The 144179-nt window shown below is 36.7% G+C and overlaps 3 protein-coding genes and 1 long non-coding RNA gene across 10 annotated transcripts; 3 read left to right on the top strand and 1 right to left on the bottom strand.

Annotated features, from left to right (window-relative positions):
* Positions 1-2282: 2282 nt before the first annotated feature.
* lrrc1 (leucine rich repeat containing 1) lies at positions 2283-52185 on the top strand. The gene is made up of 14 exons (XM_051126624.1): positions 2283-2865; positions 17189-17306; positions 19078-19156; positions 21167-21256; positions 27898-27954; positions 28108-28171; positions 29855-29929; positions 30238-30382; positions 30581-30699; positions 31336-31419; positions 37364-37479; positions 40640-40812; positions 45925-46067; positions 51453-52185. The coding sequence occupies exons 1-14, from the start codon at positions 2707-2709 to the stop codon at positions 51609-51611; spliced, it is 1581 nt and encodes a 526-aa protein (XP_050982581.1). The 5' UTR covers positions 2283-2706; the 3' UTR covers positions 51612-52185.
* A 3037-nt stretch (positions 52186-55222) lies between these two features.
* LOC127174748 (E3 ubiquitin-protein ligase PDZRN3) lies at positions 55223-71120 on the top strand. Its single transcript, XM_051125328.1, has 9 exons — positions 55223-55365; positions 56327-56512; positions 56809-57048; positions 63362-63451; positions 63673-63750; positions 65867-66160; positions 66412-66498; positions 69380-69561; positions 70063-71120. The coding sequence occupies exons 2-8, from the start codon at positions 56492-56494 to the stop codon at positions 69533-69535; spliced, it is 966 nt and encodes a 321-aa protein (XP_050981285.1). The 5' UTR covers positions 55223-55365; positions 56327-56491; the 3' UTR covers positions 69536-69561; positions 70063-71120.
* On the bottom strand, positions 58328-61312 carry LOC127174749 (uncharacterized). 2 transcript variants are annotated; one of them, XR_007828902.1, is made up of 6 exons: positions 60710-61312; positions 60386-60439; positions 60005-60114; positions 59659-59712; positions 59355-59476; positions 58328-59052 (listed from the first exon to the last, which is right to left on the bottom strand). It is a non-coding gene; the product is annotated as an uncharacterized LOC127174749 (long non-coding RNA). The 2 variants fall into 2 exon arrangements; XR_007828901.1 differs by having other exon boundaries at positions 59663-59712.
* A 5811-nt stretch (positions 71121-76931) lies between the features above and the next one.
* On the top strand, positions 76932-126328 carry mlip (muscular LMNA-interacting protein). 6 transcript variants are annotated; one of them, XM_051125320.1, is made up of 12 exons: positions 76932-77090; positions 99963-100052; positions 101192-101323; positions 102084-103784; positions 105610-105681; positions 106171-106251; positions 106639-106722; positions 106818-106877; positions 108333-108383; positions 109343-109387; positions 115940-116059; positions 125623-126328. In XM_051125320.1, the coding sequence occupies exons 1-12, from the start codon at positions 77055-77057 to the stop codon at positions 125818-125820; spliced, it is 2670 nt and encodes an 889-aa protein (XP_050981277.1). In that variant the 5' UTR covers positions 76932-77054; the 3' UTR covers positions 125821-126328. The 6 variants fall into 6 exon arrangements, with proteins under 6 accessions (XP_050981277.1, XP_050981276.1, XP_050981279.1 ...); XM_051125319.1 differs by having other exon boundaries at positions 99963-100079; XM_051125325.1 differs by lacking the exon at positions 76932-77090 and adding an exon at positions 99353-99430.
* The last annotated feature ends 17851 nt before the right edge of the window (positions 126329-144179 follow it).

The raw sequence follows: 144179 nt of genomic DNA, 5'->3' as shown, positions 1-144179 counted from the left end.
TGTACCTTTCTTGAGGAAAAGTTTTTGGTCTCAGTTTTATGTCAAATCTGGGTGCTGAAGCAAAACCACTTGAGGCAACATTTGGACAAGAGTTTTGTTTAGAGGTTTAAAGAGGATTCAAGGTTTAAGAATCACATTGTCAAAACAGTCTTTTTAAAAATGAACTGGTTAGTTAATTAACAGCATTGGTTTAAATATTAGAGAAACAATTGCTTCTTTTTTTACAGGTATCTAAGCATTGGAGGAAATTAAGTGGATATTCTTCATGAAACCATAGATGCTAATTATAACCTTTTGTTTGCAGTGAACATATCAGACCTTACACTTTCCAGGATTACACTATTGGTCATCTGTAATTTAACACAATCCTACCACCAAACTACACACAAAACGTGTTCATTCACATTTTTTAAAAATTAAATACAAAGGCCAAAACTCAGTATCTGCATACACAGCTCTCAACAGTTTTCACTCCAAATCATAACCAGTGGAATGAGTGTTGAACACACTGAACAGCAATTTAAATGCTGAAGAGAATTTCGTCAAATCAGTTAACGCTTTTATAGGGAAATGTTTGAATAATCAAGTAAATTTACTTGTAAGCTACAGGCAGAAAATGGAAGATACCTTACAAACTTAATAAATCCAGAAAATGATTAGGTCATGCAGTAGATTGCCTACAGTGGAAGTGCAGGGGGATCAGGTGTTTTGCAGTCGATCATTTGGATGTGACTACATCATTTCAGCTGATATTGTTTGAGTGACAGATCTTTGCTGTGATGCCATTACTGGCTGTGTGTTTTGCCTCAGGAAGTGTTACTTGTTAATGTGGATTTCAATCACATCTATTGCTAGGTGGGAAATAATGCCTCAATTAGATTAAGAAACGGGCAATATGGTGTTACTGTAGATACATGGGTGAGTTGCCACATGGGCTATATTTCAAACATCCATTTCAAAATGCATCTAAACTTCAAAATTCTAATATAAATTCAGAATGGCTGTTGGATAAAAACAATAATCCCATGATGGGATACTTGAGGCAAATATTTTGTAAATGTTTGCCATTTTACAAATTGTTTTGGGGTTCATAATTGTTTTGCTCATTAAATTGTGCCGAAAAACCTGTAGTAGACTGTGTAATGGCACAGTTACCCGGCTGTTGGTGCTTGTTGTCGGACAAGCTTTTTTTTCTTATTTTTAAGTCAATGCTTTAGGTTTTATGAAACTGACTGCCGAAAATAAACATAACCTGAAAAGTGTCTCTCCGATCTTTCTGCACAAGCAAAATTGTGGATTAAATCATTTTATTCTTTATTCTTAGCAGTTGTTAAATTTCTGTCCCCTAATGGAAAAAAAATAATAATTTGTGCCATTTTAAACCTGAGATGAAGTTAGTTTATGATATCCTATACTGCATGCTGTTTTAATTTATTATGCCATCAATAATGTTACAAGCCTCAGGTCTCAATTTAACCCACTTTTGTAATGACCTCATATATGAAGTACAACCTTGTTGAGTCATTGTCCTGATAACCTTTAAAAAAGGCTTTAAAGGGAGTGGTAAGCTACAGTCAACAAGTTGTTTTCATGTATGAATCCATTTCAGATGTCATTGGTAGTTTTGTGTCATTATAAGTCATGCATGTGCATGGTTGATTGCATTATTAGTATTATTAATGATGAACATCTAATAAAAGATGTAATCATTTTTTCTGCTGTTTGAAAACAACCAAATGTCAAAATATGAAGGAGCAAACAATACAACCTGTTGCACACAGTTCTTAATCTGGCAGCTCTGTCTTTTTTTCGTTTAAACCTGTTTGTTTTTGTTTTGTTTTGTTTTTTCCTCCTCAGGCTTTTGAAAATAAAAAATAAGCATTCTGAAAAATGTAAAACAAACAAAAGCTTTGATGTAATTGGAATAGGAAATATTAAATTAAAACCAGGAAATCAGGATGATAATCATACAAACAGATTTTTGACTGGCCATACTAAACATTGTGACATTTTTAAGATTTCCTTGTTTTTCCAGACGCGCACAGATCATACTGGATAATATAGGTTATGGACAGATTTTGTGATAGATAAATAGACAGATAGATATGATGGAGGATGGATATGAACAAAAACAACTTGTTGAATATCACATCACATTTCAAGGGCAACAAGGTGTGTTCGGGGAAGTGTAGTTTATGTAGTTCAGTGTGTTATTGTTTACGCGCAGGGAGGGAGGGAGCGAGACAAAAAAGGGAGGAGCCGCTGGGATTCGTGACGTCAACCTGGAATGAGGGAGTGAATGTTCCGGGTCAGAAACTGGACTAAGAGGAAATAAACTCCGGGATAAGAAAAACACGAAATAAACGCAACTAAACAGACATGTAACCGCTTGCAAAGAGAGATACGGGACACTTCTCAGCCTTTCAGTAAAGATGTTGCGAGAAAGGTGAAAAAGCGGAAAGAAAACTCCAGGGATCAAAGCAGAAGTGGAGCGCGACGTTTTTATTCCATGTTTCAGTGCGCGATACATTTGCGTTGGAGATCGATAGAGTTGTATGCGACACTAGTTGCTTTTGCGCTCTCACACCGTTCCTAGTTTCTCCAACTTTTAGTTTTTTTTCTTTTTTTTTTCTTTTTTAGTTTTGATTGTTGTGGCAACTTTTCCAGCAGTACGGATTTATCTAGGGCTAGGATCACCATCCCGTGATGTTTCACTGTATCCCCCTGTGGCGGTGCAACCGTCACATTGAGTCGATCGATAAGCGCCACTGTTCGCTCCTCTTCGTCCCGGATGAGATCTATCGCTACAGAGGGAGTTTGGAAGAGCTCTTACTGGACGCCAACCAGCTCCGGGATTTGCCCAAGGTAAGAAGACGCCAGCCTGTACTGGGACCATTGTTGCTAGAAAAGACTCTTCTCAAATCGATGAATGAGAAGCATTTGTGGGCCGCGTCTCAAAACCTAATGCGCTTTCTACTTGTACAGCATTTGTGTGCGTAGCTGCGCTCCGAGTCAGCAGCAGCAGCAGCAGTTTGAGGCAGGTGAGTTTAGAGTCGTCCAACAGTTTGGGGCACATGCCGAGTCGACAGCAGTTTTGGCCATCAGTGCTGCACTATGGGGCCTCATTGGAAGTCATTTAGCATGAGTAGACATACTCTTGAGTCAGCAGCAGTTTTGAGCATCAGGTGTGCTGCAAATCAGCAACCGATTTGGCCATCGTAACCACAGTGGGAGGCAGTCAGTATAGCTGGTATCACAGACTTACTTCAGTCTGCAGCATTTTTGGGCATCAAAGGCCTAATACGAAGCTGGCATGTTCAGATTTCTTGGGCAGTCAGCATTGTTGCTAGCATAGGCATAGTTAAAATCAGAATCAGTTTGGACTTCATGGACTTGGGCTGTACCAATAACACTCCTATGATGCCAAAATGCTGTGTTTTATGAACATGTGACTCCCAAACATGCAGTCTATTTAGGCAGCTCACTAGAATTTGAAACTCAACCACTGTCATTGTCCAGATGGCAGAGAACTCTAGAACTCAGCAAAATGTGGTTGAGAAAAACTGTGGCAGGTACCTGTGAGCTTTTCCTCCATTACATAACCACTGATGTAGTGGTTAAACATTTGGGCAGAAAGCTCAAAGGCTTTAAGTTCACAATCGTGCTAGTAATGGTACTGACAAATTATGTACTGCACTAGTATGCCATGATTGGCCCACATAGAGCTTTACTCGAAAATGTAGAAGTGATGATTTTTGACTGTAATGCGACCATCTGATTGGTGGAGAGGACTACCGGGAAACTTTTCAGGCTAAAGCTGATATAAAGGCTCTTAGCCATTATGCTTTACTGACACACAGGACAACTTCCTCCACTTCTCGTTGCAGTGCATCAATTTAAACAGCCTTTTCCCTCTCATTTGCCTGAATCACACTTGTATGCAGTTACAGCTGTCCTAGTGTAATCTTTACCACAATAACACTGAAGAACTTTCTCAGAACAGAGCAGTGGATGGTTTTTATAACTGTCAGCGAGTTTGTAAAGAGCACACGTTTGCTTTGCTCCCTGTGCTAGTACAGCAGTAAATCCTGCATGCAGTGCTGATAGACTGACCACCACCATTGCTTGCAGCGATTCTTTGGCATGTGGTGAATTAAATCTTCTAGATCAATGATGGATTAAAGTGCTGTGCCCAACCACTGCAGCGCAATAAAACATTCAGGGTTGTTATATCTTACACCTATTTGAGCTTATCTGTGTGTGTGTGTTTTTTTTTTTGTTTTTTTTTTGTAAAGAGGTCCTATTTTAGTGAATTCCAGGGTGGTTTAATCAAAAGCATCTTTGAAATAAGACGGCAAGTCCTTGAGGAAAAAAAAATCAAATGTAAAATAAAATCAGGTGTTCACATTACAGAGGAAAATAAGGTAATGGAGAAAACGGAACCAAACAACTTTTGCAGGTCACAGTTATGCTCTTTTTTTCAATTTTATTAATAACCACTGTGGAGAGGATAAATATTAAAGTCATAATTAAACATCTTTTGTAAGACAGCACTGCACGTGAATAGGGTATAAAGAAATTGACTAATAGGTATCGCCTTACTTACCCTGTTGATTGATGACATTGATAATTGCAAACATTTTTTGTATTACAAGTTTTCTAAAATGTTAGGTTTAAATATGCAAATGAGGCATTATTTACTGAAATATGTGCTAATTTGCATACATTTCTAGGACAACAATCTGAACACTGGATGAAGGCAGTTTCAAAATTCTTATTCATTTTTTACAGAGGGAATTTTTTTCATTTTTGTCACTTTATAATTCAGAAAATACTTTCAACAGACAGAAAACAATATATTTTCACAAATTTTGGAAATTTAAAATGTTGCATATAATCAAGAAAATTATATATGAACAAATCCCTCTGTTAAAAACCTTGAGGATATAGACAGGAATAAAAATGTAAAGTTTGGTGTGCTACTGAAGTGGAGATTTATGGCCCAGTGTAGGAGGGAAAAACTCATTTTGAGAAAACAGCCTTTTAAAATTTGGATTATAATTGAAATTTGTTGACACAAATAGATAAAGTGCCATAAAAGAAACATATAACAGGGTTTTTTTTTTTTTTTTTTTCCACTTTGTTTTCTTTCCTCTAGTCTGAAAAAACACTTTATGAAAAACCTAAAAGCCCAAAATCTCAATTTACAGGTGCATGAAAAAAGCGTTTTGCCTGCAAGTGTTTTTTCTTAGGCTTAAATGTTTTCAGTATAAGGCCTTTTTTTGTCCTATTAATAGTATTGGTCTCCACAGTTTTTGTATAAAAAAAAGTTGAAGCTGTGTTTTATTATGGACATGTGGAAACATGAAACGCCAGTAAATTGGCCACGTATCAGGCTTTCCCTTTAAGGGCTGAGTGGTTGAACTGAGTGCATTCCGGTTTTTAACCGTTTATTGTAAGAAGCTGCTTTAACTATTGAATTCAGTTATTCATGTCTGAGCATGTTTATCTTGATTTTGTGTGACTTAGAAATCTATTGTCCAATTAACACTCTTAACAGAAACTACTTTTAGTTTAACTTTAGCTGTGCACAGCTCACAAAAATTCTGTCTACATTTACATGCTTTTGTGTTGCTTAGAAAAGGAGGAAGTTTGAATAATGTTCTGGCTGCTCTTTTCCTGGAATATTATAAAGGAATCTTTCACTGAAGCAGTAAGCTTTAAGCGTTGTCCACACAATGCATTGGCTGTATCCCAAGTCTTCTGACTCATAGTTTTGTGTGAGAAACCGATGGAAATTGAAGTTGAACATTTTGACATGTTTATCCAGTTCCTGAGAAAAGACAACTTTTGCAAGTTACTGAGCAGTAGAGCAAAACTAAATTCGCTTATTAAAAAAAGGCCCAACAAGATGATAAAACCTAAAAAAAAAAATGTCGGACCATTTAGATTCATTTAGCAATATGCAATTAATTAATGAATCATTCATTTCAGAGTTGTATCTTTATTATAAATCAGCTGATAAACTTCACTAAAATTACTTGCGTTCAAGTAATTTGTGGTCAACGGCTCATTGGATGGGAGATGATCAGTGAATGTGTTTTTGAAAATTCCTTTCTAAAATCATATATCTGAGTGCGTATAAATGCTCTGAATGATTGCAATTCCTGTAAAATGCGCTGCTTGACGTCTTGGTTTGTGGTACCCAGACTGCTGCTGTTTGTTTGGTAAAGTCAATGAAGTAAGGCATTTGTTTTGAGAGCAAGCATAGCAACCAATAGGATCCTCTAGCACAGCTAGAGTGTGTGTTTCCAAGCCTCTGGAGACAAATATAAACCTCTCAGAAGTGTATATTGAGAGTGAATTTAGTTAATGGTTGAACTTTTCACTCTCGTTTGCACCATGTGGGCCCAGTGTGTCCGCAGGGCATATAGTCAAGAGCCCATATCCAAGCCAAAAGTGTGCACTGTAGACTGAGCTTAAAGATGAGCTTGAGAAGAAGGGGAAAACACACATCTTGTGTTTCCTGTTGTACGTGAAACTCTTATCATGGAGGTTTCCTGGAATCTGAGACTTTTTGTTTGGCCTAAAATGTGAGGAATGCTGTGAGGAGAGTTAATCGTGACGAAAGATATGTGTGGGGGGAACCAGTGCTTGAGTCAGAGACAGAGACAGCTTGGATCTTGTGGACCTGATACTAGTCTGCGTCACTGCTCTCTCAGCAAGCTTGACTAACTCTCTATTATGCTAGATAAAGGTGATATCGATATCTATTGTCTTCGATATTAATGTAATTGAGTTTAACGACTTGTGAGCTGCAATCATTGCGTCACTCACTTTCTTAAAAAAAATAGTAATCATGATGCATGCTTCGGTGAAATAGCCTATTAAAATGCAGTCTCGGCCTCAGACGTCATGCCCACAGAACGCTGGCTAAACGTCTGATGCATACAGCACACTTAGCTGGAAACACTTCAGGAGTTTCAAAGTCGTCATCGGATTGGTTAGATTATACAGGATTTTGGGCAGTCGTGTGTGTCGCGCTCTTTAACGTTCCGCCTGAAAACAAAAATTCCAGGGTGCCAAACCCCCTTACGAAAGCCGTCGTGTTTACAACTGACAACAAGCGCTTATCAGGATCTAAACTCTGCATTTTCAAAAGTATGTGAAAAATGTAAAGTTCACAGCATGGAATCTTTAAAATATGCCTGAGAGTTTTACACACCAGACTGTTATTGTGATGACATTTCCACGTCCCTAAACATGACGCAGAACAAAGCGAAAGTGATTGGTTGCTGTACCTGTCCATCACATGGCCTCTTGGGCGGGCCTTGGCCACTCAAAGCGGCCAAAGTTCCCAGACCTTCTGCCGTCAGTCTGAAGGTCTGGCTACACGAGACTAATAATGTAATGCTGTTTCTTTAACTGATGTATTTAGTTATTTTTTAAGTTAGTATTGTTAGTTACACAATATTACAAAAATGTCAGTTTGGCACAAAAAAAAATAAATAAAAAAAATAGGCAAAACAATAAAAATATGTAAAGAAAGAAATGTGTATTTCAAAGACTTGGCGTAAGTAATAGGTCTATAGTTTTATAAAGAACATGAATTACTATGACATACTATTTTTTTTTTTTCTTTTTTCCCCCACCTACTATCTAGTTTCAGATGTTGGAAAGGCTTTGAAATGCTAGGCAGAAGTTAATTTTGCAAGCTGAGAGGACATTTAATGTTTTATAATTTAAGGAAACTAGTGTGGTCATTCAAAAATGTCAATGTGATTTTTGCAGTTTGGATTGTTTTGACTTCTTTAGATATTTTGTGTGAGCTTTGTGTCTAACTGTATTTGAATCCATTCAGGTTTCAGATATTGACAGAGAGGTTAAAAGGTTAATGTAAACTAGTATTTGCCGGCCCAAGGGTGGAGGAGGGCTGACAGCCGCCCAGCTTCATTAACAGGAAGAACAGGTTTGGTGTTCCGCCTCAGCGATAAGTCCGCCGATAACACACCAATACCACTTGATGGTTTTGTCCTTTCACAGATTGCTGGTTTCATCCATCACCTTTTATAAACAATAGCAGCCATTGCAAAGGAAGTATTGAGATGAATGTGGTGTGAACTTCCGAGTCTGATGAGCTCTATTGTGCACCATACCTGTTGCAGTCTGGGAGGTTTCTGTGTATCTATTGTCTGGACAATTTTCTCTTCCTGTGCAACACTAACGTTTTGATTACAGAGCGAGAAGAGGGACTGAAAACAAGAAGAGTAACGTTTCTGTTCTTCTCTTTTTGATAATGGCCTGTTTGTTCTTCTGGCACGGTTTTCATGTTATTTCATTTCATTCATAACGTGGTTAGTTGGGTTCCTGAAGGTCAGTGTAGAAGGTCAAGTGCAGTTGAATGGTTCAGAGTGGGGATAATGGGGTCCAGTGCTCTGTGGAAAACATGAACAGAATCACAGAATCCAGTCAAAAAATATAATTTATTTGAGTGTCATGTATTTGGCAGTATTTGAGTGATTATATTAAAAGTAGGGATATAGATTTAAACATACTGTTATATGTGTATATTGTTATATATTATTATATTGTTAGTGTCTGTGGATAAAGAATGCTGTTGAAAGTAAAGTGATATGTGTGAATGACCGGTGTGGTTTTGTCTTTTACAAATACTGAAGCAATTCATCCAACTGTTAATGTTTTATGCCTTGTTTTTTAATCTAGTTTTGCTAATAATTTTGTATTAAGGCGAAACACTGCAGGTGAATAGGGTAAAAAAACACACAAAAAAACTAATAGTTATTGCCTTACTTACCCAGTTGATTGATTACATTGATAATTACAAACCATTTTTTGTATTACAAGTTTTCTAAAATGTTAGGTTTAAATATGCAAATGAGGCATTATTTAATGAATAATAATAATAACAATAATGCGCTAATTTGCATATGTTTCTGTTACAACAATCTAAACGCTGGATGAAGTCATTTTCAAAATTTTTGTTTAGAGTCAAAAGTTTTTATAGAAAATCTTGGGAATCTTATTTTTGTCAGAAAACAATATATTCTCACAATTTTTGGGGAAATAAACTGTTGTATATTATCAAGCTAATTATATACGAACAAATCCCTCTGTAAAAACCTTAAGGATATAAACAAGAATAAAAATGTAAAGTTTTGTGTGTATAAGTGCTGCTAAAATGGAGGCTTATGGCTCATTGAAGGAGACAAAACTCATTTCGAGAAAATGTCCATTAAAAAGATGCATTGTAATTGAAAATTTTTGACACAAATAGATAAAGTGCTATAAAAGAAACAATTAATAGTGGATGTTTTCTTTCCACTAGTCTGAAAAAAAACACTTTATGAAAAAACAAAATCTCAAACTTGACAGGTGCATGAAAAATCTGTGTTTTTGCCTGCAGTGTCTCCCCTTAAATAACACATTCAGAAAAAATAAAACTGGCAACCGGGGGAATAAAACTGATTTCTAAAGGCCCTATGATAATATTTTTCTATTGAGGGATGCCTGTGTCCATACATTTCCGGTTATTGCGTTTGATTATCACCATACAACAACACAAAACCAGCAAACTCATAAGACTCGCTGGCCAATCAATCACTGTGTCTCTGCTGTTTGTGCAGAATACTGTAATTATCTTAATAAGCGTGCACTGCTATTTTCAAATCTGGGCTCTGCTTCATTCAGCTGTGTTGTTTGACAGGAAGAGCCAGACTTGTGTGTCCATGTCCTCTCTAGAGGACTGATGGAGCAAATGTCTCTCTGATGAATTGAACTATAAGGTACTGATGAAAATCATAGTGTAACCAATCTGTGGACAACGCTTTTTCTGTGTTTTGTTCTGTTCCTCAAACTGACTTCAAAGGGCTTGGCAATATAAATCAACAATATTTTTACAGAGAAGAGCAGCTTGAACATTCTTCAAAATGGCACATATCAGAACTGGAACAAGTGAGAGATTTTATTTTATTTTTATTTTAAGTGTACAATTTCTTTAAACCCCATCTTTTAGTTTTAACTGTGCATGCTATTGGAGGAATATGAAGTTATAGTATTTGCGTACAATTTTTGACACTAGGATGTCCAAAATCGCTCCTCTTTGTTGTGGTGGCTTCTTTAAATCACCAAGGTTTTTTAGATGTTTTTTTTTTTAGACTGTTTTTGAAAAACTCTGAAACGCAATGCATTATTCATTTATTTTTTAAAACTCAAAGAGCAGACGCACGGTTTTTGAAGTCAGTTTCACACCATTCTCTGCTGGTTGTCCATCAGAGTTTATTCAGCTTACCTGAATAAGCCTTTCTTTCAAAGTTTTTCTCTTCAGTCTTAGCTTAGTTGGTGGTTGTTGGATTTTCCTTAGACTCAGAAGAAGAATAAATATGTGAATAATAATGTAAATAAGTTAAATTACAAAATGCATAACTCAGATGGTCATTGTCTTAAAGTGCAAACATGATCATGAAAAGTAAATTAACACCCTGTTCTAAAGTAAGTTCAGGGAGGACAGACACTTCCTGCAGTGCAGAAATGGCATAAGATTGTTTGCTTTTGATTTAGTGTCAAAGTGGAGTAGAGGTGGAGTCACATTAGCGATATTTCAGTGAAGTTTCACGGCAAAAAATGTCCGTTGTCAGTCGCATAGTGCTGTATGAAGCACTGCTCACAGAATTCAGTTTCAAACCAAGGAGCTTTCTTTTGACTTATGTGGTGAAATTGCTTGGCCAACTTTGTGCTTTTTTTTTTTTCACACTATGTGATATTATTTGAAAGCATAACAACTAAACTTTCATGATGTTGGGCATCAATGAATTGAGATTTATCTATTTATTTTTCATGATAGAACTAATGGGCTGGTAGTGATGCTTGAGACATTATTGGTCATTAATAGAGGTTGGCCAATAGTGGATTTTACAGATATGATAACTAGGTTGGACTGCACCGACTGATAACTGTCTGATCAACCAACAGGTTTTTAAATGGATACTGCACAACTAAAATAGTGCTGGGGGAAAAATACTGTACTGAACCATGAAAATGTTTTTTTAAATGAATAAATAAATATATAATTAATAGATGTTAGGGGTGTAACTGTACACGTATTCGTACCAAAAACCGCATGTGTACTGAACAAATACAGCCCCCCCCCCCCAGGAAGTTCAAATAATAAATGGCATTTTGACAGTCTTTGATGTGGCATGACAGATCGCTTTATAAATGCCTCGTAGATCTGCTTGTGGGAAGCTTCAGAAATGTGCTGTGGTGTGGCTGGTATAAACACAAGCATTGACTAAGTGGCCACGGTAACCTCCAGTGGCCGTGTCAGTGCCGTAACGCCTCGCAGACTTGTGCAGTGTGAATGGAGTCTGTTCAAATGGCATGAATGAACGCGATCATTCCTTCCTCTTTACTACTAGGTTTAATGCAACATAAACATGAATTAACATCTTATGCCTCATGTAATCACTCAATCAGTGTTTCAACCTTGGAAAGATGTCAATAAAACATCTAAACAAAATGTCACGTAGCATTTTGTTTACTTCACACAAGTCATCAGTGTCCAAAGATTGTCAGTTCGTTGAGATGAGCATTTCACAAAATATCAGACTCTCTTTATATTTTACTTTAACTGTTAGTGATGTCATAATTATTTAATTTATGTTTAAATTAATCTTTTATAAAACAAGTTATGACAGCCACTGTGTAATTAAATATATTTCAACAACAAATTGAAATTTGATCATTTATCAGTCAATTTAAAAAGAATTATGTGCAATTTACATGTTTGCATTTTTTTTTTTTTAAAGTTGAGTGTTGATTATGATATTTAAAAATAAATATTAATTAAAATTAAATTTGGGCTCTGTTGTTTTTTCTAACCTTATAGTAATGTAAAAGGGCTCCCTATAGTAAGCTGAGGTAGATTATATCACTAAAAAAAGTTTAATTATGACTTAATTTATTCAAAGAAGGAGCAACTTATTCAGTAAAGCACTGTTTAATAAAAAATAAATTAGTTTACCGAACTATTCAATTCAATTCATTTGTATAGCGCTTTTCACGATACATATCGTTGCAAAGCAGCTTTACACCAAATTGACATTTTTACAATATATGTAGTAGTAGCTTGATGTACATATGGCAGAGATGTGTGGTAAAGATCAATTAATGACGTAATCAAACAGACAAAGAACACTATAAATTAGTAGCAGAATTCGGTAGTGCTGTATGTTTTCAGGGTTGGCATCATCTGAAGTCCTCTGTGGGGTTGGAATCATCTCTTCTTAAGTGTTCTGGATCCACACTGGAGCTTGTGAATTCCTAGTTACCATGGGATGTCAATCCCATGGCAAAAACAGAGAACTATGACGTCAAAACCGCGGTATGTGCCAAACAGTCATGTTTGTGTACCGTTAACATGCCTAATAAATATACATTGATCATTAATGTTTGTTCATAGGGCATTAACTACCTGTTAACTTTAAAATGTGAAATCTATTATTAAAAGTTGAAATGAACACAGTCTAACAATGAACAATACTTGTACAGCATTTATTAACCTTAGTTATAGTGGACCGTTATTGTGAAGTATAAACATTTTATATAACCATCTTTAAATATCTACCGAAAGGCCACAGCATTGAATTATCATGCATATGCATATATGCATATGTATGTGCTTATATTTCGGAACACTTGATTATCTAATCAAAATAACAAAATATGACCATCTAATGCCAGATGAGAAGCTCCGTATCCTGTTGTTTCAAGGACAACTCACAGGTATCGCACACCAACAGTTAATCTAATCAACAAACGGGCAGAAGTTCATTTAAAAATGAACAAAGTGGCATAGATGAGTCTGAAGTTCAGCACTTTTGTACTGTATAATGACAGCGGTCCTTCTCAGCTGCTGTAGCAACCGGAAAATCAGTTCGAATTTTAGCCGATAGCCGATAGTTTATCTGTAATTTTTCAAATTTTTTTTCGGACTATCAGTGCTGATTAATCGCTCAGTCTGTTGACCTCATTTAAGGTCATTGCACACTGAGTCCAACATTTTTGTATGCGTTTTTCAGCTTTTTTGTATTCATCATTCTTTCCTACCAAAATGCTTGGTACGGATGCGAAAACGCAGAAAATTGAGCCTGATCTGAACTTTTTGTCATGTGATTGACACAACACGAGGTTGTATTTATTTTTTTAACGTGCGAAAATTTCAGACGGCTCATGAATAATAATCACTTTGTCTGTGTTCAGTAGAGCTTGTGTTTGTATCAAAAGGTGGAAGGTGGAAGGTAGAAGGTGAGCACTAGCTTATGATGTTACCGTTCACACATTTTTTCCAGACGCTACTAAAGGCCAGCAGTCGCTTCTGCTTGTTCTTAAAGACTGAATACAATTTCTGAGAAATAAACATTAACACCATCTTGCTTTCTCTCTCTCTTGTGTGTGAGAGAAAATTGATGCGAGTTGGGCACATCAATAGAGTTTACTCAATAGACTTAATACCAATTTACCATTTCTAGTTTAAAGTGAGTGGCAGTAGAGCGGTTCATGATACCAGCTCTCAGGGTCATTTGTGATAATGATCTTCCGGTGCTATGTCCTCTGATATTGTTATCTAGAGCCAAACATGCTTGAGTTGAACATGGAGGTACAATATAAACACCACTAATGAGATACTGCAAGCGGATTGTTTGTTTGTGACGGGCTCTGCTTTCCATCTGACTCGGCTGTTTTATGGGCTGCTTCAATTGCATTTTTTCCTCGTGTCAGTCGTGGTGCCAGTGAGAGGTGGGAGGAACTGAACAAGTAGGTCAGGCAGAAAGACATGAATAGCTGATTACATCACAGAGAGCCATACACTCAGTTGCTTTTGCCAGGCCACTGGACATTAGTAATTACTAACCTAATAAACTGGTTTTGTTTTTCTGTGTGAATTGATTGCGGAACATCTGGGTATGCTTCTGTTTGGAGCCCGTTTGAGTGGGGTGTTTCTTGTGTGGCTTGTACCTCCAGACCAACACATCAATAATACTCAAATGTGAGTCAGTAGAGCATCAGAATGACCCATAATCCTCTCTAAATACCCTCCTGATTTGCATAGGCTATGTTTGGAATAACACACTAGTACGGCCCTATGATTTCCACGATGCGGAAAACGCGTAGGGAATCGCGGAATCCAGTCATAAAAACGTAATTTACTGAATAACGTGGAATGTCACGGAATTTGTCAAAGTTTGAGTGAATTAATCAAAAGTAAGTCATTACACTTAAATCAAACCGCAATATGGACTAGTATCTGTAAATATTATGCCGCGAATACAATTTAAATGTGAATCCTGCATGTTCTGCGTGTGTCTGTTTTAATGAATGGAGCAGACGAGCGGTTTTGTTTAGCTTCGTTTTGACTGTTCCATTTTAGGAAAACTAACGTCATATCATACACAGAAATGTAAAGGTAGACACGGCAAACCGTCAAAATAAAAGTCCGGTTTAACTTGAAGACGTTGTGCCAGAAATATATTAGTACTATTACTACTACTACTAAAATGATTCAAACATTATTTTTAGGGTATAATCACACAACATTTATTCCATGTTTTAATAGTAAAAATAGTAAAGAAAAAAGTTTGCTTAATTTTCAATAATTAAAAGATAAATGAAATTAATGTTGATAACCAGAACATTTTAAATACACAACACAGAATTTCTGAGGGTAAAAAAACCTTTCATAAGGCTATTTTAAGAATAAATTTGAATAAATTAAGTATGCATTTAAATAATTAGACATGCTAAAACATAGAATTTGAAAACAATAAAACATATGGTGAGAAAAAATAAAACATTTCATAGGGCCCTAAACATGTCATTTTTGTTAAACCTTTATTAAATTGATGTGAAATTGTATAAGATTCATGATTTTAATTAATTTGACATGATTAATAAAATTTAAATTAACCATTAAAAAGGAGCTGATAAAAATTAAAATGGAAAAAAAACGGAATCTGGAAAAAACGGAATTTGGAAAAAAATAAAACTGATTTCATAGGGCCCTACACTAGTGTACTATTCTTTATATTTCTGCAGTATTTACTCAATTTTTGTACGCAAGGAATAATCCACTGCATTGGCAAAATATGCATTATAGCATGGAATCCCACGATGATTGTTCAGAACAATTCAGGAGTTAATTCCTGAGCAATTCAGGGAAGCAATTGTACCAAACCATTTTCATCATTTCAGAATGACTAAAATAGTCTTTTTGATGGTGTGGAATGAGATTGGTGTGCTTGTTAGGTGAGTTATCCAATCACATGATCTATTAGGGCTGCATGATAATGGTTAAATGGTTAATCACATATATTTTACTCTAAAAATTCAAAAGAGCGTCAGCTTGAATGGTTTTCTTGCAAATTTAGTTGTGTGAAAGAAAACAGGCTGACTGTATTACATTTTTACTGGAGCGGAATATCTTAATAGAGATCACTAAACATCCACTTACAGGCTTGTTGGTGTTTTCAGCTCATCAGCGCTTTTATGTAATATGAAGATGCAGATGGTTGCCAGGTTGGGAAGACTAGGGGAAAAGATCTGACTGGGGGCATTTCTGTTCTTCATATCAGGCAACCATAAATGTTTGTGGAGGCTTGTTACCAATGCAAGATAATGCTAGTAAAATGAAATGTTTTCAGAATAAATAACCAGCAGGTAAATATCACACATGCAAGTTTAATAAATCAGGAGATGCTGAAATTGTGATCGTAATTAAAATGCAGTTTATCCTGCAGCCACATGATCTGTTGAGGCAAAGTAATTTTATTTTCATTTTATTTACAGTTTAGTCTGTAAATGTGCATCTGTCATGGTTTATGTATATGTTTTCCTGTAGAATAAAAACACTGCCTCAGTTGAGCGCACAAGGTTTTTTAATGCACATTTTTTTTATTTGTTGCATTTTGGCATTTTCATCCAGCTTAAAAAAAAATGTATTTGATTATTTAAGACTGTACATTACAGTTTTTGTGTACACATTTACGTTGTACTAGGGCTGGACGATTTTTGTTTTTCTTCCTGATTAATTCAAATTTAATGTTTTGCCATGATTTTATTTTTTAGAAATCAATGAATCACGTCATATTACCAAATGTTAGTATTAGACACTTTGACAATATGCCAATGATAACAGTAAAGAGAAAAGAATGATCCAACTGCATGTTGGCGCACGTGATTAACCGCTCAGGAATCGCTAGGCACTATTCACACAGAATGTGCTTTTGTGTTGACAAAGATGCGATGTGAGCAGTGGAGTTGGAAAAACATGCAAGATGGGAGTAAACTTCTTTTAACTTGAGCGCCACTTTTTTTAATGCCGTTTCATGCATGAGTCGCTGCAAGAGACGTGAGTGCAACGCTCACATGTCTTTACATAGAAAAAACTATGTAAAAGCAGTGCAATCGAAAAATAAAAACCTGTGACGAACTACTACTGTATGTCTGATATTTCATGTTTGCATCATGGTGACAGGCTGCTGTTTATTGTTTTTACAGAACATTTATAGTTAATAATAGTCTACTGGTGTTGTACCTTCAGTCATTTTAAAATTGAAATATGTTGAATTTTGAGTTTTTGAGTTTTTGAGTTTTTTTTTTTTTTTTTTTTTTTTAAAGCTTGTTCCTCGTATTATTTTTGGAACATATAACATGTATAAGACAAGCTTATACAAGATGTAGTTCATGCATCTTTTCTTCAACGATATTTAACAAGTGATTTGTTTAACATTTACATCATGTTGACAACGTCATGTGTGGTGCACTTGGAATAGAATTTTCTTCAACTAGAGGGTTAATAAAATATAAGTTACTTGAATCTTGTAGTTACATTTTTCAAGTTGGCTAGTAAAAAATTGCTAAAAAAAATCGAGAATTGGTGAAACATTCTGAAAAAAATCGAGATTTTATTTTTTTGCCATATTGCCCAGCCCTATGGTGTCTTTGTATCTGAAAAATGCCTGTATTTAATTACATCTGTATTTTAATTTCGGTAATTGCATCTGTAATTACTAGCACTAGTCCTTCAATCATGTGATGTATAATACAGCTATATTACACAGTGTTTTACTGATTGTACAAAAAAATTAACTTGGTGCTTCCTGCCCTGTTTCAGCCATTCTTCAACCTGACTAAGCTGAGAAAACTTGGCCTAAGTGACAATGAGATCCAGCGGCTGCCGGGGGATATAGCTAACTTCAACCAGCTCGTGGAGCTAGACCTCTCTCGAAATGGTAAGAAGCCCTTTGCTTTATCACACCACTGTTTAATTACTTTACTTGTCTGTGAGAAACTTTGGCCTCCCGTGTCTTGCCCTTCCCACACACTTCCAGCATACGCCCAACATATTTCAGCAACTGGGTTTCTGTGCTCAGCAATTACGGACAACGTTTCAGCATCATTCACAGTAATTCCCAGACTCGGTCGCAGCGTATCCACTCCCAAAATTCGGTCTTCCTTTCAGCTATTTTTACTATTTTTTGATCAAGCGGCATTTTTAAAACTAGACTTCATGGTTTGTGGTGTCTTGTGGTTTTAAATGACCTGTGTCTTTCTTAAAGGGATACTTGATGAAAAAAATATGTAATTCTGTCCTCATTTACTCCCCCGCATGTCTTTCTAAACCTGTATGACTTTATTTTTTCTTCTGTAGGGCAAAGGTGATATTTTGTGATTTTTGGTCCATGAATTTTAAGTCAGTGGGGTTAAACATTCCTTAAAATATTCTTGTTATACAGAAGAAAGAGCCATGATGGCAGATTTTTCAGTCTTGGGTGAACTATCCCTTTGTAAGAATGGTTTATGCTCTTTGTGTGTTTACACACTGTCTTACAGAGGAAGTTCCTTCCTTGTAAATTGACATCATATTCTAGCTGAACTCTGATCTCTCTTAGTTATAGCACCATTTTTATGGCAGGCACATAATGATTAAAATACTGGCTTTGTTTCAAACTCCCGTAAGTTACCTTGCTGCATGTTGCTCACATAGCTTGGTATCTTGTAAGAAAGCATCTGAAATGGAAACCATAAGGGACCAAAATGTAAGGCTCTAATTAGACAGCAATAAATGCAGAAGACAAGAAATCAAATTACATTTCTCTGTAGGGGAATTGGTTTTAAAAGAACCGCTACAGGGTTGTTAATCAGTGGTATATGCTTTTGTTGAAGCCATAAGCCTGCATTACTTCAACTAATTTGTAAATGAATCATGTTTAAAAGGGGAATTCCTGGTGGAAAAACCCAAAAATGTTCACCAATCAGAGAATCGTGATAAGGAAATTGCTCCAAAAGAACACTTAAGTGGCCCCACTGAAGCACTGCGAACTTCTCTGTGCATTCAAACTGTTCTTTAATATAATTATGATCTTGCACATCTTTAAATGAATTTTAATTCCGCAGTGCTTCATCAGAATGTAAATCTTTCCCTCATTAAAGCTGTTAAGTGCACAGTCTTGTACCTTTATCTTCACATCTACGTTTGTGATATTGTGATTCACCTCATTGCTGGTTGGTTTGCTTCCAAATTGCTAGAGGAAAAACTAATGGGAAAAATTCTTCCAAGGCCTCTGAAAAAGTGGGTGAATACTATTGCACTTTGTAGCGCTCCTCACTTGAAGCACACTTGAAGGGCACTCAATCCAGATTCCAGTAGTTCTGCATTAGTTCCAGTAGTGCATTTTTATGATCTACGAAGTATGAAATGTTGAGTATGATAGGAAATTGTTTTACGTATTATAAAGATTACATTTTTATTAAATTATAATTATTTTTTAATACCATTTTGCATGTTTTAATGCAAGGTTTCAGTGAAGGAAGCCTGTTATGCTGATTTGAGTGTGGTCAAAAGAAGTCATCTTAGGCATCTTTGCCTTAATAGTTTACCTGTAATGCCTTAAATGCTGCCTGCACGGACGGCTCTCTAAGTTTTGGCACAAAGCCATTGTTTTGACTACAGCAAGAGTTTTGTTGTAAGTGGATTAAATCTCTTTTCTCTTTTTCTCACAGACATTATGGAACTCCCTGAAAGCATTTCATATTGTAAAACCCTCCAAGTAGCAGATTTTAGTGGAAACCCTTTGACAAGGTAATTGTGCATTTCATCTTTTGTGTGAAATTCTGATCCTGTATGGCACGTGTTTTAAAAAGAATTGCTGAAAAACATTTGATAAACAAATGCTGTTTATCACAGGATTTCAAGATATCTAAATTAAAGTACAGTTTTATTCATTCAGTGATTTATTTATTTTTTTAAGAGAAGCTTGTTTGTACTTAAGCATTTTAAATTCTGAGTAGACTGCAGTTGTAGAGTAGCTCCTCCAACACTGCTGAAGGCTGGACACTTCATCAGATCCACACCACAGTCGTTTTTCTTAGTTCTTACTGTGGTGTGTTCACTGGGGATGGGTGGTTTTTTTATACAAGTCTTAATTGCATGTCTAATACACCACAAATGCGTTGACAGCATCTCTGCGGTTAATTGATGATAACCTAATAGCTGTGTTGTGCTTGACAGGTCATCCGTTATGCATTAGCACTGGATCCACTTTGGCCCAGTTTGCCAATTTGTTCCCCCATTTTGCTGGATGTTACAATGCTTGACTGCTTCTGTATTCTCTGGTTGTTTTGTAACAACCAACCATGTGGTTTAGTTTTAGTTTACTGGCAGAACTTTCTTGTTAGCAAATTTTTTTTATTATTGTTTTGTATTGTTAAAGGGGTGCTATTATGCTTTTTCACTTTTTTGAACTTTAGTCAGTATGTGGTGTGTATCTTTGGGCATAAAAAAGATCTACAAAGTTACAAATTTCAAAGTCCACTCCAAATGGAGATATTTTGTTTTTTAAAAAAAAACCTTTTTCAAGATCTACAACGAACGGCTCCTTTGGACTACGTTTGTTTTCCGCATTCACTGATGTCACAACACGGTCCATTAGAATATCATTAAATTAAATCCCGCCCACGGAAATTCTAATTGTTGAAGGGAGGGTAGGGACGAGGTGGGGGATTAGCCAAACTTTAGCGATGCAGCACAGAGAGATGCTTCAACGAGCAGCAGCGCGGCGGGTATAAATGCAAGCATTGACTAGAGTGGCCGATTCAGAGCTGTAATGCGCTGCAGACGTGTGCAGTACAGGATATAGCTTCACTTATAATGCAAGTGTTTTTAAAATGCATAAACTTGCACTAGAATAGGCTAGGATAATCAGTGATGATGTTCTTTGATAATGTTAGGCTTCTTTTAGCCTTATGCTGGAGCTGGTTTCAGGCAATGGAACAAAGTATGTAAATATTTAAATACATTAGCATGATAATATCATGTATCGGTGATCTCGCAGGCTGATGAAAGGACCCAACACTACTGTAGTGTATTATTTACTCACCCTCCATGCATCCTAGGTGTATATGACTTCCTTCTTTCAGACGAATGCATTCGGAGTTATATTAAAAATTTATCCTGGCATAGACAGGTGTTTCTCTTCATCAGTCAAAAACAAGTCCAATAATATGTATCCATCCATAATAAAAAGTGCCCCACACGGCACTGGCATTTTTGTAAGAAAAATATCCATATTTAAAATATTAGAATCACTTTAATCTAGCTTGCGCTAACAGTTGTACACGGAACTTGCTTCTTTGGCAAGGGCCGTGGCAGTACTGAAATACTGTCTAAGATGTTCGCGAATCACAACACAGCAGAAGAGCTAATCAATCACAACACATTTTGTTTTTCGGAAAGCGGGCCTTCATTAAACCTGGAACTAATCGAGCTATGTGTGCCAGGCTGGGAAAAATGTATTGTAGTAATGTAAATTATGTGAAAAATAATGTATTTTTTGAACCACCAACTATGAAAGCATGTTCTAGTACACCCTCCCCCAAAACAAAATCAATACTTTGTAAAAGAGCATAATAGGACCCCTTTAATTTTTTTTCTGGAATAGTCAGTCATGTTTTGCTGGTGTGACCACTTTCATGATTCGCTCCTCTATCTGTTCTTTCACCTGTCCACCAGAGCGGATGCACTTTATCAGTTAATCTCTTCTGTCATTTCCTGTGTGAACTGATTTGTATGTTTGTTTTTGTTTTGTTTCAGATTGCCAGAAAGTTTTCCGGAATTACGAAATTTAACATGCCTTTCCATCAATGACATTTCTTTACAAGCACTTCCAGACAACATTGGAAAGTAAGTGTTTTTTTCCTCCAGTTTGTTTTTATTTATTAGATCAGATAATCTGGCTTTTTGTTTGCAATTTTTAGATTTTTTTTGTCTTAAGATATCAGCAGGGTTTGATTGCTGATGATGTTCTCATGATTTCATGTGAAATATGAACACTTTTGAAAACTGATATAGACATTTAGTCTTTGAGATGGACTGACTTAATTTACAATATCCACCCTAGTTGTGATGTCTTTCCTCTCTGTTGCTGTTTATTACACTTATCAGCATCTGAGATGGCTACAGTAATAATTATCCCTTTACTTGATGACTGTTGCTGATATGATATGATCAGAATGACTAAAACAGACAATTGTTTGCACATTTTCAAATTTTGTTGAAAGCATTTATCTTCAGGGGCATTTGGACATGTGCACTGAGACTGAGACAGTTAGCGGTTTCTGTAGTTTAGTCTATCGGTGGGTGATTTTTGACTGTTTTTCTTTAGCTGGTGAGTACTCCATGACACAGTCTATCTCCAGGACGACAAATTGTTTCCCAAAAACAGTCCAATGTGCTTGTGAGTGGCTTGGCCTGTTATTCCAGTGGATGTTCATATCACCTTTCACCATTGTCTCTGTAGTAACTTGGACTTCTTTCAGATTGAAATTTGGGAAACGTCTGGGTAACTTTTGTTTTTTTTGTTTTTTTCTCTCCATTGTGTGATTCCACGGCTCTCTTCATTTCCTGTGTAATTTCCTCTTCTGTGCCTGTCGTCTCTCTATCTCACAGCTCAATGGCAGCCTCTTGCAGTCTGAACCTTCAGAAAGTACCTAAAAAAATCATGTAAATTCATTCATATTGCAGGCTAGTTCTTTTATGACCAGTGAGTTGATTTTCTGTAGAAGTTAATCAACTGTGAGACTCACTGAATAAGTATCACTACTGTTAAACATCTCGACAGTATTTAAAAGTGTTGTTTGCCACTAAGCTTTACTAGTTGCATGTACTTGACTTTTAATGCTGCTAGTGTGATGAAATGCTTACTGACGGATACGTGTATATATTGTGACATTTTTAGTGCACTAGATATTGGTTTCGGTACAAAAAGTTATGTTAAAATAAAATAATGAAACTAAGTCATGTAATTAGTAATGAAACTAATATTTCATTTTATTTTAAATGACAAAAAACATTTCGGTTAAGAACATCATTAAATGCAAAAAGTCTGGCTGTGCTTAATGGGTACATTTTTGTACCCTTTAAGCACACCCATGTTCCCATTAAGTTCCCATGTTTTATTCAAATTTCTTGTTTATTTCAAACAACCTTTTAAAGAATAATTTAAAAAAATGTTTTATTTAAAGGTACAAAGTCAAAAAAAAAACAAAAAAAAAACAGAACAATAACATCAAGCAGCAAGGCATTCAATTTAATCAGTTATCTTTTCATAGTGAAGTGTCGTTTAAGCACATTGCAACATCTAGACTAGTCCACATTCAGCTAAGTAACGCATATGCAAAATTCAAATATCAAAACAATTGTAAATAAAATAAAATATTATAAAGCATTTCATTCTTGGGGATGAACACAGAAACTAGCCTCATTATGAAGCCTCTTATTATATAGGTGTCAACTTATCTATAATCTCTTAAGGCTGGAGTACACCACCCGATTTTTGCCCCAATTTTCCAACGATTTACAGTCTGGAGAAGTTAATGCTAGTTGCCAAAGGTCAGAGCCAGTTTGCAGATTTGACGCAACTGATTCCATAGAAAATCGCATAGTGTATGATGGTCACAGACTTGTGTGTGCGTTTGCTCAAATCGGATTGAATTTTAATTCTGTTAGTGTTTGATCCTTAGTCGTGTAGTGTTTGATGGCCAGTTTTCCTTTGTGGCCATTTACAAAGTCTGGTGATGTCTAGTGTTTTAAAAATCTGTTTAAATGTAGTGTATTCTAGCCTTTAGTCGCTTTTTTTCCTGGACAGATACAACAGATTTCTGATGGCTGCTGCTTTGAATGGATGACATGCCTATTTCATCTTTGAGCATAAACTATAGTTGTGTCTAGATTTTTTTTTTTTTATCTTAAAGCTGTGAAAATAAGTTATTAATCATTTTATAAAGGTTAACGTAAAGTGACAACAATCAGTAAATATTTAAAGTCTGTTCATGAAGTATTTGCATAGGAAGAGAGAACACTGAGCTTAATTGGAGCAGCAACAATTTTTTATAAATTTCATGTAATGTTTATTAAAATGACAAGATTTTGCAAAATACATAATCTAGGCAATCTATTAAGTTCATACGTAATTTAATATGAACAACTATTATAAATAATATCATGAATATGAAATTATACTTTTTTTTTTCTTATTAATGTCACACTGAGGCTGTGATTTTCATAGTAGTGCACCCTTTAAGCTCACCTTAAAATAATATGTAAGGCAAAGGCATAAATAACAGTTTCAGCATCCTGCTTACTGAGTGAGGATCGAATACGAGAGATATTATGTAGGTGAAAAAAAGCTTAAATACTTTACCAGTGTGATCGTTAAAAGGGGTCATCGGATGCTAAGTTCACTTTTACATGCTGTTTGAACATTAATGTGTGTTGGCAGTGTATGTACAAATCGACCCTATAATGATAAAAATCCATGCAGTGGTTTTAATCTGTAAAAATAATATCCCCTTTTTCAAATCGAGCCATTCTCAGATACCTGTCATTGTGGTGTCACACCGACAGAGGCCGCTCCCACCATAGTTGATTGACATGAGCGTTTTACCTTAGCTGTAACAGTCCGCCCTCTTTGTTTCAATGCCGGAGCAGGGATGTAAATTAGACAAGAATTGAGCGATTGAGGTGTTGTGTTGCTGGATGTAATAATAAATGTAGTGATCGTCATTTACTCCCAACATCTGAGCCACTGAAGATGCAGTGGATTACGTTTGTTTGTGAATGTAATGCGCCTCCCGACCTACATATATCCGTCTACGTTCACGCGAATCATTCATGATCCAGCTTCACTTACAGCAGAAGTGAGTATTTTTATGAATCTTTGCGATTGCCTTTCCTAATAATGTGTTAGTTAGCAAGTTTAGCGGCTAAACGCGGCTAAAGTAAACAGGCTCGTCACATCACAGAGAGAAGAGAGGGGCGGGGCGAGCAGAGCTCATTTGCATTTAAAGCAGCCACGACCAGAATGGGATGATATTTGCAGAGCTGATTTTGGCAAGGTAAAAAGGGTGTTGTTTTACACTACCATTGAGAATTTTAACCAAAGTATATTATAGACTTTTGTAGAAAATGGGCGTCGATGACCCCTTTAAATGAAAGAGTAGAGTCAATGAGAACACCAAGATTACAAACTGTTGTGGAGGGCATAATCAGATCATCATCAAGATCCGCCAGCTGACCAGAAAGCTTTGATACAACAGCTTTAGAGCCAGTCAGAATAACCTCAGTAACCTTTTTTCAGAGTTAAAATTAAGGTCACCTGCCTCCAGCCAAAGTTTGAGTTCTTTGATGCAATTTGTTAAAGCAGGCGGAGGAAACACTGAGGTGGAAGGTCTGCATCTGCGCAACAGTGGAAGTTAAACCCAAAACGTTTGATTATTTGTCCAATTGGTAGTATATAAATAGTGAAACGGAGAGGGCCCAGAACAGAACCTTGAGGTACACCAGAACTAATGGATTTGGTAGACAATTTGGGTTTGTGGTATATAACAAATTATTGCCTCCCATTCATTAAAGGAGGAAAACCATTCAAGGACAGTGCCAGTAATTCTAATAGCTGAAAGCCTTGAGAGGAGTATGTCATGACATGCGTTGTCAAAAGCTGAGCTGAGGTCTAACTGAAGGAGAGTGCAGAGAGCATCAGAATCAGAAGCTAGGAGAAGATCATTAAGGACTTTAACCAGGGTTGTTTCAGTACTGTGTAATGGACGAAAGCCAGACTGGAAAGGCTCATAAAGGTTGTGTGCTGTTAAGTAGCAACTTTTTCTAATCTTAGAAAGAAAAGGTAAGTTCGAAATAGGCCTATAGCAACTTAGGAAAGAAGGATCGAGACCATGCTTTTTAAGATCTGGGGTAACAGCAGCAGGTATGAGACAGGTATGAGATGTTTTACAGGTATGAGATGTTTTACTCTGAAAAAAGTTCATGAAAGCATCATTCATTAGATCAGAGCCCTCTAGAGACTCCACGGGAGGCTGAGTTAACAGTTTAATCGTACTAAATACTGTTCTAGGCCTGTTTTTGGACTTACTAATGACAGTAGAGTTTAACCAAGGAGAAGTGTGTGAGGAAAGGACCTGTCTAGATTTTAAGGGAGGAAAATGATTCAGAATAGGAGAAAAACAGACAAAACTTTCAGATGTAGCAGCATTTCTGCACAGAACCATAGTTCACTGAGAAGCTATAAAACCACTGTCATTATCGTAAATGATATCTTTCGATTTCATAATTGCGCGATTAAATCGTCTGCCATAATGAAGGCGTTTTAGTGTATTTTTTCAGTGAACTACGGCTTTGTGCACTAAATGCTGCTCCATCTGAAAGAACCTGCTGGAGATTTACTACTGATTACACAAACGGCTTCCCTGAAAAAAATGCGCATGACAATCGCCATCGATTAATCGTGCAGCCCTACTTTGGCTACAGTAGGTCATTCTAGTGGTGACAACAACCATGCATGTCACTCCTGCAGGCTGCGTCTTACTCTGTGAGATAAAGTGTTACTCTTTTCATAGCTGTTGCCGGTTGTGAGACACTTGCATGTTATCTCTCCTGCGCTTTTATTCTAGCAAAAATTCACTCATTACTAAATGAAAACTTAAAGTGAAGACTGATTATTTCAGGAGCTTTGTCACAAGTCCTTTGTTTCTGAATGTCGGTGCTACTTCTGCTATAGTTTACACTTAAAACAATAATTTGGTATTCCTCTTGTACCATTGTTCTCTTTTATGCTAAGAAATAAGTCCCCTGGCAGTTCTCTCCCAAGTGGTTTCATTGTTGACAGCATTAAGCCTGAATATGATTCAGTAGACTATATAACACTTTTAATTGTCAGGAAATTACTTGTCTTTAAACGTTTTGGTTAAATATTCTTACCTGTTGATTAAAAATAGCCTTAAACCTACGCTATTTAGATTAATTGCTAAATTTGGTAAGTTTTAGAGAGGGTGTATTCATTTATGCTGTGCACTGTGTGTATGTATATGCATTTTTTATTCTCTCCCCCCCCCCATGTCGATTGTTTAATCTGGCTCAGTGAGGCTCCATGGAGAGGAGAGAGGCAGAATGGCTTGACTAGTGCAGAGATCTTTTTCAGTGAGCAGATATTTTTATAGAGATCAGTCCCAGAGTGATTAATACTGCCTTGTGATCTTCTAGCTGACATTTTCTCCTCATTGTCATCCTATCAGTCCACATGTTCTATAGTCAGCTCAGTCACACGTATGCATATCCTTCACCTATATTGACAAACAAAAACATTAATATGCAGCAGTGACACAACTCTCCCTTGGTTGATTGCAGACAGTTATTACTGCAGTGTTTAAAGGCTTTAGTTTGTGGAATTGAAATACTCCATTCGCTACAGCCTCGAACAATAATCCTCTTTTTTCCTCTCCGTTTTCATTTCAGGAGACAAACCTGATTAATGTGTGTGTGACTTTAGCTGTCTCTATAGCCTTGAGCTCCAGACGTTTTAAAGCATGTTGAACTCTTGTCCGATCTACGGGTTGATTAAATTTTCATGGAGTTGTAGTAACAAATAGCAGCATTTCCTGTCCTCGAAATCAAGCTGTCCGTGTGACTGACTGAGGAGGTCAAATAGCCACACATTGCTGTGATCTTGAGAAATTAAAAGCTGAAAATTGGTTTTCTATAAATGTGAGTGGTTTTTGTCTGTGAATGTGAAAAGGGAAATCCACTTGCTCTCCTGTTACTTAGTTTGGTGTAGTTATTGTTCTGAAAAGCATATCAGGTTTAAATAGCTGAAAGTCCCTGGAATGCCTGAAATAAATGAACTGAAATGTCGCTGCCCCATCTGTGAGGCTCAGAGCGACGAGTATGCGCTGTGATTGCTATCTCAGGATGTGTGTTAAGTGTTCTTCCCACAGCGCCTCACCCTTCTCTCTGTCAGTGGATGGATGAACCTTATCTAGCGCTTATTGTTTTTTAACAGAAAATAAGCAGGCATTTCTTTGTGGAGTTTACGTCTTACTTACGTGAAACTTCAAGCAACATAACACTGATAATAATCAAAGATGTTTCTAGAACAGCAGAGTAGAATATTAGAATTATTTCTGAAGGATCATGTGACAAAAACTTCCAATATTACTGTCTTAGTGTATTGTTGATGAAAGCAAATGCGGCTTTGGTGAGCAGAAGAGAGAAGCGTTTAAAATCTTAGTTATTCCAAACTTTTGATATCTTGATATCCTTCAGTGGTTTTTATGCAGACTTGGAAAAGTGTTGTCACTCAGATAAAATATTGATGTAATCTGTAATTATCGTAATGGTAATTTGTATGGTGGTTCTGGAATGCAAATTAAATTCAGAAAACACATCAGGACAAAATAATCTACTGCTTAAAATGCATAAAAGTTTAAATGTATGCATGTACCTAAGGTTGTGCAATGTTTCTGTCTTTCATCTAGCCTCTGTAACTTGGTATCACTGGAACTCCGAGAGAACTTGCTGACTTATTTACCAGAGTAAGTGTACACCTCACACTGCTGTGCATGTGTGTGTTTATGTTTGTATTTGTGTGTGTGTGTGTATACATGATGCAAAAGGAAATTAATATTTATTTATTTGTTTTGTTTTGTGTTTTTTTTTTTTTTTATTTTCTTTTTTTTTTCAATCAGGTCTCTGTCTCAACTTCAGAAACTTGAAGAACTGGATGTAGGAAGCAATGAACTGTATAGTTTGGTAAGTGATTTTCATGACATGCTCTAAATGGACTAATAACAATATTAATGACTTTAATTGCACAAGGCTTAGAATATGTCAGCTGTCACAGCATCTCTGGAACCTCTTCTGATTATTCATCTCATCCCAAAGTTAAAAGAAAAACAAAAAGTTTATTTTCCATAAAGACATTGGGCCTCATGAAACTTTCATAAATGTACAATTTGCAATGGTAATGTTGCAATGTTCTAAATGTTACTCAGAATATTGATAACATCTGTAATTATCCTAATGGTAATATGTGAGGTGGTCCTGTAATGCACATGATATCTTTTACTCCACCAGCATAATTTAACATCATATAAACCATCCGAGCACTAGAAGTTCTTAGGGGTAAATTGGAACTTAAGATAAGGCTGCTTTCTCAAGCCCCACTTCAAGCCAAATAATGTTTTATACCCTGTTTACACTTGTTTGAGAGTTTTTCTGAACCAAATGAACACTTAATCACTACAATACAAACATTATGAAAATTAATTTCTTCTGTGGAGCATTAAAAGTTACTTTAAAGAATGTTAAAGAATGTTGGTAACCAAACAGTTGATGGATCCCAGTGACTTCCGTAGTATAGAATAAAATACTATGTAAGTCAATGGGACCATTGGTAACTGGAATATCTTCTTTTGTGTTCAGCAGAAGAAATTCGTACAGGTCTGGAACAAGCAAATGATGACAATTTTCATTAATTTGAGTGAAAATCCTGTGGTGTCTTAAATAGGGCTGTTCAATTTAGAAAATTTTGGAATAGAGTCCAATTCCGATTCCTGGTTCTGGAATCGATGGGATTTGATTCCAAGAATCGATTCCTTACTGTTGTTTTTGACTCTTTTTCGATTCTTTTTTTTTTTTTTTTTTTTTTTTTTTTATGAAGCCTTAGTTTTAAAAATTGATACATTTACTGTATTTAAATTGTGATTTTGTCTGCATTGCCCATGAAATTAGTCACAACTCACAGCGCAGCAGTGGACATGCGTTTACTACATGAATGGAACAAGACATGGGCACAGGTTCAGCTGAATTATGTTTACATTAACGGTATACAAAATTAACAGACTGTACACTGAAACAAAATGACCAGAACATTAACAACAACACTGATATAAGAGCTTGTGGTTTATCTGTCAATCGGATGCGCTCTCGGTTAAAAAACTGTATGTTATTTAAGATGTAAATGGGAACAAGACCCTCGATCACGTCATGGTCTATTCTGTCGTGCAGCACTAAAAATTCTGGATAATGTAAGCCAGTTCCACCGTAAATAACTCTCGAGTTCCAACTCCTGAATCAAGGTATAGATTCTTTTTTGGAATCGATTCCCAGCACTAGTCTTAAACCCTTTCATGTTTTCTTTATGTAAAAGAAAATTTTTGTTTTTTTATTTGTTTTCTTTCTTTGGGGTGAAAATATATATTTGGGAGATTGTTTCAAACAAAGATTTAGTCTACTGCTGTTTATCCAAGTTTAAAACCCTTGTTTCCATGAGTGTGACCCCTGTTTGACAGAGGCTGGACTTAATACAGGCTACATCGGAATGCCATTTCACAAATGTTTCGCATTGGCCTGCATTCTTGTGCACGTCGGTAACAGTCACCTGCTGTGTTCTCGTTGCTCTGTCTGAACTCTGTCAAACTTGTTTTCTTGCAGCCTGAGACAATAGGCTGTCTTGTCAGTCTGAAAGACCTGTGGCTGGACGGAAACCAGCTGTCTGACATACCACCGGTAAGGTATTTCTGACATGTCCTGTTGATGTCATTTTCAGAAAAAGTCAGTGTATCAGACTGCACTAGTTCTTTTGCATATATTATGTAAACATGTATTGCTTCATCAGGCTTGTATTCTGCTTCTTTATATTATTTTACACTTGATATTAACGTAATTTTAATGTTGTTATTTTTTATTAATCAAGCACAAGCACAAGCGGTGTCCTAGAGGCTTTTTTGTGTGTGTGGTTGTGTTTGCATTCCTGTGTTTGCATACATGTTAACATCTGTGTGTGTTTGTGTGCACATGTGCTTTCTCTGCCTCAGGAACTGGGTAGTATGAGAAGTCTTACGTGTCTGGATGTATCGGAGAACAAGTTAGAACGCCTCCCAGAGGAGATGGGAAACCTCCTCTTCCTCACTGACCTACTGGTATCCCAGAACCTCATAGACGTGCTGCCGGAGGGCTTAGGTCGGTGTTTAGGACCTGACCGCTAACTGCAGTGTCTGTGTGCTTAGCGATGGATGGAGTTTGATTCATTTAGAAAAAGGGAGACCTACTGATCCACTGTTCTTGGACAGTTGCCTTGTTGTTAAAAGAGCACAATAGCTGTGATGTTAGATTTTGTTTTAGTACAGTAACAGTACTGTAATATATGTTTTCCTTTAGGTAAATTAAGACGACTTTCAATATTGAAAGCAGATCAAAACCGATTAGTCCAACTGCCGGAGAGCATAGGCAACTGTGAAAGCCTGACAGAACTAGTGCTGACAGAAAACCAGCTGGTGGTAAGTTACAGCACTTGAGCCTACTAACTGTCCACATAATTTCAATTAGCAAGAGAAAAATTTGGGAAATAATTATTTTAGTATTGACTTTATCATATTTATTTGACCACTTTTCTGGAATGGACTTACCTTTACTCTATCTATTACTCTAAAATAAAAAATAACACTAGCTTCTCTGTTCTTTTTGTAAGGCCTCTAACACTAGCTTGCTTTTTTCTTTTTTTATTCTGTTTTCTTTTTATTTATTATATAATTTAACCTTGCTATGTGTACTGTGTTAGGCTAACTGAGACTTGTCATAGCACTCTTTTGTTGATTTTGATAGCTTCTGTTGTCCTCTTTTGTAAGTCGCTTTGGATAAAAGCATCTGCTAAATATCTAATTGTAATTGTAAATGTAAATATGGACAAACCCAGCTGTTGGTTTAAAATAAAATTGATTGAAGTTTAATCTTGAATTTAGGTTACTTCAAACCAGCAGTTGGGTTTGCCCATTTTTGACCCAAATGGGATAAAACAACAAAGCTTTTTTTGAGTGTAGAGTCATAGTCTTATGTGGTCTGATTATTGGTCATTTTTTCTTTTCCAGTCGATGTTAGTGCAAGTGATTTTTAAATGTGTTTTTTTTCCCCCTCAGAATTTGCCAAGAAGTATTGGAAAATTAAAGAAACTGTCCAACTTCAACTGTGATAGAAATCGACTAACATCTTTACCAAAAGAGGTATGCCATCCTTGTCACTGGGCTTTATTCATGAAATGCACTTCATGAGATAGCAGGCTTGGGTGACAGTATGAGAATGCTAAAACCCATAAACTACAGACCTCATGTGAATCTTCTATCTACTCTTCATTTTATTGTGTTAAAAGTAGTGCTGTCAAAATTATCATATTAACGCAGGCAATTAATTTTTCCAGTTTAACGGCGTTAAAAATATTTAATGCAGGGGTGGAGCTAGGGTTAACCACACCACTCACAACTGCTGCTTCTGTCTTTGTTTTTCTTGACAAGAAATGCACTTGTTTAGACGCAGAACATCTTTATGACCACATCAAACAGGAGGCTTTTCAGATGTGCACTCCAACTTCACTTTAGTGCCAGGTGCTAGTCAAACGAGCACAGGAAAGGTTGATGAGGGAGCTTCAGTAGAATAACAGTGAAATGTGGTTGTCAGGCCTTATGTGAGTAAAATGGTATTTACCTGTCCTGTCAGCCGTTATACTGTACTTGTAGCATGCGCACTTCAATTGCACGCACAAATATGGCGGCGCTCTGTAGCCTGTATCATTTCATATTAAAGTGTGAATGAAACTATGAGCATGCAAAGATTGTTTTAAGTTCACTTAAATTAGAAGTTATTTTTAAAAGTCTAATAAATCTAAAAATTGATATCTCTCAATGATGCTTTCATTATGAATGGCTATAGTCAGTGTTGAATATTAGGAAAAAAAGAAGCGTTTACTAGAGACATCAGTAATATTGGTATCAGTGATGCTCACTTTGTCATATTTTTTTTTTTTTTTAACAAATATTAAAAATATACTGTCTTTATGTTGTTTCTACATTAATTTGAAGATTGAATGTGAAATGATTGCAATATAAAAGTATTTTAAAAAACTTTAATGTTAGGTGAGTTTTTTTTTTTTTTTTTTTTTTTTTTTAAATTATTACTGATTGATAGCAGTAGTTAAAATCCTTCAACGTACATTTCAGTCGAACCAAAGTCACTTGAACACACATCAAATTGTAGACCTCTTTCTTTAAATGAGGAGCCCTCAGGAGGACTTGATGGCAACAGCAATAACAAACTATCTTTGAAAACACCTCACCTACACTTCACTCCATGGGTGAGACTGTGTATTGACTGTACATTTGTAGTAAATACAGTGGTGCCTACGGCAAATTCTCAGAAACTGTTCTGATACTTCAAACTGGTTTTTCTTGCTGTTGTTAGTTTACCCATACACTGTATATTTAGATTTCACCTTGCAGATGAGTTTACAAAGTCCACCAGTTATGTTTACCAGTTTCAAAAATTTGATGTTTTAATTATGTTGTACTGCACACAGAAATTACTTGGGTAACAAAACATTAAATGGCAAAAGCAGCTGTCTTTTCTATTAGCTCAAGGTCATCCTGTAGGTATTTTTGAACTGAAATGCTAAACTACTCTTACGTTCAGTTAAAAAGTCAGTATCCTATTTCTTAATGGCTACCTTCATGGAAGGACTTTGAGTTGTTTGTGACAAGAAAAAGTCTTCTTTTTTGTGTTTTAAAAGACTCTTTTGTTTCTGTTATACATGAAGGACAAGACATTTTTATGGTTAGATCATTGAGGTTATAATGCAACTGTTGTAAGAAGTGAGCTGCATGTCAGATACAGTAGCTAGTGCTGCATAAGCTCCTTTATGTTGAGAAAATAGTATCCAGCACCCGTTTGAAGTGTATTCTCATTGTCTGTGATGTTACAATGCTGAACTTTGCTCTGGTAGTTTTGTCGTTTTTTGGTATTAAAGGGGTCATCGGGTGCAAAGTTTACTTGTACATGTTGTTTGAACATTAATGTGTGTTGGCAGTGTGTGTACACAACCACCCTATAATGATAAAAGTCCACCTAGTGGTTTTTATTTAATCTGTAAAAATAATTTCCCCTTTTTCAAATCAAGCTAGTCTCAGCATCTTGTCTGTGTGATGACACCGACAGAGGCCGCTCCCACGATAGCTGACTGACATGGCTGTCTTACCTTAGACCCGCCTTGAATGATGTCCGCCGGAACAGGGACATAGACAAGAATAGCTCCTAAGCAATTGAGGTGTTGTGTTGTTGAATGTAATAATGAACATAGTAGTCGTTATTTACTCCCAACATCTGAGCTGCTGAAGATGCAGTAGATTACATTTGTTTGTGAAGGGAATGCACCTCCTGATCTACATATATCCGTCTATGTTCTCGCAAATCATTCGTGATCCAGCTTCACTTACAGCAGAAGTGAGTGTAAGGTTTTTTTTAAATGAATCTTTGAGATTGCCTTTCCTAATAACGTGCTAGTTAGCAAGTTTAGCCGATAAAAATGTGGCTAAAGTAAACAGGCTTGTCACTCCACAGAGAGAAGAGAGGGGCAGGGCGAGCAGACCTCATTAACATTTAAAGCAACATCCACCAGAACAGGATGATTTTTGCAAAGCTGATTTTGGCAAGGTAAAAAAGGTGTTTTTTACACTACCATTGAGAAATTTTAACCAAAGCATGTTATAGACTTTTCAAGACCCTAAAGAATCATATCAACTTGTGGAAAATGGGCGTCCGATGACCCCTTTAAAACTGTTTAAACCTTATTCTTCAGAGAGATAATGTTCCAGCAAGACTGCTTGATTAATTACGACCCTAGTAAAAAAAAAAAAAAAAAAAAAATGCCATACTTTATTTACAATACATTGATCAGATCAACAGATTAACAGATTATCACTTGCAAAAATACAATCAGGAATGCTGTTCCTAGATATCACATTTTTAAAATCGAAATCAAGTGCAGTTTGAACAGCCTTAATCATGCTGCCCATAGCATTTACAGTGTAGTGTCCTTTAGATTAAAAAGACTTTTAAGGAACAGCACTTTGCTAAATTAAGATGTTCACATTCAGAGTGTTAAATCAGTAAGACTTTGCCTTCTTTGTTAAAATGCTCTCACAACATTTTGTTGTGCTTCTCGCTCGAAGCAACAGCTCAAACTCACATTGGCTTGAGTAAATCTCCCTCCTGTGTGAGCGTGTCTGTCATGAGTGCTTTGGTTTACATGCTGACTCATCCGATAGTGGCCCTGCTGCTGCTATAATTGGTCTAATGAAAGGTAATCCTTACACTTCCTAACCAGCAAATCCAGTTTCAGTTCAGTGAAACCGCACCTTAGGTCAGTCAGCATTATTGGCACACTGGCCCGGGGCAACCTGCCGTCACCCGTCACATGACTTTGCCTACCCGTGCAAACTACACCGAGTGTTCTGTGGCATGACTGCAGTTCTCGGGATGGGGTTGCCCATGGCCGCACTCCCGGACAAACACATAGCCCCTTGTGTTACTGTTCTGTCTCTTGTGTCATCTTCAACAGCCCTTCAAGTGTTTTAAGTTCTTGAGAAACCCTCATCTCTTAAAGGTTTTTCTCTTCCATACTTTTCTGTGTGTGGGGTGAGGACGGGCGATGGTGAGAGCTGAACGAGATTTGAGGAATGTTATTGTCTTGTTTAAACAATGGCTTTGTATGAATGAGGCAGCTTGTTCTCGGAGAACGTTTGCTCAGCTGTGACCTCTCTGACCTCACTCAATGGATGCGACACAACACGAAATCCAGCAAAACGTCATCTTCTCATATCATTTCATCTTCAAGCTGTGTCAGAGTGTAGGGCTGAATTATATATGACAAAATAATTGTGATTATCAGTTATAATCGTGATTATTAGTCACTATTAATCACAGTTTATTATATTCATCATTTTTTTAATTAACACTTTCTACAGGTAAAACCCTAAGAAACTTTTCTCAAGTCAGAGCTGATAGCCTAATGGGCAGCGCCATTGGCACTTCAGGCGACCCAAATTCGAGTAATGGTTTGTGGTGCTTTCCCAATTCTGTCCCCCTCTCTCTGTCCCAGTCTGCTTCCTGTCTGCTCTCTGCTATACTAGATGTTAAAACAGTGAACGGGGTTCCTACACGGTTTAGAAAAGTCTGGAATTTAATTTAAGTAATTTCTAGGAATGGAGAAGTATTGAATAAAGAAAGCAGAGTATGGAAAAATATTAGAATTTCCAGATTTTACCACTATTTAGTTTTTTAATAGAAAAGTAAACTTTAAAGAAAATAAATCATAAAAGAAGTGTGTTGTCATGGCAGCTGTTTAGTGATTTAGTGATTGTCAAACACGACTGAATACATTCAAGTTGCACTTTTTCATTATGCAAAATATTTTGCATTTTGGGTTTCTTCTTAATATTCTTAGCACCGTATAACATAGCATCAAGGACCTCTTGAAAAAAAAAAAAATCTCAAAAATAAAAAATATACAGACTTTTATGTGCGAACAAGAAGCCGTTAAACTTAGCATATAGGACCGTGCACGCTTGAGGTTTCTTGGCCGCCATAGAGTATGTGTTAAAGAGACCTTAAGCCTTGAAATATGCCATACTGCCGTAACAAAACAAATTATTATTATTATTTTTTTAATATAGACACTTAAACTCGCCAAACAGGACAATGCACACAGCCATATTGTTTGTAATGTCATGTTTTTTTTTCTGCAGCCACAGAGGATGTGCTAAATTTTAGAGGTACTACCATAAGGAAAGCAAAATGTTAGCAAGTAGATCTCGATTTATTAAAGTGCATCCATGCTCTTTCTTTATTCATAGTAAGATGATAGTGATGCACAAAGGAAGTAGGTTTTATAAAAAAATATATATATATAATTTATTTATTATTTTATTTATTATTATTATTATTATTATTATTATTTTAGGGGCTCTGTCGGAAAATCAATTTAAAAAAAAAACAAAAAAATAAAAATATTTACAGATGACTATTATACCAAATATAAACTGAAAATAATGCTTTATGAACCATTTTTGTTAAATATGGTTCGAAAATCTACTGAGAGGTTTGGAAATTTGAGTCTGGAAAGGTATGGAATTTTAAAATGGAAAATGTGTAGGAGCCCTGAGTGAATGATGGAAACGTTGTGCTGTTGTGTTTTCTATAATATAGTCTTTCTATAAGACTTTGTACTATAGCATAGTTTGTGTAGGTGTATTTATTTAGCAACCACAAACAATGTAGCCAAGATTCATGCTTGGAATTATTACAGTTCCCCACCTGAGAAGGTTTTCTCACAGATTTAGTTGCAGCAAATAGCACATTGGCCTCGTGAAGGAGAACAGATTGGCTGTATTACAATTTCATTTGAGCGTAATATCATTATGAAATATGTTTTTGCTGGTTTTCAGTGCATCAATGTGTGTGTGTGTGTGTGTGTGTGTGTGTGTGTGTGTGTGTGTACAGTTGCCAGGTTTGAAAAAATAAGTAAAACTCTGGCCAGAAAATATATATTTTAATAGAAAAACATATCCCCATTGCTAGATAACAGAAATTCCAAATGATAATAATAAAAATCAGGATAAATAACCAGTTGGCCAATACTGCAGATGTGAAATGATTGAAATATGATTTACTGTGCAGCCTTATTTTAACAAATGTCTGGGGTTTAATACCGTTTCATTAGCATTTTATAAAATTGATAGATCTTGAAGTAAAATATTTAGTGTCTGGTGTGAATCGCTCCATACGAATCCATAGTTTCAAAATCCTTCACATTTGAGAGCTTTCATTGCCTTTTAGCTGCCCATTAACTCTACTTTAGACCACGTCTAATTGCTTCTAATTTTAGCCCTGCTGGCCTACTGTCACTGGAACCGCTTATTTAGAAAAGGTTTACTTGCTGTTTGGTGCAGCTGTGTTCAATTCACTTAGTTCATTACTCTCTGTCTTCTCATTCATTTTTCTGCAAGTATTCATATGCTGGTGGAGCTAATGTCTCTTGTGGCAGGGTAATGTGCTGAGTTCCAGAGCGTTTAGCAGTGGTCGCAGGGGAATTTGCTCATGTTGTTTTGTGATTTGTTTCAGATCGGCGGCTGCTGCAGTCTGAATGTTCTGTGTGTGAGAGAGAACCGTCTGACACGCGTCCCTCCCGAGCTCTCGCAGGCTACAGAGCTGCACGTGCTTGACGTATCTGGAAACAGGTTTGTCAGAACAAAGTTATCTCACCGGGGGGTTTGTGATGTAGAATGAGTGATCAAACACATCAGTGAGTTTCTCTCATACAGGATGTGTATCAGTGCATCAGTGTGCAGTTATGAATTTATATGAGGCTCAAATTTTTGTGACAGTAGGCCTCACTGAAGGGGTAAAGGAGTGATCCCCATTTCAATACATCTGTCAGTTACAACAGACAAAAATTTCTCCCTCAGTCTGCAAACCTTCCTCATGGCGTTCCAAATCCATAAAACTTTAATTCATCTTCAAAACTCAAGATTTTTGTTTATTTATTTCATCAGATATATTTCTGTCATATGTTCTGAAGAGACGTTATTTGTTTATATGATGAAACGATTTAACTTGAGCTTTTCACATTTAAACATTGATCAACAAACATAAGTGGAGCACATCAAATATGGTAAACAGAAGCTCAAACAACAATTTGAACCAGTGAGATTTTGCAGTATGTTTTGAGATATGAATTACATTTACTTGTGCTTTATAAACTAATTGAACGGTCAATGTTTTGGTAGATGTGTGTGTGTGTGTGTGTGTGTGTACACACATATATACATATATGTGTATGTATATATATATATATATATATATATATATATATATATATATATATATATATATATATATATATATATATATATGTATATGTGTGTGTGTGTGTGTGTGTGTGTATATATATATATATATATATATATATATATATATATGTATATATATATATATATATATGTATATGTGTGTGTGTGTGTGTGTATATATATATATATATATATATGTGTATATGTGTATATATATTTATAAATGATATATAATTTACAATTTTTAAAAAATCATGTTTTTTCATTGTGCATTCTATTTAATCTTAATCAAACTGCAATTGGGTTAATTTGATTAGTTAAAAAACAAAACTAAAATACATCTTACTACCACAATAAAAACATAACCAAACAAAAAAAAAACATCATTTCTGAAAATGTTAAAAAATGGATATGTTATCTGTTTACACATACACACACGCACTCTGACATGAGAATAAGTAAATGATTACAGAAATTTAATTTATGGGTGAAATATGCCTTTAAAATTAACTAAAACTTACTAGCTTTGTTTTAAAAATAATGTTCAGTACCTCAGCTCCTTTTATCACCATATAAATTAAAATAAAATTGATAACTTATGCAAAGTACATACAGACATACCAGAGGGTGATGGGGTTAATTCTACCCACAGTCAGTAATGCATACAGAAATTTTGTACACACTTTGTACACAGAACTGAAATATTATGCTGTTGAATGGAAATATTTTTTTTTTTATAATGCCATTTTGTGATTTTATATTTTAATGTCTTTCTCCTATATAATACTAATATGAAGAGTTCAGATGCAAAATCCTCTAAGTGCGTCTGACGTTTGAGCATTTCTTTCTAGCTACTATGTATAGGTTTCTATGTAAGTAGTGGTGCTTCTGAATGGGTTGAAGTGCATTTGAAGTGAAAGGGTAACACTTTATAATAACGTTCAGCTGTAAGTCATTTATAAGTGATTAGTTAATGATGAAATAATCATTTACAAAACATTGACAAATTATTAATAAGTGATATGCTAACAATTTGTGTATGTTTTGTTAATTCATTTACAAGTCAATTACAAGTTCATTTACAAGTAATTAGTTAATGATGAACTAATCATTTACAAAACATGACTATGTGTTTATAAATGATTAATAAGTGATATGTTGAAAAGCACAAAAAATGCAATTATTCATGTAAACCCTTTCTCTCATCAGCACAGACTTGTGTTCTGTGTGGGATCTAGTGATAATTTGAACCAGTTTTACCCTCCACTGAAGATCACATCAGGTGGATAGCGCTAAAATACTCCATGTGTTTACCATCTTTACCCTCACCAGTCAGCCCTTACATTGCAGTACACACAACAAATATTCAAAACCTGTTGTATAAACACATGAATAAATCATTTACAAATATTTCTGCATCCCCTAATCTAAAGTGTAAACTATGCATCAGTTGTAAATGTTTTACAAACCTGCCGGTTACAGGTTGTGTGGTTATACACACTGGGGGGGAAAGATCTACGAATGATAAGTAAAACATTTACAACTGATGAATTGTTTACACTTTAGATTAGGGGATGCAGAAAGAGTTGTAAATGATTTATTCATGATGTGATCTTCAATGGAGGATAAACATTTCAATGATTGACATTTCAATTATTTATATTTGATTAATAATATTTTAACTAGTAACTTATTAACCATTGACTAAGGATCTGTTTGATTATTTCATGATATTCTTTTTTTTTTTAAAGGTAACTTACGACAGATTCGTAACTCGTTAGCATATCACGTAATCATTTGTGAACGTATAGTGATGTTTTGTAAATTTATTAGTTCATCATTATCTAATCACTTGTAAATGATTTATAACTTAATCTACAAAGCATAGATAAAAATAGTAACATATCACTTATTAATTGTTTATGAATGCATAGTCATGTTTTGTAAATGATTAGTTAATTATTAACTAATTACTTGTAAATGACTTGTAAATGAATTAACAATACATACACAAATTGTTTTTAGCATATCACTTAGTAATCTTTTATAAATGTTTTGTAAATGTTTATTTCATCATTAACTAATTGCTTATAAATTACTTACAACTGAACGTTATTATAAAGTGTTACCTCATTGTCTTATTTTGACCAAGATGGCTTTTAGAGGCTTTTGCATTGGAACTCTTCATATGTCAGTGGCTTCTCAAATTACACTTACATTTGAACCAGCAGGCTCCATTATGGCATGTAATACCCTGTTCCAGAAACTGGCGAATTTCTGATGGATAAGATCATCCATGTCCTTTGCTTTTTGTTGAATATATTTTTTTTACTTGTCAGAAAATGGTAAAAGATAAACAAATAAATCATTTATTAAACCTGTCATTTATTAAGCCTGTCAAACACACACTCGCAGATGCCTGCTACATATTTTAGGACTAGCGTGGGACCATGCAAAAAATTACCCGCTTTGAGAGTTTACAGTAACAACATTAAAGAGAAGCAGAAGCACATCTTGGGAATGATATTCTGTCTGTGTCTCTGTGAAGGCTGCTGTACCTGCCCATGACCCTGACCACTCTGCGACTGAAAGCTCTCTGGCTGTCAGAGAACCAGTCTCAACCTCTGCTCACCTTCCAGACGGACGTGGACCCCGAGTCTGGAGAAAAGGTTCTGACCTGTGTACTGTTGCCTCAGCAGCCCTGTGAATCAGAAAACAAAGGTAAAGCTCTGATGTGTGTGTGTGACACTTAAAAGATCCTGTTAGCTGTTTTTCATGAAATAGTGTGCAGAAAATGTCACTTCAGCCTGACATATGTGAATGTGTGTTGAAAGCACACAGCCTCTGTGGCAGCCTGAAGACTGTGATTTCAGGACATTAGAGGACCTGGCGCTCTCTTCCTGTCAGACGTTCCAGTCTTTCAGGTTTTCTGTGTTTTTGGTAAATGAGGGTTTTATAGAGAGGGACAAATGTGGCAGAAGTTAGTGAAACTGATTACAGATGTATGTAGAATAGGCTTAAAGGTGCACTAAGCGATTTTTGCCGAACTATATTGATTTGAAAGCACCAAAACAAACGCGCCCTACCTAACAGGACCTCGCCCCTATTTTGATATCTCCGCCCAACATGTACATACACAACCCTGGCATAACCCAATAGTATCGGGAAAACAAGCGAAGATAACACACAAGCATATTCAAACAAAAGCCAACACAGACAAGTTGCGTAAAACACCGGTGTGAAGCACTGCGGACAAAAGTGTTTTTCAAAAATTGCTTAGTGCACCTTTTAGAAACATCTTTTTTTTTTTTTTTTTTTTTTTTTTTTTAATTTTAATTTCCCCTAGTTTTTTCCTTCTTGTGTTTTGGATAAAAGTATTTTGTATGCTTTGTACTAGTGTTGTCACAATACCAACAGTAGTCTGTAGCAGCACCAGTAAAATTCTAAAGTCCTCGGTACTAAATTTGGTACAATAGCAAAAATTTGAATTTATATATATATTTAACTGTGAAAATAAAAAGAAATGTAAAAGTATATATGTTAAACCATTAGCATGTAGCCTTCAAATATTGTTCAATTATGTTAGCACTGAATTAAAAAATTAAATGAAAATGATAAAAAGCCAAGAAGCACATTAAGGGTAACAAAACAAGTGGCAAATGTAGTGCACTTATACGGAAAGGTTTAATGTCATCACTTGATTAAACATCACAATTTCAGATTCAGTCGCTCATTTTAATATGGTTGTCACTCCTGAATCGTTGCAGTGTGTACATGGCAGCATAAAAATTAACCTTTTTTCAATTTATAAATGGGTTAGATAAAGAAAGAGAGCAAAGACTGATATCATTTCACCTGTTCACAAGTTTGAACTTCCGTTATAAATTAAAACTGTCTGTACTACACAGTTGCTTTTTTACATTGTGTTTCCAGTCCCTTTTAAAATTTGGAAACATGATTTTTAAATGTTTTTATTCCATGGTCTGTCCGAATACTGGATTCTGATTGGCTGGCAGGTATGCAGTTAAACCGTTTAATGCACAGGTAGTTCCAAGTCAGTTTAATCACCTTTCTATATTAATTCGCTGGTTTAATTGATGCACACTAATCAACACACATCACTCACACACAAACGCGCCCGCACACAGAGAGAGGTCGGAGATTGAGTTGTTGTTGACGTTTCCCTGTGATTTTTATTCATAAATTTGCCTAGATACTAGATCGCTACATTCTATTCCTCAGCAACGAGGTAGTAAAATCACTGTTTTTTAACTAATTAGTTGTTTGTAAAGAGAGACAAGCAGACGCAGCAAGCAGGTAATGGACATGCAACTGTCATCTCTCTCGATAATTATAAATATCGATATATAAACGGTATAATTCATTCAAATAAATGTGATCAAATAAATTCATCTCTGTGTCTATTTTGAAGCAGGCAAAATGCTAGAAATACGAGCTGCAACTGACAACAAAACATCATTTTTACCCTTTCGATCAAATAGTGCGGTGTAAAGAGCAATACTAGTTTTAATTTGTCTATAACTTGGCAAATGACTATGGAATAAGCGGGATAATCAACAGCCTCATGCCAGGTGGTTCTCCACGTTGTGCATTTAAAATTCTTTAATGCATGGCAAACTGTTGATTATCCCTTACGTAATAAAGGCTGCATTATTTAGTTATTTCTGTGACGCAAAGCTGAATTTTCAGGAGTCATTACTCATTACATTGTACAGTGTCGTATGATGCTTGAGAAATCATATCTGCTATAGTAAATAATAGTGTGAACTTGGTATGTATGCAGAGGTTAGCTAATCATAATATAATGGCGCATAATATTTTAACTGTGTTATAGGGAGATCAAGGTTATAAGAACTAAATGGATTTTTATTATTTATTTTTTTTTCAAAAAAACTTTCACTAAAATTAGTGGACTTCAGTTAATGTTTACTATCCTTAACCAGCACTGTATCACTTTCGAGGCATGGAGAGAGTGCATATTTGTATCATGATTCTGCAAAGTATATCTGCAAGGAGATTCTAGCCATCATCAGATTTTTTTTTGGGTGTAATATTCTGATAACATCATGTATCTGCTCTTCTTTAATCTTGCGGCGGTCCTGTGGGATTTATCTGGGGCTCAGCACACCCATATGATTTGATCAGACTTTGTGTTGAGTTGAGAGAGTGTAAAGGTGTAGCAGGGCATGTACAGATCAGGTCTTGATATCTCTGAGCTTTCTCTGGCCTTCCTCCACACTCATGTGCTGCTTTCTACATACCGCCAGCAGATTGGACGGCTAAAGAGGCTTATCTCCTCTGAGCTCAACTCAGCCTCAGATTTTGCTTCACACGGCCTCCTCCCACAACCGTGTCTTATCCTAAAGCCATTGAAGCTTTTATTTAGTGGAGTTTTAACTTCTCTTTCATTGAAACTAGCGGTCAGTGTCAAAAATACAGTAAAGTTTTAAGTTGTGCCATATTCCATAACAGTTTTGGTTTAGTTTTGCCATTAAGCTTGGGATCAGTAAGACTGTAAGACCTGTGATGTTTCTTTAAAGAAGTCTCTTATGCTCATCAAGGCTGCATTTATTTGATTAAATACAGAAAAGAATAGTAATATTGCAAAATGTTATTACAATATAAAACAATGTTTTTTATTTTAATATACTTTAAAATACAATTTATTCCTGTGATGCAAAGCTGCATTTTCATCAGCTGTTACTCCAGTCTTAAGTGCCACATGATCCTTCAGAAATCATTAAATATATGCTTATTTATTATTAGAATTATCAGTGTTGGAAACAGTGCTGCCAAATATTTTTTGGAACCTGTGCTACTTTTTTTTTCAGGATTCTTTGATCAATAAAAGGTTAAAAAAAACAGTGTTTATTTAAAATAGAAAGGTTTTTAAACAATATACACTACTGTGGAGTCAGTACATTTTTATTTTTTCCTTTTTTGAAAGAAAATAATTGTTATTGTATTCACCAAAGATGTGGTAAATTAATAAAAAATGATAGCATAGATTTACATTGTTAGAAAATATTAAGCAGCACAACTGTTCCACATTAAAAATAAATCAGCATATTATTCTGATTTCTGAAGAATCATGTGACACTTAAGACTGGAGTAACAGCTGATGAAAATTCAGGTTTGCATCACAGGAATAAATGATATTTTAAAGTATATTAAAATAAAAACCATTACTTTATATTGTAATAACATTTTGCAATATTACTATATAGTATATATAATATGTATGACAGAGACAGAGTTATGTATATTTTTTATGAAAAATACAGTAAGACCAGTAATATTGAGAAAATTGTTGAAATAATTATTTGCTGTGTTAGTGTTATTTTAAAATTGGAATGTTTATTCCTGCAATGGAAATGCAGTCTTCAGTGTCACATGATCCTTCAGAAATAATTTTAATATGCTGATTTGCTATTCAAGACAAAACATTTATATAAAGAACCGTGTATAATTGTATCAAGATTTATATTAAGAAACATTATTTCATTATTACAGTTATCAGTGTTGAAAACTGTTTTTGCTATTTTGTGTTTGTGGAAATCAATACACTACCAGATTCTTAAGATTATTAAAGAAACACTCCACTTTTTTTGAAAATAGTTAAACAGTTGAGTTTTACTGCTTTCGAATCTGTTCAGCCGATCTCCAGGTCTGACGGTAGCACTTTTAGCATAGCTTAGCATAGATCATTGAATCTGATTAGACCGTTAGCATCTTGCTCAAAAATGACCATACATAACGATGATATTTTTCCTATTTAAAACTTGACTCTTCTGTAGTTACATCGTGTACTAAGACTGACGGAAAATGAAAAGTTGCGATTTTCTAGGTCGATATGGGTAGGAACTATACTCTCATTCTGGCGTAATAATCAAGGAACTTTGCTGCCGTACCATGAGTGCAGCAGGCGCAATGATATTATGCAGCACCTGAAAGTGACCAGCACTAAGAGTTGATGGCTGCGTAATATCATTGTGCTATGGTACGGCAGCAAAGTTCCTTGATTATTGCGCCAAAATGAAAGTATAGTTCCTAGCCATATCGACCTAGAAAATCTGAACTTTTCATTTTTTTGTCGTCTTTGTACACGGTGTAACTACAGAAGAATCAAGTTTTAAATAGGAAAAATATCGAAACTCTTTTTGAACGAGATGCTAACAGTCTAATCAGATTCAATGATCTATGCTAAGCTATGCTAAAAGTGCTACCGCCAGACCCGGAAATCGGCTGAATGGATTTGAAAACGCTAAAACTGAACTGTTTAACTCTAGGGGAGTTGGACAATGAGTCTATTTTCAAAAAAGTGGAGTGTTCCTTTAACAAATGGAGTGAATGAATAAATGATATTCATTCAACAAGGCCTTATTAAATTGATCAAAAGTAGCAGTGAAGACATCAGTAATAAATAATTGAGCACTATGTTCAGCTTATATTGTAACATTAATGCTTATGTTGGGTTTGCTGACTGACTCTTGAGTCTTTGTTTAATCATCATTTTCTTCAAGAGCTGATGTGTTTGGATGTGTTGGAGGTCAATCATGCTGGGCAGGACAGGGCGGGTGAGGGAGGGAGAGAAAGGGGGGGATTGTTTCTCAGTAAGTCTGTGACTAAGACTGGATTTGGAGCGGTGATCTCACAGCCGCCTTTTTCTTGTAATATAAACTCCTTGGCGTGCTTTTATGAGAACTACAGTAAATGCAATAAAGTTTTTTTTTTTTTTCTCATAAACTGCTAATAGATAAGGAAATATGTTTAACCCATGTGTGTAAAAAATTCTATGTAAATGCCGTTTAGGTTCCGATAACCTTGCCCGCTGTGGTGCTCTGGAGAGTCTGGTGGAGAGCGGCATGCTGGATGACACCTGGGATGACAAAGCCACAAACAGAATGAGCACCATTCGTTTCATGGAGGACGATGATGATGAGGATGACGAAGAGGTAAGGAAGGAGGAGGCTCTGCTAAATTAATTATATGGATTTAGCATGATTATGAGTTTTGTAAAAGTGATGTGTCAGGTGCCTTTTTAGTGGTGTTTTGCTTTTTATTCCAAATCTGTAGATGTATAGATTACCGCAAACTAACCTTATTAACCTTAAAATTATCACTGGAATTAAAATTCCCTCTTTAAATATCACTATTAAATGGAACCCTGGGTATTAAGACTTATGTAGTTTTATATAACATAAATGATGTCTCTTATTGAAATATGTAGTAGAAAACCCATTAAAGACTTGTTATTAAAAAATATTATATGCATATTTTGAACTATAGGGGGCACGGTGAGCTACTGGCACTGAGCTATACTATTGCTACCACAACACAACTCTGAATACACAACTTGGAAAATAAAATACTGATACGACAGGGCTCAAAGTGAACTTTTTTACTTGGTAGCACTGGTGCTCCCGATTTAAAAAGTTAGGAGCACCAAATAAAATTTAAGACCACCCAATAAATATTAAGGAGCACCACTTTTAAAAGCCTTTTTTTTAAATAATTATTTATTGCCTTAAGAAAGGGACAGGAAGAATGAAAATATGAGTACATGAACAAGATGTTTATTATCTCTATTACAGGTCAAACTCCCTGTAGCCATTTAAATTAGAGGCAACCACTGCATTTTTAAACTTAATCCACAGAAAGGTGCTGCATGCATGAGCCGTTTCTGATTTAAATGAGATTATAATTTCAATATCTGAAGCAAAAACAGAATGGTCTGACAGACTTTAGCTCTGTAAAATTATGCTACACAAAACACCTGGGCCAAACCACACATGAAAGATAACTTGCTCCAGTAAGCAGGTGCTGTTTGACTGGCTTTTTATTTATTTATTTATTTTATTTATTTATATTTTTTTGAGTGTGCACGCTTCAAATGTAAGCGCATGTCAGAACAGCATGCGAATTAAATGTTCAGGCTGCAAGGTTTAAAGCACATGCAAATAATGTACTTGTGTGATTGCAAATAAGTGCAGTGTTTAGTGAGTGGAATTCTGCTGCTGAGTAATCATTTGGTGTGAATGCATGTCACGTGAGATGGAGGCGCCAGAACTGCAACTGATAGAATGTGTGCTGTAGCACAATAGGCTTACTTTATTTCTTTGATAATAGCAGATCGTAGGGATATTTTAATCGTCAAGAATCAAAAATTGCACACCCCTAATTGCATCGCAGTGCAAATCTGGAACAGAGATTGGTTTAAAGAAAACGTTTGGAGCGAAAAACAGCCGGTTCCGCAATGTGCACAGTGTGACTGATTGACGGCTAATATCTAAAATCTGCATTAAAGCTAAAAATAAAAATATTAATTGGTTTAATTGGTTTAACTGGTTATGAAAGTAAATGTTAGATAGAACGGCTCACTGTCAGCTCCCAGCAGTCATATACTGTGCAGTACTTAGCGAAAGTTTTGTAAAGAAATGAAAACAAGTTGCACCACAACAATTACTCGCACTCGAATATATATGCTCCCAAATATATTTTGAGGTTGTGCAGATTAAATTCCGGGAGCACATGCGACCAAAATGTTCACAATTTCCAGCCCTGATGATCACAGCTACTGAAAGAGCTTACAGGTGGCTCTATATATATATATATGTATATGTATATGTATATGTATATATGTATATATGTGTGTATATGTATGTGTATATATGTGTATGTGTGTGTGTATATATATATATATATATATATATATATATATACATATAATATGTATGTGTATGTATGTGTATATATGTGTATATATATATATATATATATGTATATATATATGTATGTATGTATATATATATATATATATATATATATATATATATATATATATATATATATAGATATATATGTATATATAGATATATATGTATATGTATATGTGTATATATATGTGTGTGTGTGTGGATATATATGTATATATTTATATATATATTTACATATATAATATGCCTTTGAGGCTTCTAGTAGACCAAAGCTACTGGAAGGGCTTACAAACAATGTAAACATTGTTTACCGCAGGCACTGAAGAAATTTCTCAGCATGGATTTCCCTCGATATCCGGGTGCATTTAGACTCCTTGTGAGGAAAATCAATGGTACAGCATTTGGTTTAAGCCTACATATCCATCAGTACCTGTAAGCTCTTTCAGTAGCTGTGATCATCAGTATTTTGTTTTCCCACTTTGTGATGTGGTAAAAATAGCGTAGCTCAGTGCAAATAGCTCACAGAGTACAACCGTAAACAAAATAATCCAAAAAATGTATATAATGATGTGGGGTTTTTTTTTTTAAATAACGTAAATCTTTCATGGGTTTTCTACTATATATTTCAGTAAGAGACATCATTTAAGTAATATTATGCCATGCAAGTCTTAATACCCAGGGTTCCCTTTAACAGCTAGCAGCAACTCATGGGCTAAATACTACACAGGATACATTTAATGTATACTTATGATGCGTTCCATTTACCTGGGAGGTCGGATGTCGGAGCTGAAAGAGTCAAAAAACTGAGTTTGATGCATCCATTCTTATGAAGAGAAGTCAGAAAACCAAGTTTTGTCGTGTCCATTCTTACCAGTCGATTTAAAAACACATAAAAGTGTGTTTTTAAATAGAGGTTGAATAGTACTGTGTGCAGCACTGAGTTACACTGAGACACATACCAACATAAGTGCTGATAAGCAATATATTACTACGGATTCTTATCTGTTGATGCACTGAGCAGCCATATTGCATTATGAAGAGTTCCTCCGAGCTTACGAGTCAGAACTTCGACATGAGAGGTCGTTCCAGTTAAAAGTTCCTACTGGGAACTACGAATTTTCAACTTAGGAGTATAAATGGAATGCACCATTACCTCTATTTTTTTTTTTTTTATTATTTTAATAGGGTGTGGGCCTGTTCCAATACCCAAACTTGCAGTCTTTACATATGGCTACTTGCATGCCGTGTTTCCTGTAATTTCCCAAATGTTCACGTGGGCGTGAAGACCGCAAGGGTTTGATTACCCAATGGGACTCACTCACAACAGTGTTGTAAAAATGCACATATTTACAAAGCTTAATTTACAATACTGCTTCTAATAGTGCTTCTAATTAAGTGATTAAAAAACATACATTTTTTGCAAACATTTACAATGTGCAACACTGTGTTTTACTACCAAATTATATGTAATATCTAATTAATTAAACTTACACTGTAAAGTTTTCCTTGACATTTTCCTTGATTTTGCTGCAAGTTCCTGAACATAATAGAAGCAGTATTAGAGACAGTGTTGGGCAAGTTACTTACAAAATGTAATACATTATATATTACTAGTTACTGTCTTTTGAAAGTAATTAGTTACATGACAATATTACTGGCTCTGAGTTGTAATGCATTACACTAATTTTAGTTACTTTTGAGTTACTTTCACCAAAATATCCACAGAAGTATGACTAGGCATTATAAAATGTCAAAATGTAGTGTTTTGCTGCTCATTCTACATCCTTTGGAGGGTAATGTGCTAGGTCTATATAGCATAAAATTATAAAATCATATTTAGATATCCGATATGTCTACATTGTTACGTTGTAGTTTAGGTTAAACACAGATAAGCACAAACTGCATTATTACGTACAGAAATAAAACCTGTAAATAAAGTTATGAAATGTTATAATGTACAAACAATAAACACAATACCTAGCCTATAGACTATCTTGAAGTTTAAAGTTTAGTTTTCAGAACAAAACAAGAATGAAAAATATAAGAAGTTGCTAAACAAGCCAAAATGGAATAGGCTAATTCAAACTGAATGCAAATGGTGTTGTTCTGGCGTAGCCTACCTCTCTCATTCGGCATGAATCCAATTAAATGTGTTCGATGACATATTTGATGTATTTGAATGCTAAACTATTATTTATTATGTAAAACAGGCTTACTTAACACGCTTAAAAAATATCCTCGTCACATAAGCAATTTGTTTGGCCCGAGCTCAGGCTGAACGGCACGGATTGTAGCCTACTACGCAGTACACACTATTTAAATTAAATTGGTTGACTGTATTTTATTCTGATAATGAACAGGATGTATGTCTGAATGTGTGTGAATGAGGCGCCGGCGCTGGCGCAATCGTACAGTGGAAACAAACAACAAAAATAGTCTGTCATTTTTGCTCATACAGATCATTCGAAACTGCAGTGTGTTTTTTGTCATCACGGTTTCCTTTCTGTGAACTTTCGTAGAGCGCCGCGCCACACAATGTGAATCAAACTCCGCAGCATATGTCACTCAGTCTTTACCTTTCGTTTTGTTAATCTGATAATTAGGCTATTTTAAGTCAGTTATATTTATATAAAGACTATGAATTAATAAAAACATTTTTAGTTAAACTTAATTTTTGTTGATTGCTGTGCTCTTCTCCTGACCCCACAGCTCGCTCTCTCTCGCTCTCTCTCTCTCTCTCTCTCCCCATTAGCTTAGTGTTAGTGGCACCAGTCCAGGTGTTTCCAGGAGTTACTGGTGCTATTTCTCCTTGTTGAGAGTTTGGTGTCACACATTGATTGCACCTGTCTATGCATTCTTATCTTATTCTCTGATGAAATGAATAAAACGGGAGTGTGTCCATCTCACACATGTTGAATACGTCTCTGCAGTCATCTCAACCATCGAATTCCAGCAACAGGAAATAGACAAACTGTTTTACCTGCAGATTTTTTTTTCTCTGGTGCTGTTTTGCGGTGTTGGTAAATTCACCACTTAAGTTTGAGTTAAAATATTTTGTTGTAACTTGCATTACTGAGAATGTAACGAGTGATAATATAACCCAAATTTTATTAGTAATGTGTTATATTACTGCGTTACAGCAAAAAGTAATATACTACTGTAATATTATTACTTTATTAATGCGTTACTCCCAACACTAATTAGAGAGAGTGTGGATTTAGTGGTTTTAGTGGCATTTTTTAGTCTCGCATGTTTACTTCCTGTCACATGCACTAAATCTCTGGCCAAGACTACAAGTGTGGGTGTTGGGACAGGCCCAATGTGTCTTACACATTTCGAATGCAGTATGTTGTGTGACATGACCTCAATATCTTGAAAATAAACTCTTGGCAGTTTGATCAAATGAGTCAAGAACATGTATGCAAACTATGCACTTCAGAAATGGGAAGAGATTATGCTAGTATCTTCTCAGCACCAGGCAACTACTTAAAACAAAAAAGGACAAGCATACAGTGTGTCCCACCTCAACCTTCTTTTCGATCTGAAATGCATTTCATGGGGTCTTAAAATGCTTTGAAGAGTGTCATAAAGGGCCTTCTTTTTCTTTTTCTTTCCGTTTCTCAGAGAACACTGTTGCGACGGGCCACGCCACACCCCGGCGAGCTGAAGAACATGAAGAAGGTGGCTGAGAGCATCCGAAAGGACATGAACGCCGCCAAAGGCCTGGATTCCAACAAAAACGAGGTCAATAATGCTGTGGACCGAGTGACCACGTCTGTGTGACCGCTTTAACTCCGAGATGTCTCTTACCCAATGTGTCTCTCCCTGAAGCCCCCGCAGAGCCATTCCTCACTGTTTTCTCCCAGGGGCTGACCACCCCTTTGCTCTCCTGGGACCACCAGAGCCCTCTTTCCAGCCCTGCTAATTTCATCTGCTCCCGCCCTGTGTCAGGGACGAGTCCTCACAACAAGGTGCCTTCTTTTCTAAAGACCTGCAGAGCAATAACCTGCAAAGGAATGCACATTTTTACTCTACAAATCCAGTGCTTTTCTTTTGGTTTTCTTTGACATACACAATAGGTAGTTGCACTACAAGTCTTAGAATAAATATGTCAGAATCTTTAATATAGAAATATGAAATTTATATATATGCTCTATTTTTTTATTTTTGAACACTGGGTGCATTTCTTTCCTTTCTTTTTTTTTTTTTGGTGATACATGGAGCCCAGGCATTTTTGGACCTACTGATTTTAAAAATTATTGTATAGTTGCTTGTGAATATTGACACTTTTATACGTGTGGCAGCTCAGGTGGTGTAAATTTTAGAAACAGCAAAAAAAAAAAAAAAAAGATGTGTAGCCAGTTTCTTAATCAATGAACTTTCCCATCGCTTGGACTTAATTTCGGAATTCAAAAGCATTCGAACAAAGTGGCAAATTTTTAATGTCATACGCATTCATTCTTATCTGAACATGAGGGGGCAGCTTTGTATTTTATTGTCAGGTTTTTCTTCATAACCCATGCAGTTTTCATTGTGTGTAAAGAACATGTTTTGTACTAAAAGTTAATAAAAGGGCTAATGCTGTTCAGGACCATGATCTGAAACACTCCGACATGTGGACCGAAGAGGGTGAAGGCTGTCCGACAGACCGGCACTGTGCTATACCACGCTAACATTACTTTAGTAAGCCGACTTCTGCTGCAGTTCAAATGTGCTTCCAGCTTTTTTTGTAAAAGCAGGTACAATAAAACTCTTTTGTAATTAAGGTAAGGGTAGTTAGTTATTATCTTTTTGCTTTGGTTTAGGTGAGCAGTTTTTCCCTCCAAGTGCCAGAAAGCACTTTTACAAGAAATGCATTAAATGCTTTTTTTTTTTTTTTAATATATATATATATATATATATATATATATATATATATATGGTACACTACGGACTTCATTTTACATTGTATGTTTTCAATTGTATTCCAAGAAAGACTTGGTTTTTAATGTTGATTTTTATCTTTTAATTATTTCTTGTAAATGAAGCTGCACAGAAAACAATCTTAAGCAGGCGCTGTTTCTGGGCCAGTACGTTTATGACTTTAACCACTGAAAAAATAAAATGATTACATGAAAGCAAACGTTATCATTCATCATTTATACATAGATTTAATATTAAACAAAAAAGCCTACAGATGTCCTGCCACTGCTTTTGTTCTTTTTGGATTAATGTTAAAAGTATAGTTCAGCCTAAAATGAAAGTTCAGTCATTATGCTGTTCCAAACCTGTATGCTGTTTTTATTTTTTTATTTTTATTTTTTTTTAATATATCAATGAATTATTATTTGTTGTTTCAGCCCGCTGCTTGTTCACCCTTGCTTGTTTTCTCCCACTATTTCCTGTGCTCGCATGTGTGGCTTTTTCTGTATTATTTCACTTGAACAATTTGTTGTGTGCTGAACTTTTATAAATGTTTTTTTTTTTTTTTTTTTTTTTTTTTCCTCCAATCAATTTCTATACAATTTCCATTCTATCAGACCAGCAGTTATTTGTTGCGAAACATTGAAATGCACATTGCATGCTGCGTATAAACACAGATATGTAGCACTACATATGGAACAAGATTTGGAAATTGGTCTATAATTTTACTTATTGAAAATGACATTGGTTTCTGGTGCTCATTTTGTGATTCAATGTTCCACATGTTCATATTTATGGAAACTGTTCAGAAGGATGCATTAAATTTACTTAGGACACTGACAATTTTACAAATGACCTCTCTTTCAAATAAATGCTGTATCCATGCTAGAAACCTCTCTCTCACACACACAATGGAAAAAAAAAAAAAAAATGTTCAGGGGAGGTATGATTGCAGGACATTTCTCACAGCTGAAGATTCATTCATCCAGTTCTACTCTTGTCATCTTATTTAGCAGTGTCAACTGTGGCTAATTCTTTAAAACTCTGTCTAAAAGCCAGCAGCAGAATTTTCTCTTCGCTGTTATGGATGAAACTGGTGTGTTTACTACTCAGTGAAGCCTCTCGCCGAGCTCCAGTGAGGTGTCTGTTTCTCCAGCTAGAGACTGTGATGTGTTTGTCAGCTTGTTGTTGTGCAGTAGGGTGCTAGTTAGATTCCTTTCTTTTTTTCCAGTACAGAACTCCATGGAATAGTTTATTCTCTCTCTGACTGATGAGTTTCTAGAGAAAACAGTTTCTCGGTAATTGTTTTCCTCAAATAGTCACACGCGAATAGAGGAAGATGTCCTCTTTAAGAACCGTGTGCATTTACTGCTTAGTTCTTACATATTTACAGATCAACATTAACAGGTAAAGGGTGATTAATGAAATAAGAAAATAATGGAAACAATATGAATACATAAAATTCACATTATTAAGCTTTTTTTTTTTTTTCCAATAATATAAAATACAAAATTAAATATTCTACATATGCATTTAGACAATTCAGTTAATAAATAAATACAGCCATGTCAAATAACTGAATCCTGGTCATAAAGTCGGTCTGAATTACACTATATGAATTGTGCTCTATGAATTGATTAAACTCTTCCTGAACTAATGGGATAATATGATTATATGATTCCAGTTGATGTTATGATGAAGAATGAATACATTTGAAATGTGCATCTTATAATAATCACTAAATTAAAATATAGTTTAGAGATTATGTTTAAGATTAATACATTATAAATGAGACTGAGATGAGATTTAGTGATGTCTATGGTCAGAAAGAAAAGTAAATATGTGGATTTTAAAAATGGGTAAAATCATGGGTGAAATCAGCATAAGAGCGGTTTGCATGAAGCAGTTTGGCCTCTCATGGTAAAGACATGTTGAGACTGCAATTTCTACAAACGTCCAAGATGAACGGCGCAATAAACGAAAAGCACACACAGTCATCTAGCACTGAACAAATGATGGAGAAGAGTTTCATAATGGTGCTTTTCAGCATTTTTACAAGATGATAGTGGTCTGCTGCATCTTCTGCACCCCAGCAGTACTGGGAATCAAACCCACACTACCACTGCTATTTGGAAACAAAAAAGGAAAAATGAACAAAAAAATATGAAGCGGTGCTATGGGTTACTACAGGTATCTTTTTTTAAACAAGTTATTATTGTTGCAGTTAGATGCCAGATATATTTTAAGAAATTAAATTCTGTTTATAAGACAGAGTTCTGAAATGCATGAACATGCTCAATGGTAGAAGTATGAACATAAGATTCAACTGTACCATGTAGCAAAATGTTTCCTAGCTATGCACTTAATTAGAAATTAAACAAAAGCACAAATCCTAGCAAGTCTGTTCAAGTGCTTGTACTTGTCATGTTTCTTCATCCACTTAATTAGTGAAGCAGCTGGAGTCTCAATAGAGCTTAATTGGCAAGTAATGATAGAGATTGAGTGCTTTCTGGTCACTAAGGTAACCTGATCATTTGGACTGTAGACAGAAACAGGAGATGTTTCTTAGAAAGGAAATTAAATAAATCAAATGCCCCTCAGGACTGGACATTAGCCTGTGGTGATTTTATCAGAGGTAAGGGGTGTTGTAAGGCAATATGATAAAAGACACCAAATTTAATTATGTTTGTTTATGAATGATAATGATCAGAAATATATTCAAAAGCAGAGGGTCTCAGGACGGTCTCTATAGTGATGTGCTCCGAACTGAAACACTAATTAATTAAACATTGAACTGTATGCTGGCTATTCTTCTACTAGCTTAGGACATGCTAGTAAGAAAGTAAGAAAGAAAAGAATCTATCTGTCTGTCTGCTTAACAACTAGCTTAGGCCATGCTAGCTTTGTGCTAAAATGTGTTATAAACATGCTAAAATGTTAGCCAATTGTTAAAACATAATAGAAACATAACAATAGGCTAAAGGAAGCCACCATATGGTTTTTCAGATTTTATGATGTCTTGGGTCTTAAATGTTTATTCCCAGATAGCACATGTACATCTGCAAGATGTCTGTTAAAGATCACTTGATCTGGAAAGCATTTGCTGTGTACAAACATCTGACAGACATCTGCAAGATGTCACATTTACATACATTCTAAACCATAAACATCTTAACAACATCTAATAGATGTCTATTTGACTTCTGATAGGAGACGTCCTATAGACATATTGCAGATGAGCAAATGCTCTAAAAATACGTCTTGCAGATGTAAATGCAGACGTCAAATAGACGTCTCTGTGATGTATGTGTGCTATCACAGTTGAGGTCACTTTCTGTCATACTTTCAGACCAGACTTTGTCAAGCCAACGTGCCGACTAAAGTTTGCCCCTAAACTTGACTCATCTAGTCAAACATGGGTGTCTTTTAGCATATTCATAAAAAAAAAAAAAAAAAAAAAAAAAAAAAAAAAAAAGGTTTTTGGATTAATGAGATATGTACCATTCCGTTTCAATCTTACAGTTTGTGTATAGGTGACATTTTTGAAAAGCAAACAGCTGAGTATTTCATCACTTCTGTTCCTGTCTCATCTATAGGGCTGCAGAGCTGCTAAAACCTCTGTGAATAACAGCAGCCACGGCTGGCCCATTCCTGGACTGCGCTGGGTCACAGGAAAGGACCTTCTGTCAGGACTCAGCTTGTTTCCTCTCACCACTGGTGGACATGGCCTCAGCTCCACCCCGGAGAAAGACGCAGAGGAGATGGAAGAGCCGTCTGACGATGTAAGACCAGCATGTTTATATCTGTTTCTGAGGTACGCTGTACCATATTTGGCTTGAGCAAATGAAAATGTCATTACACATCACTATGTTGTTATTTCCTCTGCGGAACATCTACTCCTTGACATTTTCCCCAAAAATATCATGAGCGCAATAGACACTGGCTAGACACTGCTTTTAGAAACAAACACTGTGGCGGTACGATGGTACTTTGATATATATTATGATACTGAGTGAATACCATATTCTTTTACAATTGTATTTACCTTTTATCAAAGTAGACACTGTTTCTCCATCAGTACAGCGTAGGTCATTTCTCAGAGCAGGAGGGAGCGGGACGCAGAACAAAGCCTCAGTGGGGAGAAAACGGCCATGACAGGAAGCTTCAGAGATACAAAACTCAGCGCCTGGTGACCCATCTCCACCGAGACGCCACCCACGACCCAGAGTGCCACACCAGCTCAGAGAGGCTCAGCCATCCGGCTGTGTCTGAACGGCCCAGTTCCCACAAATCGGTGGTTTCACATGTGCCATTAAGAGTAAGAGTACAGACAGCTAATGCACCTACAGATACATCACAGCTGCCACTTCTTCTGTGTGTCATGATAGTCTAGTGATGTAGTTTTATAGAATGCAGAAGGGCCGAGTTGAAATCCTGAAATAATAAGAATGTTTATAATGAACCAAACAACACTGGAGCTTAACTCAACTGCCAGAAATGTTGATTTATAGAAAACAGTGGAACTGACTTTTTGATAACAATGGGAAAAACCCAACCCCAAATAAAATAACAATTATTGCTTAGAATTTAAGCTTTCACTGTAATAATTACTGCAATGTATTCAAAACCAATGACATAATTTTGAACCAAAGTAAGTGATACATTATTAAAGCCAATTCCAGATTATTAAGACTAAATCCTGCATCAATACAGTCTGCCACTGTTCTGTATCTTATATCATATAATTGGACTTACACTTTAACACACTGTATCTGTGAAACAGACTCCATAGTGCATAATTTTCACACAAATCTGGTGTTTTAATGGATATATAAGACATATTAAATGCCAAAACCCTTCAGTGTTGTGTTGACATTAATATTTTGTAACATTTTGGATGGAGACCCCCATCCATCTCACTGAAACTCCTTGGTTCTGCATTAGTCACATAGGCTAAATGACAAGGTTTGGCTTCAAATTTCACCAAAAGGCAACAACATCGGGGAACTAATAATTTTAAAGAGTGGCTTGTCTAAAAACAATCTTTTAACTAAAACTGCCAACATTTATTGAACACTTGATATCCAGAGGCAACTTATTCCACTCGTGCTATTCGAAAATCCATAATATTTTGCATAGTATTAAAAAATGTTTACATTAACTCTTTTATTATCTATGTGCTATTTGAAGCATTTTGGTAACCAACCAAGATGTCAAAATGGGTATCATCCACATGAGTAAAACAATGAATCCCTGAACCTGTTTTATTCAATTATTTTAAGATTTTTATAACTTGCTCATTCATATTCAAGATTAATCAAACATCCAAGAGTTGCAAGCACTCTCAGTAGCCTTGTTCAGCGTATATTACATATAATTCCGTAAAAAAACAGAAAAAGTACTGGCAGCTCATTACCTGGACTTTGTACCGTAAATTTACAGTCTGTTAATTTACAGTCTGCCACCGGTAAAAAACAGGACTTTTTCTGTTTTAATGGTATATTTAGATATTTATATATACATAAAGCAAATAAATCCAGCACAATATACAAATTTGAACATGGTTTATTTTTACTTCATGTAAACGTTCTTAAAAGTGCATTCAATGGCTTTTGTTTGCCTTAAGTGGGTTAGGACTAAACAGCATCAAATACTCAATTCATTTAACAATGTGTCAACTCAGGCAAAATGGCTGTATTATAAAAGACAGTTTAGCTTTAAACAGTAACGGACAGAATTTAAAAAAAGAAAAAAGAAAACATGAGCATCTGTACAATACAGGTGTTGTACTAAAAAGTGGTCACAAAATTTAAACGTCACAATGAGAAACAGTCAAGATTCAAAACTTTTTTTTCTTATAAGAGAAAACAATATTGTTTAGAGGGATAGTTCACACAAAAAAATGCTAATTCAGTCAATTACTCATACCATTCCAAACCCATAAGACTTTCATTCATTTTTAGAACACAAATTAAGAGTATTTTTAGTTAAATCTGGGTACTTTCTGTCCCTCTATTGATTGTCTATGCAACTACCATTTTCAAGGTCCAGAAAGGTATAAAGTATGTGACTCCAGTGGCTTGACAACACAATTTTGAAGTTCATTATAACAGAAATATCATCAAAGTGATGCAATTCATTATAGGGGATGTATTATTTACCATTTAACTGAATGTTTAATGCAAGTGCCATTTTTTTCTATCTAAAAACTCAAATATTACATGGATTTTTTAAATTGTTCATGCAAGAGTCTTGGAGGAACGCACAGCCACTTGGTTGCCTTCATCTCAAACCACGTTTAGGATTTCTTCACAGGAAAATTCTGAAAGAAATGGATATGACAAAAAAATGAAATTAATTAAACTGAACTACAGAGTAATATGCAGGTTGGAGTGGAAAAGTAGTCATACAGTATTTTAAGTTAATTAAATCAACTGCAATCCATAATACTTTCCAATTGTTTACACATTGCTTAACTTACATTTTCAATAGTCTCCATTTGCATCTGTCATATGAGCTTGTCAAATCAACTGTGTCCTAAATTATACTTCATTATTTTCAACTAAATAAACAGCAACACGACCAAATGCTTCATACACTTTTTATAACATACGTGTTGCTTACTTCTGTATGAACTCCAGAGTAAGTGCTGCCTCCTCTGGGTATTTTGTAGCTCACAACCGCAACAGGAAAGATGATTTGTTCATTAACTTCTCAAACGACAGCAATCTTGAACTGCCCATCACCTTAAACAAAAAAGACATTACAAAATGACCATATACATAATGACAAGCATCTTTGAACACCTTTGAAGGCGTGTTCAGCAAACAACTTCACATTGTTGTAAAAGTCAACAGAATAAATGACTCAAAGACTCTATTTTCTTTTCAATATTGAACACTAATGTTAAATGAAATAGAATACAAACCTACTTGGTTTCCTTCATCTCAACCCTCATTTAGGATTTCTTCATAGGAAAACTCTAAAAGAAATGGATAATGATAAAAATGAAATGAATGAAACTGAACTACAGAGTAACATGCAGGTTGGAGATGGAAAATCAATCATACAGTATTTCAAGTTCATTAAAATAACTGCTAACCCTAATACTTGTCAATTAAAATATTTATTTATAAATTGCTTAACTTAAATTTCCAAAAGTCTCCATTTACATCTGTCTTATGAGCTTGTCAGATCATCTGTGTCTTACAATATACTTCATTATTTTCAATTAAATAAACAGATACACATTTCATAACATACGTGTTGCTTACTTCTGTATGAACTCCAATGTAAGTGCCGCCTCTTCTGGGTATTTGTAGCTCACAACCTCAACAGTGGTCATTAACTTCTTCAACGACAGCAATCTTGAACTGCCCATCACCTTAAACACAAAAGACATTACAAAATTACCATATACATAATGACAAGCAGTTTGAACACACCTTATACACACCAGGATAATAACATGCAAAAGTAATCAATCCAATCATTTTGTTAAGGTTAGCACGTTGTGACGTGGCTTCCGACCCATCAAACAGCAAACAACTTCACATTGTTGTGAAAGTCAACAGAATAAATTACTCAATAACGATTTTCTTTCTGATACTTAACACTTATGTTAAATAAAACTGTTAATAAAACAGAATACAAACCCATGATAAGAATGCAGGTGTGCTTGAGATTCACAGTACAGCAGCAATCACGTCCTGTCATTAAAAAAGAAAACGAAAGAAACACAACGGTCATTTTGACATAATGTCGTGTGCATTTGTCCATTAAAGTGATAAAGATAACTTGAGGAGCTAACGTTACTGTCGCGCTGACCTAAAGCGGCATTCTGGCGCGGCTACCGCGCGTCGGACGCCTGTTTACAGTCGCTTCACAGACAGCTTGCTAGTAACGTTACCGAATTAGTTTGTGTTTTCATTTTATCTTCCGTGTGTGTGTAAAACAGACAATAAAAGGTCAAAACTTACCTCATTTGGCAGAAAACTCCACGAGGAAGATGTCTGACGATATGCAGAGAAATGTTGAGTGCGACAGCTCCGACGTTCATTTGCCAAACAAGCCAGACAGCAACTAAGTTAACCTTACGTAAACAATTTATGTGACATTTAACTCGTTTACCACGAAGAGTATATGAAAAACATGTTTTCCACATTCGAAAGCCGACATTAAAATGAAACTTTGACCGAGAAACTCTCCGCATCTTCTCTTCACTGTTTTGGCGCCTATGTAAGCCACCGTTCTTGTTCCCACAATGCAAATCGTAATTCAAAAATACGGAAAAACACCTGTAAAAACCAAAAACGGAAAATTTCCTGTAATTATTAGGGTATATTGTACTGTATTTTTACGGATTTTTTTTTACAGTGTAGAACCAAATAGTTTTTATTCCAGGTTTATTTTTTATCTTACTTTAACAAGCTCATCACCCAGTTTCTCCTGCATTCTACTGAATGATTTTTATCTGTTCTGCACACGCAGAAGTATAATATACATGAAAATGTCACTCCCAAAACTTTGTGGTGTGTTCACTACCAGTCAAAAGTTTAAGATTTTAAATGTTTTTTTTAAAGTCTCTTCTGCTCACCAAGCCTGCATTTATTTAATCCAAAGTACAGCAAACCAGTAAATTTTTGAAATAGTTCTATTCAAAATCACTGTTTTCTGTGTTAATATATTTTAAAATGCAATTTATTCCTGTGATTTCAAAGCTGAATTTTTAGCATCATTACTCAAGTCACACGATCCTTCAGAAATCATTATAATATTCTGATTTGCTGAGTAGAAAACAGCTAAGTAGATTTTTTTTCAGGTTTCTTTGACGAATATAAAACGTTCAGAAGAACAGCATTTATCTGAAATAGAAATCTTTTTTAAAGGGGTCATCAGATGCTAAGTTCACTTTTACATGTTGTTTGAACATTAATATGTGTTGGCAGTGTATGTACAAATCTACCCTATAATGATAAAAATCCATGCAGTGTTTTTTAATTAATCTGTAAAAATAATATCCCCTTTTTCAAATCGAGCCATTCTCAGATGTGTCACACCGACAGAGGCCGCTCCCACGATAGTTGATTGACATGAGCGTTTTACCTCAGATCAGCTGTCACAGTCCCTTTGTTTCGTTGCCTGAGCAGGAATGTAAGTTAGACAAGAATATCTCTGATTGAGCGATTGAGGTGTTGTGTTGCTGGATGTAATAATGAACATAGTGGTCGTCATTTACTCCCGACATCTGAGCCGCTGAAGATGCAGTGGATTACATTTGTTTGTGAAGGGAATGCGGCTCCCGATCTACATATATCCGTCTATGTTCGTGCGAATCATTCATGATCCAGCTTCACTTACAGCAGAAGTGTGTATAATTGTTTTTTTATGAATCTTCGCGATCGCCTTTCCTAATAATGTGCTAGTTAGCAAGTTTAGCGGCTAAAACAGTAAACAGACTCGTCTTTCCACAGAGAGAAGAGAGGGGCGGGGCGAGCAGAGCTCATTTGCATTTAAAGCAGCCTCGACCAGAATGGGATGATTTTTGCAGAGCTGATTTTGGCAAGGTAAAAAAAAAAAAACATTTTTAACCAAAGTATATTAGAGACTTTTCATTAAGACCCTAAAGAATCATATCAACTTGTGAAAGATGGGCATCCGATGACCCGTTTAACATTATAAATGTCTTTATCATCACCTTTGATCAATTTAGAGCATCCTTGCTAAATAAAAGTGTTAATTTCTATAATTTCTTTCCCCCAAAGAAATAAATAATACTGACTACAAGCTTTTGAATGGTATAGTGTATAATGTTACAAAAGCTTTTTATTTCAGATGATCTTTGGAGCTGATCCTTGGATTATTCATTAAAGAATCTTGAAAAAATGTACTCAACTGTTTTAAATATTGCTAATAATAATAATAATAATAATAATAAATGTTTATTGAACTGGAATCAGCATATTAGAATGATTTCTGAAGGATCACGTGACACTGAAGACTGGAGTAATGATGTTGAAAATTGAGCTTCGATCACAGGAATAAATTACATTTAAAATATATATTCAAATAGAAAGCAGCTATTTTAAGTAGTAAAAATATTTCCAAATTAACGCAGGCTTGGTGAGCAGAAGAGAATTTTTAAAAACATAAAAAATCTTACTGTTTAAAAATTTTTGAATGGTAGTGTATGTGAGCAATACGTTAATATTTACTTCAGATGGATTAAATATGTATGCTGTTAAATTTAATACAATGATTTCATTTGACATTCATCTGCTCTGCATTATTTATAAAGATGGGATCAGAATCCCAACTTGGCTGGATCTCAGGCAAACCCCACAGATGACAGTATTGAATAGAATGAGAAAGAATGGCAGAGAGATGCAGACGGGGAGGTGCTTCAAATTGCACATAAACTATTTAAGAGAGGTCTGAGGCTCTCGCTTATTAATGAACTTTTAAACTAAACTCAATGGTTTCAACTAAATTACTTTCTAATTTATATGTTTTGTGTTAGACTCTGACTGTATTAGTATAAGGTGAGGTAGGTGATTCCGCCCCAATTCATTCTGTAATACAGTTATACTGGAGTTTGACTCTTCGTGTTACAGTGTTTTCTGTCCCTCCAGCTACAGATCAAAGTGAACGGACAGAGAGGAGGACTGGGAATTTGTATTGCAGGAGGGAAAGGCTCCTTGCCGTACAAAGAGAATGATGAGGTAGGCCTTATCTTCCCCATAGCTCCACCGCCTGAATCTCATTACACACTATTACTATCATAGTCCTGCGGGTCTATTTACAATAAAATATACACATGGACTGGAATGCTAACATGCATCCAGCCAGCAATTCAACTGATGATATGAGTGTGCCTGATTTCCTTACCCCATAACTAGTCATTTCCTTCTGGGCACTGATTGATTTGTTTTCTTCATGTCAGGGTGTTTTCATCTCCAGAGTGTCTAAAGGCGGACCGGCGGAGAAGGCCGGGGTTCATGTTGGGGACAGAGTGTTGGAGGTAAAATCAAGGATCCTATTGTACATATACTGCTAGCAATATATTGATTTAATGACTAATTGAGAAGCATGGGTACAACTGAGAATACATGCCTTCAGAGATACAATACAATTAATGACTCTTGATTTTGTGTGTGTTTGTGTGTGTCCTGTTATTCCCAATGTTATTGGGACAAAATGTTTTTTTTTTTTTTTTTGGGGGGGGTTCATTGTGCATAGTGCCAATTAATCTCAATCAAAGTGCAGATTGTTTGTTTTTTATTTAAAGTAAAAAAAAAAAAAAAAAAAAAAAAAGAAATAAAAAATACAGCTAACACAATAAAACACAATAAAAACATGATAATATAATAAAAAAACAAGATAAAAAAAATTACAGCAATATTTCAAAATGTTATTACAATATAAAATAATGTGTGTTTTTTTTTTTTATATATACTTTAAAATATTATTTATTCCTGTGATGCAAGGCTGGATTTTCATCAGGTGTTACTCCAGTCTTAAGTGTCACATGGTCCTTCAGAAATCATTCTAATATGCTGATTTATTATTAGAATTATCAGTGTTGGAAACAGTTGTGCTGCCAAATATTTTGTTTTTTTTTGGAACCGGTCTTTTTTTTTTCGGGATTATTTGATGAATAACAAGTTAAAAAGAAAAGCATTGATCCAAAATATAAATCTTTTCTAGCATTGTAAATCTATGCTATCACTTTTTATTAATTTAACACATCCTTGGTGAATAAAAGTATTAATTTCTTTAAAAACAAAAAACAAAAAAACAAAAAAAAACAAAAAGAAAGAATAACAATGTACTGACCCCAGACTTTTGAACAGTAGTGTATATTGTTAGAAAACCTTTCTATTTAAAATAAATGCTGTTCTCTTTAACCTTTTATAAATGAAATGAATTAATTCAGCAGCACAACTGTTTCCAGCACTGATAATAAATCAGCATATTAGAATGATTTTTGAAGGATCATGTGACACTGAACACTGGAGTAATGATACTGAAGATTCAACTTTAATTACAGATATAATTAAATTTCACAATTATTAGTTTATTTAGTTTAAATTTTTTAATCTCGATCGTGAATGTTGTTCTTTTCATGCGTATTTAATGCATAAAGTGACTTTTATTTATTCAAGTGCAATACAATGTGAAAGAAGACCACGCTGATCGCTGTGCTGTCATGTACATAATTTGGATAGATTCTGCCAAATGACACATGAGTTTGAGCACTGTATTGCATATGTATTTCTCCTAATGTTTGACCTTATCAGAATGGATGTAGTTGTTTCTCTGACGGCCATTGGAGGGCGTTATCACACAGATGCTGATGAAGAGTTTATTATGACCCCATGAGCCTTAAAGCAACAGGCAGCCAAGGCAGCATTGTGGGGGGAAAGTATTTAGACTTGCAAGTCACGCTTACAGTTGTGTTGGTGGCACTGCATTAAAGAAAGATAGCACAAGCACATTTTTCAAACAGGAAGAGTTTTTTACATGTCAGTTTGCGCTATTTTCTCTTATCCTTAGTTTACATGCAGTGACAGCTAGAAGTCAAAAGCCATTCATAGGTTTATTTCCCTTAAAAGAGTTAACGCAGTGGCTCTGCGGTGCTTTCAACACACAATCCCAAACCATTCAGCAGTGAGTCTAGCGACTATCCTGAGCTGCAACATCAAAGGCACCAGACAAGGGAAGGAAAATAGACATAAGCCTATTTCATGCTGTTTAGGGCTCTCTAAAAATAAGGTACTGGTAAAACATCTCGTACAATAGAAGGAGATTTTTTGGAATTAGATGTCACTTGCAAAAGGGCCTAACTGCAGCTGACCAGCAAACCCCTGACCTACTGGGACAGCCTGTTTTTTTCTTTCTATAAATGCCAGATGAACAAATCTTTCCCAAACCTATTTGGAAACAGTCATTTTCTCTGCAATTTTGTTTGGTTACACTCATGGTGCGGAAACGACATCTTCCCCCTGAAGATCCCAGGTCATTTCCTCATATAAATGGTTGGCATTTTCTCATTCCTTGGCTTTCGTGGTCTTTCTGTCACCTTTCAGCCTCTTTCCCTCAAATCACCGCAGCTCAATTTTCATTTGTGCCACCAGGTCAATGGCCAAAACATGCAGGAGGTCAGCCACCATGAGGCTGTCAGCGTCCTGAGGAATGCTGGGAGCTGCATAAAAATTAAAGTGCTGCGGGAGAGATGTGTGCCCGTGGAGCCGAGTGTGCATGAGAGATCTGACACCATGGAGACAGCAGACCCCCAGGTCAGCCAAGAGTGGGATGTTACCATGAGCAATAACAGATCAAGTGGTCCACAATCCTCCACTGATCCCACGCTGGACTGCAGCTCAATGACCAACAGGATAGAAGCTAACGTCTGCAATGGAAATGGACCGGTAGGCTCTAGGTCAAGAGTGTTAAGATTATAAGAACAGAGAGAGAGACAAAGATAAAAAAAAAGAGAGATCTTTGTGGTTCTATTATATGAGCCAGTGGAGTAAAAGCGGTCAAATGATGAGAAATGGCATTAGAAACAGTTACACCCATTTTAATGCATTTCTTTTTTTATTATTAAGATCAATACAAACATTTTGTATCTGCTTATTTTCTAGTTTCCCTCTTGATACTTTTCATATTATTTTGTCAGAACGATCCAGTACAGGACTTACGGCAGACGAAAGACACGGAGACCTTCAAAAATAATGCCCTACAGGTTGTGAAAAATACCATGACGGTACGTGTGAAGGATAGAATGTGTTTCTTTGTGGATGTGTGTGTTTTTTCAATGAAATCTCAGGAAAGCCTTTTATCAATGTTATGTCCTTTATTCTGAGGCAATGCATACCTCTATACAAAACATTTCTGGTTGTCCTTCTCTCACCAAGTCTTGGTGAAGAAATGTAATTCTAAAGCATGTTACAATAGACTCAGAAAGAAAAAAATGCAGAAACAGAAACTGTAACCAATTCTAAACAAACATTGTCCTACCTGACAATGAGCTACATGTATTATCTACATTTGGAGAATTAATCTGGGTATCTCCTTGGTAAGATATCAGATATCATCTTATTTTCCAGAACAATTATAGTTGTGCTTTTCTGAATTTATATTGCTTTCACGAGTTCGCCTGCCCATCCAGTCCTGATGGGCAATGGTAAACAAACTTGGCTTACTGTCCTTAATGGAGGCTCGAACCCGAGGCTTGGCTTGAGCGCCGAGTTCAACCCCCCGTTGCGATATTACCTAGAGGAAGAATAACAGAAATAGAGGAGGAGAAGGGGAGGTGGAGTGATGCCGGAAGAACTGAGGCTGAGACGGTGCAATGAGAGATGCTTATGTAAGCTCGTAATGATGATTGACAGGACTGAATGATTAGGCTCCTCCCGAACCTACATTTGGAACTTCATTTAAAGTCGGCATTTAACAGACATCGCATTCCTCTTTTTTCCCCCCAATCATGCCATATAGCCGAGTGATACAGATTCTCAAATAAGAAAGATGTAGGGCAAGACCATTGTCCATTGGGAGTTGATTTGATCGCTAGACTGTTGTCATTTTCTGATTTTCTGCGATGTAAGTGACAGGTTGCTGGAGGGAAGACCACATGAAAATAATGATGAGCACAGGTCAAGCAATATAAAATAAGAATTGTCTATTTTGATTTCATGGTGACTTTAAAAATATTTAGTTCATTTTATGAATAAAAATGAATTACATAATTTACTGGAAAACAAGATGAGACACTGATTATGATTTTTTTTCTTTTTTTTTTCTTTTTTTTTTTTTTTTGCAGATAACTTAAATCTATTTTTTCAGAGTACCTATAGGAAAGAAAAATATATCTCAATACTTTCACTTACAAAAAACTTTTGTGTTCCTCTGACAAACTTGCAAAACTGGTGGTGGAAAAAATATGAAATATATATATATTTTAAAATGCTTTTGTAATGCAGAGTTTCAATACTTTTGTGAGAGACTGCAAAAGTATTTAAATGTAAGTTTTCCTCCCATCTTATGTATAATTTTTTTTTCTTGTCATCATGTCACCTTGGGGGCTCCATAGATTTTTCTACCTGATATGTGCACCCTTGACAGGTCTATAAAATGTGTTAATGGTCTTGATAATTTTTTTTTTATATGCTCCAGTGTGAGCCATTGTAAAAACATTACCTTTTTCTTGATGTAATCACCTGAGTGGCAAACTTGCATAAGATATTAAAGAAGTCCACTTCCAGAACAAAGATTCACATATAATGTACTCACCCCCTTGTCATCCAAGATGTTCATGTCTTTCTTTCTTCAGCCGTAACAAAATTATGTTTTTTGAAGGAAACATTTCAGGATTTTTCTTGAATATAATGGACTGATATGGTGCCCCGAGTTTGAATTTCCAAAATGCAGTTTAAATGCGGCTTCAAACGATCCCAAATGCTGTTGTAAACGATCCCAGCCGAGTAAGAAGGGTCTTATATAGCGAAACGATCGGTTATTTAAAAAAAAAAAAATACAATTTATATACTTTTTAATCTCAAACACTCGTCTTGTCTTACTCTCCGTGAACTCTGTTTTGTTCTGGTTCATGACAGTTAGGGTAAAAACTCCCGAAAAACTACCATCTCATGTTCTCCCTCAACTTCAAAACTGTCCTATATCACTGTTTTAGCTTTTTTATTAAGGGTGTTTGATCTTCTTTGCATGTTCACTTTGCAAAGACTGTGTCGATACTTGTAGGATGATTTTAAAATGATTTTTGAAGTTGAGGGAGAAAATATGATTGGAGTTTTTCGACATACCCTAACTGTCTTGAGTCAGAATGCACAGAGTTCAGCGTTTGACATTTAAATTGCATTTTTTTAATGAAAATAACCAATTGTTTCGCTAGATAAGACCCTTCTTCCTCGGCTGGGATTGTTTACAACCGCATTTTGGATCGTTTGAAGCCGCATTTAAACTGGATTTTGGAAGTTCAAAATCGGGGCACCATGTCAGTCCATTATATGGAGAAAAATCCTAAAATGTTTCCCTCAAAAAAAATTTCTTTACGGCTATAAAAAAAAGACATGAACATCTTGGATGACAAGGGGGTGAGTACATTATATGTGAATTGTTGTTCTGGAAGTGGACTTCTTTAAATTGAACTAAACTAGGTTTAGCTTCTTTTCACACCAGACACAAACATTAGGCATTAGCAAAGTTTTAGAATAGAACTGCTTCCTTTGTATGGAATTGTTGGTGTGTAGATCTGATCTTGTCGAGTCTGTCTGGGATTACATGAAAAAACAATCAAACAAAATTTTTTTTTTCAATTGCACAAGAACTATGTCTTCACTGACAGAAATGTATCTGCCAGGTATTTTAAAGGCAAGGTGTTGTCATACCAAATGCTGATTTCATTTAGTTAAATGAAATTAACTGAAAAGCAGAAAAGAGGAAGTAGAAAATGTCAAATGATTTTTGTTCTACATAATAAGAGCTTAAAAGGAAAATCTCGTAGCCATAGCAAGAATGATAAAATTAAATAAGTGGCTAATTTGAAATGTCAGTTCCTGATAGCTCTGTGAAATCTGTGACATCTTTTTTCCCTCTCTTCTCACTTCATTGTGACCCTTTAACAGATACCTCGGATTATCCTGACTCACCCCTCTACCTCAGATGAAGACGTGGAGCCCCTGACGCAGGGCCCCGACGATGGAGATTTTGATTCTGACTTCAGTGACTCGGACAGTCACATCTACTCTGACTGTCTGAACAGCGCTTTCTATCCTCTGTGAAAGATAGAGAAGCACACAGGCTCAAGGTTTTTCATTTCTTTTCATGCTTTTCATTTAATTTGTTATTTAAAATTAATTTACCCTAATGAATTGCATCACTTTCGTATAGCCGCTTTCTTTGCGATTTCCGCGAGATAATTATACTTAACAAAGAGCATGTGGTTATTAGCATGACATCAACAGATCCAGCTTGTGGCTTTATTCATCCACAGACGTAAACATGCTAAATAGATCTCAGATTTGCATGGAAGCGCTAACGGTACAGAATTGATCAGGAAACGGTCTGCGACGTGAATCATTATATTTACACAACACAACAGCACAAATAATCACTGTCACCTGAAATTGAAAAGCTGAGATGAACAGAGAACTTAATTTAACTGTAGATTTCTATCGGGTAGCTGCCAGACTTCAGTCAATTACGCAGATAATTTTTGTGCGCTGCAAAGATAACAAATGTGTTCTTTTTTTCCAGAAAATAAGTTCTCGGACCAGGCTTAATACCCTCTCTCTCTTTGTGAATTCAGATGTCTGTGTCCTTCGGTTAAGTGAAATTGTTCTGGCTGTGGTCCACAATCGCTGGAGCAGAAAATGAGTGACGCGGGATCGATACTTCAGGCAAAGTCCACAGTAACATGATGCTTGCATCAATAAAAGTCTGAACTGTTTGGAACACCACTGTGTGAAGGCGATATAGAGAAAGTGGGAAGTAAATATATATTATTTTTCTAAAATGTTGCTTTTTCAAGTTCTACACGCTCTTAGACCTTACTTGCTTTGTGTATGCTTCATTTAAATGTTTTTACTTGCATCATTTATAAGTTGCCAAAAGTGAAATAAACTTTAAAAATGTCATTGTGCCGGTCAGGTGTATAATGCTTTGAATGATATCTCTGAAGCGTAGAGCTGTTGTGAATATTTTGACGTGGATATCCAACCTAGCAGCACAGGAGGCAACTAAACCACTGAACCACAGTGATCTGTGAAGACCACTGACAGATCACAGACTTCTCTTTAAATGTATTTGCTAGTCCAGCATAATAAGTAATGGAATTTTGATTTGTAATATGATAGTAAAGGTCTGCACCATGCAGAAAGATGTTAGATGTCAATATAAAATCCAAGATTAGTAGTCGGCAAAACAGCAAAACATAAAATGTTTGCATAACAGGTGATTTTCACAAAACCTCCCAAGAATATGTCATATGTCAAAATCTATATGAAAAAAAAAAAACATTTAGAATTTATATTTAATATTTATAAAAATATCAATTTTTAGGACCATTAAGATTGCTGGCATTGTATCATGATAAAGCACCCTCCCAAACTACTGCCATAATCACAAAGTATCATTATTAAAATGCAAAAATACATAGATAGTAGTGTTTGTTGTGCTGCCTGGTTAATTAAGCTGCTATTGTATATAATGAGAAAAAAAGCTTTATTTTTGGGGTGAAATGTGACTGGACATGTATTCATGAGATTCATCCTGATGTAATATGTCTGTGTGGGTCATGGCTGTGTTTAGGCTGTTGTTAATTGTATATTTAGTATGCTAAGCTTACAGAGGATGGGGGTCACTGTGACCACAGGGGAAATAAAAGCATTATTTTCCACACTGTCAATCTGCCGCTCATGCAAACATACACTTTCTCCCTCAGGGCTGGGGCTGTTCTCTCCTCTTGGCCTTGTGCTTTGGTAACGTTATCCCTCTTTACTCGATGCTTTATCAATGTATTCATCAATCATATGAGGTGATGATTTGTCAATATCATTACCAACTCTGTGAAAGCACATGTGAGATATATTGATTAGTCTCGGTTGCTTCTCCTGCGTGGTTGTGCTTCAGGCTTTAATGACGGGTCTTGTTTAGCACCTCTACATCTGCATTTATGCATTTGGCAGAGGCTTTCATCCAAGGCGACTTAGGCCCTGTTTACGCCGGGTATTAGCATCCAGCTCGGGTAACCAATCACTAGCGAACAGCTGAGACAGATCGGCGAATGCACACGGCGTAATATGCGTTCCCTGTGCACTGCTGATTGGATTTTGAGGGAACAGTCTACTATATCAAGTGTGTTACTGAATGTCGAAGGATAAAATCATGAAATTTTGGCATATTTTGATCTTAAAAATATTTTCAAATGTTTATGACTGGTAAGTCACTGTCATTTCATTCGATCACCAAGTGCATTCAAAAGTATATTATCAGTATGTGTGTTCCTAAATCTATGACCTTCATATTGAAGGTCACCATGTCCACCATGTTTTTATATTTCTTTTTGTCTAATTATGTCTGTTTTATTTTTTTCTACTTCCATATTCTTTGTCAGTTCCAGCGATGAATTTCCATTCTATGAATATGGATAACATGTAATGGACTGACAGTTCTGGCCAGAAAAATTTCATTCGAAGCAATTTGCATTCAAAAAGCGAATAGTCACATGGAATGTACAATCCTGGTGGTTTACTGGAGCATACTTAGAAGGTGAATAAAATGGTCTCTTTTTTTTTTTTTTTTTTTTTAAATAATCTGGCCATTTTTGCTAAATTGAATGACATAACATTAGGTGTGTTTTAAAACTAAACCTGAAATTGGTTAGACAATCTAGCACTGTCCCTTTCTCTGGAGCATGCAGAGCTAATTTAGCACAGCATGTGCCTGTCTCTAAATTATAGCGTCAGTGATGTGGATATAGGGTAATCTTAAAGGGAATACTTTGAGCATTGCTAGAAGCCAATCTTTTAATTGATTCCTCTAAGCTTAAGAGAATGTGTGCTCTTCAACCCTCTTTCTGAATGAATTTGAGCTTCTTAAAATACAACCCAATGGCTTTCCTTGCAGTAAAAACAAGTCCTTGAGCGCATCTGCAGGCATATTTGCGTGTTTTTTGTGGGTTTACAGTGCACATGCCTATATATAGCATTTTTATTAAACCGTGCTGCTTTCTTTTACATGCTACACCTGCCTGCTTGATTGCCAGATAAACTTTGTCAAAACCTAATTTCTGAGTCTATCGAACAGCTTGACAGGAAAAGAAAATGACCCATTTGGTTGCCATGACAAAATGCTGTCCTCCAAAATTTGACTCGGCTATATCAGGGGGAACAGAGAAAACATTTCATCACGCTGTGCCACAAAGGTGATCCGTGTGACTCTGATGCGTAGGCGGAATCGCATGACTCGGAGGTTACAGAGCTGCCACCCCCTCTCCGTGAGTGATTATTCCAGCGTTAGGAGGCTTACGGAGGTGCACTGAGTGACGGACAGTACCAGCTGCGGCTAGAATGCACACACGCCGCGCTGCGAAGATTGCGGCCCCTTCTTTCAGACTGCGTTTACTGGCGTGGTTGAGAATAATTACAGGAGGTGGACGCTGCAGGTGGATACACACCAGAATAGTAAATAGATTTGTTTGGAAACACTTGATGATTCATTATTTTGAAGTTGAACACTGAATACGCCAGACGACTGAAGCACTACCTATGTTTACTGATTAGCCAGGGCGATTTGTCTTTTTTCCCTTCCTTTTTCATTTCCTACAGACTTACAGGATCTGTCTAAGCTTTTTTCCTTTTCCAGGCTCAGCTTCAGTAAACTTAGAATTAACTAAAGAGAACAGAGTGAGAACGGTTCATTTATTGACAGTTTTTTGTTGTTGTTGTTTTTAGCTCCAAGAGTTTCAGATTCACTGAGCACATTCTCCTGACACCCAAATCTGAAAACAGTATAAACTCATTTTAAAATCACTATAAAGAAAATCACTAGTTTAAAGAGAACAATTGATTCAGATGCGGTATCTACAATAAAAGAGTAATGTACCAATTCTGCACTTGAGCCAGGTATCATTAATCAGCCACAATGAGGGTAAAGGTGCTGCCTTTGCCAGTACTGATGAGTGTGTTCAATAACACACGTTAATTTGTTTGATTAATTCTGCTATAATACCAGAGTTAACAAAGCCAAACAATAAGGATATAAAACAACATACTTTATCCAGAAAACCAGGAATTGTACTATACTGTCAGATTACTGCATTAATACATATATACTAGGGCGCAACTTATTTAAACAATATCTAATCTTTATATATATATTAACATGTTTATTTGTTTTAAAACCATAAAATATAAAAAATTTATTAGAAGCATAAAATAATATAAAAACCATCACAAGATATTAAGTCTACACTATTGTACAGAAAGCTGTTGTAGTGTTGTTTGTTGTTGTGATATTATTTTTCTGCATCACATGCATCACTGTCCTCCCCTAGTGGCGCTTACGTTTGATCATTTACAGACAGTTCAGAACATTTGGAATGAGTTTTGATAGATTGAGGTTTCATAAGGATGAAGATGAGGCCAAAAACAAACACCATCTGTCTCTAAGTTGAAATGCTCATCGTTGGGCACAGCATGAGGAGTAAAAACAAATATATTAGAATTAAAGACATTAAATTCATACAAAAGAAAACAAAAGTGCATATATTTTGTTTGTTTGTTTGTTTGTTTTTAACTAATGCCAACTTCTGCCATAATTCACTATTTTGTTGGTGTTTTGAACATTTGCTTTCATAGAATTATCAACAAAAGTTTACAGTGGTCGAAAACGTATTTGAAACAATGCCCTCAACCAAAACTATTTGCTCTGGAACAAATAATAGATTAAAGGGCCCAAGACTGAGACCCAGTAGATATACCCGAAATGAATTACAGCTCATGTCTAACCTCAATAGAGACATCAGAGCCAGTGGCAAATTCCAGAAGAGCTGGCCGAGGTGAGGCTGCTCTCGTCGGGTCCGTGAGTGCTAAATGACCGTTGACTTTCTAGAGCTCACATCTCCAAAGACGTTAAAGCTAATTTTAAAATAGACTATATCTTAATAAACAAACAACATATTTGAAGTCTACACAACTACATTATCATTTTAAGAACTCTTTAAACTACATTCTGTGACACAATAAAATAATTTTTTAATTTACAGTGGTACTGCTCCACAGCTATGATGCTCAGTGTGAAAAAGGCTGCAAGCGGAGTGATACAAACGGTGAAATGGTCCCGTGGCAATACTGGTATCACACATCTGGAAAGACTCTCAGCCAATCAGATTCAAGGACCAGAAGTAACTGTTGCGTAATAATAATAATAATAATAATAATAATTTTATTTAAAGACGCCTATCTAAATGCCGTACAAATTGGTAAACACAGTAACATTAAATAAAAAAGTCCTGTCAGCATTAAAAAATTCGACAACACAACTGCATACACACATTATAAACACAATAAAGGCTTAATAAGAGCAAGTCATAAGAAGCCTGGGAAACGAGAGAAGTCTTAAGACGAGACTTAAAAGTATGCAAACCGTCACTGTTCTGTATATATTTTTGGGAAGTGAGTTCCATAGTCGAGGAAGCACAAAACTAAAAGTTCTGGCTCCCATGGTGCACAAGAGAGATCAAGAGTGAAGATCTGAGAGTGCGAGAAGGAGTAGAGATGTGAAGGTCAGTAAGATACAGTGAAGCGAGATATTGAAGTGCCTTAAATGTGAGTAGCAAAATTTTGAATTCAATGCTATACTTTACTGGCCGGGAGCCAGTGTAGATGCTGGAGAACTGGAGAACTGTGCTCGACCGATGAAGTCCTAGAAAGTACACAACTGGAGATTATAGAGAAGTTTCGAAGGAAGACCAGTAAGGAGAGCATTACAATAATGAGTAATGCAAATAAGAACTGCAGTGTTATTCGTTGTGAGAGGGATTATGCAGGGATTATGCAGATGGATATTATATGCAGTAATATTATTGACATGAGCTTCGAAGGAAAGTGTGCTGTCCAGAATGACACCCAGACTCCTGACCTGCTGAAATGGACAAATTGCATTATTATCAATGAAAGCCAATCTTTAATTTCAACTAAACATCTGGTCAAGGAAAGGGGAAGAAAAGAACTAGAGAGTTTGGAAGACAGCTGGAGCTGGGTGTCTTTGACATAGCAGTGAAAATGAATACCATATTTCCTGAAAATATGGCCAAGAGGAAGTAAATAAATGATGAATAAGAGTGGGCCCGAAACAGAACCCTGAGGGACATCAGCAATAACTGTAGTTTTGTCAAGACAACTCTCGGAGGGATTGGCATGGTAATGTACATGACAACGTAAATGTATTTGGTCTTGCTGGAATAAATCTGCTACGCTGCTGCTGCTGTGGCAGAGCAAGTACTGGGATTTGCTACTGCCAATACATCCACAACATGCTGCTGTGAGCATGTAAGATATATTAATAAGATATAAGAATAACCCCCAAAGCATACACAAATCAGCAGATCTGTACAGGTGGCGCTGGGGAAGGTGGAGGGTTTCTGAAGCATGCAACAAAACTGCTTACAGCTAGTACTAGTCATATATTTGAATGTTAAGCAGTAAGCTCATTGGCTACTGATACAGGAGAGAACCAATCAGCTGTGCCATGTGATAATGATGACATTTGGACAGATTGAGTTAGACCTATCAGGATTGCACAGAGTTTCATGCCAGAACTCTGTATATAGTCTTGATTGAAAATTTTTAATTTGAACAAACTGAGCGCGACCGGTAAGATAAGACCTAGACCAGGACAGGGGGGTGCCAGTGATCCCTACAGAGACTAATCTGTCCTGAGATCGTATCAAAGGCCGCACTCAGGTCAAAAGGACAACTATTGTTAACAGACCAGAATCAGTTGCCAATAACAAACCATTAGTCATTTTAAAAAGAGCAGTTTTTGTACTATGGTGGGGACGGAAACCGGACTGGAATTGCTCAAACCATTCATTATTGGAGAGAAGATTGTGAACTTGAGTTGTAACACATTTTTCCAAGATTTTAGAAAAGAATGGCAAATTAGAAATTGGACGATAATTTTCAAAATGTAACGGATCAGCCCCTGATTTCTTAAGTATAGGGGTAATAATAGCAGTTTTAATGGGGTCATCAGATGCCCCTTTCCCACAAGTTGATATGATTCTTTAGGGTCTTAATGAGTAAGTCTATAACATACTTTAGTTAAAATATGTGTGGGTCGAGTGTTTTATGTAAGTGTTATTGATTTATATATGGTATTGTTACAGGGTCAAATTTCTTGCCAAAGGCAACTATTGTAAGATACAAGGTAATAGGGTAAATAAAGAAAAAAGAACATGACAAAACCCCAGGTACACATTCTTACAACTAATGGCATACTTTCACATTTTATTAACCAGAGTGAAAAGCATCAGGGGTAAATGATCCCATCTGTGATAATTCCAGTACGATCGTCCAGTCATCATGAATGACGATGTTTTGGCTGTAATTGTTGTCATGGGCTCCCTGCTGTCTGCAGTCTATTTGAGGCTTTCTTGGCTCTATAAATGGAAGCCTACAGCACTCAAGAGTTATCACAACACTACACACTCTCACTCATGTCAGGCTGAACACAGAGGGCACATGAATGCCAGTATAGCAGTCTCTATACAACCAAGCTTTCGGCACAAGCACACACATGGCTTTGGAAAAACCACACAGGACCTTGGGAAAGGTAAGTGGCCAAATGGCTGAAAACAAACCTCTATAGAGCTATAGAGAGGAAACGCAAGTGGCTACAGCAGGGGATTACTGTGCACGTTTCTTCCTTCAGGAATGACATTGACTCCGTTTAACCTGAAAAGTTTTTCTTTAACTGTAAAAAGTGTTTAGCTTGGTTGTATTAGACTTTAATTTCAACAGATGTTTGGGGAAATTATAGGGTCATTGTCAGTGAAGATGGAAAAAAAACCAAATGTTGTAATATTTGCTGCTGAAAAGTCAGAAAGGCAACAGATATACAAGAATTAAACAATATTTCAGCAAGACAACTATGTGATGCCTGAGCTATTTGTAAATATGTGAAATCACTTCTTTGCAAACCACTTGACTACTTATTACTAATTTCTCAGTGCTAACCAAAAACCTTTCATTGGAGTTTTGGAGTTTTGGAGTTTACAATCAATGGCAGACAACACATGGGCACATACATTTCGGTTTAACATTTAAATTAACTAGCAAATAATCAAAAGATGTTTAATTTTCCATCCAAACAGTGTCTGTATATCTGTACAATGGGAAGTCTAGGGAAACTGATGTATAATAATAACAATATAATTAGACTTTTTAAATGATAATATGCTTGTCTGACTCTTATTAACATTACTTCCAGTGCCGGGGGAGTGTTACATGAGTGTTGTGTACCTAACAACAGGCTCTGCTTCGCGTGTGTGCTGTTGCATAAGCTATATTTATCTATGAGGCATTATGCAAGATGCTTTACTTTTTACTGTTTGTTTAGTGCCAACTTTTAATTTCAAATAACCAGGCAGCTTACTGTCGAATAAGTTTACAACCATTCACAATCAATTTTGTGTTAGTGTAATGGCAGCTGAGTTTTCACTCGAACAGGGATGCATACAAAAGGGTTAAGGCAGTAGAATGCTAGGGGAGATACAGAAATGCCTCTCTGAGCATTGTAAATAGAACCCTGCTAGTGTTTCCTAGCTTTGATGCAGTTTCTAATCATATGGCATAACCCACAGGCCCTTGACAGTCTTTGGACTCTTTGAGCTGTGGGTGTAGGCGAGCTGGAAGCGGCATGGGTGTGCTCACTGAAGTGGGAGGGAGGGGGTTTCTTCTAAAACCCAATGACACACCCACATGTGGATTTTAAAAACCCAGCTGACATACTAGCATTTATGCAAACTTAACTCGCTGGTATTCAAAACATGTGGCTTCAGTCTGCTGCCAGAAGCATTCTGTTTTTGTTTATCCTGCACTGACTGCAAAGCTCCTCTCAAAACAGCAACATCTGAATCAGACATTAGATAGTACCTACTGATTATGGTAATTCCATCAATGAATTCAGGCAGGAAGGAATGAAAATGATGGTTTTTTACAGTGCAAACTGATAACAAGACTAGTTATTAGCTTCGAAAGGTCAGAATAATCACACAATGAGTTAAAATAACAAGAACAAGAACCATCTACTGCACACATTTTATTTTCTTTATTGCTCTGTTGACACATAAATACCAGACTTGTTATTGTTTTCTGGAACAAATCTAAACATTCTTGCATTTTAGAAAAAAAATCTTTTATTTGCAGTATTGTGAGTTATTGTACTGTTTAAAATCTGTAGTTCCTCCATTTCAAGGCTTTTTGTGCAAACATTTCAAAAGAAATTGAAAAAAAGTCACCATATTTTGTGCACATAGTGATTAGGGTGTCCTTGCATGCTACATCTGTCTGTCTGTCAGGCAGGATTCAAAGAAAGGTCCCTTGAAGCTCAAGTCCCTTGATTTGAATTGTTTTTTTTAATGCCTTAAAAACCATTGAATACGCCATGCAGTGTGTTCCCTAAACTGATGGCACACCTACAGTAAGGGTTGCTGCTGGCCAAATAGAGATGTGGTTGGGTAGAAATCATTTTCTGTGTGTATATGTAACTGGTCCACTGGAAGTGTGCAGACTAATAAGGAATCTAAAGACCCCCCCTCAATGTCACTCCCATCTGGGTCAAGGCATCAAAGTAACTGGTCCTACCCACGCCACTCCAAGCTGGATTCAACCAACTAGCATGGGAGCCGACTGTGCTAACAAGAATGCTATAGATCCACTAAATCTCACTCCTATCAAGGTCACAGCACCTGTGTAACTGGCCCTCCTTTCACTGCTCTGAGTGGGATTTGAACTAGTGCCATGGGAGGAAGGCATGCTAACCAGAAACTGTAGGCTCTAGCATCAGGTGTTAGTGTGCCTCATGATGCCAGGGAAATGACGTTTAGTTGCACAGCTTTTTTGAGCTAGTTATGATGTAGTTGATGTAGTTATGACTAAAGTGCATTGTTAGGTACAGTGTGTAGTGGATTGAGTGCCAAATCTATTGCCATACAGTGTCATACTTCTGCTAGACAAGAACAATGCAATGCAACAAAAAAACAAAAAAAAGTGTGATTGGCTGTGGGTGCTTTTTTACATATGTTTTACAGTATAGCTATAACCAGTGTTTTTAAATCAATCTTCAACAAAATTCAAGTCTGATGTGGCTGAATTGCTAATATAAACACTAATATAAAGACCAAAAGATCAATAAATATTGAAGGTTGACTGTAAAAGAGTGATCAGACAGCACAAGGCAACCTCCTTTTGATTGTTACCTGAAGTTGAAGTGTTTAGTTGGTGAAGGAAACAGGGTCTTTGAATGACCTTTGCAAGATGAAGTGCTCTTGTTCACTTTTAATATATTGACTGATTTTTCACAAAGTGAAGTGAACCAAAGTATTATTTGCTGTAAACAGCTCTGACTGAAGTGTCAGCTGTGTTTTAAACTCAATGTCTTGGAAAATGAACTGGCCTGCATGTTTGAATTTATAGGCCTACTGTGAAAATACTAAAGGTCAATTCAGCATTATTGCTGGTGCAGCCAAATCGTTACTTGATAAACTAAATGTGGACTGTAAACATAGAGCCAGCTGCATAAACATGGCCACTATGTTAAAACTGTCTTGAGAACTAGCCTGACCAATAACCAGCAGTAAACCAAGTGGTAAACAGTCTTACTTTTCGGAATCTGCCTTTTAATGTAACTGACTTTTTAAGCTAAGACTAGTCTTGAAGCATAAAAAGGTAACACTTTAGATCTAAATTATTGGCTGTCTAGTACTTATAAAGCACATACTACATTAATGCCTTATTCTGCGTGACCATTTTTAGATCCATTAATTTGCCCCATACCTAAACTTGACAACTACCTAACTAACTGTTAATAAGCAGCAAATTAGGATTTTACTGAGGTCAAAGTAGTAGTTAAAAGTTGGTTAATAGTGAGAATCAATCCCAAGTCTAAAGATGGCTAACTTTTAAAACTAATCTAAACAGTTTATTCAACTGGCCACAGCTTGCTTTTAAAGCCTCTGCGTCCATTGAGCCACTGAGCGCAGACCAGGTTTTGTTTCTTGTGATTATTACAGGTGAAATCTGCCCAGTATTCATTGCATTGGGGCTTCATGTTTTGTCATGTTTGTTGATTGCTAATCAAGGAGAAGTTGGATTTGAGTGCTGTGTTCTGGAAAAAACACTATGCTGGGAACAGCTTGGGACAAACAGACCCCTCGCGTGGGTACGCATGCACTAGAAATTTGAGCCATAAGGAACGGTATGATCCGCATAACACTGTGGGCTACAGAGAGCAAGAGAGAGAGTGAGAGAGAGAGATTTTATGGGTGAGTAGGAAATGCCTGCTGGGGCCTTTGACTGCTTCTGTTTGTTTGTGGCTTTCACTGTCACTGTGGTTACACTACAGTGTATGCGTGTTAAGGGTGATAGTGTGAAAGGTTATATATAGTGAACATAATGCGAAGAGTAAAAATCTTTATTTTAAACTTTATGAAATGGAGCAAGCACAGTTGGGGGTGAGATAGATTGAAGACACTTGGATTATTATTTTTTTTAATACCCAATAGTTTTTCATTTACGTCACAGTCTAAGACAGGGCTGGGCAACTTCGGTCCTGGAAGGCCACTGTCCTACAACGTTTAGCTCCAACACTAATCAAACACACCCAAACAAGCTAATCAATATCTTCAAGATCACTTGAAAGCTACAGGCAGGTGTGTTTGATTAGGGTTGGAACTAAACTTGGTAGGACAGTGGCCCTCCAGGACTAAAGTTGCCCAGCCCTGATTTAGGAGCTCTAAAATACCCAAAGAAAGCTATTTTAATTCTTCCTAATGGCAGTTTCATTGCTGGTGCATGCATAGCTGTGAGTCACCGCCTTGCATCCATCTTTGCTCATAGGCAGTTTTGGGAATAGATTTGAGCCAGTTGTTTGAGCCACAAGTGCCATCATGTGACTAATCACTCTAGAGTTGCAGAATAGTGTTGACTGGCTGTTGACACTACAGGAATACGCACAGTCCCAAACCCAGCACTAGTGATTAATCTGTGATGACAAACGCAGCTTTTTAAGAAAGCAGTCAATCAGTAGTAAAAATCTACAAAAGCACAACAAAATTATGCATTTTATGTTGCTTGCAACATCATCATCATCATCATCAGCAACAAAAAACATTTTAGTCAAACACATGGCTACCGTTGCCTGACCATCAATAAAGAAAGATGAATTTTGGCAGCAGAATGTTGTATCAGATGCAGTGACTAACCAGCAAAACCTTGACTCTTTTGGGCAAAGCCATGACTTGCTATTTGCTATTACTGCGCAGGTTAGGGTACACTTTCATTATAGAGATCATGTGATTGGGAAAAAAAAGGATAATTTGGTAACACTTTAGTTTAGAGAGCAATTCTCACTATTAAAGGAGTAGTTCACTTCCAGAACAAAAATTTACAGATAATTTACTCACCCCCTTGTCATCCAAGATGTTCATGTCTTTCTTTTTTCAGTCGTAAAGAAATTATGTTTTTTGAGGAAAACATTTCAGGATTTCTCTCCATATAATGGATATGTATGGTGCCCCTGAGTTTGAACTTCCAAAATGCAGTTTAAATGCAGCTTCAAAGGGCTCTAAACGATCCCAGCCAAGGAAGAAGGGTCTTATCTAGCGAAACGATCGGTTATTTTCTAAAAAAAAAATTACAATTTATTTATATATTATAACCGCAAATGCTCGTCTTGGTCTAGCTCTGCGTGAACTGTGTGTTCCTGTTTATGACAGTTTGGGTATGTCGAAAATTCCCATCTCATTTTCTCCTCCAACTTCAAAATCATCCTGTATTGCTGTTTTACCTATTTTTTTGTAAAGGCTGTTTGATCTTCTTTGCATGTTCATTTTGTAAACACTGGGTCGGTACTTCCGTAGTGATGTAGGACAATTTTGAAGTTGGAGGAGAAAATGAAATGGAAGTTTTTCAACATACCCCTAACTGTCATAAACAGGAACACACACAGTTCATGCAGAACTAGACCAAGACGAGTGTTTGCAGTTATAAAAGAAAAATATATATACAGACCTCAGCAATCATCTTAGAGAAGCAACTGTTGCTGCCATCAATCTGAGAAGAGTAATAGGGCCATTTCCAAACAATCTGAGGTTTATTCATTTATAATGAGGTTATTATGGCAGACAACCCAAGAACTACACCTCAGACTCTACAGGCCTCAGTTAACATGTTAAATGATGAAGTTCATGACAATACCATTAGAAAAATATGGGACAAAAATGGCATGTTTGGAAGGCTTGGCAGAAGAAAAAAAAATGTAGCACAGTTTAGGTCTGCAAAGTTGCATCTGAACAAAACACAAGTCTTCTAGAATAATGTCCTTTGAACAGAGGAGACCGAAGTGGAGCTGTTTGGCTATAATGCACAGTGCCAAGTTTGGTGAAAACCTAAAGAGCATATCAGCACAAACACCTCATACCAAAAGACAAGCATGCTGGAGGAGGGCTGATCATTTTGGGCTTGTTTTGTAGCCACAGGACCTGGGCACCTCACAGTCATTGAGTTGGCTATGAACTCCTCTGTATATCAAAGTATTCTAGAATCAAATCCGAGGGCATCTGTCCAACATGATAAAGTTGGGCCAAAATTGGGTCATGCAACAGGACAATCAAGCACACCAGCAAATCTACAACAGAATGGCTGAAAGGAAAAGAATCAAGGTGTTGCAATAGCCCAGTCAGAGTCCAGAGCTCATCCTGACTCAAATGCTGTGGTGAGAGCTGTGCATAAGCAAATGCCCACAAACCTCAATAAACTGGAGCAACGCTGAAAAGAAGAGTGGTCCAAATTCCTCCAGAACGATGTGAGAGACTGATAAAGTCACTCAGAAAATGAATGCTTCAAGTTATTGCTGCTAAAAGTACACGCAATTGACTCATAGGGTGTCCTAACTTTGTCACACATGTTTTTTCCATCTTGGCTTTATTTTTGTTAAATAAATAATGACACTGTGTGATATGTCATGTGATGATGTTTATCTGAGGATTTATTTTCCAAATTTTAAGACCTGCCAAGGACCAGATAATTTTTTATTATGTCCTGATACAGAAAACCATGGAATTCAATAGGGTGTCCAAACTTTTTCACATGACTGTATATATATATATATATATATATTTAAAGAAAATAACCGATCGTTTCGCTAGATAAGACCCTTATTCCTTGGCTGGGATCGTTTAGAGCCCTTTAAAGCTGCATTATAACTGCATTTTGAAAGCTCAAACTCGGGGGCACCATATCAGATGGAGAGAAATCCTGAAATGTTTTCCTCAAAAAACATAATTTCTTTACGACTGAAGAAAGAAAGACATTAACATCTTGGATGACAAGGGGGTGAGTACATTATCTGTACATTTTTGTTCTGGAACTGAACTGCTCCTTTAACCAGTTGCTTACTAATGTGAATACCAGCATATTGGCTGTTTATTAGTACTTACTAAGCACATATTAATGCCTTATTCTGCATGATCATATTTTAGATCCCTTAATTCACCCCATACCTGAAATCTTAACAGCTACCTTACTAACTATTAATAAGCTACAGATTTGGGTAACACTTTAGAATACAGTTCCGTCATTAGTGAATAACTACACAGGAACAAATGATTAATGCACTATTAACATACTAGTACCTACTATTAACTAACAAGAATCTCTGATTAACAAATCAGGAAGTCATAGCACTCAGCTGAACATGGTAGTTCGCTATTAGCTAATCAGTAACTACTAGAACTACTACATACATGTTCATAATTGATGTAAATAGTGCAAAATGTATAATTAATTCTAAAGTGAAGATCATGGTAGCCCACTAGTAATGACTCAGGTATTACCAAATACTTCAGAAGGAATTACTAATTATTTGGATCCGTATTCTAAAGTGAAGATCATGATAACTCTCTAGTAATGACTAAAGTCATTCAAAACTATTGAGGTTTTTGTAAGGTTCTGGATAGTCATACTTCCGATGGCTTTGGTAACACTTGAGTCATTACTAGTGGGTTACCATGATCTTCACTTTAGAATACTGATCCAAATAGAAGGATGTAGTTACACTTGAGTCATTACTATCCAAAACCTTACATATACTTAAATAGCTTACAATGATTTCAGTCATTACTAGAGAGTTATCATGATCTTCACTTTTGAATACTGATCTAAAAAAATAGTAATTCCTTCTGAAGTATTTGGTAATACCTGAGTCATTAATAGTGGGTTACCGTGATCTTCACTTTAGAATTAATTATACATTTTGCATCAGTCTGGCTGCAACAGCATGAGAAAATTTTTTTTACATGGTGAACATAGCTGTTGATTTGCATTGAAGGTAACGTTAAATGAATTCAAAACTCAAATTTCAAACTAACAAGAAAAACAGCCTGATCCACTTGTTTCGACACTCTGTATAGTACTTTTGGTGCCACTTTCTCTGTCTGTTTGAACACAAAACACTTTGACAAGAAGCTCATGGCCGTTCTTTAAAGTCTATTTTTATCCTGCATCCATGACAGACGGAAAGGTTGAGTGTCAAAGCTAATATTAAAGCTACTGTAACTCACCTGAGGCTTAACACAATGTACATTCAGAAGACAAAGTCTTAAAAACAGGTACTTTCTCAATGTCATAAGCATAAGTGGCTGTTATCATCATCGGTAAATTAAATGGCAGTGCGAGAAGGCAATGATACTTGTTATTATTATCAGTGAGACACAGGAACTCAGTAAAAATGCCATCCTGTTTTGTAACAGTCATTAATTGTTCAAGCATGAGATGACCTACAATTATAAAACCTTCTGTATTGCATCATGTTGATTCCTGTTATTTGGTTGATCCACTCTGACTAATTCATGACTGGAGGGTTGAAAATCTCCTGCTAAGCTTAATTAGTGATCTTCATTATGAAGATACGCAGGCCTATTGCCTTTAAATTGACGAGAGTCACTGCCAGGCAACAAACAGCTGCCTCTGTATTCACATCTCTTTTTAAGCCTTCAGATTGTAATGCAAATATTAGATGCTAAATTATGAGTTAATTCCATTATCTGGATTTGCTTAATGTGTGTTGTGTACCTTGCATTTTAAGTGATCATTAATAGCTGTTTTTATGGGAAAATCTCTTTGACCCTATTTCTTTATCTTGGCTTAACGATTTAAGGTGTTTTGCAATTGACTGAGTGACAGAAAATGCAGTGAATAAAGAATTTAAAATAATTAATTTTTCTAATCATGAACATTTAGTAAGATAAGAGAATTTGCATGCTCAAGAGTAATCGTCCAATTAAATGAGCCTCAAAATGATACTCCCTGGGCGCTGGAGCAATGGCTGCCCATTGCTCCGGGTGTGTGTTCACAGTGTGTGTGTGTTCACTCCCCCTGCTGTGTGTGTGCACTCGTGATGGATTAAAAGCAGAGGACCAATTTTGAGTATGGGTTACCATACTTGACAATATGTTGTCACTTTACTATTCTTGAAGAATGAGACAGTGTCACTCAAGGACAAAATCCTCTCAAATTTGGCTTTTTCCTTTCTGAAATAAATTTAGCACAATCACATGATTGTTAAACTGAAAATGTAAGAGAAAATCCACACCAATTTTAATGCACAGGCAAAGAATCAAGAAAGATTGCCTGTGTGAATTACCTGTGTCTGTGCAGGGTCTCTCAACTAATAGTGAAGCTGTGAGTTCAATTACTTTTTAAGGCTGAAATCAGTGTTCGAATTGTGTCAAAGTTCTTGAAGGGTGCCCGTAACCAGACCAAACTCCCCGATGATCAGTGGATAAGGTGTACCAAACAATCACTAAGCAAAGAAGAATTAAATATCTAGCCGAGGAAATAAATATTTTCAAACAAGTTTAAAGTGATTTTTATTTTTTGTGGGCATTTTTTAACCTTTATAAATCCATTCTTTTTTCTGAAAGTGTGCATTATCTTTTGCGTCAAATTCTTAGATTTAATCAATAAATCCACTTAGAATAATAAGACATTTTAGGCTGTTATCACACAAATAAAATCATTATCAACACAATTCATCTTTTCAATATAGAGGAAACACAAACGCTGCATCTGAATTGGCATTTAGATGTATTTACCCACTGTTTAATGCAGGAAATGAATGCTTTTAACCTGCAGTTACAAATGCATGAAAACTTTTTTAAATACTTTAATCCTAAAACGTTGAGTACTGATATTTAAAATTATTTTTAAAAAAATTAAAAGGTAATTTAAATGTGGAATTACAACCGCCAGTAGGTGTCAGTAAGTCACAGTTAATAAGTGAGTCATTGCGATTGAACCGAATCATTTTGTCATGTGCCTGGTCTTTGTCTTCTGTATTCGTGTTTAAGGACTTTTATTTTGTAGTTTTTGTGTCTTATTGTTCCCTGCTTCCCTGTACCTCTGTTCCCTTGTTTGTTGCCATGGATCTTCATTGAACCACACCCACTCCCTCATCAGTTACCCCGGTTACCAATTAGATCATTACCTCACCCTGTGTATAAATAGTCCTTGTCTTTCCCCTGTATTTTGGTCAGTTGTTTGATGTCTGTGATGGTTGCTCCCTGTTCTTGCCTGGATTCTAAGGGTTCCCCGTTCTGGATAATTTGTTGTTTTCTTTGGATGTACAATAAACTCTTGCACATAGATCCTCGTCTCATCTCCGCTTCGTTACAGAACAACTGACCAACTATGGATCTAGCAGGAGTTTATCGCGACCCTCTGAGCACTCTTTGCTCAATTTTTCAAAACGGCCGACCGATCGAATATTATGTGGAGGAGTTCCTTTATTACAGCCAGCTAGTGCCTGGAGATGACACCAAAATAAAGGACTGTTTCTGGAGTGGACTCGATCCAGAGGTTAGTTTAAACTTACCGGATGAGGACCCCAGCTGGACCCTGTCACAGTATATAGACTTTGTTTTGCTGTTCTGTGAATCCCCTTTTTCTGTTAAGGAAGTAGAAAGGGTAATTCACAGCATGGTCGCCACTCCTGAGTCTCCTTGCAAGATGGCCGCCAGCCCAGACCCACTGCACAAGATGGCCGCCACGCCAGAGCCAGTCGCAAAGATGGCCGCCACGCCAGAGCCTGTCGCAAAGATGGCCGCCACGCCAGAGCCTGTCGCAAAGATGGCCGCCACGCCAGAGCCTGTCGCAAAGATGGCCGCCACGCCAGAGCCTGTCGCAAAGATGGCCGCCACGCCAGAGCCTGTCGCAAAGATGGCCGCCACGCCAGAGCCTGTCGCAAAGATGGCCGCCACGCCAGAGCCTGTCGCAAAGATGGCCGCCACGCCAGAGCCTGTCGCAAAGATGGCCGCCACGCCAGAGCCTGTCGCAAAGATGGCCGCCACGCCAGAGCCTGTCGCAAAGATGGCCGCCACGCCAAAGCCAGTCCACAAGATGGTCGCTGTCTCCAAGTCACGCCACATGATGACCCACGTGTTGGACTCCCCCTAATGGCTGTACGGACAGCTAAGATGGCGCTCCCTCTTGTTGCGGCAGCTACCCCTGATTCAAGTCAAGCTACAGGGCCGAGTCAAGCTACAGCAGCTGTTCCCCACGAGTCAAGCCAAGTCAATGTTGTTCCCGAGTCAAGCCATGTTGTTCCCGAGTCAAGCCATGTTGTTCCCGAGTCAAGCCATGTTGTTCCCGAGTCAAGCCATGTTGTTCCCGAGTCAAGCCACGTTACAGCAGATCTTCACAAGCCAAGTGACGTTATCGCTGCTGCTCTTCCCTTAATGGCAGTGGCCATGTGGTGTGTGTGGGCTACACACTGTGCTCCTGAGGTCACGCCTGTTCACAGGTCAGCCTCTGAGCTCTCGTCTGATCACAAGCCTGCACCAGAGCTCTCGTCTGGTCTCAAGTCTGCCCCAGAGGCCCCGTCTGGTCTCAAGTCTGCTCCAGAGGCCTTCCCCGTCGGAGAAGCTGCGCCTATGCCTCCAGAGGTGTCGGCGCCAGCCGTAGAACCTCTTACGGAGGGGGCGTTAACCACCAAACTCTCTGCTTCTCCCTTTTCCCTGTCTACATCCTCTGTCACTGTTCTCCCCAGGTCCCAGTCGATGACGCAGCCTCCTGTTCCGCCCCGGAGGGCTGCTCCGCCTCCTGTTCCGCCCCGGAGGGCTGCTCCGCCTCCTGTTCCGCCCCGGAGGGCTGCTCCGCCTCCTGTTCCGCCCCGGAGGGCTGCTCCGCCTCCTGTTCCGCCCCGGAGGGTTGCTCCGCCTCCTGTTCCGCCCTGGAGGGCTGCTGCGCCTTCTCCCTCTATTCTGTCTGCCTCCTCTGTCCCTGCTCTCCCCAGGTCCCAGAGCGTGATGCAGATTCCTGTTCCGCCCCGCAGGGCTGCTGCGCCTCCTGCTCCGCCTCCTGCTCCGCCTCCTGTTCCGCCTCCTGTTCTGCCTGGGAGGGCTGTTGTGCCTCCGGCTCTGCCCTTGGGGGCTCTAGTGTCGCTGGCTCTGCCTCCGGCTCCGACCTGGAGGGCTGTAGCGCCGTCTGTTCTGCCTCCGGCTCCGCCCTGGAGGGCTCTAGTGCCACCTGTTCTGCCTCCGGCTCCGCCCTGGAGGGCTCTAGCGCCGCCTGCTCTGCCTCCGGCTCCACCCTGGAGGGCTCTAGTGCCACCTGCTCTGCCTCCGGCTCCGCCCTGGAGGGCTCCTGAGCCTCCTGCTCCGCCCTGCTGGGTACCGCCTGCTCCGCCGTGGAGGTCTTCTCTCATGATCTGGTGGTCCTCAGCTCCTCCCATCTGGCTGACTCCACCCTGGCCTCTTGCTCTGCTTCAGTCCCTTGTTTATCTCCCCTTACATGGACCTGGCCCTCCATCCCTTCCCCAGTTCTGCCTGAGCTCCTCCCCCTTCCTGGACTGGTATTTCTGTTTGGAGCGTCTGGAAGCCACTCTTTTGAGGGGGGGTTATGTCATGTGCCTGGTCTTTGTCTTCTGTATTCGTGTTTAAGGACTTTTATTTTGTAGTTTTTGTGTCTTATTGTTCCCTGCTTCCCTGTACCTCTGTTCCCTTGTTTGTTGCCATGGATCTTCATTGAACCACACCCACTCCCTCATCAGTTACCCCGGTTACCAATTAGATCATTACCTCACCCTGTGTATAAATAGTCCTTGTCTTTCCCCTGTATTTTGGTCAGTTGTTTGATGTCTGTGATGGTTGCTCCCTGTTCTTGCCTGGATTCTAAGGGTTCCCCGTTCTGGATAATTTGTTGTTTTCTTTGGATGTACAATAAACTCTTGCACATAGATCCTCGTCTCATCTCCGCTTCGTTACACATTTAAACGGTTGATTCATTCAGGAACGAAACACCGTCATGTTGTTTAGAGACGCAAAACAGTGCAGTGGCTGTGTTTGGAATGATTTTTGCTGGCGAAACACAGCAAAAATAGGCAATATGGTGTCTAAAACGTAAGTTTTATAAAATCTATATCACATTTTCAAAAAAAAAAAGGCACACTTCGTGTGATATTGATTAACTATATGAAATGATATAAATATACATTGTCTGCCCCCATATCCTGAATTTTGGGAAAATGCATTTTATTAGACTGAATCAAGAAGTGAAAGAACGCACTCGAAATGAGCACAGTCAGTTTAGCGAGTGTTTAAGCACTCATAACTTCTCTTATAATCAATGAAGCTGTCCATACACTGTATGATAAATAAATCTCTTACTTACATAGTTCGTACATCTGCACTTCGTTGCTTATGATGAGGGAATTCGCGAGTTCAATCTGAACAAAACTCCAGGTTTCAGCAACGACTGTTCTGAACGCTTCTGATTGGCCACTGCATTGTTAACTCAACGGAGTCGTGTGTGATTGGTTATAATGCGCAACGGTGTAAAAACGCGTAACAAATAAAATATGATTTAACTCTCAAGCGGCAACCTCCCGGTCTCCCTCTTGAAGCCAACACGGAAGTAACTAAAACTGCAATTCATCGACTGGCCGCTAGAGACTGGCTGCAAAAGGGAGTCAATCCCATAGACCTTCCATGTTAAAATGCCCAACTTCACAGCGGAAAAAAATATGTTTACAGCCTGGTACAAAAAGTGATTTTGGTATATATAGGTAATTTTGGCCTTCATGAAAACTGTGAGGGGGGTGAATTTTTTTTATAAGTCATCCGTTTAATTTATATTAAGCCTTAAAGTTCTGCATATTTAAGGGCGTGGCCACTTCAGTGACAGGTGGATTACCGCTTTGCCTTGCAAGGCAAAAGACTAGTTGGAGTGTGAAACTGAGAAAAATGGATTTAAAGATTTTTATTTTTCCAGAAAAATTAATTATAGGTAGGACACTGGAAATCTGGCAATTAGATGTTTTAATGAAAATGATCTCAAAGTTGATTTTTGCCGCTATTTTGAAGTTATTGTACTCCTTTGCATTGTCTGCAAAAAGTGAGATGTCACGCCAAGGTAAAAGGCAGTAACTACCACATTATATACAATATTTGGGTGCTGATCACCATTAACAGAAGCATTATAGTAACATCTGTATAAAATTTAGTGAGCATTTGTTACCTTATAGGCTATACTGTGATTTTTTTTTTTTTTCTGACCGTAACAACCAGACTAATAGTTAAAGGGGTCATCGGATGCTAAGTTCACTTTTACATGTTGTTTGAACATTAATATGTGTTGGCAGTGTATGTACAAATCGACTCTTTAATGATAAAATTCCATGCAGTGGTTTTTAATTAATCTGTAAAAATAATATTCCCTTTTCAAATCGAGCCATTCTCAGATGCCTGTCGTTGTGGCGTCACACCCACAGAGGCCGCTCCCACGATAGTTGATTGACATGAGCGTCTTACCTCAGATCAGCTGCAACAGTCCGCCCTGTTTGTTTCGATGCCGAAGCAGGGATGTAAGTTAGACAAGAATATCTCTGATTGAGTGATTGAGGTGTTGTGATGCTGGATGTCATAATGAACATAGTGGTCGTCATTTACTCCCGACATCTGAGCCGCTGAAGATGCAGTCGATTACGTTTGTTTGTGAAGGGAATGTGCCTCCCGATCTGCATATATCCGTCTATGTTCGCGCGAATCATTTATGATCCAGCTTCACTTACAGCAGAAGTGAGTATAAGGGATTTTTTTATGAATCTTTGCGATCGCCTTTCCTAATAATGTGCTAGTTAGCAAGTTTAGCGGCTAAACGTGGCTAAAGTAAACAGGCTCGTCTCTCCACAGAGAGAAGAGAGGAGCGGGGTGAGCAGAGCTCATTTGCATTTAAAGCAGTCACGACCAGAATGAGATGATTTTTGCAGAGTTGATTTTGGCAAGGTAAAAAGGGTGTTGTTTTACACTACCATTGAGAATTTTTAACTGAAGTATATTATAGACTTTTCATTAAGACCCTGAAAAATCATAACTTGATGACCCCTTTAATACAGTTTTGCAATGTTCGCTAACATTAAAGGATGCAAGACATACTTAGCATATTGTTTTGCATCGAATTAAATGAAAATAGCCTATAAGATCTATAAGAACGACGTGGATTGATAAACGCCAGAATGATTGTGAATTAAACATCTCTGATGACGTTCATTGCCAAGGATTTTATCGAGTTACAAGAAAAGGTAGAAAAGGGATTTAATTGCGAACTGTTATTGATTTTATGTGCAATACATGCTACGCTGACACAGCAGTCCTCACATGTGTAGAAGTGGGCAGCCCCAGACTGACAGCTGGCACTGAGTGAATAATCTGTATTATAAAAAAAAAAAAAAATTATTGCTCCCAAGTTTTCTAATTGTTGCTTGCTTACAGCGCTTTATGGAGCAGTTTGTTAGATCGCGATCTATCTAATTTGTTTGTCTAATGAAGTGCAGCACTGCTATCACTACTGTTGAGTTAGGCGGGCGTGGTTTCAGCAACTAGGCACATCAGCTTCACCCACATCACGCCTTTTTGCCCATTTTCCATTATCTGGGAGTGATGCATGGTGACGCGCTGCCAAGATGGCGGCGGTTGGCCCCACCCACTTTAGGCTTCAAAACAGGCTTCATGTTTTTTACAGTCTATGGATTTAACATGCACAGGTCTAAATTTAATACAGCAATTGAATCTTTTCGTTTCATTTTCATTTTCATTTCCCACATTTCCCAAACATGTCAGATTTTTTGATTTTAGAACGTACATTGGTTTCATTTGAGTGTCTCTTGGCAATGAGGCATATGTTTCTACCTAAACTTTTTTGTATGTAATCACTTGAAAGTCTGACAGCGTGTGATCATCAGTCTTTTAGTGTATAATGGCCAATTTTTCTTTGTAACCATTTACAAAGTCGGCAAGTGTGTGCGATGCCTATAGCGTTGAAATCTGTTTGTATTTTAAAGTTGTGTAGCGGCATTTGGTTCCTGTCTGCCTCGCTGCTGAGAGGTTTGCAATTATAGCTCTGTGCAGCTTTGTTTTGAATCTTTATCTTACATCATTCTTTGTCATTTAAACTTAATCATTAGGCTACCATATATCTGATATTATCTATCACATTAATTGGATGCTGCAAGCTTTTAATTTAAATTGCTATGCTATTGAAACACTTGCCATTTGTCTGTTAACTTGTTAACAGACTGTTCCCTGAACTAGCAGTAAAAAAATTAATTGATGTTCAACAAATAAAGATATAATAGATAGAATACAGATAAATGAAAAAACAAAAAAAAAAAAACAAAAAAAAAAAACAAGCTTGGCTTGATGATTATTAGAAGCCTTTCTACAAAAGCACTTTTTGTAAATGATGTGATCACAGATAGACACCTAGGTGACTATATTACTTTAAATGAGTCTACTCCCCAAGATTACTGTTCTAAACATGGGCTGCGTTTGAAAAGTAAAGGTTGAGGTGTTGCTATAATTTATAGTAATATATCCAGTATCTTTCAGAGGTCTGATGGATATCTAGTGTAATAAGTGTAAATAATAAATCCCCTGTCTTAATTGTTGGGGAATTCAACATCCATGTAAATAATGAAAAAGATGCACTTATTAACATTTGTAGACATCTAACCTCTACTGGGCTGAGACGACACGTGACATTGACAGCAGAGTGATGATTGCTCAGATTATAATCCGTATTGCTAAAACTGCAAACTCAACTCAAAACAAATATGGTAGAATCATCACTTCTACCACAAAAGACTGTTTTTGTAAGTAATCTTGCTGATTATTCTCAACTCATTAGATAGCTCCGAAAAACGTGATGTTGTAACAGAACTATGGACTCTATCTTTTTCTAGCATTATGTTTGCTCCTTTTTAAAACCAAGTTTCTGTGCTCCTGGATGCTTGGTTGTGAGCAGAATGGTACATATGCTACAGTGAAAACAGCAAATTAATTTAAAACAGTGATTAATCTGACTGGAACTATTCATTTTTAACAAACAATTCCAGCCACACAGAATTGATTATTAGTAAGACCATGGTGTATAGCAGCAAGTTGGCATGTAATATACAGTTGTGGTCATAAGTTTACCTACCTTGCAGAATTTGCAAATTTTTTTACAAAATAAAATCCTAAAATTAAAAAGGATAAAAAAATAGCATGTTATAAGTTACATTTCTGACAAAAATTTATCTTCCAAAATCAAAAATGGAAAAGAATCACATCAAACTTTGTGTGTCACATGTGGCTAGGTTTTTTAAAGCCTCAGAGTTTATTTACTGCTTCTCTAAAAGTGGTGGGTCATTTTAATTTAATTTTTTTTTTCACAACAGTAATTTTAATTGCAATGATAATTTATTTAATATCCAAAGGCTGTATTTCAGTCTCATCTTCACCACAAACAGGGTAGGTGACAGCTTCTTTGATTATAATTGGAGGGTTTGTGGGAGAGCAGATCACTATGCAGAAACTCAGTGGAGAACTGCAAGCTCAAAAAGCCATGTGAAATTGCTCAAGGGACCCCACTCTGCGTCATTATAGGTGATGATTATAATGGGAGCATTCATGTCTGTCATGTTGCGTTATTAGTAGTGTAAGAGGGGAGTCGTTCTGCACACTCTGAATATATGAAGGGCAGGGGTGTCAAAGACACGGCCAGTGCAATGGATACCACCATGGAGGATAATTGTGTTGTTCTGCATTTTATAAACCATTATCTATGGCTTTTGCCTCAAATAAACTCTTAATTGGCTGCTTATTAATAGTTAGTAAGGTTGTTAAAGGAGAAGTCCACTTCCAGAACAACAATTCACAAATAATTTACGCACCCCCTTGTCATCCAAGATGTTCATGTCTTTCTGTCTTCAGTCGTGAAGAAATTATGGTTTTTGAGGAAAACATTTCAGGATTTTCCTCCATATAATGGACTTCATTGGTGCCCCGATTTTGAGCTTCCAAAATGTAGATTAAATGCAGCTTCAAAAGGGCTCTAAACGATCCCAACCGAGGAAGAAGAGTCTTATCTAGAGAAACGATCAGTCATTTTTTTCGGAAAATATTTTTTTTAATACTTTTTAAGCACTCTTGTAGCACAGGCTCTGGGATGCGTGTCCACGACGCTATGTACTATTGAATCACGTCGAAAGGTCACGCAGAACGTAGGCAGAACTGCAGACCCAGTGTTTACAAAGTGAATGCGCAAAGACTAAGAAAGTGCAAGTAAGTTTGTAAACACTGTTTACAAACAAAAAGGGACAATGATGTCCTCCTCTCAAGTTGTAGGAGAAAAAAAGATGTTTTTTTTGCCACACTCAGTACACAGACGATGAACTTAGACGTGATTTGTAGTAGTGATGGGAAGTTCGGATCATTTTACCGACTCGGACCTTTGAGTCTTGTTCAGCAAAATGAATTAATCTTTTTTCGAGTCATTTCATTCATTTTAGCAAAATATAATTAAAATGTTGCGTGTTACTTCCCTAACACATCTACTGCTCACACAAATGTTGATCACACTACAAACAAGATAAAACTGTAATGCTATAAGAAACAGAAAAGATTAATTAATTGTTTACCTAGGTCTTTAGTCTATGATTAGTTCACCTCACCTCTTATCTGACAAGTTTTCATTCATCTCATGGGGCTGTCACGTGATGAACAAACGACTTGAAAAACCCGAAAACTCGAAACAGGTGAACTAATTCCAGTACAGAACCTAATAGGATGTTGCGCATGCGTGACTGAACGAATCACTCCCAGAGACGACTCGTTCTTCCCGAGTCACATTAAAGATTCGTTCAAAATGAAAGAATCGTTCAAGAATGACCCATAACTAATTCGTAACATTGAGAACGCACATCCCAGAGCCTGTGGTACATGAGCTTTTGTGCTTAAAAAGTATACAAATTTTTATTTTTCAAAAAAAAAAGACAGATTGTTTCGTTAGATAAGACTCTTCTTCCTTGGTTGGGATCGTTTAGAGCCATTTGAAGCTGCATTTAATCTACATTTTGGAAGTTCAAAATCGGGGCACCAATGAAGTCCATTTTATGGAGAAAAATCCTGAAATGCTTTCCTCAAAAAACTTATTTTCTTTACGACTGAAGAAAGAAAGACATGAACATCTTGGATGACAAGGGGGTAAGTAAATTATTTGTAAATTGTTGTTCTGGAAGTGGACTTCTCCTTTAAAGGAACACTCCACTTTTTTTTTGAAAATAGACTCATTTTCCAACTCCCCTAGAGTTAAACAGTTGAGTTTTACTGTTTTCGAATCCATTCAGCCGATCTCCAGGTCTAATGGTAGCACTTTTAGCATAGCTTAGCATAGATCATTGAATCAGATTAGACAGTTAGCATCTCGGAACTTTGCTGCAATACCATGGGTGCAGCAGGCGCAACGATATTACACAGTGCCTGAAAATAGGCTAACTTCCGTCAACATAACCGCCTGCTTGCACAGGGAGACTATATTCAGGCACTGCGTAATATCATTGCGCCTGCTGCACCCATGGTATGGCAGCAAAGTTCCTTGATTATTACGCCAGAATGAGAGCATAGTTCCTAGCTATAACTTTTCATTTTCCGTCAGTCTTAGTACACAATGTAACTACAGAAGAGTCAAGTTTTAAATAGGAAAAATATTGAAACTCTGATGGTCTAATCAGATTCAATGATCTATGCTAAGCTACGCTAAAAGTGCTACCGCCAGAATGGGAGATCGGCTGAATGGATTATAAAAAAAAAAAAAAAAAATTAGCCTATTTTCAAAAAAGTGGAGTGTTCCTTTAAGTTCAGGTATTGGGTAGGATTAGGGATGTAGAATATGGTCATGCCGAATAGGTGCTTTATAAGTACTAATAAACAGCCAATATGTTAATAATAGGCATGCTAATAAGTAACTAGTTAATACAGAGAATTGTTCCATATACTAAAGTGTTACCGTTATGGCTAACTTTGGTTTTATGTTACGTTTTTGATGGACCATGTTCACACAGCAGCAGAACATAGTTGTCCTGTATTTAAGTCCTTCAATACAGTTACGTTCACACACAGTTTGCTTATTTACAGGATTGAAAACTGCCTTCTATAATCAAACCCACATTTGTGTGAACGGAACATTTCAAAACTCTCAAATGAAAGTAAATGCGGCTGTCAGTCACAAACACTGGCAGTGCAAAAATAGCCACTGTTACAATTTCCTGATTACCAATTTTATATGTAAATGCAATGGAAAGGCCTGTGGAGAATAAAATTAGTGAAGTGCATGTGCTCAATAACACATTCATTTAAACTTTGACTTAATTAGCTTGAGAAAAGTATTATGCATAATCATGAATAAATTAAGTTTTTTGGAATTGTCAAATGTACCAGTTTATTATAGGTAAATTTAACAGGACTAGAAACATGTTTGGTACACAATTTAACTTGTTTACAGTTTATCCCCTGCTAAAATGGCTCATGGGCTCAACCTCTGATGCCAGCATGCTCCTGTCGCCTGTCTCGTAAACTGACAGACTGACTGTTGGAAACAGGGTTGGAGTGGAGTAATGACAATTTGCCCTCCTCACTCAGAAGTGATCTGTGAAACATCTCAGTATGTTAACACTAAATATCAGAATGTCAGTAGCCCAATCAAATTGTAGGACCAGAACTGTTAATCTGTATAATCTTCTATACAGTATTTGAGCAAGAGAGTTTGTTGGAATAATGCTGTGTGTGTGTTCGAGGGCTCATATTAATGCTTCAGGGCTTTTTTAATTAATGCCGAAGCTCTTTAATTTAACAGGAATATCAATGAAAAGAGAACATATGGATGATGAAACAGCTGTACAGGGAACAAAAAGAAAAAAAAAAGTGTCATAACTGTGTTGTTTGAACATGGCTTAAGGGCCAAAGCTGCTGTACCTGGATCACAGGCAAAAATAACTGTTACTTCGACTGACATGTTGAGATGCTTTAAAGAAAACTGCAATAGTCCAAAACAGTGACCAGGCACCTTTTCAGTGCTTTTTAGAAAATATTTTTAGAAATATTTTTCCAATTCACTTTTGGCCCTGAAATGAATAAAACCATGTTAGGCTACACACATGTCTTAGATTATGAAAATCTAGATTTAAATATGTTTTAATAGGGAATTAAATACAATCCCAAGAAGACGTGAATTCAAATAAATTCAAATAAAGAACACAATGAACACTGTACATTGAACTTGAAAATCTCAAAGATTTGATGCCTCAAACGAGACAATATAGGGATTATATCCACTTGTATGTTTGTGAGCAGCATTATTATATACACACAACATTTGGTAACACTTTATTTTAAGGTGTCATAATACAGAGCTATTACCGAATTAGGTACTTAATAGTAGCTGTTGTACTTACATGAAACAAAATGTACTTACCATGTAACTAAGTTATGGAACAGCCTGTAATTACAGGTTGTAATTATGTAGATGTAATAGGCAGCTACTGTTACACATATGTAACAGACCGAGTCTGTTACACAGCTACATATGTAACCAAAATATAGTAAAAACCTAATGTAAGTACATAGACATAAGCTACTTAAAATAAAGTGTATCAAGATTGTACTTAAGCGTACTTCATGCGTATCTATACTGTACACATTTTCCAGCTGCACCTTAGTTTGATTTAACCCACCAGTACACAACTTAAACACATGTAATACCTTTCTAATTACATTACAATTACAGAATATTACACAGGCATAAGCTACTTAAAATAAAGTGTATCAAGACTTGTACTTAAGTGTACAAGTAGCTGTGTAACAGACTCGGCCTGTTACACGTGTAACAGTAGCTACATAATTACAAACTGTAATTACAGGCTGTTCCATAACTTAGTTACATGATAAGTACATTTTGTTTCATGTAAGTACAACTGCTACTTGAATAAAAGCAATCTGTCCTAACTAATAGATGTTCGACTATTAATATTGAATTTTACTTCGTTTATTTATTAAATAAATAAACAAACATTTACTTTTTTTTGTTGAGTTAGGTGAGGGAATAGCAGACAACAAGCGTCCAGCGCACACGGGAATTAACTGTGTGCTGGACGCTGTTTAGACGAATCACAGATGGCAACTAAAGTTGGTCCAGATGATGAATGGAGTATGCAGAGGTGTTTTTGTCATTTTCCATTTGTGTTGGTTTTACTTTTATTAAATTATTCTAAAAAGTGGACAGTAGTGACTTTAAAGAATGAGTGTGTCTTCATTTGCTTAAATCAGGCAGTTACCACATCTGTTAGTAATCACAAACAAAACACTTCTCTGTCAAGAGAGCAAGCTAACAAACGTTAATTGTCCGATTTTAAAATGTGAGCAGGAAAGGGCCGTCCCCAACTCCTACATTTGTACACTGAATGGGCGCTCTGTTTCTAATTCATTCCAATGAATATACAACTGCTTGAAAGCAATCTGGGAGACCACATATTATCATTCTCAAACGGTCTCATGTCAACGGCAGTGCTAAAGTCAGCAGAAGGTAAAACATTTCTTTTAAAGCTATACTCTATTCTGTCAGTTTAGGATTTGGATGCAGAGAACAAATGTGCTAGGCAAGCATTCTTTGCTTATTCAAATGTTGCTGGAAATGAAGTGTCAAGCTCTGTCATCATTTTTAGGATGGGAAACAAGTATAACGTTTTGTCACTACTAGCAAAACAAGGCATGCATTTCATCCTCAGGAGCTCTCTGTTTACTAAATATATTAGACTGGAATCCAGAAAAGGCATGATTGCAGGAATGAAGTGGTATGAATGGCGGCAGCATGATTTTGTAATCACAGTTCTTGATTCGTGTTTCAGTGTGAAGACACCTCAGTTTATGTAACACTGAATGCTCCAATCAGACAATGCGGCAATGAAACATTACCGCTCATATGGATACAGCACTCGTTTTGATTCCATCATTTGTTGCCACCGACAGAAGCTTGATGGCCCTTTGTTGTTTTCATTTGCTTCATGCTGGTCCTCTGTGTCTACTGAAATCACTTTAATAATATGTCTGTTTTACAGGTCACCACTGTATTTGCAACCAAGCTGAAGTCTTTCACCTTTGTGCCGCTTCTCAAAAGACTGCCTGCTGAGAACAGGATCTGGAAAAAGGTACTTCAGACAAGCAGACCAAACAAGGTGAGAACTACTCTTGAGACAGCTCAGTGTGGTTTGTTGTGTATGCCATACTGTGTCACTCAAAAACACGAGAAGAAAAACATTGCACTACAAGGAACAGGTTAATTATTTACTTTGTCCTGTTCCAAACCTATATGCTGTAATTTTTTTCCATGAAACATGAATGTTTAAAAAATTGTGAATAATCTTTACACAGCTCTTGTCATGCAGTGACAATTCATAGTGACCAAGCTTAAAATAGCACTACAGAAGTGTGCTATATTCCAAGTCTTCTCAAGTCATACAGTAACTTTTTGTGAAAACAGACCTAAATGAATATTCTTCCACTGAAGTTCTCAAATGTAGTTCTCAAATACAGTGCCTTGCGAAAGTATTCATACCTCTTTTTTTCTCACATTTTATGTTGTCTTATGTTAAACTACTTTAAACAGCTTTTTCACATCAGTCTACGCTCCATACACCATAATAACCAAGAAAAAAACAAAACAAAACAACCCAGATAGCACATGCACATCTGCAAGATGTCTGTTAAATCACTTGATCTGGTAAGCATCTGCTGTGTACAAACATCTGACATCCGTAAGATGCCAGTTTTATATGCATTCTAAATCATAAACATTTTAAAGACATCTAATAGATGTCTATTTGACATCTGATAGGAAACACATATGAAGAAACACTCAAAAAAATAGGTCTTGCAAATGTTATAGTGCAAATACTGCACAAATCTGATGAGGGAGTGAGCCTTCAGTGATTACGGGTCAAGTTCTACCCAGAGTCCCTTAGCAGAGGGTGACCTATGCGCATGTGTGTGTGAAAGCAAAAATGTTATGTGTGAAAATGTGTGAAAGGCATTTGCTGAAGGGCTTACACAATCAGGGTGGATCATGTGTACTTGCATGTGAGCAATACATGAGGGACATGGACTTCTGGTAAAAAGACGTACAAGCTTGAACGGGAAACACACGCACACATAAATGCATTCAGTAACTCTCTTATATCGTCAAGATGCTCAGGAGCTAGAAATAGCCATCCGTAGCAGAGACCTGCTTTGGGACAGCTGTCATTTCAGATTTGGTATCGCTTAGTAACATTTCCTGTTCCAATGTCAGACTTCACAAAAGCCAGGGGACAGTGAGAAGAGCATGGCGGAAGAGGGTGTCTACAAAGCAGAGGTTGTTTACGTCCAAGACCCTGAAGAGGGCCAGCTTGAAAAAATTCTCAAGAACACCACTCAGAGTGAGGTGAGTATTTTGGTACATTCTGTCCCAGGACAAACACAAACTCCTGATGAAACGTTCTCCTCTTTGCTAAACCTTCTTTAAAAATTATTTACGAGGTAACAAGTTATTGAAGCAATGAGTTTTCAAGAAGTACAGTACTTCAGAGGTGTAGAGTACAGGTTAATTATTCAAAATGCTTTGGGATGACTTCTTAATATGTGTTAACCTGCTCTTATGGGAGATATCATAATATTAAATATGCTGGTCACACATGGCTGTTTTCTGAGGTACTTGCGGTCCCCTGTTAATTAAAAACACAGTGCACTTACACAGTAGATCAAGATCTGACTGAGCAACTGATATATTGTTTATTGTGTCTAATTAATCTGTGCCTCTAATGTCTAACACAAAATAATGACTGTTTATAAACATGTTTTAAAGACAGATGCCAAAATTAGGTCACTTAAAGATTATTATTCCAAGTGGAACTGCTTGTCTGAAAGGTGCCTACATGAGAGTGTATTGCAAGAAAAGTTACAATTATTGGTTGCATGGCAAAGCGTCACTTGCAGCTGGGAAATGCTTCTGATGCAGACGAAATTTTAATGAGTAATTTAGCCTTTCAACATTGAGTTGGTCTATAAAAGCAAACAGGCCCATTAAAACCCCCCATGTGGTCTTTATGTTTTGTACAATTTGCAGTAAACAAAGATTAGACATCATTGCAATCATTACTCAAATGAGGTCTGTTTATGGTTCTTTAATTTTCTTTCTTTCTCAGATTCAGTCAACTGACAATTTAACCCTTAAACCACTCACCACGCTAGCTGGTCCTCACTCAGAATTTGGTAGCATGACCCCCGAGCCTAGCCCTGCCACCATGGAAACCACTGATAACAAACACCCTGGCATTTCTCAGCTAGGCTTTCACAACACTTCAGAGACTGCTGAGGTCAGCTCAGGTCTGTTTTTAAATAGCTCAACCCAGAGAGAGGAGGCCCTTAGCCCTGCCAGCTCCATGGATTTCTGTACTTCCCCTGCTTCTTCTAAGGAGTCTATTCTATCCGAGGGCTGGGACAAAGAGAGGAGCTGGTCAGCGCTCCACATGTTCTCACGGGACGGTTCTCCCGGTCTCCTTAGTGGCACAGTTTCCCCATGTTCTTCCATAAGGTCAGGGGCCTTCACACCCTCTGTGGTGAGAATCAAGCGGCACTCCTTGGCTCCGGGCTCCAGTCTGCTGCAGATGTCGTCCACTTGCGGAACACCCTGCTGCGACAGTCAGGCAAGCTCACCGTGTCCTCTTACACCCCGTGCCCGGCACAGGCCTCCTCCAACCCAGCTATCCCTGTTAACGGCCATCCTCAGGAAAGGTCGTCTGCCCGTTCTGTCCTCTGCTTATCAAAGACCTTACACACCCTGCTGGCCCATCAGTCCAATTAACATGTCCTCCTGTTCAGCATGCTCAGCTGCCTCTTCTGTTGCACCCATGAATGTATCCAAAGCAAAGTCTTGTACCTTCATAGACAGACCGTGTACTCAGTCTTTCCAGATGTCAAACGAACAACTACGGAAACCAGACCATGGTTCTCTTTCAGTATCATCAATGGTCAAGACACCTAGTGAAACCCCACTGACAAAACCACCAGAAACACTTGAATCATGTCAACATTTCACCAAAATTAGTAGCACTGTCTCACCTACAAAACACAGCCCAGTCCAGGCTGCCAATGGTCACCTGTCTAAATCAGGTCATAAAGGAAATCGTTTACCAACAGTTCCTAGCTCTCTTTTGTGCAGCTCCTTGTCCCGGATGAACTCCTCATCTCCTAAATCAAGCTCTCTGTATGGCTCCAGTACCGAGAACCAGAAAAATCCATCAGCGTCAGGGGATTCCCCTGCATCTATAGAACCAAACAAATCAGAGTCTATAGCATCATCAATGCAGAACGAAGAAACAAAATCCCATGACTTGTCAGGAAAATATTTTCTTAAACAGAGTCTGAAATCATCAGAGCTCTCCAATGAACCATATCTGAAATATAGAGGAATTTCATCTGAAAATGTAGATGAACCAAAAACTGCACAAAAGTCATGTAAATCTCTGAAACACACAATTGACAGCAATTCCATATCTCCTGTTTCAAGTCACAAGGAGAATAAACAAAGTACTCTTTTCCAAAACGGACGCAAAAATGATGTTGAAAGAGTGCACCTATCATCCCCTGCATTTAGACTGTCTCCCTCTCCCCGTCCCATTGGTCTCACCCGCCTGTCCTACACACCTCCAGTCTCTCCTGCTTGTCCCCCAGTCCAGCCAAACTCCCGTTCCTCCACCCCAGATCGTTACACCCTCTCACCTTCCCCAGCGGTCCTAAGCCGTCAGCTCTCTCCCTCACCCTCATACTCCTTCTGTTCATCACCCTCTCCATCCCTATGGGGCAGCACACCAGACTGCGCAGATGGGGACTGTAAAAATAGAAAGGTACAGTGCATGTCCTTTTGCCATTACCTGCACGCAGCTTGCATGCTCTACTGCTGAGCATTGGCATTTATTCAATGAGTGACACGCATTCCCAAACACAGCCTCCCACGTTGCAGGGAAACCTGATATGCATCATGCCAAAGCAAGAACAGTAAATCTTAAGCAAACGTCAAGTTTTGCATTTTGCATGTTTTGTGTTTGCTTGTGATCTTGGTTTAGACAATATGTGCATGATATACAGCAGAAGATATATTTGCATGGCTATCTGAGGGCATAAGTGCTTTAAGTTATTTCCATGTAACGCTATTGCAGACTGAGGTATGGTGAATTCATGGTGATGTGTCAGTTGATGTGTAGTTACAGGCATGCACTGAAAAAAGTGAAATGACCCTGTCATTTATTTGAAGTGCTTTTTTATATAGCTTTATATTTATAATTGGAAATCATAGTTTTAGGATTAAACCTGTTTAGTTCAGGTTGTCTAAAAGCAAATAACACTCTTTGAAAAGATAAAAAAACAAAACAAAAAAAAAACAATTATGTTTGAACAGTATTTTTACTTGTCACCAGAGCAGAACCTACTGGCTAGCTTTATTGTGAGATTTATTACTTTTCCTGTATTTAATTTAATTTAATTTAATTTAATTTAATTTAATTTAATTTTTTTTTTCAATTAACTCAATAAACATTACAATTAAACATTGATTAAACAGATTACAAACTAAACAAGCTTATTTAGCTTTTGCTTATGGTAAAATTAAGTCGTAAAAAGCCAAAACATTATTATAATGACGTACTTTAAGCAAAGACTATAGAATACCTTGTCACTAGACTTGTCACTCCTATACTTTTGAATGGGGAAAGATGCAACGCTCATTATTGCCGTGACGTCCCGCCTTCTTAATGAAAGAGCCAATCGTTGATTATTAAAGTCAGCGCGTCACTGCATCTGCAGTTAGAAGTCCCGGTTGCTATAGAAACAGTCAACGTTCTGAGACGTGCGCTCAGTACTGCGCATTTCAGGCTGATCTCGCCTGAAAAAAATTTTTTTTTTTTTTTTTTTTAACGCTATTGGAGCATAAGGAACAATATTTATGATTTATGATTTCATTGGTGATTTCAAATATGAAATTTAATTGCAAGCTTGGTGAACAGTTTTGGAGAATTTGATGTTTCCCCATTCATAGAGATAGGAGCTGCACTTGCCTGCCCAAGAAACGTTTCAAAGATAGTTGCCGAGTGAAACGACTTGCCTTAAAGAGACTTTGCTTTAAGTAACATTTTAGCTTGTGTCTAAAGAACATTTAAGTATCTGTTTCTCTTCTATGAATGATTTCTTTGCTTCCTTTTGCATTTTCTAAAATGTGTAATTCTGTAATCTGCTATGTTAAATTATGTAAATTTATGTACATGTTATGTACCAATCAAGTTAAGTACTCAAACTGATTGTTTTATAATGACAGAACTGAAACTGTAGTTCCCAACATGCTTTGCATGGGACTTAATGGGGAAAGTAAAAATGTTGAAATTATTTTTGTGGTTTTGGGCAAGTAAATATTTTTCTCAATACTTAAATCAAAAGTTTCAAGAAAAAAAAAAAATCTACATACATGACATGAAAACTTTTTTTATGCAAAAATAACAAGATTGTTAAATGTTTGATTTTCAAATTAACTGTCAAAAAACAGTCATATCACTGTTTTCTGACCGCCCTAATGTGACACGACTCATTAATCATACCACTCAGGACATAGCACAGCTATAGATTGTTTAATTAGGCTTTTGACTTTTTATGACTTCTCTCAATCATTCTTTCCTAATATAGACATACAAGATAAAATCTACCTACAAGGCACTGGCTGCTATTCCCACAAATACTCTGCTCCTGGAACAGCAGGTGAGCTGCTTTATCTAATTACTCTAAATGACAGCTATTATTTATTGTACAGTTAATAAATGGATCTCATTCACCGTCAGTATAAGCCATTATATGGCTGTTGTTTTTTGGATTCCATGCAAGTTGTTAAAGAGGGTCATCGAATGCTAATGGAGGAGGGTGAAACAGAATCATTGATTTTTTTTCTTTTTTTTCCATTGATGGACAGCAGAATGGAATTGTTCATAACTGGTCAAAAGGCATCTTAACAGAGTGAGCAGAATGAGTCATTCACATTGCATACTTCATTAAACATCATAGAGAGGTTAAAATGTACTGGACAGGGTCAGAAAATGGGGAGATAATTGGTAAAAGATGAAAACACACCTTTGAGATTTAGCAGCTTTAATAACCCTTTACTACCACTTGTTAAGGTCACGACTTTATAGAGTATATTGTATGACTGGAAGATAAAATCATCTACATCTCTTGATTTTCTCCCTGCTGAAGGCTATAGATGAAAAGGTCAACAAGAAAGAGGCTTCATTCAACGCTGCAGACAATTATTCTTGGGAGGACCCACATGCAGAGGTAGAACGAGACCCGAACACCCAAAATGCCTGGGTGGTGTAACAGTATACAGTGCAGTGGCTGGTAGAACCTGTAGATTCAGCTTTATTGGTGGTAAATTTTGCATGGCATATTATTTTATAAAGTTGGTAAATTTCATTGTTATGTTTGGCTTTTTAAAACTTTTATTTTAACTGGAGAGTTACATAAAATGAAGTAGCTAGTCAAGCTCCAGCTCTGCCTTGTAAGGAGGACCAAAGTACTCTCAGGGTGGGCCAGGAATTTTGCGTTGGTGGTTGCTTATGTGGTGTCTATCGACATCCAGTTAAATAAACTGAATAATCAAATGAGATGAAGTACCATTTTCAATTTTCTGGATTACTGTGAAGTGGTCTTCTCTCTGTGCAGATGTGCTCTCCTGCGCAGCTGCGTCAACAAAGTGCAGAACTGTACGCCACCATTGATGAAGTCCTCGAGGACTCGATCCAAAGAGTGAGCTGTCTCCATAACACACTCTGCTCAAAGCTAACCTAAGCAATATTCCATTTATGTAGCAATTTACATGTTTTAATCAATTGTTTTTCCAGCGTCAATCAGACCATGTGAACAAAGCCAATGTGAATTCTTTGGCAGCGGAGACCTCAAGGGTATGTAATTAAAGATTAACAACGGGAATTATCTCATCTTCGCTTTGATTAGTCACTACAGCATCACATTCAGCCAAAACATAAATTATAGTGCTTTTCTAGGAATGATTTCTTTTTTGTTTGTGTGTATAAAAGTGTAAATGTCCTCACGCAAAAAAAAAAAAAAAAAAAGCATTGGGTAACACTTTACAATGCGTGTGCACAAATTTGCATTAATTCATGCTTAATTAATGCACAGACAATCACGAGTTAATGTATAATTCTTAAAAAAACTAAACCATTTATTAATGATTACTACATCAGCAACTAATGAACATTCTATATGATGTATAGATTAAGTAATCAATAAATTGTTTTTAGTTAAATGTTGCATAATGTATTAATTCTCTAATAACTTATTTTATTAACTAATGATGTAAATTCATATGTTAATTACCACAGTGGTCAAAGCTATGTACTTCAACTTCCAGTTGTCTGCTTTAAATACTCATTAGCTAATGATTTTAAAATGTATCATTATGTTGTGGCTTTACTTGTTGAGGCACAGAACTACTAACTAACTGTTAAGTAATATGTCATTGTGGTTATGGATTTAGAATTAGTTAGTTAGTCATGTGCCTCAACGAGTTGGAGCCATGCATTTCAACTTCCAGTTGTCTGCTTTAATTAATCATTGCTAAATTATTTGCAAAGATATCCTTATGTTATGACTTTACTTGCTAAGGCACATGACTAACTAACTAATTCTAAATCCATAACCACAATGACATATAACTTAACAATTAGTTAATAGTTCTGTGCCTCAACAAGTAAAGTCATAACATAAGGATGTCTTTGCAAATCATTAGCTAATGATTCATTAAAGCAGACAACTGGAAGATGAAATGTGTGGCTTCAACCCATTGTGGTAATTTACACTATTAGTTAATAAAATAAGTTATTAGGTAATTAATACATTATGACACATTTAACTAATAACAACTGATTAATTACTTAATCTATGAATCATATAGGATGTTCATTTGTTGCTGATGAAGTAATAATTAATAAATGGTTTAGTTCTTCATGAGTTATATATTAACTCACGATTTTCTCTGCATTAGTTAAGCATGAATTAATGCATATTTGTGCACATGTATTGTAAAGTGTTACCAAACTTTGCCATGACTGAACTACAAAACATATTTCTCACCCAGGAGAAAAAGAAAAAAAATAAATAAATCAATCAATAGAATAGATTGTCATATAGATTTTTTGTAAGTGCTACAATTTCCTGATTATAAGAAGACATCTGTAAGAATTCAATCTTAGCCAGGTACCTTTTAGCCCCTGCTGTTCGAATCCAGCTTGCCATTTTGATTATGTTCACTGTACATGCTTTGAAATGTGTGCCACTTTTCAGCCGCTGAGAGCTTTTTTAAATCATTCTTTTTCTTTCATTCTGAACTTCTAAAGCCACAGACGTCATCGCCATCTCCAAAACTACTGGGACGAGAAACAAGATATGTACGTCTTTCCATTCATCTTTGATCTCTGTACATATTTTACACCCAGACTTCATACAGAGAAGACAAATCCAAGAAATCATTTATTATAAAATCTCACTGAGCATTAGTTCTGGAAATACTCTTATGTTGCAGTACTTAAATAGAAATAACATCTCAGCATCTAAGAAACATTGCTAACACTTTGATAACATTTACAATTTGCTTAAGCCTTTTTTTTTTTTTTTTTTTTTTTTTTTCAGAGCCACTTCTATTAGTCAAACTATTTTTGTATGCCAGTGAATCTGAGCATGCAAACCAATCTAGAGCCTGGATTTGACATAAACATTTTACACCTAGATTTTAGACATAAGTATAGAAAACTGATTGGATATACAGTAATTGATATCAACAAGAAAAGATATGGAAATTGTTTTCTGCTTTTCATTTTGCAGTATTCACTATGCAGAATTATACAGTTGCATTTTATTAGCTGAATTTTCCCCTGCTGTTCACTGTTTTACCAGCCATGTTTAATTCATACTTCATTTCTATGATAAGACTAGAAATAAGGTAGCCTGTGTGAGGTTGCAGGTTTTTTAACCTTTAGCGAGGTATTCATTTTATGACAATAGTAGTTTAGACCCTGCTTACATTCTAGGAGCAGAATTTCACCTCGCCTGGACAATTGGAGCAAATTTTCTTGTCATACACAAATTACAGGATTTAGAAAGTCAGTTTGTTCCTGTTGTTCCACAGGTTTTGGATGATTTAATGGAATATCACAAACTCTGAAAAGACAGACACAAAGGGGTCCATAACTGAATAATATCACTTCTAATAATATTATAGCAATTAACAGAATATTGTGGAAGCACCTGTTTCAAAACTATTTCATTCATGTATTCTTCAGCTTAATCAAGAATCTATATCTTCTCAAATGTAAAATAATGTTGAATATACTTCCCCCCCCCCCCCCAGGCAAGCTCTCCTTTTCAGCCCTCTGTAACTACTGAAAAAACACTGGTAAGCATTTTTATTTTATTTATATGGATTTGAGCATCACATTAATTCACATTGAAAATGTTTACTGTTTTTGCTACATTACAGTAGCTATGGAGCGATGATTTTGTAAAATAATTGGGGGATGATGAAGATGTTGGCTCTGTTTTTAATGAGCTGGCTTAGTAGGCAGCATTTCAAAGCGTCATTCACTTCTGACATAAAGGCTGATCAAAATGGTAAACAGGATGGATACAGCACAATTATGCTGTGCTGCTGTGGCCATATTCTAAAGCAGCATGTACTCTTCATAAAAAAAGTGAAGAAAAAAAAATCAAGATGAAGTATGAAACAGGAAATGTTTGTAAAAAATATAATTAATTCAGCACTCAAAAATATTTTTGGCTCAGATTAGCTCAATCTTTGGTGCATTGGCTCAACACTAAACACAAACACAAAATTCAAAGCTCTGCAAATCTCCAGGAAAAGCAAACAATGCATTCAAAACAGTTTATCTCTTTCCAAAATGTTATTTATTTATTTATTTTGCACCAAAAATGTCACACACCGACTGGTATTTCTATAGGCGTAATGGTTTTTATAATGTAAAAAGTGTATTTTCTCTGTGTCTCCTTACCTAAACCGTACCTGTAAACCCACCCCTCACACAAAACTACATGTATTTTTAGATTTTCAGAACACATCATTTCTGTATGATTTATAAGCTTGTTTCCTCACGAGGATGTAAAAAAAGTCCACACAAAGTCTAAATTTACTGGTATTACTATCCTTGTGGGATTTTGTCCCCATAACATAGTAAATACCAGTACATACACATACATCATATGAAGAGCTCTGTTTACCAGACAACAACACAATATTGTTCTCAACACAAAACACTACTAAAAAATCAGTAGGTTTATGACTTTTGCATGTTTTATATATAATATATAATATATATACAGTGTTTTACAAGTGACTGAATGATAAAAGGGTTCATGATTTTTTTGTAAAAGCAATGAAAAAATGGTGCTCACAAGCTTCTGCATTGCTGAATGTGTGAATGGTTTTAATAATATGGCTTCAGACCAAAGCATGATAGCAAGCAAGCAAACAAACAAATAAATAAATAAATAAATAAACACCGCTTGGAGCTTGTTTGGACCTTTTTATCATTTTATCAACAAGCGATTTAGATTTTTAGCCCCCTTAAAGGAGAACTCCACTTCCAGAAAAACAATTTACAAATAATGTGCTCACCCCCTTGTCATCCACGATGTTCATGTCTTTCTTTCTTCAGTCATAAAGAAATTATGTTTTTTTAGGGAAACATTTTAGGATTTTTCTCCATATAGCGGACTGATATGGTGCCCCGATTTTGAACTTCCAAAATGCAGTTTAAATGCGACTTCAAACGATCACAAATGCGGTTTTAAGCGATCCCAGCCGAGGAAGAAGAGTCTTATCTAGCGTAACGATCAGTTATTTTAATAAAAATAATACAATTTATATACTTTTTAATGTTAAGCGCTCGTCTTGTCTTACTCTGCCTGGACTGTTTTTTTCCGGTTCATGACTGTTAGTGTATGTCGAAAAACTCCCATCTCATGTTCTCCCTCAACTTCAAAATCATCCTATATCACTGTTTTACCTTTTTTGTTAAGGGTGTTTGATCTTTGCATGTTCACTTTGCAAAGACTGTGTCGGTACTGCTGTAGTGATGTAGAATGATTTTGAAATGATTTTTGAAGCTGAGGGAGAAAATACGGTTTTTCGACATACCCTAACTGTCTTGAGCCAGTATCCACCTTATTTTTCAATGCAGAAGTACACTATTTTCTGGTAATGTGTTAGACGTCCGGTTCATAATCTGTCATAGGGAAATAACGAGAAGAATATCGAAGCGCAGTAAACAGTAAAACAGTTTGCACTACAAACAAATGTGTTCATAAGATAATACATTAAAATAATATGGCAAGACACACCAGTTTACAATATCAAGTAGCAAAACGAGGTTTTTGTGCAGCTAAAAATAGCTGGAAGCGGATGAGACCAGAAGCCAGACACAAAAAATGTACAAATAGCTGCACCCACTCTTATGGGAAAAATAAGGTGGATACACAGAGTTCAAGGACTGCAAGGCAAGACGAGCGTTTGAGAATAAAAATTATTTTTTTAAATGTAAATAACCAATCGTTACTCTAGATAAGACCCTTCTTTCTCGGCTGGGATCGTTTACAAGCCCATCTGGGATCGTTTGAAGCTGCATTTAAACTTTGGAAGTTCAAAATCGGGGCACCATATCAGTCCATTATATGGAAAAAAATCTTGAAATGTTTTCCTCAAAAAACACAATTTCTTTACAACTGAAGAAAGAAAGACATGAACATCTTGGATGACAACGGGGTGACTACATTATATGTGAATCTTTGTTTTGGAAGTGGACTTCTCCTTTAACCCACCCCCAAACCTAAACCTACTCATTTTATAGCGAATATAAAATAACATAAAACGTAACTGACCAAAATATGCAGGGAAATGGCCATTTTAGTAACAATATAGAATAAAAATATTTTTTATAGTTGGTAATCCCAGTCCTACCTCTAAACCTAACCATAACTCTCTCTGTATAGTAATAAAGAAAAACATAACAGACAAATAAGTGCATGATTTATTGCAAAAATGTCAAATGCAGTACCAAAAAGCAGCCCAAATGACGATGTGTTGCAGCCGCAGTCCTCTCTGGCAGAATACGGAAGGTTGTGAGGTGCAGACAGGGTTGCCAGGTTTTCACAACAAAATCCGCCCAATTGCTACTAAAAACTAGCCCCAATTCCATTTCGAGTTGGGTCCCCCATTAAAAATCACGTTCCGGGGGATTAAATCCATGTTTTTTGTTGGGTTCCCCTGGTAAATTTGCATTTCAGGGGCTAAATATGACGTTATTGGGGTCGATTTAACCCTGCGGACATCAAAAACAACCTGCAGCAACAGTGTTCAAGTAGCCCAATTCTGCGGGAAAAATTCACTCAATGCTAAATGCCACACGTAGACATAATGTAAATAGGATATTATATTTACAGTTGATTACAACGAAACCTTGAGAAGAGTGACAGCTTTGTAGTGACTATATGGAAGCACCATTTGTTCACTTTCTAGGCTATTATCAATTCAGAATTTGAAAAAGTTTCGCTTTACATGCTGCTAACAGGACCAATAGCCAAAAACCATGTATAGCAGTAGTTTCAGGAGTGAAATATATCCTGCATCCTTTATATAAATGTGGGAATCACTTTCGAAATAGTTTGTTTGCAATCAAGCTTAGCTGGCAGGCAACTATTTCAGTTTAGTTGAAAAATCACTCCTCTTCATAACATAAGGATCACATCCAACATATGTTGTGATTTCTGGTTATACATTTCTCTTGTAATAGTGTCTAAACCAATAGAGTACAGACTTTCCTCCATCTCATCCTTTCTGCTTTTTCAGTCACTCCTAAAACTTTGCTGCATGTGCAGGGTTTGTGGCTATTGGTCCTGTTAGCAGAACATAAAGTGAAACTTGACATCATGTGCAAACAACCTATAAAACTTTTTTATTTTGTAATTATGATGCGTGTTCGGAGCATTTTATGGTTCTATTGATCATCACACCATGTCGGAAAAAATGCTTTTTGTGTCCCGTCACGTTAATATTACATGAATGGTTAAATGACTGCAGAAATGTTATTTATTTTAAGGGTTTAAAGTGTAGTCTTGTTTAATATTATGTAGGCCTATTCTTGGAAACAAGCAGGCAGCAGAAATGACACAGGACAGAATAAAATGTTATAATTTCATATTAAATAAACAATTAACAATTTAATAATGCAACTGAAAACATAAGGTCATTGGTATGACAAATAAAAACAATAATGAAATTAATGTAATTTCAGTATTCATTAAGGATTTGTTTTTAGGTATCTTAATACGTTAGTATTGTATGTCTAAATGCTGAAAATCCGCAAGTATTTGTACGTTTATATGCTGTAAAAATGTCAGTATTGTACATTTTAGTGTCTGGAAAACGTAAGTAAATGTACACTTTGTAGAACCACGTTTTATGTAAAATGCATACGAATTATCATGAGATCACGTTGATGTGTCGTAATACTCTCCACAATGGCAGCAGACGGTATGAGGAGGAGAGGAATTATTGAATAAAGTCATTATTTTTGTGTTCTTTGCGCACAAAAAGTATTCTCGTAGCTTCGTAAAATGATTATGTTTCTGTGCCTTGAACGTGGTAGTACCCTAGTTGTCTATGGGTGGTCAGAAAGCTCGCGGACTTCATCAAAAACATCTTAATTTGTGTTCCAAAGATGAACGAAGGTCTTACAGGTTTGGAACAACATGAGAGTGAGTAATAAATGACAGAATCTCATTTTTGGGTAAACTATCACTTTAACCTTTAATTAACTGACAAAACTACAATGAAAAGATTTCCAGTGTTTTTACTAACCGTAATTGTGTTTTTAAATATATAAACAAATTTTCATTTTATGACTGCAGCATACTCCAAAAAAAGTTGAAATAAAAGAAAAGTGAAAAGACTGTAGAATATCCAAGTTAAACTGTTCTGAAACAGTCCACAATATAAGCAGATGAATTGGTAATAGGGGTCAACACATGGCTTACCACTTTCTGCCTAACTTAATGAGAGAATTGTCAAGCTGTTCAAAAATAATATTTCTCAATGCAGGATTGCAAAGATTTTTTGTATATCACCATCTACCATAGTATTGTGAAAAGATTCAAGGAAAAAAATCAGTTCATAAAGGAAAAAGCAGGAAACCTCTGCTGAAAGTCTGTAACCTCTGAACTCTCAGATGGCACTGTATGAGAAATCATCATGAGAATGTGTTGTACATATAGCCATATTTCAAAAAACCATTGTCACTTAACAGAGTTCATTGTTGCATCCGTAAATGCAACTTGAATCTTTGTTATGCAAGAAGAAAAAAAAAAATATATACATCAATCACGTGTAGAGATGCTGCTGAGTTCTCTGGGCCCGCGCTCATCTCAGATGACACAACAGACAGTGGTCAAATGAGTCAGCTTGTTTTGGGAAGAAAACAGACATTAGACACTAAGTTCTCTGTGCCAAAGGTGCTGGGGACCATCCAGACTTCTGTCAGCGGCTGGTGCAAAAGCCAATATCTGTCATCATATGGGGTACATCAGTGCCCACAGGACGGGTGACTTGCATGCGTGTAAAGGTACCATTGAGGCTGAGGCATATTTTTGGATTGTACAGTGGCATATGCTGCCATGAAAATGACATCTTTTCCCGGGAAATTTGTGGTTGTTAGAGCGAGACACTGCCAGTCCTCATTCTACATGTGCAATGGCAGCATGGTTTATAGACACAGAGTGAATGCAATTGACTGGTCTGACTGCGATCCAGACCTGTCTTCTATTAAAATGCCTGGTGTGTCATTAAGAGGAGAGTAAGACAACTATGAGCACAGACTGTTAAGCTGGTGAAGTCTTGTATCAAGTGAACTGGACAAAAATTCCACTTGCAAAAACTGCAGCAATTAATCTCCTCAATTCAGAAATGATTAAAAGTGTAGTTAAAAGGAAAGATGATGTAAGATTGAGTTTTGCAACAGAGCCTTAGAATGGACAAAGCAAACACTTTTTCTTTTTAAGCCAGGGATCACAGAATTGATATAGATACCACTGAATAATAATAATATAAAAAGTGCTACTTTTTTATTTTACAATTCTGACTTTTTTTCTCTCATTTGCCAGTTTACATCTCATAATTCTGACCTTTTTCTCAGAATTGCATGATGTAAACTCACAATTGCAAGAAAAAAGTCAGAATTGCAAGATTTAAATCATTTGTGACTTTTTTTTTCAGAATAGCGAGATTATATCTCACAATTCTGACTGTATAACAAGCAACTGTGACGTATAATGTCAGAATTGTGAGATAGAAACTTTCCGTTGTAAAAGAGTTAAAGTCTTTAAATTAGCTTTTTTACTCATAAATGGACTTTAAAACTCACAATTGTGAGTATATATCTCACAATTCTGATAAAAGAAGTCAGAATTGAGATATAAACTTGCAATTGCGAGAAAAAATCATAATTGCGAGTTTAGTGTATATCTCACAATACTGACTTTTTTCACAATTGCAAGTTTACATCTCGCAATTCTGACTTTATAAATGTATGACTTTATAACTTGCATATGCAAGTTTATATGACGCATATATTTCTGTGAAAAAAGTCAGAGCTGCAAGATGTACACTCGTCAGAACTGTGAGATAAATGTTGCAGTTACCTTTTTTATTTTTTATTCAGTGGCGGAAGATGGGTTTCTATAATTGAAAGATATTCCAAGTTCCACATTTCCTTGAATTAAATTCACATATTAAATTGCTGAAGCTGTAGCAGAGGGCAGAGCACAATGTTGTTCTCAAAGTCATGGACATACTGTATACTGTGTGTTGGCTATAAAAAGTGTTTAGCTGATTTTGTGAATTACTGATTGATATATATATTGTCTTGTTTATCTGTCTTAGACAAAGCCTGGAGTTATTAGACCAGTCATTACAACATCCAGATTTACAGATGATGAAGAATGCCACACAAATCCTTTCGACAACCTTCAAGGGAACAAGTCCAATCGTTACCAATACAAGGTACGTTTTTCTAAAAAGTCATGTGCAGTTAACAAAAACTCAGTATCATGTTAATGTTATCACAGAATGAATGAACACCCTCATGTTGCATATACTGTAGTCATGGTGTAAAATCCGTAACTTGCAGTTAACAGATGCACAACTGTAGACAAAAAAACATTTTGACTGTAGACAAAAAAACATAAGTGCAATTTTAAACAATTTAAATAGGCTCATATACATCTCATTTTGCCTACTAGCTCCATCTAATTAATTCTGCATTAAAATGAAAGGTAATTTAATCTGTTGCAGCAACAACAAAGAAAGTCGCGATCTGTCATACTATTCAGGTGTGGAACTGGTATGGCCAGTAGTGGATCTATCTATCTGTCTATCTATCTATCTATCTATCTATCCTTCCATTATCTGTTGAGAGCTTGTACCAAGGAAAAGGGAAATCACAGAGCAAACATTCCTTATGTACTTCGGAACAAATTTAAAGTGTCACTAGAAGTGATATTTCAGAGAAGCTGCACATGTCCTGCTGGGCTGAATCTATTCCCGGCGGGATCGGGAAGTGCACGCATCACTAGAACCCAATGTCATGTGCATTCCCCACATCAGCACATCTATAACCCATAGGATAAGATAAGACACTGATAGACCCAACATATGCCTCTAGAAATCTCAGAGAGACCAAGCACATTATTCATGGAGGAAATAGACAGCTGTATACTGCTTTTTATAATTCATGCGTGGTCCTACTTTGGTGTTTTTTTTTTTTTTTTTGTATGCCAGTGGTGTTCATGTAAGAAGAATTATTGATAGTTTTTTTGAGATTCTTGTTTTTCACAGGTTCGCATATAACTGTAATGAAGTTGTTTGCTGCTACAAATTGATACACCACCCTGTATCAAACTAGTTATAAATGCTGATTAATCCTAACCACAAAAATTGGCATCCAGTTTTTTTTATGATGTTTTTCACATGTAGTGCTCTTTTCATCTGACAGCCTATTCAAATGAGGTGACTTTTTTTTTTTTTCTATTAAATTAAATCTGCCACTGACAAAACAACTACTGTTTATAAAGAAATAATTGTGGTGGGTAGTAAACAAATCCTCTGGTGTGTAAAGCTCTATATATGCAGAAATCATTAGGAATCCTGGAGACTGTACATTGATGAGTGGTCTGTTAACAGTATAGACAAATGGAAAAAAAAACAAAACAAAAAAAAACATGAGTAGTGGCCAAAGATGTGCTTTAAATGCAACTAATGTTACATTAAGTACAGATAACCCTGCACCAGGAATGAATATAGTTTACTGACCACAATGTGCACCCTTGATGTACACTTATGCAGAGGCTGTGCAGCCGACTTGAACATTGTATGGAATGCTATATCCCACGATGCAATGCACAAAATCTAGATTCTAATATGCATTTAGGTATCAAACCAAAAATGTAAGTTTCAGTCAGATGTGCAGTGTACTTTGACATTTGCTCTGATCTCTGTAAACACTATCCCGTAATGCACCGTGCCTTCATTTTCTATCATTGTTCACCTATTTGCCATCAGCATGAAATCATGTGACGAGACAGCAGATAAAACAACAATCAGAGAAAACATGAGTTCTCTAGTAACGACCATGTATACGTCACCCCTCCCTAACGCCAGCTTTTAAAAGCCATCTATGGCTGAGGATGCAGGTGTTTTGACACCTTAAACACTGTGTTTATCTCTTAACGGGCTTTTTATACAATCGCAGGCAGTGGAAATCATCAAGATTTGTCACTAAATTATTGTCTTTGATGGAGACTACAGACCATGAGATGCATTTATTTCACTCTCTGACGTGCAAACTTCTTCAGGCTCTCCTTGGCCATGGCATTTAAAAACAGCTTTAGGTGCATTTGACATTCATGGCTCATTTCATTTCCTCTAAAAAGGCGTAGGTATACCTTTTGTCACGTTTGCTCATTAATGATTCTTTTGTGAAATCTAAAAGGCCCTAGTGAATGTTTCTGTAGCTGGTTGCAGTCTGGTTGACTCTTACAGTGGAATTCTTATTGTTGCCCACATATTTCACATGGAGTTTTAGCTGTGGAGAGGGTTGAAATAACACAATAACTGTGCTTCTGTCAGCTAGGATTATTCATGATTATTATTTTTTAAATCATTGTACATATAAAAGGTCATTTCTGTTATTGTATTTTCCACCCTCTTTAATAATATTTACCTAATTTTTACTGGTGTTGACATTTTACATTTGCCAGAATTTCTATGTTTTTGCACTGCCCCTCCATCCCCCACTGAGACTTTATGCTCCAATGTTTAATTGGCTGAAAATCCATTCATCCGACAATCACAATCAACTGGAACAGAAAGTTCATGAAAATACAGTGATCCAAATCTGTGGGAATCTAGATGATTGACAAATGTAAACAAGCCGATCTGTTAAGACATTCACAGTAAGGACAGATGGGGTTTGTCCATCAGACAGCTCTCGTGAATTTAAAACTCTCAAGAGATGTCGGTTATTAAAGGAGAAGTCCACTTCCAAAACAAAGATTCACATATAATGTAGTCACCCCCTTGTAATCCAAGATGTTCATGTCTTTCTGATATGGTGCCCCGATTTTGAACTTCCAAAATGCAGTTTAAATGCGGCTTCAAACTATCCAAAATGCGGTTGTAAACAATCCCAGCCGAGGAAGAAGGGTCTTATCTAGCGAAATGATCAGTTATATTCATTAAAAAAATACCATTTGAATACTTTTTTAATCTCAAACTCTCATCTTGCCTTTCTCTCCATGAACTCTGTGTATTCTGGTTCAAGACAGTTAGGGTATGTCGAAAAACTCCAATCATATTTTCTCCCTCAACTTCAAAAATCATTTCAAAATCATCCTACATCACTGCAGACGTACTGACACAGTCCTTGCAAAGTGAACATGCAAAGAAGATCAAACACCCTTAACAAAAAAGGTAAGTTGAGAGAGAACATGAGATGGGAGTTTTTCGACATACCCTAACTGTCATGAACCGGAACAAAAACAGTCCTGGCAGAGTAAGACGAGACGAGTTTTTGACATTAAAAAGTATAGAAACTGTATTATTTTAATGAAAATAACCGATCGTTTCAGTAGATAAGACTCTTCTTCCTCAGTTGAGATCATTTACAACCGCATTTTGGATCGTTTGAAGCTGCATTTAAACTGCATTTTGGAAGTTCAAAATCAGGGCACCATATCAGTCCATTATATGGAGAAAAATGCTGAAATGTTTTCCTGAAAAAAACATAATTTCTTTATGACTGAAGAAAGAAAGACATGAACATCTTGGATGACAAGTGGGTGAGTACATTATATGTGAATCTTTGGTTTGGAAGTGGACTTCTCCTTTAATTTATAACCTCTAGCAATCTCAGTATCATGGTGAAAAATGCAATGCCTCTGTATGGTTGAAAAGTTGTAACTAATATCGACAAGAAACTTTTTTTGGTGGCTGTATGAAGTTCATTATTCTGCTGGGACACTTGTGTAAATTAGAAATGGTTCCTGAGGTGCACCAATTAATGAATGAATTGATTGATTAATTAATTAAAATCCTAACTTTTATAATTAAGATATAAATGGCCATTTTCTACCCTGAATGTGAACATATGAAGAGCCTTATGTGTGGAGCTATATCAAAAACCATCAATAATCGTGAAAAGTGTTGATTGTAAAATTATATTCAGAACTACTTGCCGTTGCATCAAAGGTTACAGTGTTGCGCTGTAGCCAAACACAGTCATGTCTACTGAGCACACAATCATTACAATCTCCTTATTGCAATGTGTTTTCTGCAATCTCATAAATGCTTATATCATAACTAACATAGTGAAAACAATTTAAATAAGAAATTCGTTGAGCAATGTAAACTGAGTCATTGATTATAACGGGAGTTTTGGTGAAAATGCAGAAATCAAATCACTGATAGACTCGTGCTGATCTTGAATTGATTTCTCCAGAACAATCTTTGATCGCTTTCTGTATATATAATAATCACAACATAGAGAACATTTTTCCATGCCATAACCCCTCAACTAAAATATACTAAAAGTGGGTTTAGTATTTTCATGTTATTAATGCAAATTAATTGCAAAGTAATCTTATAAGAGTGCATTATGTGTAAAGAACATTCTGCTCAACTTTTCGTGTTTGGGCTGCAAAGATAAATAACATTTATGTTTTCAGGCTGTGATACAGTATTGTGTCAGGCAAAGCAAAAAGGTTGAATGGTTTTCATCTAAAGAAAACTACGAGGCTTTTCTTGGAAGGGTCATTTATTTTGCGTACAGTTCCTCCACACTCACTTTATGACTTCCTATACGTAAAGGAGGTCCGCTTTGTTCTCTAGGACATAAATCACTCCGACAGAGGAAGGGGCTCATTAAATGCATAATTGAGTTTAGAAAAGCTGTTTGCTTATGGACAGCCAATATGACAACTTAACTAGACAAGCAATGTACGTATTAATGTCTGTAATGCTGACCGCTGTTAATCTAAGCATGTAGCTGTACTTCATTTACATATTTAGACTGACATTTGCAAATGAAACAGCAGACATGAGTTTCTTTGTATGCTTTTCAGCTTCACCTTCACCAACAGCTGACGGTGTTGTTAAGGAATTAATCCTGCCTGATCTGACCTACAAACATTGCTTTTATTGGCATAGGCAAATGTAGTCAGGTTGATTTAGACATATTAAATATTATGTTTGTTAAATTAACTGTTACCAGATAATATACATTTTAGGTTACCTAACAAAATAACAGGAAGACAGTAAATACATGGACAGCAGTTTAAAGCCAGTATAAAAGACATAAATAATAGTGAACAATACTGCTGGTATAATGGTATATACTGTATACCTTTTATATATAATCATAGTAGAGCCTTTTCATCTCTACACTATTGTAAATGTCATCTTGATGTTTTGTGTTTTTGTGATTATATTTATGTGCTCACAAAGCTGTCATTACGGCACAGACAGAGAAATCAATATGTAATTGTAATTGTGTCATGAAAAGCTCCCAATATCAGAGCCCAATTTGACCAAGAGGAGCTCAACTCCCTGTACGGTTCTGTAGTTGAGATGTGATCTCATTATACCTAATTGATGGCTTGGATGACATGTGACAAGAGGGAGTCTAGCAGGTAAATTGGTAGCTGTAATGAATGAAAAGATGGATAGGTAGGGATAAGAGTGATTTATAGCCTTATCAGACAGCTGAAAAGCCCCGTTTTCATTTAGATAATCCCTACCTATATGAAAGTAGGTGGACAATATTGAAGAATAACTTCAGAATGTGGACTTATGAGAAACGTTTTTTTTTTTTTTTTTTTCCTTCTATGAATAATTCTTTCTCCATCTGTAAAAAACAAAAACAAAGCAAAACTATCTTGACCATTTTCACATAACGGAAAACTTTCCTCATTAATTGTATGTGCAGATCATTCATTATCCATAACTGAAGAGTGTTTAATGAAGTTGTGATGAATCCAGCAGCCCTTGGATGCTGTTGATATTCTCAGGCCACTTGAGAGCGAGATATCGAGCGGTTAGCTTCTCTCTCAGATTGTCTGTAGCTGATTAAGTGTTTGTGGATTGGCTCAGTATGAGTGATGAAGAGTGTCTTTCTCCATCCTGACAGAGGTATATTTTTTAAGGTACAGAGGTAAACATTTTATATGCTTCTTTTGTTATATCTTTGAGTTTTTCATAAAGAGGATTATGTATTGTCCCACTGCTATTTTTTCCCTACTTGTATGTAGAGAGTGCAATGCCTACATCATTTACATTTACATTTGATTTTAGCAGATTTAGCAGACACTTTTATCCAAAGCGACTTACAAATGAGGACAATAGAAGCAATCAAACCAGCAACCATGTGCAAGTGCTGTGACAAATTCTGGTTAGTCTAACACAATAACATAACAAGTTTTTATATATATAATAAAAAGAATACAAAGTAGATAGAATAGAAATGGAATAGAGAGAGCTAGTATTAAAGGGTCGTTATTATATATATTTTTATAATAAATTTATTTTTTTATATTAAACAAAAACAACAAGAAGTAGATAGAATAGAAAAAGAATGCAAAAAAAGTGTTAAATGGTAAAGTTTTTAAGTAACAAACATTATAATTACCATTATAATACCATGTGTGTTTTAATCATGTTAGTTTGATACAAAAACCTTAATATGCTAATATCATGGTATTACCACTTGATGCCATCACTTTACCATAGTACCACCGCAGTAACAAGTTCTGCCATTAGAGCTGATAAACCCATCCTGTATTCACACTTATTAGCAGTGATGGGAATAACGGCGTTATAAATAAACAGCGTTACTATCTGCGTTATTTTTTTTCAGTAACGAGTAATCAAATGAATTACAGTTACAACGCCACTGCCGTTACTGACAAAAAATTAAAAAACATTTTAAAATCCGGCGTTACTATGAATTATTATAATATTAATATAATTTTATTTTTCAGTTCATCTGAATGGATGCGAAGCGCACCTGCTGTATTTGACAAACCGTACACTCTAGCGTGAAGGCACACGACTAGCCGTCACTTTGTCTCACACACACGCAAAGAAAGATGCAGAGCGAGAGAGACTTACATACCATGCAGATACCACACGCTACAAGTAAACAATATTCTTTGCTGTATTTTCCTGTTAAAATAATGGAGCTCCTCTAGAATTCTTCAGCTTTTAAGAACAGAAGACAACATAATAAGGTATGGTGTTTCATTGATAAGAGTTTAAAGACATTCCCCTGATATTATAACGTTATTGTGCTTTACTATGTGTGACTGTAAGGACGAGGGACGATGAGAGAGATAGAGAGAGAAGGGATGTGTTCCATTCAGAAATGATCAATTCATGCTAGCTTACATTATCAAGTATGTCCGTGACTTGGCAAAAACAAACAAAAACACGTTGTGAGCACGTCCAAAAGCATTCATTGCATGATTAAGTCTATTAGAATGCAGTTAGAATGCCTCTATATTTCAAATAATTAAAGAAAAATTTTCTTCTGTCAGTTTTTATTTTTTATCTCTATATGATATAATTGAGTAATATCACACAAAAATCAGCACGTGTGTGAGATCGGCAGTGTTAAATTAATTAGTTAATTGAGTGAGTTACATTTTAGACACATTTATTTTTATTTATTTATTTTTTTTTTGCAAGTTAAATAGTTCCAAACAAAGTCGGAGCAGAGCTGTTGTGTGTCTCAGAGCAACGCAGTGTTTTTTTCCCCTAAATGAATCTTCTTTTTGAACAAATTGAGTGAGCCAATTATTCAATGATCCATTCATAAAGACAGCCCCTGCGTCCCAATGTTCTAAATAGAATGTGAAATTACAATAAGTGTGTCCCAAAGCATAGTATGCTGAAAAGAGTATGTCAAAAGTCATATCATATGTATTTATCCATGACAAGCCTAAACTAGCACAACAACACACTGAGCAAAATATTAATTGTAATATAAGTAATACAATATAATATGGTTATCGACGAAAATCCCCACAAAAATTATATAATTGTTTGACAATAACGCACACCCCTAAATAAGGGGCATCATTAAGATCATTTGGCACACAGACACACAGATTGTGTGCGTGCAAGTGTGCGTGCATTGGTTTAACCTACATTTGGAAGACCAAATGTCTACACACACACACGCACACACACACGCACACACACACACACACACACACACGTTGTGTTTCCATGTTTTATGGGGACATTCCATAGGCGTAATGGTTTTTATACTGTACAAACCCTATTTTCTATCACCCTACACCTACCCTACACCTAAACCTAGCCCTCACAGGAGACTGTGCACACTTTTACTTTCTCAAAAAAAACTCATTCTGCATGATTTATAAGCTTGTTTCCTCATGGGGACCTCACAAATGTCCCCACAAGGTCAAAATTTACTGGTAACATGATTAATACCAGGTACACACACACACACACACACAAAAAGGTAAAACTTTTGGCATTTCAGGCCCCACAAGGAAAACAGATCATAAACCATAGTTTATTCAATGAAACTTATTTTTTGTTAAATAAAATGTGTTTAAAATTTAGACAAATTTTGTAATCATTAGAAATCACAGGACCCCCCACATGTCCCACCATCCCCCTTGAATTTTTTTTTTTTACAATTCGACCACTGGTTATTAGTAGTAGAATTTGTAGTAGTTTTGTTATCTAAATCATCATAATGTCATATTATAATGTTTGACTGACTGATGCTAAGTGCACTTTCAGATATTTAAAAAACTGTGCCATTAAGCTTTATATATGTATAGTAGTCAACATTTAAAGTGGACCAAACCTTTTATCAAAGTTGTCCTAAAACCAAAACCATTCTTGTCTTAGGACAGCTTAGATGAATTTTTTTGATCCAGTTTAAATGTTGACTACGATATAATTAATTAATTCCTTACATTTATATAGCGCTTTTCTGGGCACTCAAAGCATTTTACATAGAAGGGGGAATCTCCTCAACCACCACCAGTGCGCAGCATCCACCTGAATGATGCCATATATGGCCGGCAGCCATATTGCGCCAGAACACACACCAGCTTAGAGAGGAGAGGAGACAGAGTGATGAAGCCAATCAGAATATGGGGATGATTAGGAGGCCAGGCAAATTAATGGCAAATTTGGCCAGGATACCAGGGTTACACCCCTACTCTTTTCAAAGGACATCCTGGGATTTTTAATGACCACAGAGAATCAGGACCTCGGTTTAACATCTCATCCAAATGACAGTGCTCTTTTGACAGTATAGTGTCCCCATCACTACACTGGGGCATTAGGGCCCACACAGACCACAGGGTGAGCACCCCCTGCTGGCCTCGCTAACACCTCTTCCAGCAGCAACCAAGTTTTCCCAGGAGGTCTCCCATTCAGGTACTGACCAGGCTCAACCCTGCTTAGCTTCAGTGGGCAACCAGTCTTGGGCTGCAGGGTGATATGGCTGCTGACTGCATATAACAGTATATTATATATTTATTATTAGTCTGGTGAGCAAACAAAAAAATCATTCATTTCATTCAAATTTTATTCATTTAACATATTTAATATTGGGGGCATCCAAGTTATTTGACATATTTGAACATTTTTAAAAAAGTAACACAATAGTTACTTTCCCTGGTAATTAGTTACTAATTACTAATTAAAAACTAATTACGTTTTTAAAGTAACATGCCCAACACTTCTTATTAGTAAAATAATTATGATAAATATGTGTGTGTCAGTCTCATGAAATTCTATTACTGTTTTTCATTATGTTATGTTGTTGTGTGCAAGGTTAATTTGGGAGTCGGTGGTGTGAGTCAGTGTTGTCACAACTCTAAAATAGGCCCCCTTGTCTTTTTGCAATATATATATATATTATTTGTGAGTATTTGTGGGACCATGACGGTTTAATGGTTTGACACTAGGTTTCACACCCACTGTTTGGCTCACATTTCATTAGTAACCGGCGCATGTGTTTTCAGTTTGTCAGCAGTGCGCACTCTGGTGAAACCCAAGCAGATGGTGGAGGAGCTTCAGACGGGCAGCCAGCATGTGGAGAGAGGCTTCCTTCAGAGCGACAAGGAGACTGTAAGACAAAGCTGGCATCTCTGATCACGCAGACCAGGATCTCCACACAAGATGTTCCCACCTCCATGAAGCCCCAGGAGACACACATATGATGCTTACGAGAGAGCTTGATCTGATTGTATCTGTGACTACACATTAAAAAGGCGATTAAAGGCAGCACACATCAAGCATCTTGAAAACTATTCATTCCTCAATTCAGGATGCACAAAGTGATTTTTATCTGCATGAATGAATAGTAAAATGATGTATGCTTACAAACTGCAATATCTTCCAGAGAACATCAACATCATCAAGTGCATATCAAGGTCAGGTTTCACCCCAAAATCAAAAGTAAGAAATAATAATAGTTCTATACAATAGACTTTTTTTTCCTGATTTTGCTGTGAAATGTAACGATTTGATAACTACCATTCACCCAACAATAGCCTAAGAATAGAGATGTAATCACTTAGTGCACTTTTCTGTACAATCATCTAGTCAAATAGTAATTGCTCTAAAATTGGCCTTACTGTCCACATCACATTTACATAGTCACAGTGCCTTTGATATCATGTGGCCTTTTCCAGTTCGTTCAGTAATAAATATGTGCCATGTCCAAGATACTTCTCTGTACTCATTCAACTCAAAAATGCAAAATTATATAACAGTGCCTATAATAATAATATATGTCTAGATTATGTGGGTTTAGACATCCATCTGATATGGCTTCTTTCTCTAAGCACTCTAAAATACCCTTTCTTGCAAAACCCCCAAAGATATATTATGTGTGTGTGTGTGTGTGTGTGTGTGTGTGTGTGTTTTGACCTCACAATCAATTTTCATATAGAGCACAAAATAGGTCTGATATTTGATTACTTAATAAGCCATTTACTGCAGATATGCAGCTCTGTCAAAAGCTGCATTAATGGTGCCTAAACAAAATCAATATTGCCTCAGTCAATACTTGTCTGTCTGATTTTGATACTCTGTTCCAGGGTGTCACAACTGTGCATTTACAATTCAAGATATAATATAACATAATATAATATAATATAATATAATATAATACACTGTTAGACATTTCAAAGAGTTTTTACAGTAACTTCAGTAAGTGACTGTAATTAGAATTTACAGTAGCAAACCGTATTTAATTTACAGTTGCAAACTGTAGCTGTTTTACAGCCAAATACTATTAAAAAGGTCAAATTCATCAGTATACTACTGTAATTCATTCATTTTAATATAGATTTCAGTAGATTTTATAATTTTATATTGAATTCATTTACATTTATTTTATTTTTACTCTACATAGGTACTACTGACATTCAACTAAAACAGACACAATAATCACAAAATATCAAATACTTTATTTAAAACAATGCATGTATAACACTTCAAAATACAGTCTTAAACTGCTGGAACAGTGCATCTTCACCATTTCCCCTGTCTTAGGACGTTTTGCAGTGCATTACGTTGTATCCTCACAAAGAATCTATAGGCAACAGAAACATAATGGAGAAAAAGACATGCAGCCAAAGAATACACAGCCATCTGCAAAACCCAGGTGCTGCTCCAAAACGTGGCCACCACCTTTGCTCACCATCCATTTTGTTAGTGACAGAAATGTCTTCTCTGAAAAACAAGTAGAAGAAATGGCACACTTTTAAAAGGCAAACCCCACATAGAATACACAAACATCTCAAAACCACAGTTGTTCTCTTACCATGAACTATCAGTCAGAGTGGTTGGCATGCTTGTCTTTCTTGATGCTTCATTGCAGTTTCCTTTAAAACACAAACACAACAAAATGCAGTAAATCTTAAATTCCATTAATAATTATAACAAACTAATTCTAAAACTAGAAAGGTAGCTAAGAGTATAACTTGTCTAACCTAGCTAACATACGATTTTTTTTCTAAATCGGTCTTTGTCAGTCACGTGCGTTTATTATGTGTGACGTCACCGAGGCGCCATTTTGAAGGTATCGTCACGTTGAGCAGTGAACTGAAAGTATACAGAGCCGTAAAGTAAAGACCGTTTAAATCATCATACTGGAGAAACAGAAGCAAACCAAGTAGATATGGGACCGAGATAATCTCAATAGAAGTTTTAGGAACCCTAATTTATATAATTTGTCATTAACAATTAACACTGATCCATATTAACGTTACCTGACCGCAAAAAGTTGAGTGCTGCCGGTGTTCAACCTCGTTGGAAATATGACGTGCTCTTGTTTACGGTATAAAAACGTATATTATTTACTTACAAATACACTTATGTTCTGTTTTTGTCTACCATTAATTTGCACATTATCTTATACCATTAATACCATTAAACTTTACCCTGTTTGTTCAGGGTTGTTGTTCATTTGGCTGATAACAAGTGCTGATAAGGAGTCAATCAAAAACACATTTATGAAAATGTCATTATACATACTTTATTATAAATGCAACACTGTGTTATAAAAGCAGCTTAAAAATGCATAACAGAAGATGTGACAAGCATGATGAACATCAACATACTGCTAAGTGGACACAGTGCAAGTACTACAAAGAAATCTGAATAATAATAAAATGAAAATAATAAAAATAATATTAATAATAATGTGTTGATGATTTAATGCTTCTGCCAAACATTTCTGATGACCCTTTCTACATGGATTCTTATAAGTCCTAGATGATCTGTCAAATAATTAATAGTTTATAGGTAGAACACTTTCTGGCACACAACTTTACATTGAATGGTTTCTCTGTGAAAATCTCAAAGCAGTCAATCATTGCTATACTGTGTCCAAATGACACCACAAACTAATGAGGGATAATTTGTGCCTGTAACAGTATAAAACAGTGTTTTTGCATGCAGATTCAATCTGAGGTGCATGAAGTTAACAGAAGTATTTAAAATGAAGTGAGAATTTCCCTTATGTCTGACATGAAAAGCAGTCAGTTTTCTTCTGGGTACACACAAGTTACATTCAGTTTGTGGCATCGAGTGGTGTCTTCTGAAGTCGACCATCTCCTCCAGCCTGGTGGGTCATCTCAGCTGGCTGCAAGGGTTTTTTTTTTTTTTCTTACAGTTTAGTCACACCAACCTATATGAAATACAGATATACATAAAAAATAAAAATATTAAAAATGTATTTTAGTTTGGTATTCAGTTAAGTATTTAGTTAGGAATTTCAGTAGTGAAATAAAATAAATCTCTACAGCCATGCATAAAACGATTGCGTGACATTGCATGGTACATGACGCGTTTCTGCTCCCTGGCTCTGTTTAGTGGTGCCCTGGCAACCCCTGGAAACCTGCTTTTCATTTATAAGGTATTGTTTTCGTTATAATGTACTGATTCAAATTAGTTATCAATAATAATTATTTTACCACTAAGCTGACATGCTCTGGCGTATAAACAGGCAGCATCTGTGCTGGGGGACGGCGCCGGCGCAACCATCAAACATATTTTTATGCCACGTTCCTGACCGCATCACTGTCTTTACTGGGTGCTTTTAGGGAATATTTGCATTTATCCACACTTGTCATTACGCCGTATACCCAAGTAGCATTGATAACCCAAAACAACTTGTGGATATAACGTTAGATACTAAAGAAAATAGAAAATAGAAAATAAGCACATACTTAAAAAAAATCGCTTACTTACCTTTATGAAAATGTCGAGGGCAAATATGATGATTTTGCGTATCACCGCTGCTATGCAGGCCATCCGACGCTTCTTGGTTATTTCCGCTGCATGTTGTCTTTCAAGTGGGAGACCTAAACTATCTTGTGGTCAGTTTTTAACATTTTCTATTGTGTAATTTACCATCGCTGACTTTAACACAACAAAAACGTAAAATTTTGAAGCAAATCAAAAGAACAATTCTGCAACTAGAGAACACCTCGGCTTTGATACCTTACAAATGGCAGCGACACCCAAAATGCAATTCGATTCTCGTGAGTGTGACGTCACCTGACAAAGACCGATAGGCTACTGGCCAACATTATACTAACACCTGAACAAAATTTCACATTAGTTAACCTAATGTTAATATAAGATAAGTGACTGCTTAACGATTGCTCGTTGAAAATTATTTTAATTCAGTAACTTAATTTAATAAGCTGAAAAAAACCGTTTGAAAGGACAGCGCAGTTTACTATAGCAGGGCTCTCAAGTCTCACGCATTCACCGTGAGACACACGCATTTCAACCAGTTCACACGCTCTCACGCCACACCTTGTATTTCTCACGCTGAGAAGTAAGGCATAACTCATAGACATAATACACATAGACGCCGCATTGGCTGCTGGAAACGAGAAATGCGGCAGCCATCTTGGACCGGGCATACTCTGGAATTGATTACATCGCGTAGCAGCAGCAGAAGTGAGAGAACATGCCTGAACACTGTGTAGCTCTGCAAAACAGTCCTTTTTCAGGGTTTTTAGTGTGTGTGTGTGAGCGAGAGAGAATGAAATACTCCAAGTAGACTCTAATGTAATATTCATATAGTGTTTCTTCAACTTATTAAAATACCTTTACCGTCACTATCTGTTTCTGCTTCTTTATAGGGCTGGACAATAAATCGATATCAATATATTTCGCGATAGATTTTTTTTCAATAACGGTGATACGATTTTTAAACCCATTTCCGATATTTCGATATACATTTGCATATATATATGCACTTGGAAAAAGTGTCTGTGACCCGTTAAAATACTAACATTTGTTTTCCGGGATTAATTTTACATGCGCAAAAAGCAGCAAACAGCAGAACATGATTCACATGGACACGTCGCATCGCCTGCAGCGCTTCTGCCAATGGAGAAAAACATCATAAAGCTAGGCTATATATATATATATATATATATATATATATATATATATATTTATATATAATGAATGAATAGATAAATATTTTTACTTAATAAAACAAACAAAAAAAAGTGCAACAATAGCTAGTATGCAGAGTTTTGGTTCATTTTTGTGCTGCGCGAAAGGAAGACGGCTGAAAGCGGCATCCTATTTCTCTTTATTTTACAAACAGCAAACCGTTTACAGTTTCGATTATCTGTAAAGAGTCGTTTCCCCTGTTAGAAGGAAAAAATCAAGTGATTGCACACAATCAGCCAAACATATGGGGGGAAACAAATCACACTGCTTAATCGTTATCAACGTACTGCCGTGATATTATGCCAAACATTTATTTATGTGGGTATTGTAATGCGAGAAGTACAAAACCAGGTTTACATAATAAATAATATTTTAATATTCTAATACATCTTGAATACGGAGACATTTGGATTTGTGTCGTATGAGAGACCCGATGTTAGTTTCAGTTTCGCTTTAGCCTAAATGGTTTGGTTTTGGCTTGTCGCCAGCTTCTTATATTTTTCATTCTTGTTCTTTTCTAAATGAAACAGCCAAATGAAAATAGAATAAAACTATACAAACCATAACGCATTAGAAGTGCTTAATGAAGTAAGTCCATGTTGTAAGTCTTTAGACCCTCTTAAAAGACCCAATACTATCACAGGAACGGAGATATTCATTATATTACTGTTAAGCTCACTATCAATATTAAAATACGCCAAACCATGTGTCATGTATCACAGCTACATTTATGACCTTTGCAGCAAAAAAAAAAAAACCGCGTGAAAATCAGTTCGGTATTCCGTGAGGTATGATTAATTAAATGCGTTGACAGGTCATTACACCTGCCAAACAGATTACACTGAGTGGAGCGGGTGACCGGTCACTAGGCAACATGGACGCGTCCAACTGTGCAATCGTCGGTCGCGGGGCTGCCGCTTTCTCTAGCAGTGGAAGCGTTTTGTGCAGTTGAGGCGGTGGTCGCGGTCACGGAGTGGACGTTGCCCTTTGTATTTTCTAAAAACTAACAAAATAAATGCAGTAGGTAACCCCTTCTGTTTTTTTCCCCCTTCATTTTACGATTGCTGGACAAAATCAACTTGCCTGTGATCAAAGGAAATATAGCCAAATTCTTGCGAGATTATTAGCTCTCCAACAGCTTTAACTAAGTTTTGGCTACTGGAAACTAAGGAAAGCACTAGATAATTGGTAAATCTGGTAATATTACCAGTAAAATTGGTAAAACAAATGAATTGTCATCCAAATAATTTATATATATTTCAAAAATACATTAAATGTACCAACACTGTTGGGAAGGTTATTTTGAAAATGTAATGGGTTACAGATTACAAGTTACCCTATTTAAAATGTAATATAGTGTAACTACTTCTGTGCTTTAAAAATAATGCAACTGCTTACATTTGATTACTTTTTGGTTACTTTTCTAAAATTTTATGGAATGTTTTCAGCTGTTAATCCTTTTTAAACTTTTAAAGCAGGCAAGTTTAACCTTACAGTAGTACTGAACACTATTTACTGTGAGACTTACGAAATGCTTCATCACTTTAATAATGATCATTATACTTTAATTTTAAAGTACAGCCACTGCAAAATCTTTTTACTTTGAGATCATTCTGAGGTAAATACAGATTTTTAAAATTGTAAAATATAGTTTAATAGCTATGATACAATTTTTGAAATAAAATCCTTAAATGGCTATGACTGGAAACACTGTCATCTAACAATGCCTTGGACAAAAAAAAAAGAAAAGAAAAAACAGTTAATCTTAAAAAAATAAAGCATATACAATAAACCCAAATTGGAAATAAACTGTTTATAATCAAATGTATTCTGTGTCCTAAACTCCTGAAACATTGGTGTCTCATATTTTAGATCAGTCAGTGCAATTTGGGAAATCAAATCTGTAAGTGTGTGAAAATATTCAGATGTAATCCCCTTTGTAATCGTTTACATTTTCATAAGTAACTGTAATTTAACTGTACATTGTTTTTCAGTAACTGTAACAAACAGTTAAATTTGTTATTAAATTACATAATTCCATTACTAGCTACTCTAGTTAAGTTCAAGCCCCTACCACTATCATCAAGACATCAAAATGTGCAAAAAACACTTGCAATAAAAAAGCCATTCATAAGCTGGAATGCTGAAATGCACAGCTTTACATAGGCTACATGCAGAGGGCAAGTTCTGCAATCCTTCTGTATGTGTACAGTATTGAGCGCTGCTGTTATGTTGGCTCGTTTGGGGCCAAATTTCTTTTTATCTTCGATCTGTATATCTGAAATATATAAAACATTTTATTTTATTTCCATTAATTTGACTTTTATCAGATTTACCAGTTGATAAAATTCCTATTTTGTGCTGGTCAATTTTGAACAATATGTAACTTCTAGAAAAAACGTAAGGGAATTGTGTGGGGCCGAGGGGCCGCTGCTGCAAATATTTGAGTGGCTTCTCCCCTAACAGTAATCTCACTCCAAACTTTTTCCAAAACTTGAGAGCCCTGCTATAGTAAAGTTTGTGACCGCCATGTTGACGGATAAATATTACTAGGTTAAACTGGTGTGCAAAAATCTGCCAAACACTCAGACAAACGTATATTTATTTTTTTACCGTACTTGCTGGTCTTAATCTCTCGTAAATTGCATCGACACACAGCGTAGATGTTCTCCGGAACTCTTCCGCTCTCGCGGGTTCATCCCCGGGCAAACGCCGCGACGCTGCCCGCTGATTCAGCGTCTTCCTTGGACACGAGTGGCGCGGCGCAGCGCGACTCGACAAAAGAAGACAATATAGAACCCATTAAATGTACAATCTACAGTGGATGCTTACTGTAAAGTAATGCCCCGGTATATTTCTGACTTACAGATGTAGTTCAAGCGCTCGCGCTGTGTCTGACATGAAGGACAAACGGATTTTCCAGTCATTACAAGCGATGCAACACATCCATTGTAGTCCGTCCCAAGCTGTTGCGGTGTTGTAGACACGGTGTAGGGCAAATCGTGTCAGTCCAAATATAATAAATAAGGAAAATAAAACGACCTCAATAGAATGCCGCCAATGAGGCCGTTACAGCAAATACAGTAGTACACAGCAATTCTAAAAAATACAGTAAGTCTCTGTATTTGGGGTCTGACGTCACAGAAAATTCCCATAATGCAATGGTTATTTACTGCAAAGGGAATCTGCAGTATTATACTGGGTGATATACAGTTAATAACTGTAGAAATTGCAGAAATGTCTAACAGTGTATAATATAAACATATATTATAGCATACAAACATAGCATTCATTTAATACATCTTGGTAAATGGTGTGTAAATCTGATTGGCTGGGAACATTGAAATGAATGAACCATGGCTAAACTATTAATTTATGTTCCTGTAATAACTACAGTACCAAGCATCTGTACATTGAGTAAATATTCAAAGTGAAGGGTGAAGAATAAAAAAGTAAACCTTTGGTAACTTGTAGACCTTGCTTTAGCAGCAATAACCTGTTAGCTGCTTGTAAGACATTGACTAATACTGGATCATCCCTCCTCACAGATCTTTTTCTCTTAATCAATATTTCTGGGTTGTCTTGATAACACAGCTTTCTTTAGGTTATGTGACAACATCTTAGTTGGCTTAGGGTCAGGGCTCAAGAAAACATTTATTTTTCAGCTATTCTTTTTTAGGTGTTACATGTGTGCTTTGTATCACTTTGCATCGCCCAACCCTCTGTAAAGCTTGAAGTCATGAACTGCAAAATGTCTTGTTACACTTCATAATTCCTTTTTTCGTCAATGGCTGCAAAGTATCCCCCCGAGGCAGCACAGAAGCACAGCTGGGAAGAGGTTTTGGTTTTGGTGTGCAGTGCCCTTTTTCCTCGAATACACATACATACATGTACAGTTTTTGCCAGAAAGTTCACCATTTGTCTAAACTGTCCACAGAAGCATACACACACCCACACATAGATATATTTGCAGCATTTTCCAGCTGCAATATGTTAAGCTTCTGCGATAGAGGTATGGTTCTCAAGTGCTTGAGAAAAACAGATCTGTCAATAACCAGTCCTTGTGTTTTATTATTTAAATGGCAAAGCATCTGTACGACCTACACTTCCAGTCTCATCTTATTACCTGACTCCAATTAGCTTCTGGAGAAGTCGTAACACAGAGGTTCAGCCTGTTCTGTCAATGATCATTCAGTGTATTCAATAAATTGTCACATCTATCCTGTTTATCTCCTGGACAATGATCTCCTTAAATGTCCTGATATTTGAAGGTCAGGTGGACCTGAACGCACTTTATCACTTTGATAAGAAAAGATCTTTTCTAATTAATACTGACATGCTTTTTTTTGGTACCTGATCAACCAGACTTACTGTAACATTATATCTTTGAAGAACATCTCAGGTTACGACTGCAAACCTGGTTCTCTGCAAAGAGAGCAAGATGCTGCATCCAATGACAATGCTATGAAGAAAACCTTAGCATGATTGATCTGAAGCAAGTGTGCAATTATTCCAATCCTGTTCAGGGCTGTGTGACCACTAAAAGACACTCTGAACAACAAAGTGTTAGCTTCTGATTGGCTGAAGCAGGCATGCAGGAAGCATGGCAAGGCAATGCAGCATCTTATTGCCTACTCAGAGAACCCTGAGATGTAACCTGAGACATTCTCTTTCGAGAAACTTAATGCTGCGTCCAATGACGACGCTATAGGGGAAGGAAATGTGCAATACTGACAAATGTCTTAGTGTGAATGCATCTGAGCACAGTTAGGATGACAGAACTTGAGAACTTGGTGTGGGGTCTAAATCCAGGCTGTAAAACCTAATAAATGTGTGCAGCGAGGACCAAACTATCTTGGTCTAGGGTGGAGAATGGCTTTGACCCTACCCGGGATTGCCTGTGTCCCCACCCATGAGGCACACGCGATCTGAACTGCATAGCCACCATTAGAACTCGTTTTATTACTTGCTTTCGGCCCTGTGGGACAGACAACATCAAACAGAACACACATTTGTTATTTATTTATTTATTTATTATTATATATATATTTTTTTACACAGAGAGCTCACTGAAGACTCAATAGCTATGCTATACAAATAAATACAACTGAAATACATACAAATTAATACAATAAATGCAAATTAAATACCAATAAATGAAATTGTATGTGTTCACTTAGGTTGCCTTTGTTTTATGTTATATTTTGTTTAAAGATCTAAAGCTATTTAGTATGAAATACAAAAACAGATGAAATCAGAATGCAAATACATTAATGCAAGTAAATGACATTACTACTACTATTTTGGAAATGGTTGTGAATACATACTTAATTTCTTCAACCATTATACTATGGTGGTTAAACAGTAGCGGTGTGTAAACACACCCCTGCTCTTGAGTTTACATTTGTTAAAGTGACTGAAATTAATCATGTCATTTAGCTTGAATTTCACCTGATTTTCTTGAAGTGATCCACCACTGTTGGCCACTACAAAAATAATAAAAAAAGTCATCTAGGTAATTGTTACCCTCTCATCTTCAATTGCATATGTGTCTTTGTGTTAATACTAAGGAATTTTCTTTCATATTGTGATATTTTGATTAGGTCATAGACTTCATTTCAAGTAAGTGATTAGTAATTAGTCCTGGAAAATACTGGAAAGTAAGACTGCCAAGGCTGAACATGACTACTACTTGAACTGAGAGTCTGATTTACAGTTTTATACTGGTGGAGCTTTTCAATCACTTTCTTAAGCCTCTCAGTCATTACAAAGCTTATAAACAAGTGAGGTGCACAGCTGATCAGGCTGGCGATTGCCTAGCCAAGCAATAAGGACCCATGTGGACAAATCCCACACCTGCCTGACCAAATTAAAGACCAATAGTTCCTGGCACCACTTCAGTGCACACTGAGCTATAACGCCTCCAATACTTAAAGCAGCTGACTTTTAAAATCTACACCTTCATAGACTAAACCGTGGACTGGTGCCAAACCTCTAATTATGCTGCTGTGCTGTTTTAACCAATGCTAAAAGACTCTGGATGGTTTGTGCTAATTACAGGTTGGCCATAAGAGTCCCAGAACCAGTTTGAAGCTATAAAATATCTGAAATTTGTTTTTGAAAATGACTTGGCAATTCGCATGTAACAGTAAGCTCTTCACATTTCTAGCCTGTGAGTCACTTATGCATGTATGCCCTAGATAGATGACACAAAATCTTGAGACATGGAACAAAAAGTCTAAGGGATTGCAGAAAGTTTGTTTATTAAGCCATTATTGTAAATTATTCTATGAATCGGAGGTATTCAACTATGTTTTGATCTAATCTGCTTCTTTCATTTTCGTACAAAATGTTTTTTTCAATTTGTGTGATGGAGTTGACCATAGAGATCAGAATGGTATCCCATCAGAAAGTGATGTTTGTTACTGTGACTGGCATTTTTTTCCTGTAAAAATCATGGAACATTAATATTGATCATGATTTATTATAACAACCACAGCCATAATGAATGTCTTCATTTTAAAAAAGGTCTCCAAGCAAACCATGTACAAAATGTAATGGCACTTAAGCAGCTTCCCTCGCATGTAATTTGGACCTAATTACTGGAAGTGTTGATTGAGCGGACGTGAATCTCCAGTGCTTCCCAGTTCTCATTAGCCCTCACAAACTGTCTGTATCATAACAAACACTTTAGACACAGAAGCAGGTTGTCAGCTCAAGTGCTTGAAAAGACCAGAATAACAACATAAAAGACTCCATAGTGCAATAACAAAAATGTCATTGATATTTTAAATAAAAAGTTTCATTGTAAGTTTTTTTTTTTTTGTGGATAAAGGAGAGTCTTTCAGGTATTGAGACCTTTTTAATGAGCTTCTATTCACTTTATCTCATTTATTATCCTCTAAGTGGAAATTCAACTTTAAACTCAGTTTCTCTGTGGAATATTGAAGGTCTGTAAAATAAGAAACAGTCTCTCAAATATACGGGCCAGTCAATAGAGGTGTTAAGACTGAGACGTTGCTGCAAGCCAGTCGACAGATAAAGAGCGAGATGCCGAGTGTGATGAACCTGGATGAGCCAAATTTAGAGCTTAAGTCTGAGCTCAGACCGATCTTTACATTTCCCCTTCTGTAGATTAGAACAACAGAAACTGCTATTTGAAAACAGCCAAGTTAAACTCTTGCATACTAATTCATTATGATTCATATTAAAGGCTCTTACTGTGACTATGGAATGTAACAAATACTGGTTACTTACTGACAATAACTGCACAATTACTCAACGTGTACAAATAGGTTGGAGACACCCAGACTTTTGCATGCAATAGATCACACTGTTGTAAAGAGCTCTTACTTTTTAAATCACAACAGCAAGCTCTCACAAACCTTGATTTGAAGCAAGAAACAAACAATTGATCTGCAGTCAGTGATTACATTGAGTATTATTAGTATTTTTTTTTTTTTTTTTTTTTAAGTATCATGATTAAGTATCATATGAACTGCAGGATATTTAGAGTTGCAATTATATAAGTTATGTCACTCACACTGATTCATAAGAGTAAATGGTTCTGGTACTATAGCAACAGCAACCTTTAGTTGACTTAGTTGATTGGTGGCTCTTTCTCAAGAATTGTTGGTAGTGTAGTTCTTCACTAAGAATCTAGCTAAATGAATAAATAGATAACGCTGACTTCTATATGGTAAAAAGCATATTTGTGTCGCTGGACCACAAAACCAGTCATAAGGGTCTTTTTTTTTTTTTTGACCTTTAACATCTTCTGAAACCTGAATAAATAAGCTTTCAATTGATGTATGGTTTGTTAGGACAGTATTTGGCTGAGATACAGCTATTTGAAAATCTGGATTGATTGTCCAAATAAAGCTCATAGCAATGCATATTCCTAATCAAAAATTGATCATGTAACATGATCTTCACTTAATATCCTAATGATTTTTGGCATGAAAGAAATCTGTAATTTTGACCCATTGTCAGGGTTGTGTATGGGAAGGAGGAGCAGGGACGAGGAAATAATGCCAATGTGCTTTAATATAAATAATGCAGACAGGGAACAGGAACAAGCAGAAACGCGTCTTGCGCCGTAACAAATACACCGGGGAGGGGGGGGTGGGTGCCATGGAGGCTCGTGCGGGGAGAGGAGGTACGCCTCCAGGGCGGAACAGGGAGTTCAGGGAGCCATGGCGGAGCATACAGTCCGGGATGCCATGGCGCTCTGGCGGCCTGGGCTCTGGAGGGCGCTCGGGCTCTGGAGGACTGGACGGAACCAGCGGAGGCGTGGGAGGACTGAACGGGACCAGTGGAGACGAAGGAGAGGGTAATCCATAATGGTCCATAATGTCCTTATGGCATACGTGGCTTGCCATATGAAAAGCCGTCGGCCCAGAGCGCGAATCGGCGGCAGGCTGACTTGAGCGCGGGGCTGCGGCTGGAGTCCGTGAGCGGGCCGCGGGTTCTGGGCTGAGGATGAGGGCAGAGCTCTGAAGGACTGGGGAAAGCGAGGGAGGAACGGAGGGAGTGAGCTCGTTGGAGCAGCAGGTGGAGGACGCTGGCTGGTGGTGAGCTGGAGCATCCGCGTGTTTTCGGATGATTAGAATCCTCCACATCGACATAGAAGTTGGAGTGACGGAGAGCAAGGATATAGTTAATGAATTCCGCTACGGGTCTGCGGCAATCATCAGGAGTCACGGAACAAAACAACTGGTCATCTTTTACCCCCATCTGAAAACACGCGTAAATCATCAAGTCGCTCCAACTCACCAGATGTAACACGCTCAAAAATTCCTCCACATACTGCTCCATCGGAATCTCCACCTGCTAGATATTTAGGAGGAAATCCTCAGCCCAGAACATCTTTGTTTTGGTCGGTTCTTCTGTCAGGGTTGTGTATGGGAAAGAGGAGCAGGGACGAGGAAATAACGCCAACGTGCTTTAATATAAATAATCCAGACAGGGAACAGGAACAAGCAGAAACAGCAGGGAAAACACACACTAACACAACAAAAACTAACATTAAGAACCGACAAGAAACGAGGAACTGAATCAAACTTATATAGCAGGCTAATGAGACAAGGACAGGTGTAAATGATTAAACAATGACGTCATAACAAGAAACGGAACAGGAAAGACCAAATAAGGACACATGAGGGAAAAACCAACAAAATAGTCCACAGGGGTGTGACACCCATACAATGTATTGTTGGCTATTGCTACAAATATACCTGTGCTACTTAGGACTGGTTTTGTGGTCCAGGGTTTGTTTTGTTTGTTTGTTTGTTTCGTTGTAGTTCTTGCAGTAACACAATGTACACAAAAATAAATAAGATGTATAATAATAATAAAAAATAAATAAATAAATAATATAAATATATATATATATATATATATATATATATATAAAAAATCTACACAATAAGGCAATATGGTCTTTGGACGATGGTGACATCTCTTTTTGAGCATTACTGATAATTAAATTTAACCTTGCAAAGAATATACAAGGCATTTGTTAAATGTTTCGTTTGATTCACAAACAATTTATTTAAAACAAATGTCTTTCTTAGTTTTCTGAGAAGCACATGTTCTGTGAGAGCCTTGTTTGTTGAGTGTGAACATATGATTCCACTGCTGCTTCAATTATTTCCAAACAGTTTCAAATGTTTAAAATGTGTTTTTAGAATCTCATGTGCTTTCAGAACAACTGCAGAGTGGAGGATGAATTCACAAAGCTGTGATGGATTTACATCTTCATGATGCTTCAACACAGAAACATCATCAGGCCTATCAAATCTTTCAGTGCATTCCAAGCCAGATGCATACTTAAAGGGGACATTAATTGCAAAACTCCCTTTAAAAATACCCAACAATGATAACATTTTTTTTAACCTTTTTTTAACCACCCTCTGGGCGGGGGTGGAGGATGGTGCCCGCCGCCTGAGAGAGGAGATCCCTCCTGACGGGAATCTTCCATGGAGAGCTATCGAGAAGGGAAATCAGGTCTGAGAACCATACTCAGGCCATCCAGTACAGGGCTACTAGGAGTAGAACTCCCAGCAGCAGAGCGATCGGAGGAAAGGCATATAGACGAAGCCTCGGCCACGTCTGTACCATGGCATCCAGCCCCAGGGGAGCTGTATAAGTCAGAGAGTACCAGAGGGGACATTGCGATGTCTCTCAAGTCGCAAAGAGGTCCACCTGAGCCTGGCTAAACACTCTCCAAATCTGCTTCACCACCTCTGGGTGAAGCATCCATTTCCTGGGCCTCGGCCCCTGCTTCGACAGGATGTTTGCTCCCATGTTGAGATACCCAGGAACATGAACTGCCCTCAGTGAGAGGAGTTTGTCCTGGGACCACACAAGGATCTGTTGCGCCAGCTTGTACAAGGGGTGCGAACGCAGACCTCCCTGGTGGTTGATGTAGTAGACCACCGCTGTGTTGTTGGTGCGCACCAACACATGACGGTCTCTTAGGTCCGGGAGGAAGTGTTTCAGAGCCCGAAACAAGGCCAACATCTCCAGGCAGTTGATGTGCCACTCGGCCACTCCACAGACGATGGGCAGGGTGGCCACTCATGACCGCTCCCCAGCCAGTGAGAGACACTTCCATTGCTAGCGTTATGCGGCGACAAGGAACTCCCAACACCGGGCCCTGGGACTTTGGGCATGCAGGCTGAGGCGCTCGCAATGCGGGCAGTCAGCTCCCTCAAGAGGCGACTCTGAATGATCCGCTATACGCATAGACTGTGTGTATCCCCGCTCAGGATGTAGTGTGAGCAGGGAGGAACACACTGTCTATAATGTGATCTGCTAATGTATTTCTTCGCCTCTTTCGACATCGTGCTCAAATAAAAGGAGTGCAAACTGGCACAAAAAAAAGAAGCACGACAACACACACACAGAGCGCTTAGATGAATGACAGAAGCTGAATGCCGGTTCCGGCACACATGCTTTTAAGCTTCCTGGTCTCACCTCTCTGTTGGATTGATTGCACATATGATTCACACATATGATATGCACATATGATGCACATATGAGCGTGGTCACGCTGAAGGCGTTCCCCAATGCTAAAAATAAAGGTGCTTTAAAAGGTTCTTCACAGTGATGCCATAGAAGAACCATTTTTGGTTGCACAAAAAACTATTCAAAGGACCTTCTTTTGTCACAAAGAACCTTTTTTGGAACAGGAAGGTTCTTCAGATGTTAAAGGTTCTTCTATGGCATCATGAAGCACCTTTATTTTTAAGAGTGTATTTTTCCCATTTTACCTGATAGCCCATTTTAACTGAATTTACTCTATGTCTGCGTGAATAATTTTACTCAGTACTGCTTTCTGAACAAGGGGCAACTGAAGGCAGGTTTTGCTAAAATGTTAACCCTCAAGAATAGATCAATACCCACTGTTTGTGTTCCAGCTGAACCTTCAGAAGAAGCAAGTCTCACACTTTATATTTTTTTTATGATTATTTGCAAATCGCCTTTCCTCTTCCATGGAAGGCAAGGGTGGGGTAAACAGTAGCTCATTACCATTTAAAGAGACATCCACTAAAAAAAAAACATTAAAAACATTCAGGAATTTTACCCAAGTATGTTACAGACATTTCATGAAGACCCTAAAGAATCATTCCAGCTTGTTTAAAAATAGGTCTAATGTCTGCTTATTTTAAATTTATTACAAATTACAACACAATTGATTACATTTTGTTAAGATTGTAGGTTTTATTCAAGCTTTGTCCAAAAAAAAAAAAAAATCAAGGCAAAGCAGTTTACCTAGCAAAGGAAATGAGAAAGAAGAAAATGAAAGGGGGAAGATGGTGTAGGGTCCAGTATGATTCATTGTATTTTACATGAACATAAAAAAAAAAAAAAAAATCACAGATCATGCTCTACATGCATTTTTAATGTTTTCCGTTCATGGTCCCTCTCCAAATAAATAATTTGATACTCCACTCTGCTGCACATTCTGAAACTGAACAGATGAGAGAGGTTCACATAGTGAGCTAGTTGAAATCTGCTCACTATAAGAGAAGTAAAGGGAAGGAGGCCAGAAGCAGTGATGATGCATAATGCATAACCAAATTCTTTTAAGGTGAATTTATTAAACAATAAATTAAATTATTAAGGTTAATAAATTAAACTAACAAAATGTTTCTGAATTGTTATCTTAGACTTAAGATCAGGAACAAGGAACAGAGATCATAGAACTTTGATTGAAGAAATACTGTGAATATGACATTTTTAATATTGTAGGTGAGGATTTGAGAATTGAAATCAGAGCGACCACCCAGCATGCAATATGTCAGAGACTGTGTCCCTGTCTGAACTTAAATACAACATCAGTGGCCCGGAGCAATCAGGAGACCCAGAATTTCCTGCAGTCCTGAGAGTTTTAAAAATCGACTTTCAAGCATATGTTAAATACAGTAGTTTATTTCTGTAATTGCCATTCCTGAGGTGGCATAAAAATCTGTGTAGAGGTATGTGTGTTGCTTATCTTTTTCTTCTAGGGTGTAGAAACAGCTGGATAGGCAAATCTAACCAGAATTGAACTGGTTCGTAATGCCATGAAAGAACCCTTGAATGAGGTTCGGCAACCCACAGTACACAGTGAGTGCAAAAAAATCTTGAAGACTGTATTGCTGAGATTTCATATGACCTCAGCACTATTTTTCTTCAGAGCCATTACCCTAAAAATTGCACTTTATTTTATCCAAAACAAGCTGTCAAGTCAAATTCTAAGGTTATCTCTCAAAGACATGTACTGATCTATAACCCAAATAGCAAATAACATGTGGGTTGCTGGAAAAAAACAAAAACAAAAAAAAAAACAATGCTGTGACTGTTAGAGGCATCCTGCAAACACAACCCATGATTCCATTGTGTGTGTTGCCATGACATGAAAAGAAATTTCATGAAATATTTAAGACAGTATCTGTTTTGTATGTGTGTGGCACCAATTCACATACACTGACAGTGCTGGGCAGATTACTTACAAACTGCAAACCATTACTGAATATAAATTTTGTAATGAAAATTATACTTTATAGTATAATGTGTTGGATTACATGTGTATTCTATAAATATGTTTTGACTAATTTTACATTACTTTTTGTCCCAAGATGTTTATCATTTACGACTATAGTGAAACTATAGTGTACAAACAATCACGGTAATTATGAAATCATAAAAATTAAAAAAGAACAAATAACTCCACAAAATTGGAAGACTTTCCAAATAATGAGAGCATTACCTCTGTCAGTGAGAAGATGAGAGCATATGTCAGAAATTGAAGACTTACTGCATACAGTATATGCATGCAAAAAATAATAGACAAAATAAGAATTAGGATGAATCAATAAATTATGAATAATGAACTACTATTGTGTGAATAATATAAAATCATAAAAAGTAATTGTAATCAGATTATGAACATTTTATACTCTAAGTACAAATACTTCATTTTTTTTTTAGAATTTGATTATATAATCTTGATGTAACCAGTTATTACATGTACATGTAGTCAGTTACTGCCCAGCACTGTCTATGGGTATATTTTTGTTGTAAATATATTTTACCGACCAAT

Source organism: Labeo rohita, chromosome 13 (assembly GCF_022985175.1).
Source record: "Labeo rohita strain BAU-BD-2019 chromosome 13, IGBB_LRoh.1.0, whole genome shotgun sequence".
NCBI classification, from domain to species: domain Eukaryota; kingdom Metazoa; phylum Chordata; class Actinopteri; order Cypriniformes; family Cyprinidae; genus Labeo; species Labeo rohita.
Note: the sequence above shows the minus strand (reverse complement) of the source record. Positions and strands in the feature narration are given on the sequence as shown.

Excerpts from the sequence above, each read along its gene's own strand:
- lrrc1 (XM_051126624.1), top strand. The coding sequence starts at position 2,707 with ATGTTTCACTGTATCCCCCTGTGGCGGTGCAACCGTCACATTGAGTCG. Across the intron at positions 21,257-27,897 it reads CTTCCAGACAACATTGGAAA|CCTCTGTAACTTGGTATCAC; the intron begins GTAAGTGTTTTT and ends TCTTTCATCTAG. Across the intron at positions 30,383-30,580 it reads CGTGCTGCCGGAGGGCTTAG|GTAAATTAAGACGACTTTCA; the intron begins GTCGGTGTTTAG and ends GTTTTCCTTTAG.
- LOC127174748 (XM_051125328.1), top strand. The coding sequence starts at position 56,492 with ATGGAAGAGCCGTCTGACGAT. Across the intron at positions 63,452-63,672 it reads CGTACAAAGAGAATGATGAG|GGTGTTTTCATCTCCAGAGT; the intron begins GTAGGCCTTATC and ends TCTTCATGTCAG. Across the intron at positions 63,751-65,866 it reads TTGGGGACAGAGTGTTGGAG|GTCAATGGCCAAAACATGCA; the intron begins GTAAAATCAAGG and ends TTGTGCCACCAG.
- mlip (XM_051125319.1), top strand. The coding sequence starts at position 77,055 with ATGGCTTTGGAAAAACCACACAGGACCTTGGGAAAG. Across the intron at positions 105,682-106,170 it reads CTCTGCTCCTGGAACAGCAG|GCTATAGATGAAAAGGTCAA; the intron begins GTGAGCTGCTTT and ends TCCCTGCTGAAG. Across the intron at positions 116,060-125,622 it reads CCAATCGTTACCAATACAAG|TTTGTCAGCAGTGCGCACTC; the intron begins GTACGTTTTTCT and ends ATGTGTTTTCAG.